The 144,179-nt window shown below is 39.4% G+C and overlaps 1 protein-coding gene across 4 annotated transcripts; it reads right to left on the bottom strand.

Moving 5' to 3' along the window:
• Positions 1 to 53,106: 53,106 nt before the first annotated feature.
• Positions 53,107 to 136,003, bottom strand: JPH1 (junctophilin 1). Of its 4 annotated transcripts, none has more exons than XM_065753085.1 (6): positions 135,584 to 136,003; positions 128,175 to 128,931; positions 81,115 to 81,233; positions 63,783 to 64,447; positions 55,624 to 55,719; positions 53,107 to 53,783 (listed from the first exon to the last, which is right to left on the bottom strand). In XM_065753085.1, exons 1-5 carry the CDS (start codon positions 135,960 to 135,962, stop codon positions 55,639 to 55,641), a joined length of 2,001 nt encoding a protein of 666 aa, XP_065609157.1. In that variant the 5' UTR covers positions 135,963 to 136,003; the 3' UTR covers positions 53,107 to 53,783; positions 55,624 to 55,638. The 4 variants fall into 4 exon arrangements, with proteins under 4 accessions (XP_065609157.1, XP_065609154.1, XP_065609155.1 ...); XM_065753082.1 differs by lacking the exon at positions 53,107 to 53,783 and adding an exon at positions 54,584 to 55,517; XM_065753083.1 differs by lacking the exon at positions 53,107 to 53,783 and adding an exon at positions 54,584 to 55,458.
• Between the last annotated feature and the right edge of the window lie 8,176 nt (positions 136,004 to 144,179).

Genomic DNA, 144,179 nt, shown 5'->3' with positions numbered 1-144,179 from the left:
CTCTAACAGTGACAATACTCCTCCGCCCTTTTGTCACACCTAATTCCCCTTCTTTCCCTAGTTTAAAGCCCTGGTAATCAATCCAGAGAGTTTGCCCCTCAGAGCACTTTTTCCCCACTTGCTCAGTTCGAGTCCATCAGGAGCTGCATACCCAGTTTCTCAAAGGCCTGTCCAAGATCAAAATACTCAAAGCCTTCATCAAAACACCACCCCCTCAGCCAGTCGTTTACCCAACATGTTCTCCTCCATCCTTCTGGGTCCCAGCTAACCGTCAGAAGGACAGAGGAGAGCACTACCTGCACCCTGATCCCGTCAACAACTTTCCAAGAGACACAAGGTACTTTTTAACGTTCTTTAGTTTCCTCATTGCAGCATCCTGGGACCCTGACTGAATGACAACAAAAGGAGGAGACTTCTGATTTAATAAGCTGTGGTAAAGCCTTCCTAATGTCTCTAACACATAACCCTGGAAGACAGCACACCTCTATGGAGAGATTATCTGGGCAGCAAATGGGAACCTCAGTGTCCTCCAGCATGGAGTCCCCAATTACTAAGACTCTGTGCCCTTTTTTGGTGGATACATAGTGGTTTGGATAGAATGTTTTTTCCTCTACGAAAACATTAACAATTAATTTGAACTTATGCTGCAGCAGAAAACATTCTAATGTAAGTTCTACAGCAATAAAGCTAGTCCTTTTGTAGTAGTTTTGAAATACACTCACCTACTTGCTAATAGGCTATATATTTGATAATGAGCTCATGTGGTTGAAACCAGTAAGTATCCCAATGAGACTGGATTTTATTTAAATGTAGATATTTCAGTGCTTTCTAGTAATGCTGGACTTGTATATATTTCTTCTCTAAAGGGATTCCTGATCAGCTTTCTTTTAACTGAGATTTTATATCTCCATAGGTTGGTGTTGAAACTAAACACAGTATTCACCCTGACCAGCGTTCCAAGAAATTACAGGCTTGAAGGTTGCATGTGGCTTCAAATCTGGATATCATTTAGTAAATAGTGAATCCTTGTTCTATGATGTGTAAAGCAAATTATTCCTTGTTCAGAAAATACTGGACAGTGGTGTTAGGTACAAAAAGTTAAGTGTTTAAAGATTAAGGTATTGATGCTGGCAAAATGGAATGAAGAGAGATGATGGTACATCAGCCTTTCCAGTTTGGTGCTTCATTTACTTTGTCCTGCCTACAGCCAACAGTGATGAAACTTTCTGTATCTTACTAATGTGTTTTGCCTTTTTCTAGGTACTCAGTGGAATGTGAATTTGACTCAAACCTGAAGAAAGAGGTTCCACACAATATTCTGTCAAAGTAATGCACTTAGGTTTTTACTTGAGCGGAATATTGGCAGATATATGAAAGCCTATTGAAAAAGGAGAATGAAATGGAACCTACAGCCTTTGGGTAGATTTGAATCTAGATTTCCCTGTTAAGCCATATACATGCTAGAACAGTGTTGTAACTCATTCTGGAGACCCTAAGCTGCATCTGTTGGACCACACCTTGGACCATATCCTTAGGCACAACATGTGACACAGTGTATTTTCAAAATGAAGGACTGGAAACTTCATTCACCAAATATAAAAAGGCTATTATTTGACAAAAACAGGTGACCATTGCTATCAAACATGATGTGGGCTGGGTTGTAAGAATTGCAACAGAAATAGAACAAACTGCTAGGGATCATTGGTATGTCATTTTTATGGGACACGCACCATCTGCAAATGACATATTGTGTCTTATGTTACATTCCATGATTATTGTAGTATTGTGCTGTATTTCATTATTTTTTTCATTGATATGCTTTTATATCCATGTTTATCATGTATCTCACTGTGCTGAAAGCATATATCACCATTACCTTATAACAAACTGCCATACTAGGCCTGAGTGAGAGCACAGATCTTTCCCATGCTGTTAGCTGGGCATGAGGAGCACCAGTACATCCTCTGGCTGAGGCAGCAAGTTTGATGGATGTTTGGCCTATTGCAAGGGGTGTGACTGCATCAGTTCTTGCTCATGCCAAAACGTGATGCACACTGGGAGCAATGCCACTAGGGCACTGTGAGAGCAACATGCAGACACAGAGGGCAGGAAGAGATAAGGACTGTCATCACCTGAGCTTGCTATCCCCTGCATCTCTCACCTCCTGCAGCTTTGTGTAGTAGCTGTCTGGCAGCATCTTCAAAGTCTTCTAACCTATGGAAATATGTAGACCAACCACCTGAGTTGGAAGTATAAACACATCAGTTTATCAGAAAACCCTCTGAGGTGGGTCTGAGGTGAGTTGCTACTGAAATGATGAATTAGAGAACTCGCATACTAGACTCATCTGTACAAAGGTGACTGAGGCCACATTTCCTTTTCTTTTAGCCTAATGTACCCCTGAAATAAAGTTTAATTTGATGAGTATATTGTCCTGTAAACTAGGGAGACCCAAATAGATGGTGACATTTAATGAGAATCTCTGATTACAGAAGCCTACAATTCAGAGTGAATATGAGATTGATGCACCATATATGACTTAAAGTACCTGTAAACCACTGGGGATTTACTAATTTCTTGAGTGACAATACTATTCAATCTTTTAAAAGGAGAGAGCACTGCTCTAGATTTTCAGAAGGAGAAAAGTCTGCAAAATCATCAAAGATTTTCAGATAGGGATTAATTTCTTTTTTTTTTTTTTTTTGGTCTGTCACTATTTCTGTTGATGTTATAAGATATGCCTTGAGACACACCTTGATCCAGAAAGACCAGGGGTGAAGTAGGGTTATTTGCATCTGTGCTTGTGGGGTTTACTTGAGTCACAACAATTCATGCTTAGATGTTCAAGTATCTACTTATCATTTTAGCTTAAGAGAATGGTTCTTTTCATAAAAGATAAGATGCTCACACAAACCTTGGCTTTCTCTGGAGACTTCTGCTGCTGTAAAATTTTCTGTTGGTTCCACCTTCTCTTCCTACCATTGTCCTTATCTAGGGAATTTTCCTCTGCCACAGAAGACTACAAAGCTTTCCACATACCACACATATCTTACATGCTGTCCCGGGAGTCAGCTGCAGAGCCACTTTCTGTCTGTTGTCCAGTCAATGAAAATAGATTCTTAGTCCCACAATTATGAATCATAATACAGTTCCTGGCTGTGGCAACTTAGTTAGCTTGCTTCACAATAACAAAAAGGAAAATGGAAGAAAGATTTTCAAAGAAATCTGTGCCACTAACTAATCACTGAGCCAAATAAGCTCATTACAAATCCGCTCAGTTGATTTCAGTGAAATACTTTCTTTCCTTTCTTAAAAGATGTTCAGCACTACAGCTCTTTGGTGTTTGGCAGGAAAGCTTGCTGGAGGCAGTCTAGAAGAGCATCCCAGCTCTCTAAAAGAAAGTATTTTTTCATTAGTAGGTGTTGCTTCCTAGAACTGATTCCACTGCCGCCTCTCCAGTGCTGTCTGTCAGTGGCTTTGATTGCTAAGAATTTCTAGAAGCATGCAATAAATGTTTCCCTTCCCCTGCTGCTGCTGCTGCGAAAAGCTGCAATTACCAAAATGTCATGTTTAAGCCTCCTGGCTTCTACACCTCAGGTCAATTACCACTCTCTGAGATCAAGACTGGTTCATTTTGTTATATCTGGATGCACAGACATTTCACACTCAGCTGTTGCTTCTGTGCTTGTGTCAGGGCTGCACTAGCAATGGGCTAAAGTGTGGGTGGGCGACACACTCAGGACACTTTGATTGCAAAATTGGAGGCTTCATCCAAAAGCACATCAAGCCCAACCCTTATTTTATATCTGACAAAGCAATAGCTCACTTTTATCTTACTATCACTGTTAGTGATAACATCACTTTCAAGGATAAATGAATATGGAATTCACCTGCATTTCCCTCTTATGTTTTATTCCCTGTCCCTTCTGAGCTTCAGTGATTATTTGGCAGTGTGCCTGGGAGCAAGAACAGTAAATGTATAATGAAAGTTTCATTGCTATATTCAGTTTCTTTGCACAGGAGGAAGCAACATACGTAAGAAGAAACAATCTGTAGTCCAGTGAGAAAAAGGCAATTTTAATAGCAAGTTAAGAAACAGTGAGGGAAACAATTCTGCAGGGAGATGTCAAAACAACAGAATTTGCTTTGGGTTGGTCTGTAGGATCTGCCTTTTAATGATCTGACAGCCCTTTCTGCCCCGCAGTGCTGAATTGGCAGTGAGAGGCTGGGTCTCTCTCCTTCTGATGCTGTAGTGGGATGGTTGTCTTTGACAGAGCAAGCAGCTAAGCCCAGAAAGCCTGGATTGGCCCAGGGAGGCTTGCCAGCTTTCATCTGCTGACACTTCTTCTTTCCTGCTGCATCGATTATCCACTTGTTGGATCCATGGAAAGTGGCTAATGAAGGACTTTAAGTAGTGCTTAGCATCCTGTCATGGGAAAACTGATGTAGGGGTACAGCAATTCTGAGTTGTTTGGAAAAAATAAATAAATAAATAAAAAGAATTATAATAGCTGAAAGGGTGAGGGGGCTGGGTGGGAAGGGGAGGGGTGGGGAGAGGAAAAATACTCCTTGTGGTCCTAGTGAGAAAAGAGTACAGTGAGGGTATTGTCTGACATCTGATCTGTGTTGCTGCCAGCCCTCCCTGCTCATCCTTCCCCCCAGGACGATGGTGACCTGAGGTTATTCAGAGCTATTGTTTTGGTTTTACTCCACTGGGACCTGTAGAGTGACAGTGCATTTAGACTTTGTGGCTTTGTCCTCTCGTTAGTGTCACAAATAGTTTGTGTAATGATCTGTAGTGAATGAATTTTGAGTATAAAAGTGCAATTCATTATCCACAGGAGACAGTGGCTGATGTCTGTGACACTTTCTCAGGGCTCAGGAAAAACAAATTCAACTTCTTTGCTCTACCCAGTCCTCCTGAAAGAGTCACTGCACCTGGGCTGTTTTACCCAGAGGAATTCTGGACAAGCTGCTGAGCATTACTGCCCACCTGCACCACAGACATTCCTGGCTGGTTGTGCATCCCTGGGACAGTGGGTCCCATCCATCCCACATGAAGCAGACTGGCTGTGAGTATGCTGTAGAGTACCCATACACCTACAAGTCAAGGGGGCCCACACCCTGGGCAGAAACTGACTTCTGGACACACAGACAAATGTGATAGCCTGGGTAAGAGGAGAAAGCATTTAGGGCTGAGTGTTAAGTGCCCTTGGAAGTGGTGACCAGATTTGCAAATAGCCCTGGTCAGATTAAAGTAAAAAGATATCAAACATACCACAGAAAGTCAGTTTTTCATTGGTCCTTTACACTTGGACAGGCTCAGATATGATTCATCCTGTCTTCAAGAAAGTCTTTGTTCTGTCCTGGTGACGAAGAAGATGTACCAACAAAACAGCAGAAACCATCCTCATTCTAAATAATGCCAGCTGCAAAATTCTGATTTTTTTGAGTCCCTTCGATAAAAATGCAGCAATAAGCAAGATTTAAATGTGTGCAGATAGTGATGATATGATTACTAGAGCTTTACTGCCTCTACTGAATAACCCTTATGGAGGGTTACCCAGCCAATGCCTGCTCAGTAGTCCCAGAGCACATATAAACTGCACCTTACCTGACCATACACTGCTGATTTATCAGCAAGTACCTGTTTGAGGACAGCATTTAAGTGCTTGTAAAACTCTCATAATGACTGTTACACTAAGTAGCTAAGCTGAATGGATGACTGACAGTGCTTGCAATTTGCTGTGAATGTGGCTGCCTCTTCAGCCCGTGAGCTTTTTACAAGTAGCTTGCCACTTTCAATGTATTGTTTGTTCTTCAATTTGAGTCAGGTAGAACCTGAACTTAGTAGCAAACTGTACATTATGATGAGTTCCCGTGTCATAATCTGACCCTGAATTAATCTTTATGTTGACTTATCTCCCTACAAGATGTAATTACAGTCCAAGAGAAAAACTGCTCACTGTATAGCTGCAAGTAGACTGCAAGCATGCTGCCTAGGAATGTGTGGCTGGTACATGGCTTGACCTCTGGTACTCAGAGAGAGATTCAAATATTAACTTGTGGCTTTGAACTTTTCTCAAGAAGGGAACATGACAAGGAAAGGAGTTAAATGGTAACATTTGTGATGTTTCAAGAAACATTAAACGCGTTTGTTTGGGCGAAGGACATCTTGTCCAAGAGTTATGCTCAAGTAAAACTAACGAGAAGTGTTAACTGGCTTCAGATTCTGTCATGTTAATATAGTTTCAGCTGTGAAATATTTCACAGGGATGTTGACTGGCAAATTACACTTCTGCTGTGCTGGGTTGCAGTTGATACCTTTTGGGAATTTTCTCTCCACTTAGTGGGAAAAAACAACAACCATATTTGCTCAGGAACCCAAGTGTCGTTGATTTTCCAAGAACATTAATGAAAGGTATATGTCACAGGCTCAGTCAGCATTCATTGGGTACCATACCATGGTACCCAATGACTGCAGTGGGAGGAACCCAAATCCCCCTGTTTACACCCTCAAGGTTTTATGCATAAGAAATATCAGAGAAAACCATCAGTGTGTCAGTGTATTCCAGCTTCAAGGCTTGCCTTTGTCCTCTGGGTTAAGAATGGGACATACGTGCTGCTTGTGAAAAGGTAGCACCTGGCAGAGTGCTGAGATTCTTTTTCTTCAGCTTTCCCAGGAAGTAATTGAGCTTAAATCTTGTGTTCAGTCCCTTCTTCTCCAAGCAGCATTATGATGGCATTTGTCACACTTTGGGATAACATAGTGACTTGTTTATCTGCTGCAACCAATACTGCTGAGTCCTCAGTGGAGTGGAATTACACTCTGAATGGAGACTTGGGCTGCAGCCACATGATTGCACATTTGCTAAAGTTTCCTTCGGTTGGTTGTTGTCCTCAACCTAGCCCCCGTCAGCAACACAGGGGAGTTGGGAGTAGAAACAGAAAAATCTATGGAATTTGTTGGTTTTCTTAACTGGTGTCATACTGGAGAAAGCTGGATCCTGAAAATATTGTTAAACATCAGCCTGTGCTCACATCGCTTTCCCTGTTCTGGTAAATCTTGGGTTTATTTTTGTTGTAGATGTGGATAGGGTAACAAACTCTTCTGCTCTCATCCAGCATCGGACAACTGCAATTTCTTCAAAACTTACCTAAAGACACAGATTGATCACAGTCCCTGGATTTCTCATGGTTTTCAGCTTCAGAAGCTGGTGAGGAAGGCCACCATAGTACCATTTTGCTATATTTGTTCTCTTAGTCAAGATGCTGTACAGATATGAGGTGAGAAGCTGGAACTTCAACTGGAATGGTGCTGGGCAGGGTAAGACTGGAGGGCACCTGAGGTGAAGAGCAGTCACAGCAGAGTTCCTGCAGCAGAGAGGTGCTGGCTGTTGGGGGCAGGGTAGATTTTAAGGCTGGATTTTGAAAAGCAAGACTGAAATCTTTTGTTAGGAAGGAGAGGGTAGGATGTGCTGTCTGTAAGTGAAATAATAACCTCTAATGGCCTCACTCCACATATCTCTTCAGGACATTACAGCCCTGCCATTCATGCCATTTATAATTTGTATCATCAGGGGAATCATTCAAACAGAGGAACAGATTTTAATTAGGAGGACTAAATTCTTTTGGGATAAAAGTGTATGTATATTAGTGTCAAACTATCCTTTCTCAGAACTGCAAAGAAGAAAATGTAGATTTAATAACAGAGGTTATTTAGCTAAATAAAAGTAAAAGCATTTCTTGTTAGTGCATCTAAATATGTTCCTTACTGGGAATTTGCAAACCCACTTCTCTGCCACTCATTCATACACAAACCCCATTCCATCGCCTCAGCTGACTCTTCACAAGTCTCAGGACTTGCAGGAATGGATGGTGGAAGTGGGCACACTGGGTGAGCACAGCTGATTTCGTTCACCATCCTACTGCTTAACCACTGCTGTGCACGCTCACTAAATCTTGTCCATTGCACTGTGGCATTGGGTTCTTTAAAGCAGGTGCTAAAAAAAGACATGAGGGTGGAATATGGAACTTGATCCTGTATGCCGTCCATTCCCTTGGAGATGGCAAGAAGGACTCGGGGGAACTAAAACTTAAATAGAGGTTCTTTGCAATGCTCACAGTTAATGCATCTGTATGATAAAAGGGAGATGAAAAAGGGGAAGGAGGTATGCAAAACTGATACTGATGGAAGCCCTATTACTTAGGCAGTGCTATTCAAGAACAATTTATCTGTGAGAAAATGTGACACTTGTAATGTAGCCAAGGCCTTTTCAAGCTGTAGAGCCAACTGTATAGGCTTGCCTGAGGCACCAAGTATGCCATCTGAGCAAGGTACAAGGAGATCTCTATTTAAATGAAGAGGCAAAATAACAGTGGTTCATGAATATCAGTCACTCTGTGTTCTGCCAGAATGTTCTCTTTTCATATCAAGGGTCTAATTCTTCTCTGGGAGTACAGAAGACTGCTGATCGATTCAGTAGAGAGAGAGTGTAGGCAGAAAAGTAATTTTCATCCATGAAATACATCTGAAATAGAGCTTTCTGGATTGTCCTATATCTCAAAGACTCATTCATGGGTACATAGTGTGTGATTCAGCCTTGAGCAGGCTGAGATTCCTTTTTTTCAAACTACAGGCATCTGCAATGCCTACATCAGAGATAGCTGTCAACTCATCGTATAACAGTCTGTGAAGAGAAATAAGTAGCAATACAGGACTACTACTGCTAAAGTGTTTCAGGTTCCCCTGCACTACAGTTTAATTGATAGAAAATGACAGTTCATGGAAACAAGAAGAGCCAGTAGAAGCACAATAGCTTCCATCAAATTTTCCCAGTGAAGATTTTTGCTGTATAATACTATGAGAGACAAAGAGGGCTGGGTCAACTATCAGGAATAACCTGGATTCATGTCCTAGAGTACTCTATTTAGATTTGGGGTTGGACTTCTCTCTCTCACATATGAAGTATCTGCTATCAGTCACTGTGGTCAATATGGAAAAAAGAAGAGAAATGCTTTTTATTTTTTTTTTTTTGGGGGGGGAGGGGGGCAGAAATTTCAAGAAGACTTAATATCATTTGGATATGAAATGAGAAGAAATAATGTTACCTGCAGGAGAAACCTATCCCTGACCAGGAGTCTTCATGAAAGAGGATAACAAATTTTAAAGCACCTGACACTTGCTGATAAAAATGATGAGCAGTGGAGTCTTGGGTTTGGCTAATTTGAACCAATTATCTCTAAAAATGTGTTGGTTTAATAAAAAAGCGTGATATAGTCCAGAGAAGGTTCTGAAATAACTTGAAGTCTTTTTTGCTTTTAGAGGTAGGGATATGTACTTACTGTGTCTACTACACACCAAGCTTTGCAGTGAGACCCCACCTACTGGAGGTCCATGTCAATGCTGGTGATGGTCTTGTTACTGGAAATATGCCCAACTTTGGAGGACAAGATAAGTATGTTTGTATTTAAAAAGCTGCCTTGACCCAAAAAATCAAAGTGCTGTAAAAACTACCTTTGGAAGAGATGAGGTGAAATGAAAATGCTGCACTATAACATTTCAGGTTTTAGATTTTTTTTTATTTTGTAAACATGCTTGTGACCTTATTTTCTGTGGTAGGTAACCAACAGACACTTCAGTTAGCATCCAGTGCTATAATTAATTTTAAATAGCCTTGAAAGGATCAGTAATTTATCCACTGATCTTTTACATTCATTATCTTCTATGTCTGAAGAGTGCGTACCATCCAGAATTAACTGGTCAATCAGTCAGATGTCATTCTGTGAGACCACTGTTGTATCTCTGAAGGTAAGGGTAGGGGACATGGCACAGATGTGGGGTGAGTTACTTGATGAAGGAAAGTGGCTTCAATGCTCATGTCACCGTGCCAGCTGGTGTCATGCAGTGATGTTCACCAGCTGGGATACACTACTTTGTTCTTCTGCACCTCCCTCAGCACCAGTGAAACACTTGTCCCCCAAGGCTCCTTCTCCATACTCAATCCAAGGGAACAGCAATAAAGAAAAAATAAATATGAAGCTAGGAAATATACTAAATGAAAGGAAAAACAGCTGAACAGTAGCTAAACTCCTGCTGCAGCATGTCTGTATTTCTTGTCCCAGCTTCCATCCAAACACCTTTGGAAACATGCCTGTTTCATGAAAGCCAGATTTGGATTTCGGGGAATATGTGAGCACTACTACTATGCTATAAATAAAAGGCTGCTTTATAAATAAAGGTCTGCAGATGAGTTCATCTAGCTCCTCAGTACCCTTCCTACCTATGCTTTTTGCCTCTGGATTTGCACTGCCTTTTGTGCTCTCTTATTTGAATATGGTTGTAATATTCAGATTCTTTATTTATATTTGAAGGTAGAACTATTCCCTTAGTTCCTGAATTGTCAGGGAAGAAGCTCAAACTTATCTTGCTGACTACCCTACAGTGTAGAGACTGAATCTGATAATCACAAGAACTTGTGATATCCATGGCTTTGGGAAGAGATTGTACTGAATCTTAGCTGAAAGTCAGGACGAGATCAATTGAAAATGTATTCCGTTACAAATAGCTTGTATAGTCTGATTATGAGGCAGAGCAAGAAGATTTACATTAAGTTGCATATATTTTGATCAATTACTAAAATATTTTACTTCCTTGGCCACGCTATCTAGCAATCATTTCTGTAACTGTACAGAGATAGAGTAGCTCAAAATCATGAATTTAAACTTTCCCAGACAAAGATTTTGAATCTGAATTGTCATGAATAGTTCCTAGGGAGCACAATGCTGACTCATATCACCATTTGCATAATCTTTGTGCATGGGATGCATGAAGAGGTCACTCAGAGGCAACTGTCCTGACTATCTTTCCCGAGCAGTCAGACTTTGTGTAGTGTTGTTTGTGGAGATACCCCCAACCACCTCCCCTGCAGCTGTAGACTTTTCCTGAGCAAAGACTGCAGGAGCTCTGATCACTTCCCTGTCTCAGTTTCTCTTTTTTTTTTTTTCAAGGGAAATAATGTGAAATACTAAGCTGAGGCAAAGACTCTAGTCTGGCTCCTTTTTTGTAATGGAAGAGATAATTTGAGAGTGTTTATTTGGAGATCATGTTATTTCCCTCCTTTCCAGTGTCCCCAGAACAGTCTCCCACATCTTTTCTTGCAGTGGACAAGGAGCAGAGCTGTGTGTCAGTCTTCTTTCCTTTATGGCCTGTTATCTGGGGTAAATAGCTCTTACACCAACATTATCTCTTTTTTTTCACACACTAGAGCAGTAAGACGTATTTAGTTATTTTTTCTTTTTAAATCAGCAGTTATCACCTATTATTAGCTATATTTCTAAATTTGGAGATACTGTTTCAACACAGCCTTAATTCTAGAGGGCAGAGATACTTCATTTCCATGTCTCCATGTGGCAGAAAAACAAAGTTTTTCACTGAAGCCCTCTTGTGATTTCACTGAACTTTGGAAAACAATGGAGCTTATTTTCTACCTGTTGTTTATGGAGCAGCAAGAGAGCAAAAATATGGAGAATAACAGTTTGTTCCACTCCATGTGCATTAAATCTTCCAGGCTGAAGAGGAAAATCAAATCTAGCTGTTCTCCATACAAACAACCATTCACTGTTTTTACTTTTATAATCTTCACTGGTGTGTAGGGAAGAATCAGAAAAAAAAAAGACTAAATTTTGTTCCATTCTTTTATTTTGTACAAAGGCAGAAAGGTATCCATGCAGTAGGAACCTTTTAAATATTCATGGGAAGATGCATCTTGTCAGTTTTGGGCCAAATTTTACAGACTCAGACTGTACAAACCCTAAGATAAGGTGTTTCCAAGATTTTCTTTCAAAACCTATTTGAATTGTTTATTTCAAAATGCTCCCTCTAAGTATTTACAGCACAGCAACTGCAATGTAGGTTTCCTGTCTGATGAAAGAATTGACTGAAATACAAATGAAACTGTCACCATGCAAGTTGAGTGACATATACAAAGAAAGCAAATGACACAAATGGTGAAAAACATGTTAGCTTTTAAAGAGTTTCCATTATTGTTGATCCAAGAAACTGTTTAATGCAGGAAGTTCTGAGCATGTTGTAGTCTACGTTTTCTGTTCATGTTGATATGCAAAATTCTTGACTCGAAAATCATCCTATTGCACAGCTGGGTCCTGTTCCAGGTTTGATTCTAGTGGAAATTGTAGTGGTGTATCTAACAGCAGTAATTACTTGTACAAGACATGGTGAGAAACAGGTTCTCATTTGCCTTTTCTATAAAAATAATAAATTTCTTTTATTCTCAGTTTATGATAGCATTTTGAAAGCCATTCAGAGAGAAGATGGAAGTGAGCTAATGTCAAGTGTAGTAGAAGTTTGGGAAGAAAAATACTGCACACATGAGACTACTAAAAAGACAAACAAACATAAAACCCAAACTTAAAGAGGAATAAGCCATTGCTAATTAGTCACCAAAGGCACATTGAAGAAAGCTATATTAGTGATACAGGAAAAAAACTGGGCATGCAGGCAAGTAGGAGTAACACTATGTAAATCACTTCACAGTATCACAGAATGGACTGGGTTGAAGAGGAGTTCAAAGACCACCTAGTTTCAAATCCCCTGCCAGGGGCAGGGTTGCCAACCACCAGACCAGGCTGCCCAGAGCCACATCCAGCCTTGCCTTGAATGCCTCCAGGGATGGGGCATCCACAACCTCTCTGGGCAAGCTTTTCCAATAGTCACTACCCTTTGAGTGAAAAAACTTCCTCCTAACATCTATCCTAAATCTCTCCTATCTTAGTTTAAAACCATTCCCCCTTGTCCTATCACTATCAACCCATGTAAACAGTTGCTCCCCTCCTGTACACTCCCTTCAAGTACTGTAAGGCCACAATGAGGTCTTCTCCAAACTAAACAAGCCCAGTTTCCTCAACTTTTCCTAATAGGAGAGGTGCTCCAGCCTTCTGATCAGCTTAGTGGCCCTCCTCTGGAACCATTACAAGAGCTGCACAAAAACAAACAAACAAACAAACAAACAAACAAACACACAAGCAATGCTTCACAAATTTGTGTGTCATTTTGTTCTTAAACTTGCTCTGGTTAACAACTCTTCTTGGAAGCAGTGATGGTGACTGTCAACAGCAATAACTCCAGAGTTTTACTTCATGGTATACCAGAGGAGGCAAAGTCTGCAGCATGATGGGCTCTGGCAACCAGCACACATACTTCAACTGCACTTTGGTAAAGCTTGGTGCTTTCATTTTGTGAATAACAGACAGATTGTATGTGGGGGAGAGAAAAGCAAGAGGAGGGATATGAGTAGTAGTTATTATAGCTCTGAGAGCAGCTGAAACATAGAAAAAGTGATCTAGATAACCGTAGAGCTGATACTATGACATTACAATATGTAGGGAGCCCTGTAGCAGGTTTGTGGTCTTCTGGGAATTATGATTAAAAGCTTCTACTTCCCAGCTGTGGACTGGAGAATACACTATGAGTTACGATTCAGCATCATTATTACTAAATAATTGAGTTATTTACCAGTATGATTTTGATCTAACACAAAAGAACACATTTTCCATCTTTGCTTTGGGTGAGCAGTGTGGATCCAATATAGAATTTTTTCTCACTGAAACAGTGAATAAACTTCACGGACGAGACATGGAATTTCCTTGCATCATAAATTCACTTGAGAAAAAACTTTTGGGAGGACTCAAATCATACAAACCCTTCTGAAGGGAGGAGAGAAAGGGTACAGGGAGTCTGGGGACACTGTTGCCAGAGCAGGCAGCTGTGGCTTTTACAGCGCAGCGTGGGAGAAGTGGAGCTGCAGCTATGAGGCTGGTTCAGTCAGATCTGCTACCAATCACTGGATAACAGCCAAAGGTCTTTCTCTGAGGAGTGAAATAAAGACTAGAGATCTCTTTGAAGTGGGGTTCAAGGTGAGAAGTCTGCTCTGTTTCTTTCCTCAACCTCACCCTCACTCTCACCTAGGTCATTTGGAGTGTGATGCTCCGACTTCAGAGTACACAAAGATTTAAAAGATGCTTTGAAGGGGGAATTTAAATAAAGGGGTGAAGTTCAGCACGAGAGACTGTGACAGACTTAGCTAGACATTTGCCTTTGATAACCTTTGCTAGGGAGGGTAGCACTCTACTGCCTTCACTCATGCCTTTGATACAGGACTACATAAGAAGTTATTATTTCAGCTGGAGAAAAGGGCTGGAGGAACTAGTGATAAGCCAACTATGGATTGTGTTGGAAAGAGCTCACAGATCAGAAAGGTGTACTGTTCATAGCTCTGACTCCAGTCCTGTTTAATGTGTTCGTTAATGGCCTTGTCACAGAGAGCTCTTGTTTGTTAATGGAATTTGCTGACAACATGATTTAGGACAGAGGTGATTCCTATGGAGTAAGAAAGGGATGACTGGTAAATAGAGAAACAGAATTAGGATTGAATTTCACACTATAAAGTGCAAGCTCATGTGTTTAGGGAAGAATAGCAGCAGTTTTTTGCAACATGACAGGATTTCAACTGTTGAAAATAAAAAGGACAAAAAAGTCAGAAACATCTACTGTGGGAATGAGAAAAGAGTGCCTATATTGAAATATATCAAATAGTTCATTTACAGCAGGTATTTCCATAGGCATTAGCTTCATAGGAATAATTTCCTCTACGTAGGACCCTCTGCAAAGCACTGGTGAGACCTTTTCTGCAAATTGTTTATTGTCCTGGTCATGCAAAATTAAGTCTGACCAACTCACATTATAATACTTGCAGAAAATAATACTTCTGTGACACTAATATTTAGGAATACATTAAAAACATGTTACGTAGCCTAGCAAAATTAATAGTTTTCCAGTAAAGCCTCAAGGGAACAAAGGCCAGGTAGGGAAATAAATACTTAAACTAAAGAGCATTGCTGACATTCCAATAAATGCATGTGTAGAAACTTCAGAAAGAAGTTCTAGTGGGGATTCAGATCTTGTAGTTGGAACAGTAGTGCCAAAAAATTCTGCCCCTCCCTCAATGGAAGTTTTTGACAGTGATGGGCAAAGAACTGTAGTGATTAAAAAGCACAATGGGCTACACAGAATATGGTCACAAAGTTTCAAACATGATTTCCTTGTAGTTGCTGCCAGATCATAGCTGGTTTAGCCATTGAAGTGCCACCAAGATGAGTTCTCTCCGACAGATCTAAAAAGGCTGTTGTTCCCAACGCTATGGCCTGCCAGAATTTCATGGCAGTAGTGGAGGCAAGAGTGAGGTTGATCTGTGAGAAGCTCAAATAAATTTGATAATAAATAAATCAACTCAAATTGCATCAACAAGTGATGTAACTGGACACCTGCCCAGTGAGTTGATGGAGCTATACTCACTTAAACCAGCTGAGAATTTCTGCTAGCCATGTAAGACCCAGGATACAGGGCACCGTGGAGTTGATTCATCCCAGAGAAGGGCAACAGAAGGGATGTACAATGCACCTAGTCTATCAATAGCATCTTGCTGGAAACTGAAACGTGAATTATTAGCTAGCCTCAGGGTTCCAACAACATGCGTTTTTTTAATCCAGCCAACTCATCTCCTCTTCACTAACAAAACAAGCAGAAAGTATCTCTTCATCATGTCCAAGGCCAGACCCTTCCAGACATCCTGGCTTTCTTAAAATAACTGTTGCTGAACCCTGATTAAGGAATTTATCTTCTCTAGATCCTGTTACACATAGTTCTGGTGTAACCCAATGCAGAAACTTGTAATTTTCCAGTACTTTTGTATGCATACCTGAGAGCAAGTGTGTGCACATGTCTGTGCCTACTAGTTAGTCTTCATTTTGTTCAGTTTGTGATACAAATGACAGAACAGTAGCTGAGTTCAGACAAATAAACAGACTTGAGAAAATGGAGAAAATGATGGATAGGTAGAAAAGCGTGATGTGATTTTGCTCAGTGGATTCACTGAATTCTTCATGTCTGGCTCACAGGAGTACAAATTTGCCATACTAGTGGACATAATTTTCACATTCAACCAAGATCTATTAGGGAATAGCAGAAACGAAAACTTGTTTCATTAATGATCACTGTTTTCTAGGGCCAGATTTAGGACTTATCAGTGTGATTCTGTGAAAATGTATGCCAAGTGGTTGTGCTTCGGAAGGAAAAGGGAAGCTATTACAATGCAGAAATTACACTACTTAGGAATGTTTCAAGATTGGGCTGGCATTAATGCAAACTGACGTACTTCTTACCAGTGGTACCCTTAATACATTTTTCTAATATTTTTATCCAGATAGGAAATTTGAGTATTTTTACCTATAAATTAATGAAGAAAGAAGCCTGAAGAAATAATGGAAGTGTTTTTATTTTTCTGTTGCACTTAGATATTTTGTTATGAATTTACATGATCTGACAGGTACATAGATATTGTAACAGATTAGGATGAGTTATTACAATTTTTTATTAATTTAGATTTTAATATATGCTTATACATGATAGATAGCATTATTAATTAAAATTGTTCTGGAAGTGAAAAGCAAAACTATAAAAGTAATCAGAATATCTCTAAAATCTTTTAAGTTTTATTCACTGGATTTAGTTTTGTTATCTTTTTTCCTTGTCTTTTTTATATTTCACAGTTTAAAAAACAAACAACAAAAACAAACAAAGGTTTAAAATCTGAATAGAGTAGATATAGCAAGATTCAGCAATTCATTTCAATTACTACATTTTTTTCCAGGTCCAATGGGTAAAAATTTGTACCAGGAAATGTTGTATTTACTAAAATTATTTGCTTTGAAATAATTGCTTTCCTCAGTTGCTAACTCATGATTTCTGGAGGGGTTACTGTGTAAATAGAATTTACCCTATCTACCACTGTGTCATAACATTCAATCTGTTTCACAGTTCTTACTTGAGAAGTCACTAATAAAAGCAAGCATGCAGCTGCCTCAAATTTTGCTATTTTCCAACAGCAGATTTATCCCTCAGAGTTCTCCAAGAAAACGAGAGGCTTATCTGTACTCAGAGAATCCACAGATTAATACTAATGCATCTGAAAATGCTTTACATCTGAGTGGTTGTATCTGCTGTGACTCAAGGGGGATAAAACTTCCTTTGCAGCGCTGCAATGGTGCGCGTTGGTCACTCGCTGTGTGCTGTCACTCACAGCTGTGCTGACTGAGAGCAGGAGAAGGATTCTGCTCGTTTTGTACACTATACATCACTTGCTTATTTAGCCTGAAGTAGCACTCCTTACCATCTGGGAGGCTGCATATGTCTAAGGTCAGTTAAGGGAATTCTGTTCCTTATTAATGAAAGCTGTTTTGAAATAAACTCACCATGTGTAAAAAAGAGTGAAGCGAGGCTATGAAATCTCAACAGGGATTTTCACCCTTTTCTTCCATCCCAGAGGGAAAAAAAACATTTTGTAGAGGGTTTTTCTTTTCAGTTCCTGAGACTTTGGAGCTTGCTTCGTTAATCCCAAATTAAGATCACACTTCGCTGTATTGGTGAAAAACTCTATCTTCCAGTGACGTACATTACAGAGCAACTCAGCACTCTCCAGATTTAATTCTGACAGACAGAAGCAGGTGGATGCCATGCAGCATAACCTTGGAAAGATGACCCCCAGACGACTATTAATTTACATTTGATAGTTGTAAGATAAAGTAAGGGTTAATTAAGGAACTTCTAGAAGGGGCACAGGATGTTCAGGTGAAAGGTGGAGCAAGGAATGTGCTGATGCAGAAATAGGCCAGCTGCTTTAAGTTATTATTTTATTTTTCTCATAAGACCTTCAAATGATTGTAAAACTCTACAGTAGAACGTGCTCTGCAATAACCTGAGTGTAATGTTTCCTTCCAACACCAATGAATTAAATGGTGAGTGGCTGAGGCTCTGCTTTACCATGGCATTCTGTAAGAGTGTTTGTCTGCTGCAGGTTAAGGCAGTGCCATGTTGACTGAGCACAAAACAGACAAATTTGGATGTAATCTGTAGTATGAAACTTTGAAAAAAATGTTTTTGACTGCAAACAGGCTTGAAGAATTGGACAGGAAAAAAAAAACAACTTTTTTCTTCCATACCTTTTCCACTAATTCTTTTCTGCCAGAAACTATCTATATCTCTTAGTACCAGAGCAAAAAAGGTATGTTCTTGCTTAGTGGGACCACTGCTGTCTCTTGTGCATCTTATCTGCTCATCTGTTTTGCTATTAGCAGTAATAACACCTGATGATGATCTTCTGTGTCACCAAGAGTGTATACTGGGAGGGGAAGAACACACACTCTTTGCTTTGATCTGGACTATATTCTTGTGAATTAATTTTTAAGTTAGAAAGAATGTAAAAAGGCAGTAAACTGTGATGCAGAAAATACATTTCTGTTAGCAATATCTTGTGGGGTTTTTTTGTTATGTTGAAAATTAATAATAAATGCACCTTCCCAGGAAGTGGGAAACACTTTGTTCTTATCAGGCAGTGACTTGGATGTATCTTTTATTGAAAGCAAGCCTAAGATCTGCCAGAATGTGATTTCAGCCTGTCTGAGAAACATCCTTTTCAGTTTCTCATTTGTTCTCAGGCACTGCAGCCCTTCACACTGCACCATCTGGACTGCAGATGCTGATTCACTTCATTGCAAGTAAGAGATACTCTTGCTGTTACAGGCAGAACCCTCTTGGTCTTTAAGTGCATCTGCCAGCTGACATTTTTGGCCCTGTATTCTCTCTGGTGGACCTTCATAATTCATCTAGTAAGATCAGCTCACTGGTTAGCACGACTGTGGTTTTCTATCTGTGATATCAGAACAGGCACTGTGGGTTTTTGCAGCAGAAAATCTTCCTTCCCTGGAGATTTTTTATAAAGTGTGAAGAATTACTCAAAAACACCTGAATCACAGTCATTGCAAAGTTCATAATTATACCTCCTCTCACTTAAACCTCCATCCTTCCATGCATACTTTGTTAAGAAAATCACTCTTGCTACCTCAGAAGGTCAGAAGCAGTGCTCTGTTCTATTGTGTTTTCTCCTTCCCTATCTTGCATCCTCAGGATCCATTAATTGCTGTGATATTTAGTTCCCCACCTGGCACCACATGGGCAGGTAATCTTTAATCTCTCTTTCTTACCCTGTTGATGACCCTTTGGTGCTGAAACTCAATTCAGGTTCTTACATGAAGGTTTTCAGTATCTCCAGTGTCTGTCAGGCACCCAAACCAGACACTGCCTTGCTCTGTGCCAGCAAGACATTTGAGGGAGTATTAACATCAGCACTTCCTCAGTTCCCAAGCTGTCTGGATTTTCTTCTTCCCTGAGAGATGGTAAATAATACCTCTGTCTTTACTTACACTGAGTACTGAATGACAAACTTCGCAAGTACATCAGGTTGAGCAGCATTTCTCTATGTTGTTGTCTTCCACAGCAAACAGTACGTCGTACTGAAGCATTATGGATCCCCAGCAGCTCATGCATGAAGCAAACCATATATACTGCTTCAGTCCTTTAATGTCTTCATATTTGCTATTATAAAGATAACTGAGAAACTTTACAGCCATGAAAATTTGTTGTACAAGAGACTAAACTTCCCTATAAGCCAGCAATGCGGAATTATATAGGACTATATTTTTCTAACATTCCTTTGTCATCTCTAACTCATGAACAACAAATCTTTTTCACTAAGTGACACAGTTTGGTAAAATTCCTTAATGGGCTGCTGTCTTCCTACTTCTAAACAGCTGCTGCTGTAACAGGCAAATAATAAAGCTTGCTTAATTAATCCATGGCCTGGATCTAGAGGATGCCATTGCAAGAGCTACTGGTAAAAAGTCATGTTCCTGTTTTGTTTTTGGTTATTTTGGAATTAATCAGAGATTTATTGATTTATTATTTATTGATGCATTTTTTAATAAATAAATAACAATACATCCAAGTAACAAAAATTTATTCTCCAAAATACATCTCTCCTGTATATTACAGAATTGGTGTCTGGGACAGTCTTACAGTCAGTTTGGGGATAAAAATATGAATGTTAACATGAAAATTCATTTAATGAAAGGGATTGCATGACACATTTGCTTGTGTCATCCTGGAGATGAAAAAACCCTTCTCGTCTTATGCTTAGCAAACAAGAAAAGGAAAAATGCCTTTGGTTGCAATTCACCATGGCATCCAGATACTTCTTTGGGAGTCTCTTTTATGCAGAAATATGTAGAGACAGGTTTCAAAATGTCTGTTCAAAAAAGCCAGGCTTCATGCAGCATATTCCAACACACAGGAACTTGGCAACATCTGTGGAGAATTGTCCTTGTGGAAGCAAACATAACACTTGGGCATTTGGTTCACTTGAGGAACCTTTTGGTATGCAGGTGAGCAAATCTCAGTGGGTCTCTGTCAGTGATTTTGGGCAAAAATAAGTGATTTTACAGTCACAGATCTTCCATCCTGGAAGATCTCCCTTGCCTGGATGCAGAGGGAGAAGTGGTATGGTGCCTACCCTGCACAGGCCTGGCCTCCCCAGCAGGCAAGGAAGTCCTGCTGAGAGCAGCACAGCTGGCTGTCCTGTATACCACTGTCTGCTGAGCTGACAGGAATTTTCCTTTTACATGGTTTTGTAGACAGAACACCTCATCTGTGTATCAAGTTTGATCATTTGACATGGAAGAGTCAAAAGTGAAATATAAATCTTACCTAGAAGTTACAGAAGGAGAGGTAGCACAGGGACTACTATTTCCATTTATTCTAGCATCCTCACTATACAAATCAACATTTGTATATACAGTACACTTTTAGCCAGTATTGAAAAGTCTCAGAACTTCTGATATCTTACAGTCAGTTATTTCTTCAAACTCTACAGAGAAATAAATTTACATTTTTGGTCTGATTTGTTTTCTTTCCTCTTGTTTTTCTCTTCTTTTCTTTATCATGATGTCTTCGGTCTTTAGATCTTTAATTCTTCATTAATTGGATTAAAAACCTGACAAACTGTAAAGGCTGGTGATAAAGTTTTAGGTTTTATTAAGCCAGAGAAATAAATCCAATGATAAAGAAGAGTACCACATAAGACTCTGAGGATGCAAGCACACGAAGTAATTGTCCTGCAGATAACTTAAAACAGTAATCTCTGGGTATGTGAAATGCATCTTGCAATGAACTGCAGTAAAATCTACAGAAAAGATGAGGGAAATGTTAGTGTTTTTGCCAGCAGTGTATTTTTAGCGGAACTCTAGATGTGTGACAAAAGCAGGAATAAGAAAAGACATTACTGCCATGTCCTTTAACTTAAATAGAATATTTTCTGTCATGATTACTTATTTGTATGATAAGTATTGGAATTAGAGTTAGTGGTTAAGTTATCCACGCTTTTCATTATTTCAGAGTTGTTTTTTTTATATTCTTAAAATTTCAATTATTATGAATCTTTAAAAGAAGCAACAATAAAAAAAGATGCTTATCTTAAAAAAATAATAATAATCGAAACATCTTAAAATTCCTTGAAAGATGTGAAATAATAGAATAATTTTTGAAAGTTATTCTTATTCATAGTTGTCAAGTTTGTTCTCATTTGTAAATTCCTTCTTTCATATCTCAGATTAACAAAAAATTAAGCATATATGAAAAGTGTTAAGTTGAGTATGAAGTAATTGTACCCCACAGAACTGTAGGGGTTGGAAGGGACCTCCAGAGATCATGGAGTCCAACCCCCTGCAAAGCAGCTCCCTAGCCCAGGTTGCACAGGTAGGCGTCCAGGCGGGTCTGGAACGTCTCCGGAGAAGGAGACTCCACCACCTCTCTGTGCAGCTGTGCCACTGCTCCGTCACTGCACTGGGAACAAGTTCCCATGCTCATTTGTGCGGAACTTCCTAAGCTTCAGTTTGTGGCCATTTCCCCTCATCCGATCACCACACACTGCTGAGAAGAGTCCGGCCTCGTCCCTTTGCCTCCTGCTCCTTCGATATTTATAGATGTGGATCAGATCCTCTCTGAGTCTTCTTTCCTCAAGGCTGGACAGCCCCAGGTCTCTCAGCCTTTCCTCATAATAGAGGTGTTTCATGTCCTTTATCATTTTTGTAGCCCTCTGCTGTACTCCTTCAAGGAGATTCCTGTCTTTTTTGTACCGGGGAGCCCAGAACTGGACACAATGATCCAGCTGAGGCCTCACGAGGGCAGAGTAGAAGGGGAGGATCAACTTCCTCGACCTGCTGGCCACGCTCTTTTTAATGCACCCAATGAAGACAGCAATATGTGCTACTGTATTAGTTGTGGATTCTCACAAAGCAGTGAAGGAGAAATCAGGACAACCTGTTGCCAGTGGTTACTGATCCAGGAATAGGATGTGTCAAGGACTGGGCCTGTCCTATGGAAGCTGCAGCAGGGCAGCAATATGCTGTTCAGCCCTGACAGCAAGAACTTATCTAGAGAGGTCAGTGTCCTCAAACAAGGTTTTGCTGCTTGATCTCACTCTCCGTGGTGCTTCTCATCTAGTTCTTTAATTGTCTGTAACATTACTTTTACTTCCTGAAACAAATGGTGGCTTTACCATTTCCAGGTACAGGAAAATGGCTTTACCATTTCCAGGTACAGAGCAGGACAACCACTGCCCAAGCACGGGCATCTACTGTCCACACCTTATGTATGGACACACCCCAAGACTCCCATGACCAGAAAGGAGTCATGTAAGATTAAATTGTTAATTACATAAGGGGCTTAGTTTACTTGAATATTCTTCTCTTCAAGGTAAATTTAACCCAGTCAGCTGAGGGCAGAAACAGTGGGAAATAGTCTGCAATCATTCACTGTTTTACAAGTATGTTTTATGAAATCTGATTGTTACCATTTCTAGCGTTATACAGCTAAAACAAACCAAACTGCAATGAATTGTGCACTGAGAATCAAACAGACCTGTCGTATAACCAGATTGATCACATATAGCAAGAATCCCTTTCCAAGGAGATGAGAAATAGTCAGAATGGAGAATCCACTGTATACTGGTTATTCTGTGTGTTTTACAGTGAACTTCGGGATGGTTTAGCTGCAGGATCACTGAATGATTTGTTTTAGAAGGGACTTTACAGATCATCTAGTTTCAACTCACCAGCCATGGGCACAACACATCCTCATCATGAGGAATTTCTTACTTATATCTAGTCTAAATCTAGTCTCTGAACATGCCCAGCTCCTTCAGCCTCCCTTTACAGGAGAGGTCCTCCAGCCTTCTTATCATGTTCATGTCTTTCCTGCGCTGGGTGCCTCAGGCCTGTACTCAGTACTCCAGATGAGTCCTCATGAGGTCAGAGAAGAGGGGGACAATCACCTCCCTCGCCCTGCTGTCCACCCCTCCTTTCATGCACCCCAGGGTACCATTGGCTTTCTGGGTTGCAAGCGCACAATGCTGGGTCATGTTGAGTTTTTCATCAAAGAGAATTCCCAAGTCCTCTGCAAGGCTTCTGACAATCTGCTTTCTGCTCAGCCTATACTTGTCCTTAGGGTTGCCTTGGCACAGGTGCAGGACCTTGCATTTGGTCTTGCTGAACTTTATGAGGTTTACATAAGCTCACCTTGCCCTGTTCGGCTGAGTGAAGTTTTGTTGCTTTTGATTAATAAGATATTTAGGCACCTGTCATCTGAATTAGTTCTTTTTTTCAGGAGTTAAAAGTGAACCTGGTAACCATCTAAAAGACCTATACATTAGTCAAAGAAGTACCTTTGCAGGGAAGGTTTTTTTAATACTTGCTATACCAGCAGACCATTTGCAGCACTGTTACTGAGCTATGGATAGAGATTCACATGGAAATCCTGAGTAGCACCCTTCAGAGAAGTGTCAGATTTTCAGGTTCATACTCTTCAGCATTTGGTTATTTGTCCAGCTTTCTTGGAACAGAGCTGCTGAGAGTGACTGAAACTGGAGGAGACGGTGAAAGGCAGCATTCATAAGGCGTGCTGTATATTCATCCCCGTTAGCTTTACAGGGGGATAAAGTATCGGTAAGATGAGCTTTCAGATTGCAAGCTGACAGTTTTTCACGCAGGCAGAACTCTGATACGACAATTCCCCAAAGCATGTGGAGGCCCAGGGGCCATGAGGAGGTTGAGAAGCCAGGCTGGGTACAGCCGAGTGTCCCAAGTACACCAGCAAGGTGCTGGATTTGCCTCTTGAGATTTCATGGTTCTTCCCCTACTGCTTTATTTGCCTACAAATATTTAAAATAAACTGTTTTTAAACAAAGCAAATAGGACCATGTTTCTTGACACGTCATGAGGGCAAATATATTGTTTCTGTTAATGCTTAGAAGCTGCAGCCCTGGCCTTAGATTCAGCTGCACACCAGACAAACGAACAGTTCCCACCTTATCCACATGATGAGAGAATGGGAAGCTTCACGCAAATGAGGTACAAGCAGGCAATGAGCCAGTGCTGGATGGCATCAAACACTATGGTCTGAGCCTATCAGTAGTTTTCCTTGTGAGGTGTGTTGTATTCCTACTCCCGCTATATTTAGTGAATGAAAAAATGAGGTTTTGAGTGATGCTTTCTCGTGAAAGTGGCCATTCAGTGGTCCACTTGAACAGAAACATCCTGTATTTCTGTGAGGTTGTCACGGGAATGCCCTGATCCACTTAATTTATCAGCATAAATGTAAATAAAGATCATATGAGCACATCGTAACTAGGTGGAAATAACAAATTTGTTAAAACAAATTATACTAATCCCACTCCATGTGATTCCTCTGCGCCATACATCTGAAGGACTGAAATGGCTCATTATTTGTGTGAGAAGATGTAGGAAGAGGGAAACGGCCACTGGGCATGTGCTTGTCTGACACTCCCTGTGTTTGAACAAGGACTTTTGGGAAAATATGTGGTTACTAGCTAAAATCACAGTTGTCGAGAAATGTTAGTGTTATAGGAATTGCCTTCTGCTAATATTAATGCAGATGACATCTCTAAGGATTTGCAGGATGAGTGATTCAGCATTGCTATGTGTGAATTAGTGTGGTTTGGCTAATAACTAATGGCTATCTCAGCTGCCCTTTGCTGTGCCTGCAGACTCAGCATCCAGCACCAAGCCTCAGCCTGAGGTTTGCAGCTGGCCACTGGGCCAGGGCCTTTGAGGCCAGCCAAAGGCAGCTCTGAGATGCAAAGCTGGCACAAACAGGTTTAAATTTGTGAGACTAACACACATTAGCAGTCCACAAATCAAAACATCTTGAACACTACTGCTGCAGGCCTCATGAACTGTTCAGGTTGATTGTAAGGGTGGGCCTTCTGCACAGCTGCCAGCTGCATTTTGGAGGAGCCAAAGCACTCCTGTGTGGTCTGAAGGTCAGTCTTTCTTGCTTGGAATTGTAACTACATTGAAATGGAGCCTAGATTTGCAGACTTCCTGCAATGTGCTTCCTCTTTCCTTTTCTCTCAGATTTGCTCAGTGCCTTTTAAAGCCATATAAATGTAATTACCTGATAAATAAATAGTAATGACTACAAAATCCCCCAGCTTCTTTTTTCCTCCTCCTTACCCAGTACTGTTTATGAGCTCTCTGCTGCTCCAGTGTTTTTTTGACTGTTGTTGACATCGTTGACTGTTCTTCCTCTACTTCCGTGACAGGATGTAAATCAATCAAAATGTAAGAAGTACTTTAAATACTTTTCAGAGTACTTTATTTATTGATTTAAAGTATTTCATTTGAAAGACTCACAAATAGATGAAATTCAGAGCCAGCAAGGTGATCCTCTCCAGACCAGAACAGCTCTGCTGGTTTGGAAGGGAAAACACTGTTTTCCTTGATCTCGTTACTCAGTCAAAGGAGAAAAAGTAACCCCAGAAAACAAACTTCATGTTTGTCTTTGTTGTCCCTCTGTATTTATTTTGCAGCCCTGTTAGTTACATGTTTATTTGTGTCAGGCTAGTGCTATAAAAAACTTTGATGTATAATAAGGCACGATTTTCCCTATCCTATATTTAAATGAAATTAAGAACAATGGCTTGTATCTGGTCTAGATTAGAATGTACAGCAATGTTTGTTAACCAACACCAAACCTCTCATTATGACCGCATTCACCCCAATGAATAGGTGGTGCATTTGAATTAAAAGGTGTTGAAATTAAAACTAAAGCAGAACATGAAGCCTAAATGAGGAAAGATAAGGAAATGAGCTCTCAAAATGAGCTTTTGAAGTTCTGTGCTCTGGGAAGCTCTCTGGATGTCCTTGATGCCTCAAAAAAAAGCTACATATTTCCTTGCTTTTGTCCCCTCAACTCTCCCTATTTTATTTTATTTTATTTTATTTTATTTTATTTTATTTTATTTTATTTTATTTTATTTTATTTTATTTTATTTTATTTTATTTTATTTTATTTTATTTTATTTTATTATTTATTCTTGAATAAAGAAAAATCACTATTTTTTTAAAAAGCAATTTTAAAGGACTGGGTGAGACATTTTAAGCTGTGCTCTCTACTGTCTCCTGAGAAAATAGCTTTCAAGATCATGAAATTAGTGAAAGATCTCCCCACTCGTAGTTAAGCCTCTATGCTTCCCTTTCAGATTTACAATAACCACCTTCCTTGTGCCTGGGATTTGCAGGAAGAAGCTTCACTGCTCAACTCCCAGAAGACAAAGTCCCTGTTACAAACCTCCTCCCAAATGCGGTCCTGCTTGTCACTCATTTATAATTTCTTTTGTTGCAACCAAAAGTGATAAGAGCAAGGCAGCCTTCACATAGTAACTGTTCTGTGCAAAGGGCCCTGCAAGATGGGAGGAGGTTTGTTGTGACTAATTCAAGCTGATAGCCCTTGCAGGGGGATGTCAGAGCCTGCGGCTGTGTGAGCCCTGCTGCTTGCAGCAGGCCTGTGGAAAGAAAGCAGCACTGGGGCGTGGAAATCTGCTAATATTCTTTCTCTAGGAGAGAAAACATGCACTGGCATTAATGAGCATGGAAAAATTCCGTAATGGTGTCCATGTGCATTTCAAATGGAGGGATTGGGGCTGAAGATAATCAACCATTTTCTCTTTTCTCTTTGAGTGGAAGGCAGCTGGTTAATAAACAAATATGCAGACAGAACTGCTTTTGTATTAGGTCTAGAGGGAGCTGTCCCTGCCTATAGCAGGCGGTTGGAACTAGATGATCTTAAAGGTCCCTTCTAATCCAGACTATTCTACGAAGTACAGGGCCTTCAGTGGCACTGTTCACTAGAAAGACTAAAATATTGTTTTCTAGGGCTATTATCACCATTTCCATTTTAGTCCTAACTTTTTCTGTGATTTGCTCCTGAAACTCCTTCTGGAACCCTCTTAGAGAAAATATATAGAATATATTGTTTCTTTGAAAAAGAGCTTACAATGCAACAAGTAAACCATTACCAAATATATGTCCTTCTGAATATTATATTAAATGTCATTCAAATATATTACATTCTCCTGAATGATCTTTCCATTAGATGCTTTCCACATGTTTCAGGCCCTTTGTGCCTGTTTGTTTTGAACACAGGCCCGTGCTGTGCCTCAAGTATGCAGCATCGGTGATTTCCTGATACAGGAATTCAGGCCATGTTGAAATGGCCGAAATGGCTCTGAAATCATGGCTTCTGGAGTTCAGCACTCAAATGCATTTATCTCAATGCATGTGAAGAGACAATACACATGAGATCTGAAGCTAAAATGGTGACTATTTGGAAAATGCTGTTTAAAAGCAATACATTAACTCCCCAGTAAGTCAAGCCAGCAACTTTCAATTCTTTCAAAGCACGTGTAGGTCACTCTGAAAGTAATGCCTCCTATTTATTTCCATGGAAACTACAACAGATACAAAGAGCACAATAACACTGTCTGATAGAGCAAATTCTCAGCTACAAAACAACACGGTCACCACTGTTAGCTGTGCATATTCACCAGCAATAAACAAGAACCTGCATGCTACATTCATAAAAATCTGCACCAGCAGAGGTGACCCACTGTTTCAAAGGTGTTATGATTGTGTCATTGATAGGAAGTTGTTGCCCATGCCGTCCATCTTTCATCTGCTCAAACAGGTGGAAGTCAGAAAGTGCCAAATCTGGACTACATAGTAGGTATGGTAGGACAGTCCAGCCATAACTGGCAGTGTGTTCCGTGGTCTTCAAACTGGTACAGGGCCAGAGGTTTTTGTGTTGCAAGCGAAAGGTTGTCCTTCTCTGGCCTGGAAGTTCAAGCCTTCAGCTTAGTCAGTGTCATGATTCAGTGGTCAGAGCTGATGGTTTGCCCAGGCTCCAGGAAATCCACAAGGATCACCACTTTCCTGTCCCAAAAGACAGTGCACATCACTTTACCTGCTGAGGGCTGCACCTTCAACTTTTTCTTCTTTGGGAAGTTCAAATGCCATCATTCCATAGACTACTAATTTGATTCTGGATCGTGGTTGTGACACCATGTAATGATGTGATCCAAGAAGCTGTTACCTTCAGCCTCGCATTTGTTCAATAGAGCCTGACAAACTTGCCTATGGTTTTCTTTCTGTGCTTGCATGAGCATTCATGGGACAGACCTATCTGGAACAAACTTTGAAATATTGTAACATTGCCATCATTTCCAATGCATTGAAGCCAACATTCAGCTCCGTACGCTCCACCACCTGACCATAATCTTCCAGTTCATATGGATGAGCTGATCAAGACACTCTTCATTTCATACCATGACATGCATGTCCAACTGGAATGTGGCTTATCTCTCACGCTGCAGCCTCCACTACTGAAACATAGCACCCACCACCTCACTGTGCTCACATTCACTGTTTGGTCTCCATAAACGTTTAGCAAGCATTGATGAATGTCAGTGACATTTTTTCCACATTGAGGAGTTCAATTACACACCTTTGTTCCATATGCACTTCCATGTCAGACACCACTGAATGGCAACAGAATACTGGATATTAGCGGGAAGGTTCAGCTTCTATTGTCATATCACCAAAATGTGCTTCTGATGTTGTGGGCCGACATAGTAAAATAGAAGATGTTGCTTTCTGAGCAGCCTTTATAAAAATACCATTTTTGGAGGAATTTTCTCACAGGCATAGGTAAAACCTGAGGAAGAGGGATGTTTTCCAAACTTTTGGAAACAGATCTGTAGTGATACAGATAAGTTCAGTGAATGTTGGATTTATATTTTTTGCTTCTCTCTTGACTTTGCTATTCAGAAGTCTCCATCATTCTGCTTGAAGCAAGCAGCCTCTCAGTGCTCACCCTCATCTCTAAAAGAGAAGTGGAGCTGCAGAGCTTTTCAGAAATCGTATCCAGAATTGTCAGTGGAGAAGTTAGGTCCCAGGCAAGAAAAAAGTGGCTGTGCAGTGTGTTGTGCCCTGGGAGCCAGTGCCTGAACCAGCACCCAGTATTGCAGGCTGCTCACAGTGCGAGTAAGGAGCTGGAGCAGGAGGCTGGTGGTGGTACTCTGACAGAGCACTGTGGGGATGTTCCAGGTGAAATCACACATCCCAGGCTTCACCTATGTAAATATTTATTTGCTTTTTTATCCCCAATGAAAGGGAAACAGGGAAAGTAGCAGAAATGATGATGTGAGTTCAGAAGACATGCATGGGTGCAACTGTGCAACTACAGATTCTGCAGATCCATTCCAGTCACAGTTCTCCAATGTTTGAACTTATCTTTCTAATTCACAGTAGAAGAATGAGTCTTATCTTAAGCAAAATGAGCTAGGCCATTACTAATCATAAAGGTATTTTTCAATTTGATGAAATTGATCTGGCCCTAGTGCTTATCACTAAAGTACCAAAAAATAACGTCCTGCTGTTAGCTCATGTCTGTGATGAATCACTGGTTTCCTATATCTTTAAATAACGCTTTGAATTGCCTATACTGATTATTTTTTAGATGTTGGTGTTTAAGAAAGGAATTACTTACCATATATTTATCAGATGTGGTTTGGTAAGACTGCATATCTTACCAACGCTAAAAATAAAAGTAATTTAAACTGACTGAGTTACAGAATTATTGTTACCATACTGAAAATGTCACTGTGGCAGAATAACAAATTTTAGAATAATGAGCCACAGACATCTGTTGGTTTCTGAACTGTTACCATTCTTTCACTGCTGTGTATGATTCTTATTTTTTTTTCTGTACCATTTTTAGGTTGTTTTTGTGCCATATGGGCATCTCTTGATATTTGGGAAGAACTTAGAATGGAGTCACTGTGATGTACAAACTCTAAACTGAGGCAAATTCTTTCTTCTAGTTTTGCTCCAAATTTGCAGGGAACCTGGTCCATGCCTGCAGAAAAGGGAGAGAAACTGGGCAATGTGTTTGTTTATGTTATAGAAGGTGCTGCCTACTGTCATACCCCTGTTAAGTTAATAACTCCTCCAGTTTTCATCTTTCCTTCCTCTCTCCATGCCATGAGCTCAGCATGTGCTGCATGAGCAGGTTTGTATGATGGCTATGCTGTTGTCACCAGTGGTGCATAATCTGCATCATCTAATTGCAGCTAAATATTTACCAAGATGAGAAGTCACAGTGTTAAAGAGTGATTGAGAGGTTAGTTTGACTATTCCTAGTACACTGTGCAATCATTTAGTTTGGTTACATTTAGTTACTTACATTTAGTTTGTTTTTTTTTTTTCTTCTAGAATTTATAACATTAACATTCAGGAGGACATTTTTTCCTAAATTGTAAGTCTAAATAGAAAAAAATGGCTTTTTCTTTTTAATCCCCTCCCCACAGAAATAGCCTGCTAGTGTGCAGATCATCAAAGATTTCCATTTCTCTGATGGGATCAAATTCCACTGGAGTAAGTGTACTGTGAAATGTATAGCACTCTTCCTACAATGTGTATCTTCAGGCATTGGAGAAGTACTGATTCTGAAACAAAAACAAGTGTAAGCCCTCACTGTGAATGGGGAGGAAGCCAAGCATGTTTCTGCTGAACTGACAAGCTTGGGAAGTCGAGAGACAGCTTAATTGAACAATTGGTTCATCGACTGGATGAAGTCTTAAGTTACATGAATGACAAAACTATCAATTATTAAAAAAAACCCAACAAGGTATTTCTTGCAGCAGAAGCAGCATGTAGTAATTAAGGGTTGGGCTGTCTTGCTTTCACAGCTGAAGAGAAGGACGAGACTCCAGTTCCAACCGACACAGCATGAATTAATTGTACCTTCTCATAATGCATCTTTAGAAATGCTTCACATCTTAGATTTCACTTCATGTTTCTCTTTGGTTGTAAGCAACAGTTTGAAAAGAATATTTGTCTTACACCAGACAGAAAACAAATCCTATTCCTCCCCTCCATTCCCCTTTCCTCCCTGTGGTTATTGTTCTGCTTTATGTTATTTTCCTCTGTGTTTGCAGGCAGCTTGCTAGTGAACAGACCAGGTAAGCAGAGCAAGAAGGCAGCAGCTGCAGCTCAGCATCCCCAGTGCTACAAGAGGGATGCCACCTATATGGTTTCTATATGCTGCCTTTAAATACAAGAATCACAGAAAAGTCCAAGAAACAAAAGTGTGGGAAGGTGCTGAGAGGGAAGTGAGAAGCTTGGATCTGCTTACAGCTCTGCCCTGACCATCTGACCTTCTGCAAGTCACTGCCACGCTCTGCCCTCCTCTATGTGCCTTTGTCCTTAGCGCTGCTCTGACAGCTCGAAGAGTAACCTGAGAGATGTCCCAAGCAAAAGGAGAACCTTACTTCCAAGCTACAGGTTTATCTTTGTTTCTCCTTATCTACTAAAGCTTATCTACTATCTACTCAGTGCTATGGCTAGCTGTTTCCAAGGGTGACTGGAAATCCCTTTATTCTGTTTCTCTCCTAATCTCCTGATTTATGCTGCCCAAGGGGCCCCCAGGGGGTCTATTACACGATTTTTTCCCCTGATTTTTGAATCTCTTTGAACTTTCTTGGTGTAGGGTCCAACTTCATAGATGGAACTCTGCTAAAGATAATATGCTTTGTCTAGTCATCTTTGACCCTCAAGGTGTCAGTGGACAGGAAGTTAAAAAGTCCATTTCTGTTCGGTGAGTTCTCAGCCTCATGAGTGCTGCGAACACCAAGATATGGGAAATTCCGACACTTATCTCTTTAAGTCTCATCACAGAGACAAGAAGAGCTCTCTCGTATCCCTCCAGGTGCTCTGTATTCTGGAGATTATATCTAAACAGTGGCATTTGAAAGTTTTAAAATGTAAATGAGACAGAGTGGCTTCATTTTTATGGGATTTTTTTTTCTTTTTGAACAGCAAAGCCCTTGATACAGACAGAAAGCTCCATGCCTGCTTCCTGATAAGTTCAAACTTCCTTCAAAGTTGCAAAACTTCACCAGTCATAAGGGATTTAGGTAGTAGACAGGCAAAGCAAAGAGAGCACTACATCTCTATCACTTTGCTACCAATTAACATTTGATTCTCCCTTTGCTCAAAAACATGTTTTAAATTTGAGACATGGTGATTCTGTATACAATGAATTTATACAGTGAAGGGAGCTCACTGGTGAGACATCAGCAGGAACTTGCTTATATTCTTAAATTTATGAGGAAATGGATAAAATAGCAGTGATAATATTTGCTAATGATGCAAAACTACACTGAAAAGTCTTTCAAAATTGATTATTAAGAGCTGCAGCAAGATCCTACAATAATGAATAAAAAAAGGTAGGTGAAATTCAGTGCTGCTGAGGGCAAAATATGCACGTGGGGAAAAAAAATTAAAAGTATGTAAGTGCACTGAATTTTCATAGTCTACCAGCATGAGATTTTTGGGGAACTGCTACAATCTCACACAGTGACAGCACAGGGTGTAGCAGTGCCACAAGGTGTACACACATTAATAAGAATTTTGGAAGCACTACTGGAAGGCAAGCTGGTTCTCATTATCTTGATTATTAAGTTACAGAACTCTGTTTTGCAACATGGAGGATGTAAAAAAAGTACAAGTTACTTGTGTGTTCTTAAGGTCAGGAGTTCTGAAATGAGAAGAACAAGATAAAATGTTATCATTGTTCTCCTTAGAAATGTCAATTGAAAACTAACTTGTCTAACACACTAAACCTGAAATCTCCACTAAACATCATTTTATTTCAGTGTTTTGAAACATGGAAAAAGAATTGGAATAAAGAGCCAAGAGCTTTTGTTACGAGTCGTAAATAAAAATCTTTATCAAAAGATTGCAGTCCTAAGAAAGAGAAAAATAAAATAAAATAGAAATGGAAAAAGAAAGGGAAAAGAAAAAAAAAGAGAAAAAGAATGAAAAAGAAAGGGAAAAAAGAGAAAGAAGAAAAAGGGAAAAAGAGAAAGAAAAAGTATTTTAAAACACTGAGATCAGTTGTGAAACATCTTTGTTTTTTTGTTAAGTTTACAGACATCTATGGGAGTACTGTTTCAGCCTTAAAACAATAAGGCAGCAAGATTAAGAAATGAATACAATATGTGGCATTTTAATTATTGGTAGGAAACTGCAAGACATGAACACAATGCTTTAGGAAATGAAGGCTGCATTCAGGATGCACTCCTCATTGTTTACGCTGGTCTGACAGTAAAATATGAACTGAGACAATCTTTCCACATCTTTTTAAGTGCTTATTAAGTGTTCCCTTCAGCTGATTAAATTAGTTTCCTTTCAGATGTACAGCCTGCAAGCTAAACGCCTGTGTTTAGGCTATAGAACTTCCATTCCAAGACATTCAAAATGCATGAGTCAGAACACCAAAATCATGACATTTTGAAATACAGTAAAACCCTGGATTTTCTCACTTCCTGGATTTTCTTCAGCTTGAAAATTCCACATTTTCCTTCTCTTCTTTATAACTGCAAGATACAAATGTTTTATTGATTTACGTACTTATTTTTAATTGAATTGTACGGCTTCAGGAGTTGAAGTCTTGCTTTCTAGTGCTGGCAGACACAAATGAGATAGCAGTGAAGACAAAATTATCCAAGACTTGTAACAGGAAAATGAGAGCTGACAGTTGCGTGGTTGGCATTTAGGTAGTGTAAAAAGAGCGGAGCCCAAAGCCTTACTCTCGGGGCTGTGTCTATGAGGTTGGTATGGGGTTTGGCAGCTGGACTGCTTCAGCCAAAGAGCAGTTACCAAGCCCCTGAAGACCACCAGGTGCACTGTTAGTGGCCATGACCATAGCATGCTGCCCAGCCTTTCACCTATAGGCTTCTCCAAGAAGCACATATTTAACTTCAGAAAATCAAGCCCACTCAATGCAATTAGAATATAATGAACGAGTTTGTACTTTGAGAAATCTTTCCTTAGGGAGTTCAACTGCTTAACACTTTTCTTGTTACATTCCTAGAGTCACTATATGTAATGCAAAAACAAAAGCACCTAAAATACTGCTGATGCTCGTGTCCTATTTAAAATGAAAATACTGTGTGAGAAGAACATGATACAGATGCTGAAGATACAAAGTCTCAGTCATTCCCAAAGGAGACCTGGTGGTTGCCATCAATGTGGATCTCACGACACTGTTCCCAAAACGGAGGATAAACATGTTCTCTGTGCAACATCGGTGTTATTTGTGCAGAAGTTTTAACTTAATATGGTATTCTTTACTTTCTGACAGAAGCTGCTATGTAGGATGCTGTGAGCTTTCAAGCTGCTGATGCATTTCTCTCTGGACGTGGGTGTGTTTAAGTGATAGGCATAAGGGATAGACGGATAAAGACAGAAATCAGATCAAACCTCGTGCTGGAGCCTTCCTGTATGCCCACAATGCAGACACACGAACAGTTCCCGTGCAGTGCAGCAGGCTGCTGCTCTCCCTACCTGCCCTACCCACAGCATAGCATCCAACCTCACCAATGCATAGCACTGTCACACAGCACTGACACCCCAGCACAGCAAGGCTGCTGCTTTCACGCAGCAGACAGTGCCTGAGAAACAAATTTAACACCAGCTTTGCTAACTGGCATCAGCAAAATCACTTATTTCGCTGAGTATTTAGATCAGACCTTTTTCTAGGCCTATCTTTGGTAGTATAATTTTTTAGTAAGATACAGTGCAATCTCAAAATAAAATGCTTCATCGGAGCCATGCATTTCTGGTCTCCTCATAGGTGCTAACTTTTAAAATAAAAATTAACCACTGTTTACTTCCAGAATATAAAACCTCTACCACCGTCCTTCCTACTAGACAAGCATCCTTGAGAAGGCACAGATGCACCCCAGGAGCATAAGCAGCTTGTTTCACCACAGCCCCTTTACAGTCATGCTGGAGAACACATTGCTGGATCGAATCCACAGTCTGAGTGGCAGCACACAACAGTACCCCTGCTTTTCTAGCCCAGTGCTCAGGCTTACAGGTCACTGCAGTGTTTGGGTGCCCGGTTCTTGGCTGGGATCTGGGGCCTGGGAGGCTCACCTAATGGGTCACCTTGAAGTAACCTGAAGATAGCATCCACAGAGCCAAAAACAATAGAGTGAATGTTAGGAAAAGTAAATCAATATCTCGTTGATTTCTAGGTGAGCACTGACAGCTTTCTACACAGGTCTTTACATTATTGGCTTTCTGGAAACTAATAGGAACAATTCAACAGAAATGGGAGTTGTTGTTTCGTTTTGTTTTTTTTTTCTCTCTCTCAAGCTAATTCCCAGAGGCAGAATCTCCTGGTAAAAACACAAAATGTGTTTTTGGAATCCCCAAACCAGCTTCAGCTTGGACTCAGATAACAGGAGAATTTATGGACAGGGCTGTTCCTCCCTCCTTTAGCACTAGAAAGGCCCACTCACCTGTCTGTGAGGCCCAGTGCAGGCCCAGCGAGGGCTCAGTGCTCCTTCAGTAGGCACACACAAGAAGAGAGGTCACTGTAGGCATTCCAAACACCCATCTTGGGAGGGGGTAACACACTTTCTGGGTACATATCTCCAATAGCTTGCACTTAAAACAAATCTCTGGAAGTGTCCACAATGAAAGACAAACCATGGATTTCTCCAAAGTGCAGAGACTGTAGAAAGAACACCAGAAGAAACAGCATTTAGGATACAGAGCCTCAGATCCTCATCCTTGATTAGCAGTATAAATCTGGACCAGTATTTTGCCAAAGTTATCAGGGTTCTGTCAGAACGTACAGAAGAGGGAATACATGTGACATTTCGCTGAGAACTGCCTATTTCCACTGATCTGCAACCTGCTGGAAAAGCATCATCCTCTGACAGCCTTTTTTAAAACCCCCCTTTAGCATAGGTCTGATTATGAGAATGTATCTAAACCATCTTGGACTAGCCTCCAATTTTCTGAAACTTAGCTTGAGTGTTCACTCCAGTGCACTTGAAGCAATCTTGCCTGAAACATGTGAACATTGCTGCATATAGATGTCACAAAAGCTTTTTTCCACATAGGACTCTTCGAGCAAGCTGCCTAATGAGGTAGGAGAATGTGTGTCCTCAGGGACACGTGGGACCGGGCTGAGCAGATGCCCCTGGGAGCAGTATAGGCACTACTGGTGCAGCACAGCCGTAGCTGCTGGGAAGGGGCAGGGAGCTCCTGAGCTTCCCCCCTGAGATCCTCTGCAAGTTGGTTTTCTGCAGGGTATCCTCACAGCATGGCATGGTTTGACTAGCTAATGGAGAGGAGCTTTCAGCTTAACCTGTCCTAGATTTCTGGCAAAATCTCCAGAGTTTGAACTTGAAAACTCATAGTTCTTGAAGACAGTACCCTGTGCCATGAATAAATCATGTCATTGGAGAGAGTTTACCTCAAACCTGGTCATTTCTGTAGAGAGAATTACAATTTGCTACTGTATTCATATAGCAGTTCTTTTATTTACTATGCATTCATACATGTGGCTTCTTAATGTGAGGGTTTTTGCATGCTTCTTGCTTTAGGAAGTACGTTATAGTTCATACAGTGGAAAGATTCAGAAAGCTCTGTAGGGACTGAGCAGAGTATCTTCTACAGATCTTCTTTGCAGTTTTGTTTTCATGACATAATCTTCCAAATATTTTTTAAAATAGTCTGATGTCCATTCTCACTTCTGCTTGCAGCTTGAACTGAGTTACACAATTCTTTCACTCTGAATGCTTATATGGAATGGTTTACACATATCCCATTTTAAATTAAGCTGATAAGCTGGAAACATAAGACCCAGAGCCACCAGAAAATAGCCTGTACTTCTAACACTTCTGCAGCCAATGGCAGAACTTCATAAAACTCAGTCTCTTCAGCTCTCATGGGATGTTCTCTTCTCAGCTGGATGGAGACGTGCTGTTAGAAGGAGAGACTGTCCAATCAAATCGATCAGGTCAGATGGATCACCCGATGATCCTATTTCTTACTTCAGCAGTGGGGATCTATCTTCTCTGAAATCTCTAATAGTTTTGAAATAAAAACTTAGCAGAGCTGCCTGTGCTTTGCTTGTTTTCCTGAACAGTGCTGTGCCAGACCCTTGGGATGGCTTGAAGTTAATAAGTAGTGTCAACAAAGTAATGATAACTCTAATAGTGATTTAAATCCACTAGTTATTCCCTGTATTAGACAGCTATTTTGCTGAATGCATGTGAAGCAGGATGCAATCAGGCAGTGCTGATTCTCCTCTTTTTTCTTTCTTTCTTACCATATCGGTGTTGATCCTGACATAACTTCAATCTGTGATAACTGATAAGATAAAAATATGGTCAGAACACACAAAAAGTCAATGTACAACATGTGGATATCTTCTCATCCCGTAGGACGAAAGGCTGAAGATGCCTTTCATGTGCCCACAGTGCTGGCTCAAGAATTGAATGTAATTGTTCTTGCATCCAAACCCAAGGCTGAGGAAGCCGGGACCTACAGTCCCTGCATGGAAAGCTGGAATTTCAGATGAGCTGCAGTGCCTTGTGAAGATTTTGCTAACCTGAATTTAACATTCAGAACAAAATGTTGAGGTCTAGGAGGAGGAAATAAACAACACAGATACTGTCTGAAGAGATGAAGATTAAAACTTTGATTTTGTGAGGGAAAGGGAAAAATCAGTGTAAGGAAGGTCTGCAAACAGCACCAGTGTCTGCTCCTGAGGTGGGTGCCCTCTGTGCAGCACTCTCAAGGGCACATCAGGGAAGGTGCAGACAGGGCTCACTGTCAGGTCCCTGGTAGGAGTTCCTGCAGGATGCTTTGGTTACTCTGAGTAAATTGTTCTGGACAGAACATTTCTTATATAAAAACAATCCTACCAACTCCATTATTTCTAAGAGGGGAAGCTGTGCTTCCAGATCTCTTGATGTGAGGTGGTTTCACGGCAGCAGGGAGCTCAGATGCTTGCTGCAGACTGTAATACTTCCAGTAGAAGATGTCCTTTGGTTTAGAAACAATGATACCAGTTTGGTGAGCTCACCGGCTTCACACTCTTCCCTCTCCCTGTCTCACGGCTCCATCTGTTTCCCAGTTTTCCTGTTTGTGTGCCTTTGGGGCTGGTTGTCAGACCTGACCCAGGCATCCCCACAGGGGAAGCTCCTTGAGATGCGCTGTGTAGCTTGGCCTTGCTTTGCAGTAGTGATGTTTCTGGAGCTGTTTCCTGCCAACTTTATGAAGTTAGAGTATACTGACAAAGTCTGATAACAAAACCATGAGTCCTTAGCTTAGCAGGGCCTCCAACAGGCGTGCTCTCCCCATTGTCATATATAACATCTCCAGCACTCTCTACCTGAAAATCAGTGTTGCGTTTTCACTTTGTGTCTTGGTTTCAGCTGGGACAGAGGCTTTTTTTTCCCTTCAGTGTCTGATGTGGCACTATGTTTTGGCTGTGGGAGAGAAACAACGATGATGAAACACAGTTGTTTCTAGTTGTTGCTGAGCAGTGCTGCATAGAGCCAAGGATGTTTCAGCTTGTACTGTCCTGCTAGTAATGAGGCCTGAAGGGCACAAAGAGCTGGGAGGGGGCAGAACCAGGACAGCTGACCCAGACTGGCCAAAGGGATATTCCTATCGTATGACATCATGTGAAAAAAATTTAGAAACTGAGAGTTGGCTGGGGGACAGTGTGGGCATCAGTGAGTGGTGAGCAACTGCACTGTGCATTGCTTGTTTTGTAAATATAAATTATATTATTATCATTACTACTATTATTTCCCCTTTCTCTTCCGTTTCTGTCTTAGCAAATAGTTTTATCTCAACCCACAAGTTCTACTTCGTTATCTTTTCTTCTAATTCCCTCCTTCATCCCACTGAGAATGGGCAGTGAGCTGTGTGGTGCTGAGCTGAATGCTGGGTTACACCGCAACACGTTCCCAGCTTGGTAAGTATCTGGGCTTTCTCCCTCTGTTTTTATTATTATTATTACTATTGTGGTGCCAGCTGTGAGCACACATTCTGTCATATTTCACAGAGAACTGTGCCCTTCATATCAGCAATTACATATTTTCTATGCTACCATTTGTTTGCATGTGCATTCAAACAAAGTGTAGGTGACTGTAGTCCGGAACATGAAAGGGAATTAAAGTACAGACCCACATGAATCCCTGTCTGTAGTTTCCTTCCTTCTCTTTTTAAAATTTATTTTAGGGCACAAATGTAAAATATTACCACCGTTTAAACAGTTAGCAACAGCTGCTGATTCTTGTTCAGTTGCCCTATCATACTAATACAGCAGATCATCTCTGTATTAACTCTGATCGAAATAAATGAATTGTGTGTTCCCATCTTGCAAGCTTTAATGGGAATTTCATTGTAATTTAGCTCAACTGCCAAGTTCATTTGAGCCACAGTACTGTTAATGCTTGAGTTAAGCACAAGTCTCTCTATGCTGTAGCTCCGTGATATGGGTTGCACTGGTTGCTTTAAAGTTGCACAGTCCTAAACTGAATACCCAAAAATGCTGAAGAACTTCAAAGGATTGTAATGCTCAAGTAATCCAACAAGCATTAACAGTCCCTCATCCCTAAAAAGAGAATCATTTATGTAACTAATTAATTTGCCATAGTAAATAATCCGTTGACATTTATGATAAGCAACTCTATTGGTGGTTGAAATAAATATTAGGTTGCACATAAAACTATAAATAGTAAGAATTTTGATGCCAGGCACAGTTTCAAAATGCTATGGAAAATAAACGGGCACTGGCTACAGGAAACAAATTTGTAGGTCTCAGAAATCTGAGTGTGTTAGGAGAGTGCAGGAGGCAGATTTCTGCAGAAGTAACTGCAGCTCTGACACAGCCAGCACCCTCCTGCTACTGAGGTGGAGCACAATGGTCAAGATGTTCACAGAATCACAGAACTGTAGGGGTTGGAAGGGACCTCCAGAGATCATGGAGTCCAACCCCCTGCAAAGCAGCTCCCTAGCCCAGGTTGCACAGGTAGGCGTCCAGGCGGGTCTGGAACGTCTCCGGAGAAGGAGACTCCACCACCTCTCTGTGCAGCTGTGCCACTGCTCCGTCACTGCACTGGGAAGGAGTTCCCATGCTCATTTGTGCGGAACTTCCTAAGCTTCAGTTTGTGGCCATTTCCCTTCATCCTACTACCACAACATTCTCTGCCTAAGAAAAGGAAAGTGTCTGCATCTTGTTTTTAATAGCTTCAGCTTGTCTTAGCTAGAGATAACTCAGCATCAAGTCTCAATTTGAAGGGAAGAGCAGGCTCTGGAGTCCCACTGCCATGGGAAGTGTGGAAGACCTCTTGCAGGATAGATAGGATAAAGACGAGTGGTTGGTGTGGTGCTGGACTTTATAGGCAGGGTGTTGTCATTTTATCTGCTGTCACACCTACTGATTTAGCTGGCCTGTGAGGTTCCTGGCCCAAGCTGTCTGTTGTACTCGCTCCTCTTGCTGTAGGTTAGGGAACAATCCGACTGCTTCCCTTGTGCTGATGTTAACGTGCTGTGGTTTCAAATTCCATTTATTTGAAATGTTCGTTATTGCAGCTTCATAGATGTAATACATACAAACGTATGCATTAAAGGCCGCTAGCATAAGTTGGCGGAGATCATTTCGGCAGTGGTAGGTGAGAGAATAACACTTTGCATCTCCTGAGCAAAGAGCATGGCCCCAGGGCACCAAGGGCAGTCTGTGAGCTGCTTCCAGCCTCCAGCTCAGCTGCTGGGAGGCAGCGGCACTCACAGAGTGATTTAAAGTGTAAACGAAGCGCCAAGTATCTAAGCTGCGAGCAGAGTGTTCCAGACCGAGAGTAGGATGTGTAACTGGACTCCATTCCCACCAAGGTTTGAAGGCAGAGCCGTGTGGTTCTGTGGCTCAGAGCAGACTCCATTCTGCAAATCCACAGCTCAAAAGAGGAAAGCTGAGAGTCGGCAGATGCAGTTAGCTCAGAGTGGTGTAACTGGAGGAAGCTCCGGGGACACAGGGGGCTCGGCAAGCTGTGCAGTGAACTGGATGTGTTAAGGGCACATTTCTGCTGAGAAACAAAAGCTAATGCAGAGTGTGACGCTGGAGTAAGTCAGATCTCTGGGAGGTGCAACACAAGCTGCAAAGGAGAATGATGTTTCACAACAGCAATGGGATGAGGATACGCCTGAAAACAGCAATGTTTTACATAACCTGGTCAGCAGTGACCAAACTAAGTTAAAAAAGGTACTGTAGGAATGGAGGAGATGAGTGGATGAAAACAACTGGAAGTGTGGGATACCACACGAATAAACTGTAAGAAATAAGACAACTTGACAAAATAAACTGGAGGAAGATAGAAATGTAGCACAGCTATGCAAAAGACTAAAGAAAGTGAACTTTATTTAACATTAATTTACCTTTCCATTTAATACAAGAAAAAACAGACTCTTCTGATGTTTCAAACAAAATGAGCAGTTAGAGAGCATCTGGATTTATTCAAAGCCTTATAAATAAGATCCAAACCCACTCATGTATTTAAGCCTGACAGGAATAATATATACATATATATAGGTATATACCTGGCTCTGCTATCCTAGTGACTTTGATTAATTCTACTCCTGAAGTGATCGTGCCTATGAAGGGGACGCTGCCATTGCAAGATAGTGGTTTAAGGACTGAGATCTTTCACCCTCACACTCTGCTCATGAATCAGTGACATCTCTAATGTACATAAAATAAATGTTCTGAGATGTTACATAACTGCAGCTTTGGGCTGGGGTTTGAAGCCATTTGTTAGACATGGATGGGCAAATGTGTGCTCACCATGCTGTGTGAGCAGGGGTCTCTGGACCTGCTGTAGAGGGGTACCAGATGCTTTCCAGGCTTTTGTCCGAGCTCTCTGGCACACAGAAAGATGGGCAGAGGAGATGCAGGACGTGGGGTCACCCAAGTTCATATTACAGCAAGGCTGTGATTAATGATCACGGGGTTACTCCACAAGAAAGAGAGATCACCACCCTCCTGCTACTGGGCATACATAATTGATTACAATGATTAGAAATACATTTTTACTTTCTTGCTTTAGGAGTTCAACACCATTAGTATTGGTCCTTGCAGTAGCATTTCCTTCTTGCTTTTGTAGCTATTTAATTTAAGACTTAAATGGTGTGTATGCCTGCTCTGATCTATTACTCATCTGAATCTTGTGTTGTAAAGGGTAGCTCTGAATGGAAGAGATACATGAATTCACAGCTGGTAAAATCGTTTCCATAGGTACCTTTGTTAAAATGTAGGATGGTGAAGGATCCCAGGTACAGTGTTAAAAAGTCGAGATAGTGACATGAGGTTCCATTGGAATAGATCTGATTATTATGAAAAGGTGTAAAATGCACAGAAGTAGATACTCAGGAATTGAAATCTTGCAAGTATTACATACATTTTAAATGACACAAGGATGCTAAAGCTCATGTCCCTCTTCTTCCAGTGAAATGTAACTCCTTTTGCAAATGCTATCCCAAATCTTTTAGTAGGAAGGCTTCAGTTTCTATCTCAAAGTCGAGCATCCCAGCATTTACCATGGCATCTGCCCGGAGTCATGGATTCTGCAAAGCCCTACTTGAATTTTGCTGAATGAGTAGGAGAGGGTGTATTCAGGCACAGATCCAAAGGTAGTGAAAGACCCAAATTTGAGAGCATCAATTTCATTTCATTTTTAATCTTAATGTAGATCTAATCTTCAAGTGAACACACTGAAAACAGTTGGACAAATGTGCACGTGTGTATACTCACTGATATGTCCTTTCCTCCCCTAAAGGAGTGCTCCTGCGTTTGGATGAGTGCTTTTTATTCTTTAATTGCTGTAATACTATGATTAAGCAGATGCTAATTACAACCTTAATGCAATTGAATTAATGTAATAAGTAATCTTCTATTTCTTATTAGATTCCAAGTAATTATTTACTCTCATCATGCGCTTTGTTTGTTTGTCATAAAAGCTTAAATTTTCAATGCTTCCTGGTGAAATGTGTGCATTTCTCAATGAGAGAACCCAAGTCATCCAATGTTTTGATCTACGTGAAATTTTCAAGTGGATGGGCATTCAGTTTGAAGCCATATGATCCTGACAAGAATAGTCTCAGTGAAGTCAAGGCGAAACAATGCCCAGCATCTTTGTGCCCTTAAACAAGCTGTACATTTCAATAAATACCAGAGATTTATTGGTGTCCGAGAAGGAGATGAAGGAAAGGCTAAGGTTATGACTATCATATGTGACTTTCAAATCACTAACGAGCAGGATGAAAATGTAGCCCTTTGAAGTCCCCCAGCCCGAATGGTGTGAATATTTACCATCTGCCCACTCTGCTGCTCCTCCTTGGAGCTGGGCCAGTATGGCACATTTTGAGCTGATGTCCTACATGAAATTGGTGTCTCAGGAGTTAAAAGGAAAATTAGCGTAGGGTGGGGCCTCCTGCACATTCAGTAATAATATGTTGCCTTTTGCATTTCTTATTCACCTTTCATGTAAAGACCACGAGGACAAATTACACGAATCTCTAAAAATATGGAAAAACTCAGGATGCTTAGGTGAGAACGACAGATTTTAACATGTTAGGAAGAGATATAAAACTGCTGTTTCTGGTCTGGCTTTTCTACTTGCATCACTCATTCATCCAAGGCCGCCAGTCAGCACTCTTTCAGAATCAAATATTTCCTTGTATAAGGCAAATCAGCTTGTTAGAACCCCAATCCAGCTATGCCAGTAATCCTGTTTCACTGCAATTGCCCGTTCTGCATTTTAAAAATAGTTATGATTAATCATCATTATCACTGAATTATAATATTAACTTTCTCACTTATGTGATCAGAGTAACGCAGCAAAGGAAGGCAGAGGAACAGATTTCTGATGTGGACATGCCATGGGTGGCACTTGTGGCTCTCAGAACAAAGCCTCTTCTTCAGGAGAGAGATGGCATCTTCTTTAAAGGACGCGAATTGTGAAGGATTTAAAGGCAACGTGAGTCATTCTAGAGCAAAGTGTGCCAGCCTGCTGCATTAGATCTGATCTCGTGCTTGACTTGGATTAGTTCTGCAGTGGTGAGTATTAAGGTTAGATGTACTGAGTGGCATTTCAGAAATCAAAAAGAAACCGTCAGCTGTAAGAATGGGGCTTGTGCCATTCCTGGTTAGAACACGTTCTCTAAATGACAGTGATAACTCAGGACTGCAAAATTGATTTATGTGTCATTATTTTTGGAAAGAACACTTTTAATTAATTAAAATGGTAAATGCATTTTGTTAGGGTCTGGGCAGAAATGCAGGAGGATGCAGTCACACAGCTGCTAAGCACAACAATAAGCTGTTCAAATGTTCTTACCTCATCTTTCCTTGTCTTTTCCCAATGTCTCCATAGAATGTGTTCCAGACACATTTCAGGTCTCCACTGTTGTCTTTATTTTTTATTTTTTGGAATAATACTCTGTGTCATTAAAATGAATATACTGCAAAAACACCTGTGAATACTCCCCAGGATACTTCATGTGCTCTGAAACAGGCTTGTGTTCAGTCCTCCAGTACAATGAGAAGGTCGAGAGAATAGGAAAGAATAACACAGCCCGCACACTCGTGTCACACCAGCTCCTGCATGCCAGAAGTTGTTCTCAAGCACCTGACAAGCACAATTCATTCATTTCCCAAATGGCAGTGGCCAGCCAGCTCCTCAGCACATTCCCTCCTAACACAGGGACACTCGATAGGCACAACAGGCAGAGCCTGGCACCAGCCTTGCTCCCAATCACTTGTGCAGACTGTAAGGACAGAATTGCTTCTTGTTTCTGCTTCCATCTCACAAGTGATATCCTCAGTGTTTGTTTTATTTTGCCATTAGCATTCGATGGAATTTCAGCTGGGCTTTGGTAAATGTGTGGCTGTAATATTGAAAATGCTGCATAGGTAGAGAGACAGCAACTGGCTTCTGATCTAAGGCACCAAATACAAACGGCATTCTGCACTCACCTGGCTCTGAGGTGCAGGAGAGCCCATCCAGCTGCAATCTGGCATATGTGAGTGCTTCCTGTGTGCATCACTGCCTCCCCTGGCAGCGGAGCCCCAGCCCATGTGCTCTGTGCTGTGGGGCTGAGCTGAGGGTGCTGCTTCCCAACGCCTGTGCTTGCAGCTCCTGCCCTGCAGCTGTAGATCCCATTGCTGGTCCTGCACCCTAAAACATGCACATACGGGTGGCTGGTGGCTGTAATTTCCCCACACACAGAGCTGAAAGGAGCCCTGTCAGCTACACAGGATCCCAGATGGTTGCAATAAGGCTGTGTGCAGCCAGTCTCACTCGGCTTCAGTGGGCATAACCTTTTAGTCATTTCCACAATCATCTTTGAAGTTCTCAGACACAAAGCTGTAATCTGGAAGCTCAGGTCATTTCCACCAGAAACAAACTCAAGTCACGCTTCTTCCCATGCTTGAAAATACATTTTCTTCAGTGTGTTCACTCTCTTTCATTTTAATGTGAAGAATACGAGATGGGTGTATTTGGGATATGGAAATGTCAGGCAATTAGCGTGTAGCCATATGATGAACTGAAAGTGCTTCTCTTTTTTTTTCTTTATAAAGACAGCATCACACATGTTTGAACTCCTAACAGCTCAGATCCCTGCCAGCTGAAGCCAGCCTTCAGTCACTTCAGGCTTTCAATTCAAACAACTACTGAAGACATTATAACGGCCAGAATAAACAGATGTTTGTATGAGTGCCCAGCAGAACTAATGACAGGCTTCACAGCTGGATGTGTGCTCTATGCACGTGGTATATCACCACTTTGGCAGCTATAGAGCTATGGAAGTGCTCAGTGTATCAGGAAAAGGATGAGCATCACATGTCCATGCTGGTGCTCTGGAACACCTTCGCTGCCTTCAGGCTGCCCAGTTGAGAGAACTGTCTACAGATACAGGCAGAAAATAGCAAAAATTGCTGTTTCTGTCTGGTCTGCTCAAGATGTACATGGGAAGCACAGACATATGCAGGGACACAAAGCATGAAGCTATTTTCCTAGCTCACTAGGCTAGAGACTTCTGCTTTTGAGGAGGCAGCACAAATGCTGCATCCCATGCTGTGTGTGTGCAGTCAGTCAGAATGCAGAGCTGCAAACAGCGTTTCCAGCCATCACTTGGGTATCACTAATCATCTGACCACAGTAAGGAAACATCTACGGAGGTGGGGCTTGGGTGAAGCACACAATCCTCAGAGGCATGTGGGTGTCCACATGGCCTCGTGCAGTCTGCCAGAAGCTGACGAGCACTCGGATAAGTCAGAGATAGAAGAGGTTTGGTTTATTGGAAGGAATCCTTGGCCAAAAATTGTCCTTCATCTCAAATTTGTTTGCCTTTAGGGAAAAGCCCTTCCACCAGCCTGGTCATGCAGGAGACAGGCTGAAAGGTGCATGGTCAGAGAGGGGAAGAATGCTAATTCCTTGGACAGCTGACATTCTTTTGACAAGAGGGTCAAGTTTATGATTGGCCCATTAAACACATGGTTTTGTCAAGGATAAGGGGACCACAACACTATTAGCAGCACATATGGCCATTGGTGCCAACAGAGCATCATAACTTACTCCCTGGTTATGAGTCATCTCCCCCTGAGGAAGTTGCATGCAAATAACACTTAACAAGGATGACAAAGACTGTAGAGATAAAAGAGTGAAGAATCTGTTAGCAGTATTTCTGTAGCAAGCAGATGACTGAATGTATTTCCAAATGTTACATAATTTCTTGCATGACTCACAACAACACAGTCTATAGAGCATATGCAACATTTGGTACAGCAGCGAATCAGTGTAAATACCAACAGCATTTTTGTTGTCTGAGATGCTCACAGAAAAGCAAAACTGTAGCTGTGTGACAGTGCTCTGAATTTCAGATGGGGATCCTGCATGATTATAAGGTTGTTTATTTCTTTCTTCTGTGTTTTATCCTATATTAATAGCGAGAAAGTCTCATTGGATAAAATATTTTTCTTAGAGTGGATTAAAGAAAGAAGTCAATAAAACATACTGCAACTGTGCCTGCATTATTGACTTCTTTCAGTGGAACTCAAGTTTGCTGCAACAGCAAACTGTAATTTTCTGCGGGCTTCCAAAACATGTTTTCTTGAACTTTTAATAAGGAGGAGACCTCCTGAAAACTTCAATTATTCCCACAGTTTAAAAATTGTATGAAATTCCTTTGGATATATTTGGCTGAGAAAACAAAGGGGACGGAGACTCGTGCTGCTGCTAAAGAGCCACCTTGCTCTTGGTGTTGGTTCTCTGCTCAGGTCTTCTCTGGGCTCTTTGACTGTGCCTCGGTGTGGTGTTCTTGCAGGACTTCCCACTTCTTGCTTATTCTCCTTTCTGCACTACACATCCTTTACAGTTCAGTTGTTGTTGTTGTTGTTTTAATTTGGTCAGTTATGCCCCTTCTCTCAGGTGTCAAATCCTCACGTTCTTCTTGACTTTCTATTGTTCAGGTTTTCTTCCCTACCATCTGTCTTGTCCTAGCATCCTCCTACTTTATTTTTGCAGTATACCCTCCCTTTGCTTTCCTCAGCATCGTATATTCATGTATTCACATGTATTCATGTCAAGAAGGGGTTGCTCTTCAGTCCCCCAGCTGCCCTTCCATCACGCCTCTGCCCAATGCCCAGATCCCATCAGCAATATCAGGTATCACAGAAAATGATCTGCAATGGTTAACTGGCTGTCTTTCAGCGTGTGATCCTGTTCAGAGTAAAAATACGCTGCCTTGAAATCCTACAGTCTTCTTAGTTATTTAATTCAAAGATATTATCCTAACAATTATATAATTTTTCTTCCTGCCTGACACAGATCTCAATTTTCATGCAATTTAAGCCCATCTGTTTTTGTCTCAATCTCTGTGGGCACAGAAAGCATCCTTCTAGAGCAGCTGTTAGGTACTAAAGATGGTTAATTCCCAGTCTTCTACCTTATTCACATTTCTACAGTATAAGCTTCAGTTTATTATGTATCCAGTATCATCCCTTTCCTTTCATTGTTTTTCTCTCCATAAAGTCATTTTCCCTCTCTTTAACACATGTAGGTCTTCTGTTGATGCTTCTTCTATTTGCCCTTCCTTTTTCCCTTACTTTCTACTCTTTTGTTTTCATCTTCAACATGCCTGCACTTCCTTTTTCCTTAACACTCTCTTCCAGTCCTTCTGACAATGCATGCTTGGCTCTTTATCGTGGCCACGTGTGGAGGCTTGTTGCAATCAATGCCAGGAATGTGTCACCTCGGTATGGCAGGAATGCACGGAAGCCATCAGCTGAAATGTAAATGCCTTTTTACTTTCTCTTTGCAGAATGTCTTTTTTAGTCCTAGCCCTTGTGAAATGCTGCTGGTGCTCTTATGTCTTCCCTGTTTCCATGGCAGCCGATCCCCATACTTACATGACTTTCTCATCGGTGGCCTAAACAAAATCCAGAACTGTCACAATTAACACCGAAGGCAGGATATGGTCCTTTTGAAGACTGGGTGGTGGTATTATATGATAAAAGTACTTTGTGGCTAAAAAAGTCTGAGTAATTAAGCACCATTATCTTAAACTATGACAATTCAGAGATATTCTGTGGGACATGTCCTGAATACAGTAAAATTGCAGTGTTAAGTACAGCTCTAATGACACTGCTCTGCAAGTACAGAACTTCATGGTTTAATTAACTCAGTTACTGCAGCCCAATTTCTCATGAAATTCCTCTCCTCCCCCCTTCCTTCTAGCTCAAGCATTTCACCTGCGTGCCCTTGGAGCCAGATGTAGGGTTGGATTGTGACAGAGACCCCACATGGAGAGCCTGTAGCTCTAATGACTGATCCAAAATCCAGCCCTAAATGCTTTCAACCTACAGCAGAGTTGTAGGCCAGATTCTACATTTTCACAGGTTGCAGTTCTGAGAGAAATGCCTGATTTCTTCCCTCCTTCCCTCCTCCCTTCCCCACAAATGTCCTTGAGTTTCAGCTTAGGTCATTAAGCACAGAGTAAGGACTTCAAATGTACGCAGCCATTCTCAACGCTCCTTGACAAGATTTGTCATTTGTGCCTTTGCCAAGCTGCTTTTCAGTGAACTGCCACTTAAAAATTCGAGACAGATAAGCCTCTTCTTTCAAATTCAAGGATTTGTCTCAAGGGAATTCAGGATTACCATACAAATTGTTGTTGTGAAAAGTAATACCCAGAATTGTACTCTTTGATTTATCTCTGTTGTTTTTTTCTAGTTTGGATAAATCAGCATAAAAAAAAAAAACACAAAAAATAAGGGTTCAAAATTTATGGCTTAGAGCCTGTAATTCCTTCTCTGTCATTAACTGTTCCCTAATTAATTAATCCTGGCCACAGGAGAAAGTATAAACTAGCCCTCATCTAAGCGTGCATGTCTCCACTTCCATTAAGCTTCCCGATGAGCAAGTAGGACATAGGAGAAGACTTACGTCAAACGAGTGAGCAAAAATGATTTTCCAACACCAGATGCATTTTATCCCATCAAACAATCCACGTTTGTGTACCAAATCCAGCAATTGCTGTACCACGCAGTCACAGCGATCCACAGCCCTCAGAAGGACTCCTTGGTGTTCCTGGCTGGACTTCATCTCCAGCTGTACGTACAACCCTTTCCACAATCTTACTGGGGACATTTGTAGTGGAGTTCACAACCCAGAAGAGCCCTTATACATCTCTGTGCACGATTTTCAGCCATTTTCTCTTCAACTTGTTAAGTTCTGTGGTTAAATCACTGCCCTGATACTGGAGACAGTGAGCGTAGCTTTGCAGTTAAAACAGTCACATAAACCAGAATTGATACTCTGCAGAAAACTGGACCTAATGGAATTTGTGTCATGATGTGTAATTCAGCGTAGGACAAGCTGCAACAGAAATACCTTCCATAGCCACACTGGGTTGAAATGGAACAGGAAATGGAGTTGAGTGACAAACAGCTTTCTGTGGGGATCAGGAGAATGAGCTGAATTTGCTAGACTGAGGGGTGCAGGGGCAGTGGAGGATAAAAGGCAATTAAGAAAGCAGAGGCAGCACAGAAAAATTCCAACAAAAACAGTTTGAAGGGTTGATTAGGGAAATCCTGTTCTTTTCCATCACTAGGAAATCACTTCAAAACCTTCCTCGAGGAGAAATGGCACTCAGTATACAGCCAGCTTGCACCTAAACCCCGATTACCCATCCCGAGCGATGATGAAAACCATTACCTGCAACAAACACATGCTGACATAATGAAATTTAGATGATTGGAAAATGGAAAAAAAAATGTATTTTTTTTTTTTTTACTTAACAAAATGAAATAACTAAAGATATTTTAAAAAATTCTCTTGCAGGCTTCAGATTTACTATTGTTTTCATGGGGCTGAGGGATAAACCCAAATGTTCCAGTGATAGCTACAATATAAAGCATTTGAGACATGGCATGGTTTTATTTTTTCCTCCTAGTCTAAAGATCTTTAACATTATAGAGTTTTTCTTAAAGACGCTGTGGATGGAAACCACATTACCTCCTACAAAGATAGGAGGCATAATGCCTCTTACTGCAGAGATTCTTTATTCGGTACAAAGGAACCTGAGATGGATTCTGTGGATGGCTCAGTTACAGCAGTTTGGCATATGCAGCTTCATGCTCAGCCTTAGCATATTTCTATTTTTTCCTCGTTCTGTGAATATTAAATGGGAGAATGAGAAGACTACTTCATTTGAAGGGCTTATTTAATTTCCTCTCTTCATTTGCTTTGTTTGCTGAATTACATTTCCATAGTAGAACAGTACGTACAATGGTTTTCCCTCGCTAAGTGGTTCAAATGAGCTGTAAGTAAAACCATTCAGATATAATTCACGACCATGTTTTATTAATAACAACTAGCTAAGAATGTTACTGTATCTCAATAAGTAGTGAGTTTCTGCAGGGTAGGAAGGGACCTCTAGAGATCATCAAAGCAGCTCCCTAGCCCAGGTTGCACAGGTAGGCGTCCAGTGGGTCTGGAACGTCTCCAGAGGAGACTCCATCACCTCTCTGTGCAGCTGTGCCACTGCTCTGTTACCCTCACTGTGAAGAAGTTCCTACGCACATTTGTACAGAACTTTCTATGCTTCAGTTTGTGGCCATTTCCCCTTACCCTATCACCACACACTGCTGAGAAGAGTCCAGCCTCGTCCCTTTGCCTCCCAAACCTAAAAAAAATTCTGCTTTCAAACTGAATCTGCTATTGGAACACGATTGGAAGAGACTATACACTCTTTGCCTTCCTTGCTGCTTTACTTCTGCAAGGAAAGAAGCAACAAAGCAGCAACATATATTTAAGTCTTTGGCGTCTCATCATTGTCCTTTTGCTGCTTTTCTGTGCACACTCTATGCCTTCTTTATTCAGATAAGTGGAATTGCCTGAGAAAGCAGACCTCAAATTAAAAGGTGACAGCTTGCTGCCTATGGCATCTGTGAGCCAACACACAGCTGTGCTGGGAGAAAGCGCTCTGCTGAGAAAAGAATCCCTCACACTGAAGTAGGGGGAAATTTCTCATGTTAGAGCAAATCTCGGTGCTTTAAACTGTCTGCTCTTTTTTTTTTTCTTAGTCATAGGGAGTACATCTCCACCTAAACCAATTTAATATCATTGTAAGCCACCAATACAAATATTTCAGACAAAAAACTATCTGTTTTTAGACATCACAGAAAAAATTGTCTTTCTATGTCCATGTTGATTTTTAAGAATTATGGGCATTGATGAGCAGGGAAAGACAGTTTCCCAGCTGACTGTGAAAACATTTTTTCCTTCTATTTTCAGGCAAATCTTTTGCTTGTTTTTAAGATGCCTGCGTGTATCACCATATTCATACTCACTGAAGAAGTACTGCAGGACAGCTTTACGTTCTTGAACATGTAAGGCTACTGCGTGGATCACGAAAGGCAGCTCAGTGATGTCTCCTTAAGATTCTGAAGAATGTGTATTTCTCTATTTGAAATGACAGATTTTTCTTCAAGGAGCAGGTTTCTTAATTCTTAAATGCATTTTCACCTGTGGTGATCAAGAGCCCGCATCCCGTGCGTGTCAAAACCCGCACCAGCGGAGGTGACCCAGTGCCGCTGTCGCCACTGCTGAAAGGCACCGCCCACTGCCTGACTGCGCTCACATCCACTGTGTGGAGGAATTCCTCGACACACCTTTGCTTCATATGCACTTCCATGTCAGACTCCATTTTGTCACACCGCCCCTCTGTAACGGAATGGTGGTTCAAGCCCTTCTGCCATACCACCACCATCTGATTGACATCATGGGCCAACGTAGTAGAACAGGAGGGGAGCCATTACTTTTGGAGCCTCCTACTTCAAATATTACTACAAATATGTTCTCCTTGAACAGGAACACCTGCTCTGCTTATCAGTGCAACATCTGAATGCAGACAGAGTTGGCCAGTGATGTAAACAGGAACCAGAAAGTAAAATTCTGAGTTCATTAACTAATTCACCAAATGTGGTGTCCTTAAGGCAGCTGTAGTGGTGAATTTTCCCTATGTAAAATATTGGATTCTAGTTATTCACATCAATTGTGAACTAATGAAGACCTTGAGAAGGAGGGAAATGTAAAAAGGCATTCGCTTACAAGGACAGCTCAGGAAACTTGCCTTGTTTCCTTTTTTTTTTTTCTTTTTTCTTTTTAATGTATGTTTTAAAACATTTCCTATAACGCTTTTGTTGAAAGCAGTAATTTTAAATGGGTCAAGACTTCACTTACTTTCCCAGTGCATTTCTCGTTTGTTTAGTTTGTTTGAAAGGTGTTTTTTTTTCTGGAGAGCGACAAAAGTCACCTGCGAACAGGAAGAACCACTCTGAAACTCTACTAATAACCAACTTATTTTTATTAGAGCAAATACAGTTGTGAAAACTGTACATTATACATTTTGGGTCAAGAATTATAAATAAACTCATAGATAAAGAGTTCATTCTTTGACAGCAAGAAACTTTAAATAGACAAAATGACATTATTAAGTACATTGGCAGGCCTCGTTGTGCTGTCCAAAATGTAGTGTACAGTATAACAACCAATTATAAATAGCCTTTCATGTAAAATACAGCTGTGCACATTTTAGAAAAATACCAACAATTTGTTTGAGCTTTGTTTTAAAAAAGCTTTATAAATCATACATATTTATAAATGGTACTAACATGCTTACTTAAATTTATAAACATTTTTATAAGCTTTGTTACTCATTATTTCCAGAGCATAAAGTATTTTAAATAAACATTTAATAGGAATTAAATATGTCAGTTACAAAATTACCTCTCCACGTAAGGAGACAGGGGGTGATTTCACTGTTGGATGAACACTTTGTCCATTCTGTCAAGGCTCACATAGTAACTTTTAAAACTTTTGATCTTATTTAAAAATTACCTTCCTAAATTTAAAACACAATTTTGACTCTTTAAAAAATAAATATACAAGTTTTATTTTCATTTGCTCTCTTTCTGCTTTCTTCTTTATCCACACTGGTCAAAACACAGGATTCTCAACATACTTCTGTAAAAAACACCACGGTGTTACTGCCCTGCTGGGAGCCGCTCCGCTGCGCGATGTTCAGTCCGCACCTACTTTAATATGCCGCATCAAAAGATAGCTAATGTACTTTGAAGAATGTCGCCCATTACACCATGCAAACACTTATAGAGTTTACAAACAGATTCAAAAACTATATTGTATGAAATATCGCCTAACAGAGATAAAATAAACCGTAATACAAGCCCTTTGCTTTTTGCAGCTTTAAAAGTTTCTTTCCAAATGATCACACCACGTATTTTCAGCAACTAAGCATGCTTTTGGTTAATATAGGGTACAGTAATTACAGTATAATGGCACATAAAAGAAACATGATCACATCATTGTAACGAAGGGCTGTGAAGCTACTCAAGACAAACTTTCCAAACAAAAAAAATTTGAGAATTTTTTAATGCTGAGGTAAAATTATAGATGGACTTTGAAGACACTGAAGGCATCAAATCGATAAACGATCACTTAACGTGTCTAAATGCTCTACCTGAATGTATTCAACACAAAACTAGTGTTCAAAAATCACGATAATTCATTATGAGCATTAGCTAGCTTAACTGTCACTGGCATTAATGAGCACTCAGACAAGACTTCATTTTAAATGCTGGCAAAACACTTCAGTGCTGAAACGTAATAATTCAAATCACTAATTATCACAGCACCAGAATTAAAAATAAAAATAAAAATTCAACATGCAAACCCTGCATCTCGTCTTTCTTGCGTTATTCTGGTATTTCATTTCCAGCTTAGCATGTGCTGGTATCGACTTCAGATTGTTTTTTTTTTTTTATTAGAAAGAATTTTGCTTGCTACTGGCATAAGCGTTTGAGCACTTTTAGGAAGATATCAATTTTTGCAGTTATGGTATATTGCTTCCTAAACCTTCAAGTTAATAGACGCTTCAGATTCAGGAAAATGAATTTAAGAATTACATCTTCAGATTAGAGAAAGGTTTTATCTTCTGCTTCTGCCTCTAGGCAGAACTGGTAGCGCTCTCCAGGTTGGACTACACACTATGTTACGGCTATACATCAAATCTCATAAACAACGAATGAACAGAATCATGCACAGGCAAATGAAATTCAATCTCCCAGAACACTGTGGGAGATGTTAAAAGCAGCAGGTAATGGAATAAGACTGGTGACTGATGCTGCTAACTATTTCTTCTAATGAGATAGGAGTGAACGCTGGAATCACTTCCACAGCAACAGAATCCTCTGACCACATTCCTCTGGCAGTCGTTTTCCCATCTCCCCACTAAAACATCAGACGGTAAAATAGTAAGGCAGCTGTTAGCTTCCATCAACAAAAAGTGCAGCTCCGTACATTTCCAGTTTAGTCACACTCTGCTGGAACAGATGGAGAAGCCAACGCACTTCACTGGTGGGGCTGCTTCAGCAGATTATTTTGTTTGTTTTCCGACATGGCTGCTTGCTTCAGCTTTCAGAGGACCCCAGAGCCACAAACCATCAGCAGACAAACTGATCTGGGCCCCTGGCTGAATTTTCCAAGTTTCATCTCTCTTGCGTCCCATCATCCTAACGCCAAGCCTCCTTCCCTGTGTCTGAGTATGCCTGGTGCCATTTAAAAGGCTGATGACACAACTGCAGAGAACTGTGGGCTAACACCACTAGTTGTCATGACTTCACTGAAGGGTCAAAACAGTTACATAATTAAATAACTATGTTGAATCACATTCAGGCATAGCTAAAATTAAAGTAGGAAACATTAAAAGTATGCAAATATATTCAATCTTTATAATTTGAGGTGGGGTGGATGTGGTGATTGTATATGGAAACAAGACCTTGCTTACCTTTCCTAATTCCAATCAAGTTAGAAAATGGACAAAAAGAATGGCTAGACCAATATTCAACAGCATTACCAGGGCAATCATGACTGAGTTAGGGCCCTGAAAATAAACAAAGAGAACAAAATTAACCACAGAATCATAGAATCATTAAGGCTGGAAAAAAAACACTAAGATCATCCAGCGAACCGTCGACCTATCACCACCATGTCCTCTAAAGCACATCTCCAGGAATGCAATCTTTCACATAAGTCCTTTCCAACCTAATGTATCCATGAATCTATGAATCTATAGTGCACAGCAACAAGCAGGATCTGACTTTGAACTGAAACTTTGCACTGAAAGATTATCTAAATATTAAAAGCACCGTCTCTGCTTGTGAAATGTAGCCTTGGTTAAACTCTTCTTTTCTAGTGACCTAAATATCATCTGTGTGAAAATGAACTGGATAAATAAAGGTAAGTATATTATTACACTGCTCTTAATCACACTGAAAATAACTGTCTGACAAATATGACTGTACAAACAAATGTAAACAAAGCCATAAACACAAAAATGGTACCAGCTTAAAATAAAATGAAATAAGGAAGTCAAACTTGAAGTCAGAGCACCGCTCTTCATCCGTACAACGGTTCCTCCTCTGATGCCAACCCACTTCAAGACAGAAGCAGGGTTTTGCACAATGATGTGTTGTATCAAAATAACACCTCTTTAGATAACCAAAGGGAAAACAAATATTAATACTACTCCTCTAAAATCCCTAGCAATGTATTCATTACAGACAAAAAAAAATTTCAACCTGCAATACTAAAAACTTGTTCTGATCTACTTTGAAACTTGGTCGTAAATCCTTACCTTACAGAACTATTTAGTGAACATGGATGCTTTCTGATAAACAACATAAAATAAGGAATTCAACAGATGGAGTTCCTGAATTTTTCCGTTCTTCTGTTAATCTATTTTCTCATGAATCTGTATGTGCTAAGATGTGCATTTAGTGCAAGTAGAAACAGAAAAGACTTTTGCTCAGACAATAATTTCCTAAATCACAAATAGCCCATCAAAAACTCTCTCCAGAAAGCTGAACGACTTAAGGATCACAGCTTTCCAGAAGAATGAATTAATTTTATTAGAAATTAGACTTTTTTTTTTTACTTTTCACAAGAAGCATGCCTTGAGAGGTTCATTATGCTTTATGGCAATGGCAACATCACCAATACCATTTCTGGAATAATAAGCTATAAGAAATTACTATTAAAAATTTGCTGCAGCAGTGTTAACTAGGAAGCTACTGAACATTATTAGTGCCATCAGTATATGCATACTCTCATCCTGAAACAGTCACTTAAACATCTACTAGAACATACTTTTACACAGCAGGTATGATAACAGGCTAAGTGCGGACTGCTAAGTTCTTGAATAAGCCACAAAACATGTTTTGTCAAGCAATGCTTGACTATTGGGGGAGGCTCACTCTAATTAGCACTTCTGTCCCTACAGGTCATGAGATTCCCCTTGCACCTCTTCATCACCTGTACATATGTCAAGGAACTAGGTGCTGAAGTTCAACCGGTGCCTGTGACCATCAGGATGCTCCTTAAATCTTGCCACAGGGAAATTGTATTAGTAGCAACATTAGCCTTTTGCCTAGTGGCAGAATGTCAAAAACATTCAGTAGGAAACTGAAGACCAGGGTTTAGGGTTACCTTAACCAGAGGGACTTTGAATATCCAGTTCCTATTTACCAGTGGTATGTTTTAACCATTGGGTCACAGAACAGAAGAGGAACCACGTTCCCTACTTCCTACTGGAAGTGAGCCACTATGCACCAAAGAATGTGAGAAACTTGGTGATGGAGAACAAGCATAAAACATGTAAGCATGACTCCAGGGATGGCCACATTTCTAATCAGAGGATTGTAAGCAGCCTAACTGTGTTTATGTGCAACTTGAGCTGCATTTCTTCTTTGTCTTTCTAGCACCGTCGTAACTGGGCTAGTTGTGATTCATTTGTGCTTTCCTACTGCAAAGGAAATCCAAATTCCCACCAATTCTTTCAGAACTGATGACTCCTACCAACTACATTTGGAAACTGTGAGGTTTATACAAGAAAGTTGTATCGGAAGAATTTAATCAACAAAACTTGTTTTACATGAAATGAAAGCCAATTTCAGAATCTCTCAGATTGGCAGTCCTGAGTGCTAATGTAAACACCCTCAGTGTGAGTGACATTTTCTTCCAAAGAAATCCCATAATCTCTTTATGACTAACAAGAGTAATACAAACACGTTATTGCTACATCTCTGCCCATGAGGAGTGTGATTACACCATGATTTGTGCTCAGATTTGAAATTGGCATCTGTAGGGATTCAGTTTGACCAAAGCCACGTCAATAGATTCCTTATAGTTCAGCCTCCAACCTAAAACTGCACAGAAATTGCGAGGAATAGTGAAGGAAATCAATTATCATTAAAATTCTCTGGGATTTGGGTGACTAATACTTGGCACATTTTAAAACAAAATCCACTGAAATCAAGTTGCTTTTATTCCTACTGAAGACCTACCAGGAGTTCAAGTAGCCAGGAACTTATTCATTACCTAAAATATACCCTGAAACAGAACTCTGATATCTGCAAGACAGTTCTTGACTGGATGCTAAGTTGGGACTGCAGCTCAAAAAGCAATGCAGTATCATTAGTCTTAAGAAATTAAGTTTGGTGGAGGAAGAAGGGAGTTCTCTATGGACACATCCGTCAGGTTACATGGGCTTAATAATCTCACTATAGTAACATTGGACAAATTAGGCCAAAAAAAACTATAGACCATGGTCTGAAACAAGAAATCTCACCTATAGAGACAGAAGAAAGCAACACTTTAAGAACTTGGTTGTTGATTTTATATGAAGATCAACAAAAAATGTGAAATGTATTTATAATAATCTATTGAGACTATGCTTTACAGAAATAAATCTCATCTCCTTCAGCCTGCTCTGTGTATTTTCTTGTCTAATAACTAAGACTTTGAATCAAAAGCAGTTTCCCGATGAACTAAAAAATGATTAAACAATATTTGTACAGCCTAGGGTTATCATGCAGTTAACTACTACCTGTTCTTTAGACACCTACGAAATAAACATTTAATGCTTCAAGGCAAATCCCATAAATAAGACTCTGATGTCCTGCAGAGGCTTAAAATAGCAAAAGCCAAAATTAGTCTGAAGAGTCCAAGAGTGACTAGCACAGGTGCAATAAAGTAACTACAGCAGAAAACCTTCAGTCCTGCTGAAAAACTGCCCCTCTACTTCTACTACATTAGATACTTACGCAGTTAAAAATACAGTCATACGATTAGGTTTCATTTTGGGGAGGGAAGAAAGTTATTTTCCTAAAACAGAGAGCCAGGAAGTGTTAAGACTAGTCTACTAATCCCATTGCATTATGAATATCTATTATATTTAGCATAAAGTTCTTGCTCAGAGTTGTTTTAGGATCAGGCAAATAGAGGTCTATTTTCCTAACATCACGGTAGTTATATCCCTTACTAACCACGCTAAGCGAACAAGGAGATGGAAGTAGAAACACACAGGGTAACGTTCAGCTAAATGTAATTATTTTAAATAAAGATAAAAACCAGACTAAGCAGTCCGTGGGGCTGAAAAATCTTGACGTACGATACTAATAACTGGGAATATCATGCTTAGAACATTGGTGCCTCTGCTTGCACCTGACCTAAGACACCATGGGACGTGTCAGACAAATCAAATTCATAAGCAGGCAATACAATAACAGGGTTTTTTTTTGCAATTCAGTCCTATTTGTTACTCAAATCCAAGGCTATTTCAAATCACCTCACACTCAAGGTGAGGTAGGAGCATGCAAGCTGATAGTGGGGCTAGAGGCTTCTAACAAGCAATCAGAAACAACCGTACTGGTTTGCCATTAAGTCCTGATGGAATCTCTATAGCATTTTCTTTACATAATATAACTTGAAGGGTCCTAATACTTGGTGAAAAAAGGATGATTTACCTCCCATTTACTAGTATCAATGCCTAAAATCTGGCAATTATTTTGGAATAGCTGATGAACAGTGATGCTGGCATCATGTTTTAATGCATGTTTTTTACCTTGATTAGACTGTGATACAGTCCTATTGCTCTTTCACAGAAGCTCTGGAATGGTTATAACTTTGATTTTTGAACAGCAGAAAATAAGAATACAGAGAAATACATTTATGTATTTAAAGTGCATTGTGGGTATAAGTATGTGCTGATATTATTCAAGTAAGTCAGTCAGAAATAGGGATACCTAGAGAATCAGCACTATAACTGATTTACTGCACAAATGGTTTTCAATAACATTCTTAAAGATGTAACAGATTCATAGAAAATATGAACCATGAATTTTATTAACAAAATGACTACTACAGACTTTGCTGTAAATAAAATTCTTAATCCAAATCAGTGCACATGGACATCTTAAAGGTCCGTGTTTCACTCAGATGTGAGAAACAGCTCTGGCTTAGATACATGGAAAGAAGAACTAAAAATTATATGTCCTGTATCTATGTTCTTAATGCACTCTCACTCTCACTGGAAACCTGGAAAAAGCACAGCACGATTTCATACAGCACTTTCAGGTAATCTAATGAAAATGCTCGATACATGTTATATATGCCATTTTATACACCCAAGTCATGCTTCCTCATTCCTTTCCTGGGAGTGAGAGTTTGTTTCTATTTCCTAACAAATATATTTTTAAACTTTAGTGGAAGATCTAATGCAGGTGTGCAATTTCAAATCACAGCAATTTGTCAGAGTGAATATAAAGCAATTGTAACTGCTGAATAAAACAAAATGATTCTCTAATGCAGCACTAGAATTCTTAAGTATCTTAACATTCAGAACTATCTGGGATAAAGAGAAGTACTCTAATCAGTTATTTTTTCCAGCAATTTTTCACTTCTAGGAAAGGTATTCTACAGAGTCAAATTTATAGGCACGGGTGGAAAATATCTTTGAAAAACATAAATACTTCTTGAGACTTCTTGTTATATCAATTATTATCTCCTAAGCTCTACATTCTCTCCTTACTGACATGCTGACAGTAAGAGTAATGTAATTAGTGTCCTCCAAATGAAGCAGAGGGCTGTAATATCAGTAAACAGTAGTTAACGTGTTATACCTGATTATTCTTCCATCTTTCCTGATAACAAGCTGTAAGTTCACAGTCCTCATCCTGATTATTCTAGATGGTCAATAAACAGCTGTTCAGGTGTGCTGCTTGGTTTCATAATGTGAAAACTCCCTCGGCTCCAAACCATGATTTGATAGGGATGCAATGTAAGAAAAATAAGGACTGCTTCTAGCCCCTTATTTTCAAGAGAGCTGAAGAAAATATTCCAATTTAGGCAGAAATTCTGTGTATGCCCACTAAACATTTATGAGCCTGACAGCTTTGTATTACCCTAGATAGGAGTCATATCTGTGAGATTTGAAAGGTTAAAGGGCTGATATGAGCTGTAATACAGATTTGCAGATTACAAAACCACTGTGAACATCTAGTTTGATCTGCACATAACAGAATATAAGCTTCTTGCTAAACTAAAGGACATAATTTTGGCAAAATGTTCTTTGCTGAACTACTCAGTGAGGACTGATGAAAACGAACGGTACATTTAATTAATCTCATTAATAGAAATTTGAAATAAGACTTTACATCTGTCTAGCTTCAACTTTCAGCTGCTCGTTCTTTAAAATTTTATTGTGAACTATTTTAGGATGTATATACTTACAAAATGTGATTTAATGTGCCAAACAGATTTTCTGCCTTAAATCTTTCATTGTAATATGTTTTAATCACTCTTGCTGCTCTTCATGGGACTTTCTCTTAATTTTTTTTTTTCATTTTAAATCTCTGATTTATGAATACTGTATTTTGTTTCAGGAGTGGTTGCACGAGTGCCAAAACCAGATAAAACGGACTCTCATGTGCTCTTGCTTAATCTTTCCTGTTGATAAATCTAAGGATTATATTAACGCTTTTGACCATCAGCAGACTGAGAGATCATGCTCAGTTGCCCCTCCTGGTCCTGACCTACCAGCCTCTCCCAGCTCCCATCCTGTATGGTCAGGCTCTACCAACTGCCTTTCAGCGTATGAGCTTACATTTCGCCATACTGCAGGTGATAATTATACTTGCACCTTTGCTATCTGGTGATCTGGATCAGTTTGTACTGGTGATCTGCTGTTTTCATTATTTATCAGGTTCCTAGCTTCCATGCCTTCTGCAAACTTCATGGGCAACACATTTATGCTCTCTTCCATACCACCAGTAAGCATGTTAATAAACAGTGCAGCAGAATTAATCCTAGAACAATCTCATCAGAATAATATCAAATTATGGTATTTTCCAATTACTATTTAATAAACATTGGTCAGCCTTTTAAAATGATATTAGTGTGACATTTAGCCCGTGCATTACACTGGCTTCCTTGTCAGAATAAGTAACTGCAAAAGCAAATCAAGGGACCTTCCTTATTGAGGACATCGTTCCTCTGCCTCTTGAAGATGTCAAGCTTGTCTGACAAGATCTTTTACAACACATGTTGGTTGGAAATTCTTTCACCTTTTAATTTTGAAATTATTTACTAATGAAATCTGGTGCAACTCAACTGTCCTGCTTCAGCTCAGAACCAGACTAACAGGATCTCTTAATCGAGCCATTCAGTTTATCCTATCTTAATAAGGACACACTGGTCTTTTTTTTTTTTCTTTTTTTTTTTTCAGGAATACAAAAAACTGATTCAGAGAAGCAATGCTTATTAACACAGAAACAATATTATCATTATCTAGACCACCTCATTTGCTACAGGTTAACTTCAGAATCTACAGCTAACACATTCTTGAGTTTCTCTTGGCCATAAACAATTTCACAATCGTCACATCTTAACAGGAAATAGAAAAGCTTATTAGTAATTACTTCTTCTCAGCTTAACTACTAATAACTCCATTATTTCTATACAATGACATTCAGTTTCATAGAAATCTGAATTATAGCATTAAATTTTCTTTCATTTTCTGACAAAGAAAAATGCTCAGTTTTTCATACCACATTAAAACCTTAGTCTGGTTGGAAGTAGTACATATTCTGTCACAAAACTGCCTGTTTTCAGAGCTACAAAGAAGGAAAAAGAAGGAATGTCTGGTCTGGATTTGATGGTAGGGTAGCATCCCACCTCCAACAGTAATTAACAGCACCTTTACAGAATGAGTTCAGAGCAAGTATGTACAGGGACACTTCCCAAATACCCTCCTGTCTCCAATGACTTGTTGCTCAAAAACTTTCCAAGCTCTAGAAGTAGTATCCTTGTACTAATAACGCTCAATGGACTTTTCCTTAAACACCTCTGTCACCCATGAAGCCCATAAAAGCTTCTGGCAGTGTTTTGTTTGTTATGTTCTTTGGCCTGAAGCTCTGAAAATTCAACACATGCTGCTGCATCATTTTAATTGAATGCCAAATAATTTGCCACTACAATTGGCTTTCAAAATGACCTTTACTTGAGAATATGAGCAGAGCTCCTGTGTTGATACCATTTACATTAAAATGTACTGAGAGTAACTGCAAGTTATACAACTCCTGATGAGGATCATCAATTCATTCCTCTGGCACTTGAAGAAATGATGGAAAAAAAAATCTTAAATTTCATTTTTTACAATATTTTTGTAAGAAGATAGAGGAAATGCAGTAGCTTCTACATCATGATAAGAGATTATCTGTGCAGCTTTTCTAGTACTGCCAATTATCCACTAAGATACATCAAATATTGTTTTGAAGAAAAAACACAGAAAGATATTTATATTTGCAAATATGTACCTACACACACACACAAAACATGCAAGTAAATACACACTGATAAAGCTTTAGGCATAAACAATGCCCTGCATTAGGGATTTATATTTTAAAAAGCTTGTCTGCATCTGGCTGTATCAACTGTCCCTTTCCAATTTGAAGGACTGGAATGTGTGCACTGCATTTCACTCTTGTATAGCACACTGTACCCATAGAAAGATTTGACAGAAGTCTGAGCTTTTCCTGTCTTTAGGCTGCAAAATTCAGCAGTAAGAGATAAAAAGGCAATGAAGGTGGAAAGCTTGCTTGTACTCACCGAGCTGTTTACTACTTCTTTTTCCACAGCTGAACGTGACTCCTTATTAGCTGGATTCTTTGGTGCAGCAAATTCTGGTTTCTTAATTTTTGTGTCAGGTTTGTTCTCTTTGGCATCTGGCTTGCCCCCAGATCTAGCGGGGCTTGGCTTCTGTGAGTGTGGTAACTGTGCAACTGTTGATGGCAATGGGTTGACGTATTCATCATCTTCTTCCCCGAGATCCTGTGGAAGCACTGTTGGATTCATTTTTACATAATAACCATGGTAGTGATCATGCAGCTCCCCATTCTCGGTGCTGATGGGATTGTGATGGGCTGAAAGCTTTGACTGGTGTTTCACAGCTACTTCATCCTTTATTGGTGCTTTTGAATATAAAGGCTTGTTAATCGTGGGTGTTATGTTCTCGGTGGCTAAAAGCCTTTTTTCTTGATTGAGTTTTGCCCCAGAAGTGGAGTTTTGCTTTTTCTGATGTTTTGATGGAGAAGGCTCAGAAGTAAGAGAAGGACTCTGCCTTGGGCTTGCTTCTGGGGTTCGAGGTGGTGTAGTACCTTTTCGATAAAAGTGAGGTGACTCTTTTGGGGTAGGTGGTTTTTCCTGAACTTTGTCTTCAGATTTTTCTTTTACTTCCACTCCTTCTTGAAATTTTTGCTTGATATAATCAGGGCCTGGAAAATAGAGTAAGAAAAATATTATGGTTAAAACAAAAATACGGCTTCACAGTAAAAGTATTGCCTTGGAATGTCAGACTGGAAGGCCCTGCTAAAATACTGGGGCTAGGGGAGTGTTATGCAAATATTCACTGATTCAACTGACTCACTAGTTGGAGTTACTGTACTTCCTGGTAATGGTTAGAAATCCTTACTGATTCAGTTAAAACACCTTACACCTTCAGCTTTGCAAAGGGCCATAGGATAAAAATAATCTCCATGAAGTCCAAGGGGCTGAAGACGGATTTACCTTAAACCTCTTTCTCTTTCTTTTTCTTTTCTTTTCTTTCTTCTTCTTATTTTTTATTTTCTGATAACTATGCTTTGGTTAATTACTTTCACCTATTTAACTTTGACCCTTAAGCTGATAGTATTTGTTTGACATGGAAGTATTTAACATTTAGAATGAAATCTCTCTTCTGCCCTTACAACCTACATGAAATAGAGCTTTAATGCTTGGATCACTTATTTTTCCATTTGTGTGCACGTCAGCTTGTCTTATACACATATACACATACACTGAACTCTCACATGCTGGTTTTGCCTTCCTGAACAAATCACTTACCACGTGAAAACCCAAGTTAACACTTATAGTGGGTAATACAGTTCTGAGATGCTTTGCTCCAGGTTTGTCTGTTTTGATAAAAATAAAATTGCTGTTAACCTGTCTGTGTAGTGGACAACAGACAACAACTTCTAAATTTCTTCCCAGAGGCCACATCCCAGATCTGGGATCAAATCCCATTAGAAGTCAGAAGCTGGGGAACTCTCTTAACAAAGAACTACAACTATCTTTCTGTATATTCAGAACAGCTTCTGTCAAATACAGTGCAACTATTTTTCTGCTTCTACCTTTGCTAGTATGCCTACTTTTCTTTGAAATCTTTATCTTTTGTAAGCGAGGCTTATTTGTTTTCCATGTCAAAGAAATTTTGTGCCCAGGGAAGAATGCCTGCACACATTTTTCTCCTTTGAATTTCTAGGAGACTCTAGCTGTGCTCGGCAGATACGGTGTTTTAACAGATGCCAGAACACATGCATCACTACACAGAGCCAAGATGAGATGAAGGAACAAAGAGTAGCATGAAGTTTTCGGAAGTTATGAATCATCTGGTAAGTAAGCAAGCACTGCTGAGAATGAGAATTACTTGGCATGGAACTGCTTTTGAGCATGAGAATCACAAGGATTTCAGTATCTTTGAAAACCAGGGGTAAAAACAGGGAGTTGTTGAAAAAGAATAGACAAGTCATGATTTGTTCTCAAATGGTATTTGAAGGGGACTCTTTGAGAAAGTAAGCCTGCATTTTGCAATCTTCTGATAAAAGATGAAAGCAGCAGAACACAAATTAAGTCACCATATATCAAGTCAGTTACAGTCACAACTCACAAGCTTTCTATCTTTGATGAGATGTATAAGTTAGTGCTGAGGTCTGTAATGTACGCAAACTTCAGTTTTCTCAGGAGATAAAACTAGAGATATAAAGAAGAAAGGGTACATACACGAGCTCTGCCTAACACTTAAGCCCAAGCCACAGAACTGTTAATTTGCAATAACTATTTAGTACAGACACCTACACCTACATTCATGTTAGATTCCTCCCTCTAGCTACTAAGACGAAAGCACCCCAGACTGGAACACCCTCTCTTCAGCTTTACAGTGTTACTCAAGTGGCACCCAAACTGATCTGGCACGTTCCCCCTTTATAACACTGCTGCATCTCTACTTCTGATCCGCCCAGAAAATTCACATCCTGGGACAGCTCACCACTACCCAATATATGTAAAGATCTGACATCTGTTAATATATCACAGTGCTTGGACTGACAGTACTCCGTTAAGAAACACATCTGACTCTCCCAGATGTCAGTCTTCTCCATGACTTCCTATGATTTATAAGAACCTTCCAAAGTTGGACAGAGGATTCTCCTCCTGTGACCTCTAGACTATACTGGAATTTCTAGAACAAGTAGGGAACCAGGTCGTGGCTGTCTGTATCTCCATTCAGAGTGAAAAACAAAAAACTAAATCAAACCAAATCAAAATCTTTACCTGAAACTCTCCAAGGAAGTTAACTGTTAACAGGCTCAAAGTGATACATTTTTACTGAGTATTTGACAGTATTTTATGCTAAGTGACACTGAGCTCAACTAAATGAGGATGTAGCCTCTGCATCAAAATTAATTCTCAGAGAGTTTGAACAGGCATGGAAAAATTGCCTCAGTGTAACAAAGCAACCACCCTCCCACCTCCAAACCCTTCAACACATCACATATCGCTATTAGAGAATCATCGCTTGCCTCCAGTCCTGCCAGGCACATCTTTCTGATACTTAAATTCTTGGCTCTGTTCTGATGTTAGCTTTGGAGATTGGCCAAGGACCCTTTTTTTATATCTGTTCACTGTATTCAGTACAATCACATTATGCACCTGTTTGAACCACTGACTCCAAGCAGAAAGAACACAGTCTCTGTTTTCTTCTGAGTAATAAGAATGCTTGCCAGGATTTATCAAGCCTCCATTGTTAAAAACATTATCTAACAATAGAGACATGGACAACAGAGTCCTCCTTTTTCTTCTGCATAAGTGCATTCTACAGCTCAAGTCTAATGGAGTCAGGGCCAATGGAGTTTGGAAAGGGAGTCACTAATTCTTGATCCTACAGGATGGCTCATCTGCTTGTTCCCTAAAAGAATAGGACTTGAGTTGTGAGAAGCTAGGGCTGGATTATCTACTTAGCAAATAAGCATGGAGTTATGCTTTTCAGTTTTCAGTTGAAGTAACCAGTAGATATATTCCTACGATATTTCTGAATGCCTAAGGACCACCTGGTCTGGAAAGCAGACCCAATAAGTATTTTCTAACCAAGGTAAGCTTTCTTTGTAGAAGAACCTGTGTGTTTTCTCACGGTGACTTGTTGGTCCTGCTATTGCCTTCTCAAAACTGACGCACTTTTGCTGCTCAATGTTTTTTATTAGGGATTTCCCGTTCATACAGCTGTGATTTCAGTCAGCTGGATAGCACTGTTGAAGTGAGAGTTATACAGCAGGGGAATAGCCTCTGAAAACCAAAGGATTGTGTGGTTAATGTGTGATGTACGTATGTGAAGGTGGAAGCTGCTCTGCCCGAACAGCACTTCACAGAATCACAGAATATCCCAAGTTGGGAAAGACTTACAATATTCACTGAGTACAAATTCCAGACAACTCAAAATTCAAACCCTATGTCTCAGAGTGTTGCACAAATGTTCCTTGAACCGTGACAGGTTTTGTGCCATGACCACTACCCCGAGGACCCTGTTTTAGTGCCCGACCACCCTCTGGTGAAGAACCTTTTCCTAACACCCACCTAATGCTCTCCTAGACACAACTCCTTGCCATTCCCTTGAGTCCTGTCACTGTCACCAGAGAGCAGAGATCAGCGCAATCCTTCTGCTTCCCTTGTGAGAAAGCTGTAGGCTACAATGGGGTTTGCCCTTCAGCCTTCCCTTAATGTTATTTACTGCAGTGGGTGAGTTGGGCTTTGGTTTGGTTGCAGACACACTCATTGTTCTTTTAACACAATAATTTCTTGTGGAGTTCTTGTGTAACATGTCCTTCCTCCTGGAAGGTCTCCAGTAAGTGATGTGACAGCATACCATGCCCTGAAAATGGGAAGAGAAGGGTGGCCTGGTTCTGCCACAGCATTTTTAGAGAGGTGACAGCCACATGCTTTCCCCCAAAGGCTAGTGAGGTACACATATTGGCAGCAGGACACTGTTTCAGGACTGTAGTTCAAGCAATGTCTAAAAATGTCATCTTGAAGGAGAGTGTAAATGCCGTGTTTCCCAAGAAGGCTAAGAGACCTTGTGTCTTATCAGTCTGGAATTAAATTCCAAGCTCAATAAGGATTGCAGAATGCAACCTTGGATAGTGAGAAAAAAGGTATGGGTAATATATTCTTGTATTTCAGCTTCAAGCTGTACTCCTGCCTATTCAATCTAGCCAGTTTCACTGATATTGGCCCATGTGAAGAAGAATAGATGAGAATATAGGAAGCAGTTGAACTGAGAGGAAGGATGAGTCTTGGAGGTACTGAAGGTACCAGGATTTCTTACAATAGGCTGGTGTCCCTTCAGGGAACATTTCTGGATTTCAGTCCATGTGTATAACTCAGTAACCTGCCAGAAATCTAGTTTCCATAACTCAACATGTTTTTGCCTCACTTCAGTATAATGATTTATATATTCTTAAAATTATTAAGGAAATATTTTTTTTTATTTGTCAAAACAGGCTTATATCACAACCTATCAGCCATTCTGGTGTTTTGTGGCAAGACTGCCACAAAACATTTTCAAGTGATCCAAGAACATCTATTTTGTTTTCTATTAAGTAGTCCTTAATATTATAAAGAATTAATATATACTAGAATATTGAATCAAAATAGTATTAGATAAACTAAAATATAGTATATTCAATAATATATATATTACTACTCAACATAGCACTAAATTCTCCGAGTATTAATCCAGTGCACCCTACTCTTGCAGCTTTGCATGTACTACAGAATGACCTTAGAAATCCCTTACTTGGTTTATATGTACAATGGGACTAATGCAGCAGACATGCAGGTTTGAAAGCTTTTCCTAGAATCCAAATTACTTATGATAGAATACTGTTGATATCAATAAATAATCTCCATAGGAAGCCTTTTCATGGTGCCAAATATGTTCTTTCAGGGAAGGAATGTTGTGCAAAACTTCACTAGGACATAAGGTCTCATTCTGGGGAGAGCAGTTTTTTCTGAGCTATGTTTAAGACACTAAGGAATACAAATGAGAGCCTCTCATGAGGCAGTGATGCCTAGTCCTGCAGTTCATGACGGTATGTTACTGAAGCAGGTCCTCTAAAACTCTATAGGTAAGTGCAAGCTATATAGAACCTGGATGCCTCCAGACCTCTTGGTTGATTGGTACTCCACCTGCAAACTGTCAGGCTTCTGTGATAGAGGTACAGCATCCTCTGTCTCTCCTGTTCTTATTTCTGAAGGCCAAAACATAACCTTTAAATGACTTAAAAGGGATTTGGATGGAAAGTGCTGTAATTACACTCTCTGCAAAAATGCTAATTTGGGAATTACTTGGCATTTCCTGTGAGACTTCGCTTAATTAGATCATAATAACTTGCATGACTATATTTAAAACCTAGAGGTTGATGTGCTCTTTACCACAGAGACTGATTTTGTTCTTCAGACAGGCCTTCTCTATTTGTTTTTTCAGAGGAAAATGGAGAACATTGAAAAACCACCATCTTTATGTTCAGAAATGAAATTTAGACCCTTTGTGCAATTTTACTGTAAGGGGAAAAAAGGAAAAAATTAGAAACAGTTCTTTATCGGTAAGAAAAAAAAATACAACTTCATTAATAATTTTATAAACGTCTTGTAATTTCTTCATTATACTTCCTCCACTCTTTATTCGCCATTCAGTATTTCACAATATTCCACAGTATTTCATAACTGAAATTTTGGCTGTCTTTTGAAAACCAAAAAAGACAGCAATATCACAATGCAGGCTCCAGAAAATACTATTTAAAGTATAGTTGAGGCAGAAATTCTGTAATTTGATTTCAAAGTATATTAAAAGCAATTATGAGGTAAGCATGAACCTACTTCCATCTTTTAAACTTGAATGCATATTATGTGATATAACCCGACTTTCTTGCTATATAAAAAGTAATGACCAGTAGCTGTAGCTGTATTTTGACCTAACACATTCAATTCTCAGGTAACAAACGTAAGTAGTTTCACAAATACAAGAAAATTTATGCTATGCTTCCAATTAAATTCCATCCTGAAAGCAGATATTTTACTCCCTAATTCTGTTTACACATATGCATTGTTACCAGACTCTCAGTCTTCCCTGCAAGTTTTGCTTTATTGTCTGTGGAGTAATGGTGACAAGATCAAAGTTCTTCCATCAATCACTGAAGTCAGATGTTGCAGTCTATATGCAAACTTCAGCATATATTATTGGTGGTAATTATCTAGAGATGCCAAATTCCGCCACAATTACAGGCTCCTTTTAGTAAACACTTCAATAATACGAGAGAATGTTTCTTCTGAAAAGTTCACCATCTAAAACTACACCACAAAAGATTACAAAAGAGAAATAAATCGTTACTTGTGAATAGGTTAGTTTCCTTACAACTCATTACATCCTAGTACAAAACCAGGACGTAATACTGCTGAACCAAATCTCAAGCCTTTTGTTTTTAAAAACACTGCAATGAAGAGGGAAAAAACAAATTGCTGTTTTTAATACAGATTGCTATATACTGTCTGAGAAATAAAATAGTGAAAATAATTTGGTTTGCTATCTTCAGATGTGATCAGTAGTTTTCTAAAGCATCACCACTGGCAATAATATCTGTGATCTCATCAGATTTGCTATTTTGATGAACATTCTTAAAGATCAATGAATAAAGTATTTTTTTTTCCCTGCAATTATCCCAAATTGGATTTTTCACAGCAGGACACTTATTCTATAATTACTGCTCAGTATTCAGGATGAAAACCAGGTGAGGGAATTATAATAATGTATTGGTCTGGTAGAAGAAGAGATTCAGTGAGTCATTAAGAAAGTGCAAATAACTATATTCAGTAAGTTTTGTAAAGACGGAGTTTTTTTATTATTGCTTCACTGCGGATATGTGTAGAGGGGGGAAGAACTATAATTAACATCACTAGTACTTCCTCTGTTTTATTCTTAATATTCTAAAGGTTATGCTTGTTAACAGGAAAAAAAGCTTTTAACTGGTAGACTGCTGGCTTGAGTTCAGCCCAAATGAATGGACGTATGCAACGCTATGTGTAAAATGTGTTGATGAACTCAGCAGAGCGTAGCTATGGTTTATGGCTTCAGCAATGCTTGGCAGCCAGGACAGCCATCTTGGCAGGCTGCAATGGGACAGAATGGGCCTGGAGTGTGATGGGGTGGGATTACAGCCATACAGAAACTGATGACTATAATCCAAAGTGCTCAGAGGCACAGGGCTCTGAGAGATTACAGGTTCTGACTGATACAGATACAGTAGTTTAGGATGTTATCCCCCCAAGATATCTGCAGCACCTTTGTGATGATTATAGCATTTCAGCAGCAGGAATGGGAGGGAACAGCTGTTTAAAGGCTGGAGCAACATGCAGCAAAATATGTGAGATGTCTGGCTCCCAGACAGCAAGAGGGCATTTGTCTTGACTGTCAGTTTAGAGGTAGGATTCTCCTAGAAAGAAATACCCTATTCCCAGTGATGCACATGTATATTTTTCAACAATTCCTCGATTCAGAATATTCACACTGTTAACATTACTGTTTCCTTAAGTGATACTTCTGGAACCTTTTTTTTCTCACTGCACTGGAGGCAACAAGGGAAATTAACATGTGCCAACACTCACTAGATTCATGAATGTCATAGATAACGATGCCTTCGTGCATTTATTTTTTGGAACTGTTGTGATTTGATCTGGCAGCCTGCTGTCCTTCAAATCATGTACTACCAACATGACCTCAGAATGTGACGCACAATAATATACTACTGCCACAACCTGACAAAAGCCACATTATCAGTCAGGGATGTAAACGATAGAACATACAAATGGTTCACCTTATTGTTAAAGGTAGCATCATTAAACAATGCAGCCTTCAATGGAACTTTCCTTCCTTAAATCTAGGCTCCTAAATAGGTAATAATTGGTGGAAAGCGGAGAAATTGTTTGCTAGGTGTCTCATGTACAACTTCAAACACCCAAATTCCTCTTTGTCATGGTTGCCCTCTCAACTACTCTATCTCTTTTTGGGAAGCAGTTTCATAAAGTAGCATAAATAATTTTCAGGTAGTTTAATACAGGAAATACCTGCTGATTTTCATGATGTTGACATTGAAAAAAATGATGCAGCCTTCTAAAGAGCCCACATCAATTCCTGTCACAAAGATCAAAAGTGCTGAGTTACTCATTTACTGGACACACATACAGATAGGTACACACCTGGCCAATCCTAAGGGTAGTTTTTAAGCTTCTGTGTTTACTCTGCTCTGATGTTTGCACAGCAAAGACTGTGTCCTGTGAATGGTTGACAATCTGCATTTCAGATAGAGAGCTTGATTCTCGTTTAAAAAAAATATTTTTTGATAAGTTCATGGTAATATGTTATCTCACAATGCTGCAGAAATCTCTTGAAAATACTAAAGCATCTACTGAAGCACCTGGACTTGAGCTCTTAGCAACTGCAGTAACAAGAAAAAAAATTAAACAACTTCCAGCAAATGGTCCAAATCATATACAATATCACCAGCTTGTGAGTCTAGAAGTAGAATGACAGAACAGAAACATCAATGCCACTCTGATCTGTAAGAAACCTGTACCTAAACAGCAGTTCCTGGATATCTGAATTTTGAGTTATCCTATCATGAACATATCTGAACATAATAGAGAATTGGTATTTTTTTTAATTTTGTATTCCCCTGGATTTTCCAATAAATGAAGAAAATCAAGAATAAAGAAATCCCTTAAAGTAAGATTCCTAGCTACATAATTATGGGTTAAACATATATACTCTTGAAAGATTCGAAGGCAGGAACAATAGCCTACTGAATCTCAAAAACTCTGCTGTCAGCACTAAAAGCAACCTATTTGTTTTGATTGTCCAATCTCTACTTCATTTCTGTGGCTGTTTTAATAGGTGACTGACTACAGTTGCTGTAAAATCTGTTGAAAGAGACACAATTCATAATTGTATTTGCATAGCATATTGTAGTGTGTAGGATCTTACCCTTTTGTCTCATCCCCACAAGAAACATGAAACAGATTTATCCCACCTGATAGCAGTATGAGTGTTGCACAGCCCTCAGTCACCTCACTGGGACATCAGCTTATGGGCATTAAAATTACTAATGACTGGAAATCCTAATTACTGCAGGGCTTTCTTTATTTACCCCAACTTGTTGCTGATGAATACCGACAGAACCTGTTTTACAAGACTGTATGGCGTTGGCATATGGCTCTTGTATTTAGAAAAGGCTTCATTCTTACTGGCTGGACAACATACACTTTGTACTTAATGTTTGCAGTTAAATAACACGTGCTCTACTGCACCTATATTCTTCAGAACCTGAAGGCTTTTTAATATGAACTAACTGAAAAAGCAAGTTTTTAGCTTTTCCACAGAAAAAAAGAGCCTAATTCAGCCAGGCTTCATTGCGGCATGAGGCAGACTGAAGCCTAGGGTAGGTGTATGCCTCACTGTCATCACTAAGAAGAGTATGTGAACCTCTGTTTGTGGGAATCAATTTTCTGAAATCTGGAAAAAATCACTGGAAAATTTAGCAAATGTTAACCACAGCAGTCGTGTTTTCAAGCTCCCTTATATTGATCATAAAAGATGTGCAGAAGGGGAAGGCTGTAATTCTGTTATCATCACAATTGCATATTCTCTGAAGAGATTAATTGTATAAAGACTCAGCCCCTTTTTCCCGGTAGAATCACATTTCTTTGCTTTTTTCCCAGTGTCCACACCTTCCTTGTACGATGATGCCCAAAGTTAGACACAGTATTTCAGAATGTCACTTGCGTCATGCAGAAAAGGGACTATTACCCCTCTTCTCCATGACGTGCTTCTTCTGTATATGCAGACTGGAAGAGTATCAGCTGCTTCTGCTGTATCACATTTCAAGAGCGTGGCTACCATCCTGCTCGATGGGAGTTTGGCAACTGACCTCAACAGGAGCAGGTTCACATCTCATCTCCAACTGGCTGAGTCTGCCAGTCCCTAAGGGCTTCTCATAGAAATTCTGAGGAACAAGTCACTATCTTCATCTTAAATACTAAGTCTGATAATTCTGCTAACTAATTTGGTAATTATGGGTGTGAATGATAGTATCCACTTTCTCCTAGATGTGGAATATTACTGAGGCATTTGTTTTATTATTTTGCAGCTTGTGATTTCAGCATATCACTTCACTAGTACCTTTTAATTTAAAACTTTTACTACACTGTAGAAATACACAACATACCACCTATGATATTTGGTTAGTCAGTGAAGACTAAGATGAGATGACTACCAATTTCTATTTTATTAGGCTTCTCTCTCCTTGCTATTTTTCACTTCTATTCATTTTTTTTTTCTCATCAATAATCAGCAGTATTCCACTTAGACAGGAAAAATACTTAAGACACAGCTGATGTTCCATTTGAAAACATTATGAATTAGTAGTTGTTATGGTTCTTTTAGCTAAACCAGGAAACACAATGTATCCAATGAAGAATCAAAACAGGGCTGACTGGCTATCAAGCTTTACATTAAAAACAGAATACTTACGGCTCTGCTATTTATCGTTGTCGTAGTAGATTCTCCCCTTTTTGCATAGCAAACGCTGATTTGCCTTCCTATTCCACACTAGAAATTTTAACATAACCATCCCAGTTCCCAGTGAGACTCTGGTAATAGACCGCTGAAGTTGTATCAGACACACTGGTTCTTGGGCCACATACAAACATGTAGGAAAGTGCATGTTTTTCATCCTTGCATCTTAATGTCTTTATAGAATTTGATATATTAAACTGAGGACAGATTTACACAACAATTCTCATGCAAACTAAGCCTCAAGCTCCTGGTCCATCTGCATATATATGCAAGGTAACATAAGTAGATACAAGAAATGACTGAAATTACAGTAGTTGCTCTCCCGATATATAACGATCAGCATCAGGTTAAAATTGCTACTATTTCCACTAAGGAACTTTAACCAATCACAAAATGACTTGGCTTGAGATTTTTGAAGGATGAGAAAAATATCATTCATAACTGTCAGAAGCTTCTCAAAACAACAGCATTTTTCTTTAGTACATTTAAAAACAAACTACAATTTTTGACAAAATCATTCTAACTTATGGATCTTTTAAAAATTTTTATCTCACAAATAAACACTGTCTGCATTAAAAATTGTGGCCCACAGGCTGAGGGAGTTGACTCTCCCCCTCTACTCTGCCCTGGGGAGGCCACATTTAGACTGCTGTGTCGAGATCTGGGCTCCCCAGTTCAAAAAGGACAGGGACTCCTACAAGGAGTCCAGTGGAAGGCCACAAAGGTGATTAAGGGCCCTGAGCATTTCCCTTATGAGGAAAGACTGAGTAACCTGGGTCTGTTCAGCCTGCATTTCAGCTCCAGATTTCCTGCCTGTTTAGATTAAGATCTGTGTAAATAGCTGTAACAAGACTAAAATGTCTTCAAAGACTTCATCCTCTCTGAATTCTCACCATGATTTCTACAGCATTTTAAAAAGTACTACATTGGTCTACATTCCTCAGGTCTATAATCAGAATCCCATAAATATTTTTCAGATCTTCTCGTCTCTATACTCTCTGTCTGTCGTCTTGCAGATTTTCATTGAATAAAATGCTCTGCATGTTAGCCATCTATTTCTCAGGCACTGGCAAATAAGGAATGCAGCTGTAAAGATCATTTTTCTCTACCGTTCCCTCTGAAACACATCTCTGACTCTTCATTTCCTATAGAAACGACAGCAAAGAAGCCCACAGCCCAACAGCAAGTGTTGATTGCCTGTGGTCAAGTAGAACAAGACACACCAGCAAGCACAGTGTAACCCACATCATATATTTAAAAAATACAACCCTTTTTCAACATAATTCAAGTCTGGACCAGTACAATAAAATTCTTTTAAAATAAATCACCATACTCTAGTGAAATTTTGCACTGTAAGAGAAGTTTTCACAGTATAGATTTTGTTACTTCAACTTCAATATGGAACAAATATTTATGATGCAGTTATAAATAGCATTTATAATGGAAACGTTGACTGCTGTGATAATACTCCCATGTGATAGACCCTAATTCATCTTGTCCTTGACTAATGGACACTTGGACAGACCAATATAGAAATTTGCTGGAGCAGGACAGTAGTGGTCCGGTTCTGTGTTCTGGAATTAGTTTTTCTTCTTGGTGGCAAACAAGCAGTTCTCAACAGGAAAAAAGAGGCATTTAAAACTCTAAGAGAGCACTGACCTCTTTCTCTCATACCTCCCACAGTAGCAGCTCAGAGAAGTATACCTAAGGCTAGCCTGTAAGAAGGTACTTCAAGACAGCAACTTAGCAATGATAAAACTGAAGTTAGCTCAGGCTAGCTGCCTGACAGTCCAGATAGCTTTGTAGACAGATTTGATAGCCTAGCAAAGGTAATCCACAAGTTGTATCTAGATGTAAATTAACCGGTTCAAAACTCAATAGAAGCCTGACAAAATTACAGTGATTTCAACAGCTTTACTTCTCTACAGGAAACTGGTTCTCTGTTATTAGTCTAAAAAAGCTAATTATGTACTCTCCTTTTTCCCCTAAGCAAGTCGATGGATTATGTCACTCAAAAGTACATTGAAAAAACAGAGAAAGCATCCTGGAAACACAAAATTGGTTTCTTTGCAACCTCTCCTTCCTTTGCCTTCTCCCAGGCCACTCCTTGTCCCAGGTGAATTCTGGAGGGCTGAGAAGTGATCTGAGACAGCATGTGTGTATGACAGTGGGGGAGGATGGGTGCAGGCTGCCAACAAGTCCTCACACTGGGCAGGAAAAAAGACAGAGGAGGCTGGGGGCACCTGTATCTAGGGTCTGTCAGGACTGGTGATAAATCTGGAAGTCATGTGGCTAGCTAATAGTTAGAAAAAGAAAGAACAGAACAAGCATAATGCTTGAAGCTCACCTTCTCTTTTAGCCCACCTTATTTCTTTGATTATCAGATACAACACAAATGCCTTTGTATACTTTTGTAGACTTCTCCAAATGTGTAAAAAGAAGATGGAAGCAATACATTATAGAGAAAGGGTGCAAAGGAAGAATCTAGACAACAATTACATGAGGATGATGTAGCAGAATGTTAAATCACTTCAAAAAATAAAGCAGCCTTTGTATGACTAAGAATAACTAGTGAGCTTCCTTATGCTTTAAGGCACAAACTGATGGCATAGCTGGTAACTCTAATCAATTACAGTTCACTGTAATTGGCTTCTTAAGTAAAAATATCTGGTCTCGTCTACATATACTTAGCCAGAACATTCCTGTTAATTAGCACCAGGAAGAAATCTCTCCTTCCTGTCCATATGGAGTTTGCATTTTCTGAATTGGAGGAGATGGAGATGGCAGAGAGGAGGAAGGTGGGGAGGATGTGCTCTTCCAAGGTTACAGACATCAACATCTGGTCAGAAGAGAATTTAAAACACAGTTTCTCTTTAAGACATCAGAAATCTGCAGAAATTGGCTATTGCTTGAAATGCTTTTACTTCTGAAACTTTATTGCAAAATGTTAAGTAATACTATTTCTTTAACAGTACCCGAACATTATAGGAAAAAAAGGTGGTAAATACTAGAAATTATCGTTCTTTTTACTAGAAAATCTTTATTTGTTGTTCATATATTTCATATAAAATTCTGTCCACCTCTCTAACAAGTGTTAACTGTTAAATTGCTTCTTGATTGCTCTCATGCGTTGCTCAGGAGGTCAAAGGCTGGAAGAATTTTTCTGGTGAGCAATGTGTGTTCTTCAGGCAGCTGGTTGGCTTGACAAATAATCTACCATAAAACAATTCAGATTTGAATTTCCAGAGGTTAATTGCTCTGTGGTAAAGCACCCAGACTCTTACCCTGCAGCAAAGTAGTTTTACCCCTTTCATGTAATCACATGTTATTCATTCAAACTGAATGAGAGCAGTATACATTTGCTGCAGGATATGCATGCACACAGACAATTACAGCTTAGCTGTCCAGCCTGTCTAAGTTCATACTTTAGTTTACCTCCTGACATTATGTTTATAAGAGTAAATGCTAGAGACGTCTTGTAGAATTTAGCATAAGTAGGTCAGTCACATCCATTAAACTTCTGCAAGATTAGAACAATTTTCCTCCTTTTTACTGGGTGTCAAAAGCCTTTCTTTTCTATTACATCTTCCATTAGTCATTTACCCTTCTCTAGGCTTTAACAAGAGACACAAAACAGCCCTTATTGTTTCTTTCTAAGCAAAGAAAATCTCAAACTGTCCCTAGATGACTCCCTTGAATGAGAAAACTGCTCAGGTTTCATTTGTCTCCTGTCCTGATATGCTCTTTTCTGACAAATCTACAAGTTTTGTGGTGCCTGGAGGAAACAAACAGGTCAGTGCTGGCATTTCTCAAAATTTATTTCATTTGGTAATAAAAAGGCCTGTAAAGTCTGGTCTCTATAAAGACAGGGACACTCGCTCAATCTACAAAATCTACAGCCTTGTGGATAGGGCTCTGCAAAGATAATGCCATCATTAGTGCTATCAATCACTAGCCAAAATTCCGCTACAGCACAAGTAGGAGTAAATTTTTTTCCCGAGCCCCAGATGAACAAGCTTACATAAAACAGCTCCTTGTAGCTTTATGACCACTTAGACTACAGCTTAGATCTTTTCAATCATTCAATCACTTGCTATCCCAATATGCAAATATTAAGGTAATTATTTACTGGCAAATTAAACGTGAAGATTTCTATATTACTTCAATCTTTACGATTCAGACTGACACTATTATGCCTACCTGCTGAATGGTACTTTGCTTCCTGCCATTTTGTTCCCATTTCAGTCTCATTCTGAGCTACATTAAAAAGCTAGAACCTCCTGGCAGTTCTTGTTGAAGGTCTTAATGAACATAACATGAGAGAGAAAGCATGGGAGGCAATGTGAAGCGAGAACTGTCATGGTACAATGACTTATGACTATTCACTCTTATTATAAATTGTGCATCATTCCAGGATATATAGCCCAGAGTGTCTCATATTAAGAATCTGAAATGAGAGCTTTATCAAAGATTTTCATATTTATTTAAATGCACCTAGGCCTCAGGTGATGCAGAAATCACTTCTTAAGACAGACAAAAATGCTTAACTTGTTTACAGAAAGGTGTATGTACTTCAAATTTTGCCTTTCTTGTTAATTTGCTGCATACATTTACCCCTTAGTGACAGCATACTTGCTTATCATTCAAAGCTGTTTAAGCTTAGTGAGAAAAATTACATTTTCCCACCACAAGTTATCTTCAGTACAACTCAGCAAAAAAGAAAACTTTTTCTGATGGATATCTTGGTGTCACATTTCATACCATCATGTGATTATATTTTCTCTTGAGTCCTCTAGCCATTTCTTTACTTCAGGGGCTCATCAGCGTTGAAGTACTTTCAATCCAGGTGCTTTAACTCCCTCATTTTTATACTCAGCCAAGCTTTCCTTTGACACAGACCCTGCTATTAGTTAGGAAATTAGGATTTCTTAGATTATGACTAATAAGATGAACTGCTGCTACAGACTTGGAGTTCTTCAGCTGATGAAAGAATGAAATAATGAAAAAAAAGAAAATTATTTTTTCTTTCTGGGAATAAATATGGGACACTAATATGATAAATGCACAGACAAGGATGGCAAGGAGGCAATTTCCAATAGTGACAGATACATTTTAATGTCATGTTAAAGCCTGCAAAATCCCACTACTGGAAATACTTCTGTTGAGCGTTGGCTAGAATTCTGGTCACCCATATTCAAGAAAGGCACATTTAAACCTGGATACAAAGGAAGACTGCAAGACCTGTGAGCCTCATCCCTCCCAACCTCAATATATACAGATTGCTCTTTACTATAGAATACTTAGATATAATGAAAAAAATATATTATTTAAGCTAACAATGGCTTAAGAACAAGTCACATACAGTGGTCATTTATACTACAAGAGAAGGAACAGTCTGGACTGCTAACAGAGGGCTGAATAAACAGAATTCTTTGGTTGTGGGGCAACTATATCTGCCTGCATCCACAATCTGAGTACAAATAAGGATAAAGGATTTGTATCTGAAAGAAAGATGTGCAGAAGATGAAGGAAAGCAAACATGACTCTCAGATCCATAATCTCCATTAGCATAGAGTTACAGATAAGACCTAGAAAACTAGTAAGATGGTACAGCTTTACTCATTTGACAGGTGAAAGAAAGGACAGACTTTCAAAAATACAATGAACTGGATAAATGGAATTCCATTTTACCTATTAAATTTTAAGCTAAGGAGCAGCAGCAGCACACAAAGATTAATCTCATGGAAAGATATCAGAAAAAAATTAAGTAAAATCCATGTTGCTTCTTTTTGTAGCAACTTTCCAAACTACATGTGTATTGGCAAAGCATTCTCCATTCTCCTTAGCTAACCAAGACTGTCAAGATTTTCCTCAGACAGTAAAAATACTAGGGATCTTTACCCTAATAACACTACAGAAACAACCCAAATTGCTGTTTGTTTATGTTCTCTAATGTCTTATGTTGGCATCAGTTTGAGTAAGCTATTAACCAGCCAAAACTGTAAGCTTGATTCCAACTTTCTGACACCTCACTGTTTAATACAAAGCAATATCAACAAATAATTAAAAAATGAAAACAAAATCTTCTGGAGCAACATACAGTCTTCACTAACTAACTACTATTTCTGTTAAAATGACAGCATTCAAAGTGGAATAATATTTAATATTTAACACTGTTATCATTTTGCTGTGAGAAAGACTCACCACAAACCAAAACCAATCTATAATTACCTGGTTGGTAGAAATTTGGTGAAAGTTCTCTGGCAACTGCTCTTGCAATATCAGATTCCTGACGAGCAGACTGAGCAGCCTGATCCGCAGCATCAGCTTTAGCTCTTGCATGTGCAGTTCTGTGCAGAGTAGAAAATAGGTTATATGCAGAGGAGTTTTTTATACGTTGCATCAATAATGAGAGTAAAGTACCGCTTCCCTTAGCAACCATACACTGTACTGTACAGTGCATGCATACTGTGTATAACTGCAAATCAAAGCATACAAATTACTCCTCTCAGTTCCTCAGCCCTGCTCATCCTTGTATCATATTTACTTGTAGGTATGCAGTTCACAACCCAGCTTTATAAACTTTCTAAGTAGAAAAATAAGAAGTATCTGAATGCAACTGAGATGATGATTACATGGTCAAACCAAACACAGAACATGAAGTGTATAGTAGGTCAGATTGGGACACTACACTGACTCCTGAACAGGGAGCTCTGAGACCAGGACGGAATCTTCTGAGAGACTGCAGGATGTCTTCTAAAAAACTCAATTTTTACAGTGTGTCCTGCCTGTGTCAAAGGGGTTGGAAATTAATGATACTTGAGGTCTATTTCAAACCAAGCCATTATATCATTCTATGATACAATTTCAAAGCTCATGATCAATGCTCAATGCTCAATGATCAGAAAGCAGAATTGTGGTAAATGGGCCCAAAAATCTGAGAAATGTCTCCCACAGACAGACCATGTCAGAAATGGATGGGATTGAAAACGTGTGTCTGATACTTCTATAAGCAATTGTATAAATGGGGATTTAACACGTTTCAATTCCTGTAATACACTGAATTTCAAATCAAAAACAATGTGGATGAGGCAACTTTAAGAAGTCAAGAAAACAGTTCAGAATACTTTCATGAAGTAATCTGCCCTCTGTTTCTCCTTTATTTCCTTTTGTTATTTCTTATTTCTCTTTCAAGAAGAGCTTGTACGAACGCCTCTCGCTTCAGACTGTGCAAATTGATTGCTGCATTACTCCGTGATCACACTGCTTTTTGTCCCATCTTCCTACATCAGTTCATTTTTTAAATGGTCATCTGTTTAAAAATTCCTGATGGCAGTGCTCGCTGAGTCTCCCAGTGCAAGCAGATAGCCTAGAGCTACAAAACGGTTCATTAGAACTGAGGGGAAGCTAAACATGGCAAAGACAGCAGAGTTTTTCAGAGCTACTCAAGAGATTCATTACATTCTGAAACAGTTCTATTCAATTTCATCATCTCATGAGTTTTCTTACAGTGTTCTAGCTGAAAACTGAAGTAAGAGTAAATTAAGACGACAATAAAAACAACAATTTGTATCCCACGGGCTTGGCAATACTAATCAAAAGAAATAAAATAAATGAAACTGCCAAAGTTTCTACTGTTTCTATCTAAAAATTCAGTTTTATTTTCAAAGAATAAAGAAAAGTTCTGTGTGTTTCAAACAAAGGAAGAATTAAAAGTTAGCACTGACCTGGAAGAGTATGAGATTAACAGTGTGGTAGGCTTTGCATTTCTAAAAAGATGCTTAATCCCATAGGGTTCTAGTATAAACACAGACATAAAAAAACCCACACAGACAGTTTCATCTGTGGTGCCTGGAGAAGATTTATCTAAGTTACATCCTCCCTAAAATGTGTAAGGGGATAAATGCTGAATGTTATTTCAAGGCTTAGCTTGTCATAATTTAATGGATAAGTATCAGCTCAAGTTGACTTCTCATTGGTCCCTCTAGGTCACTAAAAAAATGATCGTAATAGCAAATTTGTGACAACACCTTCAACTTGTCAGGATGAGGAAAGAAATTATTAATGAAAACAAACACACTGTATAATCCCGTCTGTGCTCCGTGCAGTTCATGAATGGCTGTATGGTATGTGCTTGCTTAGTAACAGTAATCAAAAATGTTCTTTCCCTATAATCATTATTTTCAATTAGATGAGCTATTCTTAGCTCTGGCATAATTATGCCTATGTAGCATAAACCTAATGAAGCAATCATAGCACTGGGACACAGTTGTATGAGACAATGTCTGCACATGGATAACTAGACTCTGATCATCCTATTGTGACGATAGAACAACCAGACTATTCTCATGTAAAAAGAGTCTATTGCTATTGTCACAGCTGCAGTAGAAATTTTAAAAGCTAACATACTAAATGGCCAGTATTGGGAAACTGTACTGACAGTTGTTTATTGATGTAAATTTTCTATAGTACTATAGCCAAGAAGCAAATGACACATCCTGTCTAAACATGTATGAAAGTGGCAGAGGCACTGAATGGAGACACAGGTAATGTGCTAGTGATGCTTGGCCACACGAAGCTGGGTGGAAGCAAGTCACAGTAGGAGCATACAGTAGAACAGAAGGTAAACAAACACTGCCTTGCTGGCTGCCCTCACACCTTTCTTTCTTTTTCTTTAACCTACTGCTTCCTGCTGTTCTGCTGCATTTGTACTGGCAGTCAGGAGCCCTGGCAGATCAGGATGGAGAGGCTGCCAATACATGTGTGCTACCAACACACCAAAAATCCACAGCACAGAGGGATGAAGCAGCACGAGCAACAGGAGAGCAGGGACAGAAGAGCAGCACCAGTGTCCATGTTCCCAAGCAGGCCTTCTGCCAGACAAAAAGAAATGTGAACACGTGGCTGTGCTGAGACATCTCCCTAATGGCCTCTTCAGTGAGCATCAGCAAGATACTTGGCAAATGGAGAAAGAACAAAAGAAACAGGCAGAGTCCAGCTTCTGTACCTAACAGAGTTGTGCACACTCCGATTGTGAATATGTGCTCCTCACATTTGCTTTTTATTACTTCGGCATCAGTATACTTTACTAACTGTCAGCGCGTATGTTTTTGTTTCAATTTGCAATCATACAGTCAGACTTTTTTTTTATTTTACTTCCTGCACACTTCATTCTGTCAAACTCAATTTTTCTGTTGCTTTTTTATTATTCTCCATTCTCACATCCACGCTCGCTTTCTATGCATGTTTTCCAAATTACCACCTTGACACTGTTTTATTTGTACTTGTTTTATTCTGCCTTGCACTGACCCCCCAGTAGCAGTAGTGTTATCAGAGACTACAGGAGAGATGTTGCTTTGGAATGACAACTATTGTAAGGGAGATACTAAAGCCAGACAGCCCCACTGAAAGGTAACTCATTTGCTCCAGTTATACTTCACACAGCGTGAGAAAGCCTACTTCTTCAACTTGTGTCCTGGAGTAACTTTGCCACTGTAAAGTCTGGCAGCTTTGTTCATTTTCAATAATTAATCGTGAGTGTTTAAGCCTACTATGTATCAAGTGAAAATCAACCACATTTAACAGCCACCATCTCCTAGAGAACTTTTTTTTTTCCAGAGCACTCTGTTGTTTGGCATAGGAAACTCAAAAAGCATTTCTCCTCTTTCCCAACCAATGAAAAGACTTCAGCTTTACATGCTGTTCCACACCTACAGGTGGAGTTCATCTCAAGTTTCAGCACCAAGACAGACCCTACGTAGGAAAGTATGCAGCAATCCACAAACTGCAAAACAGCATGGGAAAATACTGATGTGCTTTGCAACGCTGCATTCAGGTTCTAGTGAACAGAAAAAGGAACTGTAATGAATTTTCTTTTAATTCAGCAGATGACACTTTGTGAAAATTAATTTTCAGCAACTGAATCATATAATACACATTACAAACTTTTGAAATTCTGTGTCTATTTAGTTATATTTGCAACGACTTGAAAGCATTGTCCTATCATTAATATTCCATGAGATGTCTCAGATGAGCTGACAAGCTTTCAATCCAGTATAAAACTAATGCATTAAAAAATCACAGTTCACATGTAGAGGGACAGTATGCCACCTAACACATGAGTTCACAGCAGTCTTAAATGCATTCACAGTTATATCTGTGGCAGGAACCAGGCTGTACTTACATTAAAAAATGAACCCACAGCAACAGCCACAAGTTCAGCAATAGGCACAAGTACAGACATAGCACTGGTATGGTATGTGTAGACTGCAAATATACCAGCCTGTGTCATGATTGAATAAGGGCTGCAAGACCAAAGATAAACTGAATAACTGCTATTAGTAGAAATTTCATCTGGACTCCCATCAGTCAGATTTTGAAAGCTTAAGCTTTCTAGACAGTGGAACAACTGGCACTGCTACTAATCTTTTTTCTTCTCTGGTTGGTTGTGTTGGTAAATATATAGATGCAGTCTGAGCTACACTCAAGGGATTATAAGCACAGACTCAGAGAAGATCCCCTTCCAGCAACACTACAAACAGATTTTCATCTACTTATGTCTCAAAAGTGACTTGGAGGGGGAATACTGAGGGCTGAAGAGCTTAAATATTATCTAGCACTCTGTAGCAACAATGCTTCTATATAATACCATTTGTCTTGAATGCATTATGTAATATTTATCTAAATTTAAACTCTCATTTAGAACTGTCCTTTACCCTTGAGATTATTCTGTATTTCCATGATACCATTCAACATGTTTGTAATTCATGTCCAGTCAGTGACAACTGAAACCATAAGCAACATATGTTTACTTTCTTTTGTTCACCTTTCAGCTTTTATTAAGCATGGGGATTCAAACATAAGGCTTGCTGAGTATTTCTTGGTACATATAATTCTCACTTTTCAGTTTGCCAAACATATAAACCACAATTATCTTCTTAAATACAAATTATCCTAAATTAATAATAATAATATTGTTACTTACTGATAGGTTTCCACATTGTAAGAAAAATATGTTAAGGTTAAACCTGCATAAAATACTCAAGAGAAATATAAGGGTTGCTCAGAAAGTAATGCCTCCTATTTCACTATGATGGGCTATTACATCAGATGGAGACGCTGGTGCTAGGGCAGTGTTTGATTTATGGCAATCATCAGGTCTGTCTGACTAACTTCACACACTGCAGTTTACTACTCATATCATCCCTTCTAAAACTGGAATTCATTTAAAAAAGCCCCTCCTTTTTTCCTGAATTCTAAAATTCAGTTATTTTTTCTAGTAAGCAAAGAATCCTATGTTCTTGCTTGCTTTTTTTTTTTTTTCATGTATGAAATTTTACAGCCTTTTCATCTATCTTTTGGAGACAGATGAAACTTTGCAACATTCTATAGATATCAAGAGGATTTTGAGGAGAGGAAACTAAGAGGAAGAGAAAATCTTGAAGGCGTAATTCTGTACTAGATTGTTCTTTTTTTACCCTATTTCCATCTATGCATTTTTTGATACGGCAATTAAGAGACTGTCGTTTATCAAGTGCACTAATCATCTTGCTCATTTTCTTTCAGTGATAATACTGAGCGGAAAAACATTCTTTTATGGTAGGATAAAATTACATTTGCGCACAAATACATAGAACGACTTAGGAACTCTAGGCTCCATCTTCTTTACTCTCAGCAACTCAGTACTGTAGTTTACCTCACAAGTGAGGCTATGTCATTAATCAACAAGAAATGGGAGTTTCAGAGAAACACAGCAGTTAAGGAATTACATACAGATATTACAATGTGAGAACTTCATGTCACTGAGAAACTTACAGTGCTTATAAAGTACAGACTGTGACCAAACGAAGCATATGTCTTCAGCCAAGAGAGCCAGAACTTAAACTCTCTGAAGGGCTTTGCTTGATTAATCTCCTTTATATCTCGCTAGATTTCACTTTCAAGAAGCAGTTCCTTCTCAACGAACTGACTTCACCCAAGGACTGGACTACCTTGGCACTACTGGAAAACTTGCATGTAGTGAAGTATAAGCAGAGCTATTACATGCACAGTGCTGGAATCTTGGCGCAAATAATCTTACCTAATGGATTTTGCTTTTGCTAATTCTTCTTTTCCAGTTTCAATTTGCTTCTGCTTTTTTTTTTTTTTTTTTTTTTTTCCCCAGTTCTATCCCGTATTAGAAGACCTTAGAAAATACTACCCTTTATTTAAAAGCTCATCAAAAATTGAGGAAATTCCATAGAGTTGGCAGACAGTCAATCTGGTTTCAGTACTTGAGAAAATAACCTGAGGGTAGTGATTGGTTTGCCAGATGTCAGTCCTGAGCATAAATAAAAGCAAAAATAAACAGGGTTTACATCCATAAAGATTTATAGACTAACAGCATGTAACACCAGAAAACGTGCCTTAACAAAAGGTAGATTTTGCCAAACACTTCATACATATATAATGACTACAGGCCCAAAACCTTATCAAGACTGCCTCAACTTAACACACTTGGATTTTTTTAAAAGGTTTCTGATTTTTTACCCTATGGCAAAAGAATCAAACAGCATAAATTACATCCAATTAAAATAAGGCAGATTGAAATGGCTGAAAAGCTAATTCACCGACACATCTCAAAACTTAACCCAGAAGACATCAAAATAAAGGGTGGAAACATGCATTTCACCTTAGGAACTGGGTTTTCTAAACTCCGGAGTAGTTTAATACTTTATAACATCTCAATAAAATCTAAAGCCTACCGTATTAGAGGTGGCAGATTATACAACTTTCTGATTCAAACCCAGGATATTTTATTGTTTTAACTTAAAAGTTTAAGAATAATAACTCCAAAAAACATTGCATTTGACTGCAGTGAAACAGAACATTGCGGAGGGGAAAACCTAGCCAGTATTAAAGACTGCTGTGGAAAGTGGTACAGGAATACGAGATCAGCTTGGACAACCCCACTGTGCAGCAAAAGGAAGGTTTAATGTAGCCTTTCTACAACAAAAAACAAGTGTAAACAGGAATTTGTTATTGCATTGTAACATAATCCAGAATAAATAAAACCACTAATGGAACAATACCCGACTCATCTATTTCTCAAGAAGGCAAATGTCAGAACCACAGAATAATCAAAGTTCTGAAAAGAAAAGCTTTTTGACCTAAACTTCTGCAATCTTACATCTACTCATTATTAGAATAACACTGAGAAGTCACTTATCATAGTGAATACATGGATACTCAGCAGTGGAAAATGTAGCAGACAAACTGGAGAAGACCACGATTTCAGTAAGGGACAGCTGGTACAACTATTACAAGGTGAATGTGGGCATACTCAACTTTGAAATGTTTGAATACACTTCATGTAGAAAAAGATTTCAAAATCTTGCTAATGATATTAGGAAGCATACTAAAAATCTTCTTTAATCCATTTTCTGAGAAAAATAAATGGTCTTGTTTACAGGAAGCAAGATTAGATGATTTAGAGGCTGTTTATATTACGTATTTCAGACATCTGATGTCAGTGCCTCATTTGAGACATCCCTCTTACTCCACTAAAAATAAGAAACTTTAAACATTTACAGTTTGATTCTCGGAACTGCATGGATGTTAGACTTACTGGTCAGTGTGAGCACACTCTGCTGTGTCTATGAATGTACAAAGTCTTACTGTGAACATCAATCTTTTTACTATGGATTCAATCTTAATGCTGTTCATGCCTGTTTGCATACTCTTTTGGACACCTTTGGTACCCTTTAACAAAAACAGTACCGCATAACAATTCAGGGGTTTTGAGATAATTGTTTCCATATTTCATACTATTCACACATGGGGACAGCAGTGAGAATGAAGGATAGCATCCCAAAAAAAGATGGTATTTCTAAAAATCCACCTTTAACATAGAGCTGTTAGTCCTATTTCCCTCATCTGTCTTCTAGGCCTGCAGACTCACTAAATGTTCAGAAAAAAAAACGCTCAGATGGAGATGTCAGAACTTAAAGGGTGGTTTTAGATTGCAGTTAAAGCATCACCAGACAAGTTGCAATTACACTGTACTCTCCTTAACCTTATGTGTCCCACTAGCCTGGCATTATTTATGTTCATGCCAGACAATCTGCTCACAGATAATACACATCTTCATGTGATGTACTCACTTTCATTCATTATTCTGTCAGGAGCTTGAATGAGCAAAGTTTTTCTTTCTTATTGATTGTACTGCATCTCAGCACTAGTACAGAAATCTTAACAGGATACAGTCTTCAATTTCAGCAAGATGAGCAACATAATTTCACAAAGAAAGGAAGTTCTCCTGTGGGGCAAATTACAACTCAGTGGACAAAAACCACTCTTGCGTACTATGCTTCAAGAGTATTCTCCCAGTGGTGATTTCACAGACAGTATCTTTTCACGTCATTTTACTCCCACATACATCTTGAGTACACATATTGATGTGCATTTGTCTATCTTTCTTCATAAGACAGACTATATCTGATTTTATTACTGTCTCCTTACAAAGAATATTTTCTTCCAGTTTCCTAGCCCCTTAATGGTAACTCCTGCATACAGGAGATTTTGGGAAAAGATAAAGGAAAATCTGCCAGCAAGCAATTCGTTGTTTCTGATCATCATGGCAATTACGCTGGTTGACTACAACTTCTGAATCTAGCTGGAAGCATAGAGAAACAGTATACTCTTGAGCTTCAGCTGCTCTTGATGATATAGTTATGAACAAAAATAGGAGGTAAAAATGCATCTCCCCTCCCTCAGCATAAAAAATGAGTTTCAAGGAAAAAGAACTTCATGCAATAATGATTTAGCACAGAAAAAGTAAATCCCCTAAAAGAAATGGGAACACAGGGACTGCTGTGACAATTTGCTTACAGCATTTCTAGGGTGCATTTAAAGCACTGCATTTTCCACTTGCCAAGTTTCACTTCATTTTTAAATTGTACTGCTCTTTACACCTGTGACAAATGAAATACAATGGTAGTTATATATCATCAGTACCAATGTATGGCAGCTCTTCAAGATCCTGCTCGTAAGAAAGCAATAACAGATCAGGATCCCAGGAATGAAACTGGATGAAAAATTAGAACAGCTTGAGGAGAAGGAAGAGACTAGGAGACATCTTTGCATCAAGACAGACTTTTTAATTTAAACATAAGCATTTTTCATCATTCTACTGAATTTAATCACTCTCAAACATTTGTAGAAGAAAATTAAAAGAAAATATAAAAAATACATTTTAGATTATCTAAAATTAGAATAATTATAGGAAATTTTCAGAAGCTCCATTCAACCAATAAATATATTCATGCAAATCATGCTAAACATTGCCCTTGCTTTGCCTATATTCCTTAATCTGTTCTCTATATACAATTGGTATGCTTTCTTACAATAAGAATTTTTAAAAACTGATGGAGGAAAAACATAGTTCACTGTGTCTGTGTTCTCTTTTCCATAAGCTTAGCAGAGACTTACTTCAATTATTATTCAGAATAATACTTGCAGGGAATTGAAATCTTAACAAATGAGAATGTCTGTAAACATTTAGTTCCACTTAAATGAAGAGCACAGTAGGCTTACATCTGACAAGAATCAGAGAAACATAGAATTGTTCAGTTTGGAAATGACCTTTAAGATCATCTAGTTCAACAGCCAACCCATCATCATCACGCCCACTAAACTATGTCCCCAGGAGCTGCCATCTACACCCTTCTTGAACATCTCCAGGGATGGTGACTTCACCATCTCCCAGGGCAGCCTGTTCCAATGCTCCACCAGTCTTTCAGAGAAGAAACTTTTCCTAATATCCAACCTGAACCTGCCGTGGTGCAATTTGAGGCCATTACCTTTCATCCTATCACTGGTTACTTGGGAGAGTGACCTACCACTTTGCTGCACCTTCCCTTCAGGTAGTCAGTCATGTCAGACACAGAGCAGGTGACTGCTATCTCAGATTTTTTTGTTGTCTCAAAGCCAAAAAAATCTGGGCTTACAACAAATACAATCACAACAAAGGTAAATAATAGTTTTAAAATGAATTTTCCTCACATATATAATATGCGTAAATATATGTGCATATATTATCTTGCTGTTAGCTACCTACAATGCCTTCAGTCTGAAAGAATGACCTCCATCTCATACCAGCTAACAGAAAATTTGAAGAAAAATAAAAAAAGGAACATTGCTCTCTGCTGGTTCCATGAGGGCTGATGAGCTCAGCCAGATGCCTGAGGGCACCATGTGGAGTCCACACTGCTGAAAGTTCACAGCAGGCTATTATTCCTGTTTCAGTGGTCCTTGACTGCTTTGATCAGCTGAAGTCATGCAGATCTGCACTGTGAGGCTAAAGATTGATTTCAGTATTCTAATGTAGTAATCACATGTAAAAGAAACAACTTATTTCACATTCAAGAACTGTATTGTTTTCAGCCCCTATGAACAGTCACGGTCTATTTGCTCCTTTTAATTCGCTTAGAACAGTCCTTGTAGCTCTAATATTTTTCTTCTGCGTTTTCTAGAAAGCAAGGATTCTCTTCTCTAAGCCACCAGTAACAGAATTTTAGGATAAACACAATTACATGCCATGAAAGAGGAAGTATATATCTCAGTGTTATCAATCCTGATTTGTTTTTTTCTTTTCACATAAAGAGATTTATCAGACTTGATAGATACATCTAGAAGTTGACGGGTTTTACTCATTCCTATGAGTAGGCATTGGAACAACTACTAAGAGAAGAATCTGTAAAATAACTTGCCCACCACCTCCAGCAAAAAGCTCTTTCTGCTACGTATCACACAGAAGCACAGAATGACTGATGTGGGAAGGGTCCTCTGGGTCTATGTGGTCCAACCCCTGCTCAAGTAGTGCCATGCAGAAGGTGCCCAGAGCCATATCCAGGTGGTCTTCAAAGAACTCCAAGTAGGAGAGTCCATAGCCTCTCTGTACAGCCTGTGCCAGTTCTCCACCACCAACAGTTACACTCCCTTGTTACTTACATAATATAATTTCTAAAAGTAACATGACTCTAAAAATGAACACTAACTAGTATTTTTGTGAGATCTGGAGCCCTATTAGGCAATTCCTGATCCTCAAAAATTACATCCAAGGTATTCTAAATACATTACCTTCCTGAAATGCAGATCTCTGAGTTTTGATGAGTACTAGAGAGGGCAACATGTTGCATCTTCTCTCTTTTCCATAACAAAACAGCTATAGCTTTGCCAGCTTGCAAGAAGCACTGGATTTGCTGTGCTGTACAGAATGATGGTGCTGCATAGGCACAAGAACTTTTTCAGTATGTGTTGGCCGTTACTACATACGTACCAACTTGGGCCTTTACTCTCCATGACTTTAGTAAGTAACACTGCAGGAGTAACTGGTGCTACTACAGCAATTCCTGTAGCTGGCAGCCTGGCTGAACTCTGGCAGATGAGAGGGGACTGCTTTTTGTCTGCTCTTTTTCTCGAAGACATTAAAAGAGCCTCATTATGCTATGGGCATACATCATGACAGGGAAGGAGCTTATAATTTCTGGGAAAGGCAGTGTCCTGGAACAAGCTTGTAGGCTGGATGAACTATCTTGTCAGGTTGTGTAACAAGAGAATACGATCCTTAAGGGTTTGTATGAATCCTCTTCACCTAATATGTACCTTATTTTATGAATCCAATGGACACATATGAATGTCAGAAGCAGGGTAGGTCTCAGTGTTGCCTTTATTCCTCCACTGAAGTCTACACTGATGGGGCTTAAAGGAGCGGATGATGCTCTTGAAGAGCTACTGAAACAGCAGGGAAAATAAATACTGTAAGGAAATTAAATGTTGCAAGTAAAGTAAACTTTGCAGAAACTGATAATTCAAGAATATCAGTGCAAGATAATTCACTGATTATCCAATTTTACATAATTGGCAAAATAATTCACTCACTCATGTCAGATTTTCAGCATTATTTATCAGTTAAGTTTATGTCAACTGAACATAACATTTGACCTTATGCTTAGCTGACAGTATTTAAAAAATGTGAAGGCCTGCTCAATATAGCCATCTTGCTGCTCTGTCATGAACATGCTTAAGCAGCAAGGGGATGTATATGGCATATGACTTCAAATTAGAAACAAGAAGTCAGTTGATTATAAATAGACACTCGCTCTTGAATCCTATTAAATAAATAATATTTTCACTCTCTGTGAGACAGATGTGTAGTGAAATGACTGATGAGATTAAGAAAATTTCTGCTATGAAGCACAGCACTGAAAAGAAGACTGCTAATGTACCGTAACACGTTAGTTTGCAATGAATTCCTTCAACATAACTTGAAATACTGCGCTTGTCCTTTGGGCAATTTCTTGTTCTTACTCCTGAGCATGCAAATCCAGCTATAAAGTACTGCAACTTATGCTTTTTCTTCAAAGGCTAGCAAGTCTGGTAGTAAAGTACTGTTTCAAGTAGTCAAATTGTTGTTGAGAACGTAAGATACAAAAAAACCTCAATTGAAGGGGCAACATGGAAACTAAATTTCTACAAGGCAATCAGTCTGGAATTTCACAGAAGAGGAAAAAATATATTTAACTATACATAAAAGCTTGAAGTTCTTCAGTCTAGCATTGTCATGTATTTTTACTGCAATTCATATATGTAGAAATTCAACCTCTCTGGTAGTTTGTTAAAAGAGAAGAATGATATCCTTTTTCTCCTGTTTTTTGGGGGTCCAAACACAAATTGAAACTGCAAGGCTGTTCAGTTCCATACTATCTGGACAGGAATCATACAGCTTACAACATTCTCTCTCATCACCAAGCTGTCCAGATGGAGTTTCTATCTTAAACAGGCCATATATTTCATAAAGAGTGATGGCATCATGGAGAAGTCTGAGATACAACCTTTGCTGTTAATTCCAGGTAAATCATGCATTATCTCCCTAAACCTGCAGGAAGAACTATGCATCAGTCTTATAATTTAAACAAGAAATAATAAAATCATGTATTACCAGCCTGTGAGTAAGAAAATTTACAGGCAACTGTGAATTTCTATAGGACAGAAAATAAATGGTCTTTCTTATCTACCTTGAGAAAACACATAGCATTTACAGTGCCAAGAAAGTGGAAGCTGCATCTATAGCTCTTTTAAGAAGTAAGGTCAAGCAAGGGCTCTGCGGAGTAATCACTGCAGAAGTAAAGAAATAAGAGCAGTCTCTAACATGGAAGATTGAAACTGCATATACTAGTCAAGAAAAATGGTTTTTGCAGACAGTTGTCTTAGCTCCTAAACAATTAAGGGAACAGGAAAGGAGTCTGAAAGGTTATATTTTCTAGAACAGGTTTAACAAAGATCTCTGCATTCTTGTTAAATCTAATAGATTGTCTCAGAAGCAAGAATATTGATAAAAAAATAATTAAAATAAATAAATAAATAAATAAAATAAAATAAAGCAGTACTTAAAAGCAGGCTTCTAAGAGAAAACTGTTCCTGGGATGCTGGGACACTATGCTTTTTTGGCAGTTGTACAGTTTGTGTTCAGGAGCTGTCCCCCTCCCATTGCTCAGGGTCAGAAGTCCCATATCTTCTGGTGAGCATACAGTGCTGTTATCTATATATTGAAGAACCACAAACTCCAAAAACGTTCCACATCCTCCTCATGCCTACATCTACTTTCTCCAGGCAATTGCTGGTCAGGATATCCAGTGTGTCCATCACTTCTTGTGAAGCTACTTGCCTAACAGCGGACCCTTTATTTCATTAAAATTAAGCTCTTCTGTGTTGTCATGAGTGTGAGGTATCACTCTGCCCTAAACGAAAAGATTTTTCTTGTCTGTCAAGACCAGTTAGTCAAACAACTGCCACAAAGCTGAGGTGTACAGTTTCCTCACACAAAGGTCAAGTCATCTGTGGCCTCTGATCCTAGGTGTGCTTTAGCTTAATAGAATTTCTCTGTATAATTAACACTATTTAGGAGGCTAGATTGGAGTCCTTGTAAAAATATTCAGCTTTTTTTCTTGTCTGTTTCTAAATTAGTCACATTTCTAACTTCAGCTACTGCCCATCACAGTTTTTTTACTGAATTTAGCAGTCACTCATTAAAGTGGATAATCCTGCCTGAATCAGAAACTGAAATAACATGATCTCTTAAATGTGATCCATTCCCATGTGCCTGTCTATTGAGTTTTCAGACACACTAATGGTGTGCCAAAGAAACCAACTCTTCCACATACTCATGCCTCACTGGCAAATCATCAGACCACAGCAACAAGACTCTAATCCCTCACTGGTGCATACCAAAATTTAAAAAGTGCCTGAAAAACATGGGATTGTGTTTCATATGAAGATAACTGACCTGGCAGCTGTCACTCAGTTCAAAGTATCACCCACAACATATTCCCTTAAGATGCCAATCAGGCTGGTGCTGGGTAAACCACCAAACACAGAAGGAATGGCCCCCCAGTTCTGTCACTGTCAGAATGGCTCTACATTCAGGTGGAGATTGTCACAAGTGGTGTCCATATCCCCCAGGGGTCTCTCTTGGGACCAGTGCTCTTTTAACATCTTTTACCTAGACAGTGCAATCAGGTGTATCTTCAGCAAATTTGCAGGCCAAGCTAAATGGTGCAGTTGTTGCAACAGAAGGAAAGGACCTGGACAAGCTCGAAAAGTGGATCCACATGAACCAGATGAGGTCCACATGCATGGCGTTGTACTTGGGCCACAGCAGTCTCCGATACGTGTACAGACTGGGAAAAGAACTCACTGAGAGTTGAAGGACTTGAGGGCAGAGATGGATTAAAAACTTGATGTGAGTCAGCAGTATGTGCTTGCAGTTCAGTAGGCCACTGTGTCTGAGACTGCATCAAAAGAGGGGGTGCCAGCAGAGAGGTGATTGTCCTCCTCTGCTTTGTAGTAGTGAGGACCCACCTGCAGTACTGCATCCAGCTTTGGCGCCACCAGTACAAGAAAGATACGGAGCTTTTGATTTGGAAGAGTCACAATGATGATCAGAGGGCTGGAGCTCTTCTCTTATAAAGAGAGGCTGAGGCAGCTGGGCTTGATCAGCCTGGAGAAGAGAAGGCACTGGAAACACTTCATTACAGCCTCCCAGTTCTTACAGATAATTTATAAACAAGAGAGAGACTAACATGGGCATACAGCAATAGGACAAGGAAGAATGTTTTTCTTGAGTGGAAGTTCAGATTAGATTTTAGTAGAACATTTCCAACTCAGAGGGTAGTGAGGCACTGGAATAGGCTGCCAAGAGAAGCTGCGGAAGCCCCAGCCCTATAGGCATTCAAGACCAGGTTGGATGGGGCGCTGGGCAGCCAGATCTAAAGAGTGGCAACCCTGTCCATTGCAAGGGAATTGGAACTAGAGGATCTTTAAGATCTCTTCCAACCTGAGCCATTGAAGAGAACAGAGAACCAGACCTCCACAGTGATGCTGCAGAAAAAGTGAAGTGCACTTGGTTTGACTGTTTGTATCTTGTATAATCAGTATCTCCAAACCATTGATGGATGAGTTTAAGGGGCTCTATTTATCATTTATAAACTGTGGCTACAGGTGTCCATGGGAGCATAAATGGTGCTATCATCTCTTGAATTTAGATCTCAGTAGGGCACAAGAGAATCACTGGTAATTCTTGTGATAGCTTGCCACGGCAGTTGAGCTGCTTCAGAAGATTAGTTTTGGTCACGAACCTCCCAACTTTAGCATTCCAGCAGGTAAGAGAAAGTATATAAACACTTTTTTTCCAGAAAAAGAATCTTTGCCATTCCTGTTGTTCCTGTGCAGGGAAGATTTTTGGTTGAAAGATGGATTAAATTTGAAGTCTTCTGATTTTTATCTGTAGTTTAAAAATTTCAGTGCAAAGGCATCTGAACTGGAGAATAAGATCACGACAGACACATTTTTGGATATTCTGGAAGATTTTTTAAGTGTTCGAGCCAAGAGTAAGTATTTTTAATACCTACCATATTCTCTCTTACTGTAAGAATAATAAAGGACTATCTTTGCTATCTTTATGACACTACGTGAAAGTGTGATAAGACCAAGGTAGGTGTAGTTCCATTAAGGATGCTGCTATTAAAATCATACAAGGCAACCACGTGGCAGTGTAACTTGTCAGAAGCATATACAATACCCAGAGTGATATACACCTGAATAAGAAATGCCATCTGGCAAGACTGGAGCATGATCTACTGCAGAGCTGCAGCTGAATGTTGCTTGTGTGTGAATGAGATTTTTGCCAGCACATGTCAAGAGCTGAATTTAGCTCCCTTGGAGATGAGATAATTAAGCAAAAAGGAGTCCACCTCCAGTAATTACTTTTCCTCCTGCAGTAGCTCTATATTAAAGCATATGAACTACACAAGCTATAACAACTTCAAGAATGTGAAATTAGGAATTCAGAAATTTTATCTTTTTTTTTTTCTTTTAGTTTCTAAGAGATATTTGGTATCTGTCCTAGAAGTAAATGAAAGAGAAAAAAAATCTTTTATTTGGGTTAACTAATAGGACATAATGTCAAATAATCAAAACTTCACAACTTCTTTTCTGTTAGTACTGGCAATGTCACAAGTAAAATTAATAAATTTCTTAGCAGGCTATACCTACTTGCTAATGTCCTTTTGAGTAAACCTACACATTATATCTAAACTTTTCTACAGTTCTTTGTGGTAATACTGTCTCTTCAGCTGTATTTTTATCTTCTCTATGAATGAAAATGATTGCAGAATTAGATTTGTTTTACATGGAAAGTGTATCAGTGAGAAAATCCATGAATTCGACTTCCTTCTGCACTAGAGTACGTTTCCCAACTTAGCTAAATCCAATCCTCTTTCAAACCACATTAGAAAAAGGAATCATAATCCTAAAACTACAAAAGAAAGAGAATTTAGAATAGTTAATCCAAAATACTTTATGTATAGAAATCCTAGCTAAAATGTAATTTAGCTAAGAAAAACAATCTCTACATCACTGTTCTCTGTTAATTTACTTTCAGACATTTTAAATTTAAAAAATCTTATTTTTCTCTCCTTTTTTACAGTTGTTTTTGGATGGAACAAATTTTCTCTCATAAATTGCTTTCTGTATATTCTAGGCTGAAAGGCTGTAGGACAGCAAGCAGTGCCACTGATCTCAGATGACAATATTTATGAACGGTCTGACAGTCTTCCTCTACATTACCCTTCAGACGACATTTCTTTAGAGCGCTTAAGAACAAAGCGTGTGCTGTTTAAGCAAGTCCCCTGAACAATGTATTGCCTTTTCACAGTGGCAAGCTTGCATCAGAAAAAAGAAACGTTAAAATGCAAGTAGCCAAGCAGGTTTGCATGGTAATAAAATACGCTCAGTAACAATTAAGCTGTGAAAGAGTCTAGCTACACAGTGAAATGAGAGAAAGTATCTGACAGTATCCTTAGTGAAACAGACGGATTCATCATCAGATGAATTTTACCAATAAATTTAAATGTAAATGATACAGCTTAAGAAATTCCTCATAGCCCACAGGATCTTTGACATGGATTGTTTTTGACTTTCCCTTTGCGAATTATGAAGACAAAAAACAAAACAAAACAAAACAAAAAAACAAACAACCCATCAATGAAGATGGTCCCTGAATCCAGGGGTGGAACTACATTTACTCAGATGAAACAGTACATCCTTGAAACTTATGGTAGAAACAAGAACCACAATTCTTCACTATGTCCAGAGGAATCCTGAGGAAGAAGGATTTTGTTTTCAAAGCACTATTTCTAGCTTAAACTATTTTTGATGCTCTATGTTTCTATCTACAGCAACAGCTATTTCCTGCCAGGCACCAACAGCTTTCTGTGTCTGTCTTTCCCCACTTGAGGGGCAATGACAGAACACCACATATGCTAGCCAGTACATTCATACACAAAATGTCCAAAACTAAATCTTTTTACAATTTGTATGTTTTTGCCCAAATAACCTCAAATTCAGAACTTGTTTACTGTTGTAGCTGAGTTTTCTAATCTGTGTCAATATCAGTAAGAAATTAAGTTTATTTGTTTAAATGGCAGACAACAAGTCTATTTACTTATGGAAGCAGGACTCAGAAATAGCTGTTTCCAGATTTCCAGGCCTGCAGATGGTGATTCAGACTGCGGTGGCTAAAAGTAACTGACACTCTTGCAGAGCTGATCAGGCTGGACACTGAGAAGGCACTGCTCAGTAGGCAGCAGGAATTGCTCCTCCATGTTTTCTCCATGGGAAAATCAGACCTGGGAGAGCCGCACCCCAGAAGATGAAAAGGCCACTGCATGGTCGCTTGAAACACGCACTCTTGTGACAAGCTGGGCAGTGACCACCTGGCCTCTCTGACATGGTCCGTCTGCTCCAGGAAGTTTGGCCTCTACAAAAACGCAATAAATGATTTGCTTGAAGAAATGCTCTGACTGTGAGTGTCCTTCTCACCGCACCTTCTAGATCCCTGAGTCAGCTGCCCGGTACCAGTGAGATGGCTTCAGTATATTTCCAAGATGCCACAACCTCTCTGGGCTGTCCCTTCCTACCACAGCTGAAAGGAACCATCTTCTTCCATTCCCAGACACTTGCTTTTGCACTCAGATTAGTCCGTGCTTCATGTTTCCAGCTGATCCCTGGTACTCAGGCTTAAAACACACTTGAAACTCTATTAAGTTGTCCAGTATGTACCTTCGTGAAAGAAGTAAGGCACTGACAAAGCTGAGTAGGAGTCTAAAGAGTTTGTTAGAAAAACTATTAACCAACTTCTTACAACCGAGGGCTTCTGTGCCTTGGGTCACCCTCTGCTCAGTTCTGTGAGGGATTGTTTCTGGTTTTGTAGGAAATGTTGGAATCTGGAAAATGTGACAACAAAACATGCACCAGCTGCTCCTCTTTTGTAAACAGTTTTGCTCTCAATACTGAAATTGTTTGTATACTTCCCACAACAAAAAATGACCAGTCCACAAAACAACCAAGTCTTTCTGTGACCTATTCACACGATTGCAAAACACAGGCAACGATTTCATACCTTAGACAGCTTCAGATATTCCCTCACAAGGGCTCAGCTTGCAGATTTCATGATGTGAAATTAAGAGATGGCTCATGAAACTAAGATGAGCAGATTCAGAAAATGAAACACCACACCTTTGAGCTAGGCAGAGTAAGCAGATGCTACAAGAACACTGAGGGCTGTTTTGGCTAGGTCAACTTCATAGTGTGCTTTCACAAACACTGCTCATCCTCCACAGCTGGATGGAAATACAGCATCCTTCATTTTCATGGATTACTATCTATCAGTTTATTTAATGGGCTTTGTATAGGTCAAAAGGATTAATCCTTTGGTAGTTGTGCAAGTAGTTTCAAAAGATGTAAGTAACTTCTTAATTCAAAACATTCTAGACTTAAATTGTGCTTCTTATTTGAAATATCAGACACATTCCTAGCTTGCTAACGTGCTTATGTTTATACATCTCTCTCAGTAGAGAGACTGCTCTACAGAAAGATATCTCTGACAGTATTTAGAAAAACATCTCTCCTTGCAAATGAAAGTCAGGAGAGAAGTATACAATGATATACATACAATGAGAAGTATGCTTAAGGCAGAACAGTGTTTGGAGACAAGAAACCACCAAAAGACTACTGACAAAGAAAACAAGATTCTTATTTATATTTTCATACATGATAACGAGGATGTTTTCACAAAAAATGGTACGCAGGAGTACAACTTTTGAGAACATATCTCCTCCCTTTTTCAGGTCCTCTTCTGAAGCATAAAACAGACAACATATTGAAAACAGTTAATTTGAGACAGATATGCTCTTGCTCCTTTACTGATCATGACATGTAATTTAAAACCAGGCACATGTAAAGCAGATGAAATTTAGGGGAAAAACTTCCTTAAAAAAACCACAACAACAAAAAACAACAAACACCACTGGAACATGAATAAAATCAGAAAAACAAGAGTTGCACATATGCTGCCCAGCAATACCATAAGGTTGCACCCGTATGTATCTGGAATCTTATGTGAAAAGAGGCTAACTGTAATAAACACTACCAGAAATAACTGTAGACAAATATTGTCTTATAAAACCATCAATTCATGTTCAAATAAATTATTTAAAAAATCATAAAAAGATCATGAAAAAAAAAGCTCCAAAGCTTGCCACAACATCTGGCCCATTTCATGAAAATCCTTGTAGTGTGGCCGAGAAGGTCTCTGGAATTATTTGGATGGCCCACATGCTCATTCTGCCTTTGAATTTCCTGCTGCAAATCTCTTGTGTGTATGTATAGGACCACGTATTAATATGTTTTGCCTTTTGGTGATGCCACAACAGCTCACCCGGCTCATTCTCACCACAGCTCAGGCATCTCTCTGCATTCTCAATATGCATGCAAACTGACACTACAAGAAAATAAACTGTTCTGTGAATTTTTACTTACAGTTATCCAGTTTTCATCACCTTAGTTAACAAACAACAAATTACTTAACAGAGATCATAACAGAAGCTCTGCAAGTTTTCCACATCTTTTCTATGAGAGCTTAGTCTTCCAAATAACGAGAAAAAAGATCAATTTTACACATCAAAAAAAGCTTGCTTTAAAAAAATCACAACACATTTCAAATTCTTGGTGGTTACATCATTTTAATGAGTTCATAGATTTACGTACTGTAAAATTAGACATCTCTTGCTTTACATTCACCGCATTGTGATGTTTATAGAAAGTCCCAAGACAATAGCTATGTTGCAAAACAATATTAAGTGATATAATAATAAAAAAAAAATAAAGATCATGCTTTGCTTGCAGCTATTCAGTTGATGTGGAAAACCAGGTTATAGCTGATGAGATGGAAAGAGCGATCACCATAGCAACAATTTACCACTTAACAATGAAGGGGGAAGGGTGCATCATCTTTTGCTACTTGCACATGTAAACAGCATTAGTTCAATTCTCAAGTTCTGCTAGGTTTTTTGTTCTTTCAGTAAAACATGCAGTAAAAAATTGTGCTAATTAGTGCTGCAGCGTTACATACGGAGTCATATGTTACTCCTATTAGGAATGACAAGAAATTTGGTAACAGAAAAAGAATACGATGATGATTTTAATTAAAAATCCTCCTTCGTAGCTGTCAAAGAAAAGTATGTCTTGCTGAGGAATAACATATCCCAGTGAAGTGGAGATATATGTCAAAGGCATGAATTGCTTACTTTCAGCAACCTAAGTGATGTATTAAAAGAAAATTGAAATGATGTTATCAACTTATTTAAAAAAAAATCTTTTGGTTAAAAAAAATAAGATTGCATACATATAATCTAAACAATAGTATGTTCTGGCTAATTTAAAATATCATTTTAAAGTCCTTTCATTATTTTTTGAGTTACCTGTCTCCTGTCAATGAAAGAGTGTGTAAATTAAAATACATTTCCACTGTTTTTTCTGATATCTGCTCCCACCCTCACACAGAAAAATACTTCAACATCTTTAACTTGCATCAGCCTGAAGTTTACTTAATCATCTTCAATTCTGTCCATGCCATTTAGATACACTCCAATTAAAAAAAAAACAATAACACAGGAACTGTTTAGCTGCCACTGGAGCAAATGGAATGACACTGGAGTCTTCATAGCTGTGTTAGGCCTTTGAGGCAGGCACTAAGATCATCCACTCATTATTTCACTGGGTACTCCTGATGCATTCCTGGAGCATACTCACTTTGTCCTCAAAGCACCTTGGTAAATCAGGGAGGTTTAAACTGCTGCCATTTTATACTGAACAGGGACGAAGGGGAAGGCATTATGAAGCTCAGCAGCGCTGCATTTAGACAGGAGGTAAATAATTCCTAATGATTAGAACCTCTCATAGTGAATGGGAGTGTACCTGATGCATAGATTAGGTGCTAAACAGCACGAGGAATCTTTCACCTACGTGCAGAAAATGCTAATAGACATGTTCAGTTTGCTTTCTGTCATCTGGACTTACGTGAGTCTGTGATGAGTTTCAGGACCCACATTTCTTTACTGAATTTAAGCTCTCCATCTACCACATGCCTATTTTAATATGGGTCAGTATTCAGAAAACACTGCCAAAGACAAAATGTGCAACACTATGCATCTTTCGTGCTTCTGTTGGTGATTAGGACACTGAAGTGTGAAACGTGAGGTGCGGGTGCCTGTTCTCAGACTGAACCCATGCTACCTGCATACCAGGAACACAACAAGGTGCCAAGCTAAAGGGTTTGTTTGTGGAAATCAGTTCTCACCTTTCTGATTGAATCCTAGGCACTCTGCTGCCAGGATTACAAAACTAGTGAGTCCAAAAAGACAGGAGGAAAAACAGGAATGTGTCTTAAAACAAATAAAAGAACAACAGCAAAAAAGTGCCCCAACCCTGCAACAGAAATACTCAGCACTGCAGGGACACCACTGACTATATGAGACCGCTTGACCTTCAGTCAGCAAACATTTGCTGCATCACATACTACAACAAAGACATGTGGCTAAACTAAAAGTGTAAGAAATATTCTCAACACAGTGCTTAAAAATGGTGATGCAACAGAATGAGTACCTTTAAATAAACTGCCTAGCATAAGTGAGATTTCAGAGGAAGTGTGTGGAACACCAGAGATTGACTGAAGTAAATTATACCCCAAAATGGTCATTTTAGGTACCAAAACAGAAAAAAAAATTCTCTTAACATTATCTATGATATACAAGTAGATATCAAAATCAAAATCCAGTTACAAGACAATACAAATCTGTGCAGAGCTGATCAATTATTGTGGAAACAGCTCAGAAAAGTCAGGCATGATGCACTCAAGTATTTACTGCAAAAAGAGTTCTTGATGAAATCTCCCTGAAAGGAGGTGCCAGACTACTCCCTGTGATCAAAGTACCTTAAGAAAAAGAAGGGAAAAAAAAAAGGATAGCTAGCAGTATTATGACAGAAACATACAGAGGATTTTCACATACAAACTGTGTAATCATCTTCAAATGCTAAGCAAAACACTAAAAAAACCTTCCAAAATAAACGAAAAAATACAGTACAAAAGGCAGACAAGATAAAGCACTTAGAGGTGTCAGTAGCGTGGCAGCAAGAAAGCGGCTCAGGGACAAAGGGTTCAACCCTGCTCCTGCTGTTACATGAAAACTGCATGCAAATAAGTAATTCCTGACACAGGGCTCAGATATCCAGAACACTATAGATGTCGATATGGATGCAGTATAACAGTTGAGAGTCTAGAATAAACACAGCCACATCTGTTTTGCTTGAAGCCTGTTTTTTCCTTTTCAGCCCAATCAGCCACACAAGAGGCATTGCACCTGACTTAAGAAACACTGCTGGGCCTCATCTAAATACGCAGACATGGCTCTTTCCTGCCTGGCAACAGGATGCTGCCGATGCTCAATGCTCAGCAAGATGGAAAGGCAGGAATCCTGCTCCCCTACTGCTGCTAATTCCCTCTGCCATAGTGTGGCAGTGTCTAGACAAACTGGTGTGCTAATGTAGGGAACTGACTACAAAGAGCTTGACTGGTGGCTCCTGACTCCCCCACTTCACTGGACACCCAACGTGGACTGTGAGCGATGCCAATGCCCAGCCAGTCTGACATTCCCCTTCTGTGTTATTTCCATCCAGTAAATCCCTACCCACTCTCAGCTGTGTTTGAGAACCCTTGGGAGTCAAAAGTGGGCTGCTGTCACCAAGACAATTCATCCAGCCTGTTCCCAAGCTCTCTTGTTCAAGGACACTTCGGAGCCAGCTGCAGACAGGCCGAACTGTCACCCCCACTCTGGAGTATATTCTTAACATCTTCTAGCTTTTGCATAGCCAAGACTTCAGCACATGATCTTACAGCGACAAAGGTAAAACTCGAAAGTGAAATACAACCCTGAAAGAGAAATTCCTGTAAGAGATCTTCTTTCCTTCACCCCTTCTCACCCTGCATTTTCATGACAGGACATGATGGAAAAGAGGAGAAAGATTTAGAGGAACAGGTGCACACCACAGTACAAACCTTACCAGGGTCCACAAGTATAAGCTAAAGGAAATAGCTGTAGAAATGTAGAATGACAACACAGCCAAACTTTCAATCTGAGCAAATTTAGGACAGTTCCTAGGACCTCCCCAGTTCTATCAATTGTTCCAAATCCCTACAATCAAGAGAATGTGCAAAGGAGCCAACCAGCACCCAGCAAGGCTGGGATGAACTACGACAAATGGTGAATATAACTCCATAAAAGAAACGTGCACCTCAGAAATGTTATTCTACAGAAAAGCACTGTCGATGTATAGAGAAGAAAAGATCAGAAATGACTGGACCTGTAAAATGCCAGGACAGAGCAAGGAAAAAAATCTACAGCAATTAGTTGTACACTTAGCAAAGCCTAGCAGCCACAAGCATAATTACTAGACAGTGCTGCAGCTGTTTGCTTTAACTGCTCAAAGACACTGGGAGGATCAGAGCAGAGGAATATATTGTGATTCTATCACTCCTACTTAGCAGAAACATCCCTATCTTTAATTCAGCTTATTTGCTTGGGACAGAAGAGTGAACGCATTGCGTCTGTACACAGTGAGACAACTAAGCTGCTATCTGCAAGGGACAGAAGAGCCCTCTTACCCAGTCTGTGCAGAGTGTGGCTGCTGGCACTGCACAGTAACTGAAAGGTCTGTTAATAAATATTTGCTTAGTATATCGTAACTTGAGTATAGGAAAGAAAATGTATCCCCCATATTAGTGCACTATAGAAGACCTCCACAAACCTCACCTACTTTTCATAGCAAAGCAGAGAAGACTACTGCTCCTTCTTTCAGGAGGAACAGGTTCCTCATACTGCTTCCAGATCCATTTAAAAGGGCAGCCCAAGCTTCTGAACGACCCTCCCTCACAGCCCACACAGAGAACACTAACATGCTGGCTTCAACAGAAACTACTGCAAGGAGGCCAGCTATGTGTCCAACTTGTTGGGTTTTAATCACAAAGGCAACTGAATTGTTTCTGGTACATTCAGAGTTACTAGAGCGAGGAAATATTTTAAAATACCGCAGTTTGTACAAGGACAGGTCACTACAGATCTGGAATAATTTCAGATCTGTACAGATTTACACGAAGAAAACAGACCTTGGCCTCCATCACACAGCCTAAGCATATATTTTTAATCCTCAGTGTAAAATCTCAGGACCAGTCCTCACTACTACAAGACAGAAAGTGCAGTACTTGCAACGGGATATCCCACATAGAGATTTCAGGTCTGGTTACATAAAGTAGTATTTCGCTGCTCAAAAGCAGAATTTATATTTACAAGGTCAAAAACGTATCTGCCAAGAGTTTAAAAAATTGAAACTGTGTTTCTGTATTGTCTGACAAAGGCTCCTGTTCTGTAAGAGACAATAATGTATTCAAGGAGGTAGAATTAAAGGAGATTTTTTTTCCCTGTCATATTTATTATATTTGTTCTCTGCAAAAAGTAAAAAAATGTGAATTACAGCTCTGGAGATAAAAAATAAATATATGTTTTTGAATAGATTTAAGTTTGAAAGCTTTCAAATTGGCTTATTTTAAGAAAATGAAATCCCATCTGCACACTACAGACACTCTGCTTCTGGATTTGCAGGATTAACAGTACAGTCCATTACCAATGGATGCAGATGGAAGAAAATTCTGAAGAGATGAACTATCAGACACATGGGACATCATCAGCACTGGATACAAAAGACAGTGGACAGTCATGCAAAAATCATCTCAGAAAGTTTTGAATTTTCAAATAGCTAGGAGCAGGTACAGAAAAACAATGAAATGCTGAAAATACAGCAAAGCTAGGTGCTTCATTTCAGCATAAAAATGTCTTCCCACGATCAATGACTGTCATTTTTTCTTCAGGTTATTATTGGTATCACACTGTCAATTACTTTACAATTCTGATCTTCTTCCTAGCTGATATGAATTGAAGGCTGTGTTGGGTTTTTTTGTTTTTTTTTTTAAACATGAAATCATTCTTAGATATTTTCAAATATACTTGTTTTTTTAGTCAAAACATTTGTATTTACTATCAGGAAGAAAATCTGAGACCATGGGTGGGGTCAGGGAGTAGGTCAGGGTGATTATCTCAGATGATAAAATTTCCTTCAAAGAAGTATTCATTTTTCAGTTCCTGCTTAATACAAAACTAGAGTGACTGCATCTCTGTAACACACCAGTGTGTGATACTAAGCTCTTCCTCTGTCTGTCCTAATGCATGCCTAAGACACCTGCCACAAAATGCACTGGAAGTCAACACAGCATACAAGTTTCTAAGCACAGCCACCAAGCTCGATTTTACTTCTTATAAAATTCAGCATATTGTTATCAAGTAAACTCTCACAAAAGTGTATCATCTTGATTGCCAAGCCGTTTTCTACCATCTATCAGCATTCCTGGTTATCTGGAGAGGTCCCACAAGATTGGAGGCTTGCCGATGTGACTCCCATCTACAAGAAAGGCCGTAAGGAAGACCCGGGGAACTACAGGCCTGTCAGCCTGACCTCGGTATCAGGGAAAGTTATGGAGCAGATGATATTGAGGGAGATCACACGGCATGTCCATGGCAATCAGGGGATCAGACCCAGCCAGCACAGGTTCACAAAGAGCAGGTCGTGCTTGTCCAACCTCATCTCCCTCTATGACTGGGTGACCAGACAGGTAGATGAGGGAAAGGCTGTTGATGTAGTCTACCTGGACTTCAGCAAGGCCTTCGACACGGTTTCCCACAGTATTCTCCTGAGGAAACTGGCAGCCCGTGGTGTGGACAGGTTCACTCTTCTCTGGGTGGAGAACTGGCTGGAGGGCCGTGCCCAGAGGGTAGTGGTTAATGGAGCTAAGTCCAGCTGGCGTCCTGTTACGAGTGGTGTCCCCCAAGGGTCAGTTTTGGGGCCCATCTTGTTTAATATCTTTATTGATGACCTAGACGAGAGGATTGAGTGTACCCTCAGTAAGTTTGCAGATGACACCAAGTTGGCTGGAAGTGTCAATCTGTCTGAAGGGCAGGGAGGCCCTTCAGAGGGACCTGGATAGGCTGAATAACTGAGCTGAGGTTAATGAGATGAGGTTCAATAAGACCAAGTGCCGGGTCCCGCACTTTGGCCACAATAACCCCATGCAATGCTACGGGCTTGGGGCAGAATGGCTTGAAGAATGTAGAGAGAAAAAGGACCTGGGGGTGTTGGTTGATGCTCGGCTTAACATGAGCCGGCAGTGTGCCCAGGTGGCCAAGAAGGCCAACGGCATCCTGGCCTGTATTAGAAATAGTGTAGCCAGCAGGAGCAGGGAGGTGATCATCCCCCTGTACTCAGCTCTGGTACGGCCGCACCTCGAGTACTGTGTTCAGTTTTGGGCCCCTCACTACAAGAAGGACATTGAGGCCCTGGAGCGTGTTCAGAGAAGGGCAACAAAACTGGTGAGGGGTCTGGAGCACAAGTCTTATGAGGAGCGGCTGAGGGAGCTGGGATTGTTCAGTCTGGAGAAGAGGAGGCTCAGAGGAGATCTTATTGCACTCTACCACTTCCTGAAGGGGGGTTGTGGTGAGGAGGGGGTGGGCATCTTCTCCCTGATAAATAATGACAGGACGAGAGGGAATGGACAGAAGTTGCGCCGGGGAAGATTTAGATTAGACTTGAGGAAACATTTTTTCTCTGAAAGAGTGGTCAGGCACTGGAATGGCCTGCCTAGGGAGGTGGTTGAGGCACCATCCCAAGCTCTGTTCAAGAAGCGTTTAGATGAGGTGCTAAGGGATTTGATTTAGTAGTTTAGTGGGTAGGGATGGTGATAGGAGGATGGCTGATGATCTTATAGGTACATTAGGTTGGAAAGGACCTATGAACCTATCTCTCATTCAGCAATTAAAATACAGCTACTGAATAGATTCTGCTTTAAAGTTCAAGGACAACTGAGTAAGGTTTAATTTCCATGATACTATAAAGCTTTGCAAATTATTATCCCTACATATGAAAGATACTTAGGTGCTACAAGGCATGTTTTGCAGAACACTGAGCTGCATTGACTATCCTCACTAAAAAGACAGATATTTCATGCAGTGCAAAAACAACATGATAAAGTATTGATAAAGTAAAAATAGACTTGAAATAACATTAAAATATAAACTTGCAACTCTGTATAACTAGTACAGTTGAAGTAATTAAAATATTTGCAAAATGTATTTTTAGAAATTAAAACAGATCAAATACATTAATAATATTCTTAGAAATAAAAGCATCTCTAAATTAATAAATAATTTTAAGGGCTTTACTATGTTTTCCAACATAGTCAGTACAAATGAATTCAAGGCCACCCAGGTTCTGTATCGCCATGGACACATTGAACATCTCTGCATGCAAAACACACTGGTGTGTGATACTGCATCCAGCTCAGTACTTGTGGATTGTTGACATTCTAACGAAGTGACAAAATATTTTGAGCACAGTAGAGAAATGGCAGCCTGAAAGTGATGTTATTTGCTGTGTGGAGGAGCACTTATTTTGGAGGAGAGCTGCAGATAAAAAACACATACAGCAGCCTTCAAATGCATGGCAAATAGCCCATTACACTGCACATCTGCTGTCAACCCTTCACGAGTGCTCTGCTGGCAAGCACCCCAATCAACTGCTTATTCTTCTGGTACCATTATCACAGATGGCTCCAGAGGACAGAAAGACATTTCGCAAGTATACTGCATACAACAGTGCTACTGAATTATGACCTCACATCAGGACAATCAAGCCAGGCTACAGAATGCATTGCTGAAGATGGATTTCAACTAAAACTGCTGGGTCTGGTTTTTTAGGCACTGCATTTGGGTTAAAAACAAAGAAACAAACAAATTATTCTGAGAACAACCAACTTCAGAAAAAGCAAATAACACAGGCTGGGAAAATACGCTTATATGCATCACTCCTGACCAGGCACTGTTCTATCTTATTCCTTTACAACTCTCCATGGCACATGAGAAATTACACCACCTCTAGCAAACACACAGCTGGAATGTAATGCAGGTCAGCATTCTTGGCACAATGGACTTTAGTCTTCTCTTTGTCCTGACAGACAGAAAAGCCGTTTCTGAAGGAAAGAAATCTAAATCGTCCTCCCAAGTTTAGAGAAGAAATAACAGAAAGGGGAAAACAAAAAGTTTTTTCTTGCATTTATTATTTTTGATGATTCTAGTTTCTTGAGACTATGATCAGCACTAAGTTATCAGAGTACTCTAAGCTGACTTAAGAGTTTTAGTTTTCATTCTATGCCATTCTGTATATAGTAAAATGAGCAACCTTTACAAAATGTGGGGTTTCTGTACAACAGTCTTTGAACATTCTGAATGTTCTTAGAAGGATGCTGAGCACTCCCCATTCCTCCTGTGGCTTCCTGCAGGAATGCGGAACAAGGAGGGGTTGAACAATCCTCTGGGAGAACAGGAAGATGCTAATGATGGGATATAGAAGAATAAATAAACAAGGTACTGACTTGACAAAATAGAGTATTGGGCAGCAGAAAACATGCACAGTGCGCAGCAAAAAGCCTTAAATGCACTGGATCTGATTTTATTCTGAGTTCATAATGTCTGCTTCACATTTACAGTAATATCACAACAGTTCATAATCAAGACTACTTTTTTTTTTTCCAGTATAAAAAACACTGTGGGTAATCTGAAGTCAAGAAAGATGAAAAAGGTTTAGTATGAAAAGATACATTCAGTGCAATTAAATTAAAAAAAAAAAGAAAAGGTATATCATCATTCCACCATTCTGTCCATCTGTCCCTTCTTCCCTTCTGGACTTGAGAAGATGGTAGCAAAAGATGGTCAGGAGCAACAAGAAATCAACAGCATGCTGTGAAGAACAAAAAAGCACTTTCTGCTATTTTTTGAAACACCTACTCAGTGTAAAATGCATTTATTACTTTGAGTAACAGAAATTTGTCCATAATTTGTACAAAAAAGGAACGGTAAGAATTTAGCATCTGATACCTCTAAAAGTTAAAGGCTACACATGTATGCAGAAATTAATATAAGTTCATTCCTTCTATCAAAATGTGTCTGCAGGTCCCAAGTTTCACTCCTTTCATATTTTATGTAGCTGACCAGCTACTATCAGATCTTAAAGGTGATTTCTTGTCTTAATGCCTTTATTTCTAAAATCTTCAAATTGTGAAGCCCTTGCACAATACAGGCTAAAATAGAAAATCTGCCAGCCACACTACATTTAGTAGAAAAACAGATACTGAAACAGCACTAACACTGGTATTTCACTATGGAATGCTGGTGTTTTGCTATGGAAAGAAAAAAGATCCCTGCAAATACACTGGGTGTAATACTATTCTCAGAAAGGTCACTGGGAGCTTGGTCTCTCATTTGAAATCTATCAGTCCCTCACAGCAAGGAAAGCAAAATCAGTCAGGACTTGTTTTTGTAATGTTATGAATATTTTTACAAGCATTTCTTATTGCACAGTAGTACTATAAAGGTACCCCCATATGTATTAAGTTTCATATTTTTCATTTATACGATCAAACAATATTGAACCACTCTAGCCTATTTGGTGGGAGAATAAACAGAAGGGACAGCATATCTCTTCCCTACATACTGAAAGCTGAGTACTCCACATACAAGTATGTATAGAAACACAACATAAATAAATTTGATTTTATAAGGGTTTCAGCTCACTAGCATGAGTTCTCAGATAAAATAACAAAAATGAAAGGCAGAGGGCTAAGTTTTGAGCACAATCCTCAGCAGAGTAGATGATAAACACACATCCATGTGCACTGTAGAGAGCCGATGATAGCACAGAAAAGATGGGCTTCCCTATCAGCTGTTAGTGGACTATACTCCTGTCAAACACTGATAAGCTCCACTCATGCACTGCCTTATTTAGTCAGACTTCTCTGCTGACACACCAGTGCACAGTAACAAGTGTGCGTGATACTTCCAGCCTAAAGAGGCTTCAGCTCCTCCTTTCACTAAGACCGTAACAAATATTGTATTGCTCAGTGCCATTTTCTAAGGTGTCACAGAAAGGTTTTATCTGGACATTTAAGAGCACACTACCAGCAGTACAACTGTATTCTCTATAGTACTTAAAATGAGAACACAGTGTAGAAAAAGCTGAAAACCTGATCATAAAAAAAATGCAGAAATTTCAATAATTTTAATATTTACTCTGTATATTGAAGACTAAGAAGCACACCAAAAGGCATGAAAAGGTTTCCAAATGAGCCTGTAGCTTGGGAACACTATTTTAAGACTAAGCATAAGATGGCAGTTTAGCTCTGTAAAATTAATTCAGTCAGAAGATTAAATGTCACACGCTTTTTACCTCATACACCTTCATACTACTTCTATACTCTCTTTTCCTCAAGTTCTTTTAGCTAGACTTATTCTAGTATGTCACATATGAAAAGACAACATTTTCAGTAACGCTAAAACCCAACGTCTGTTACGTTTACAGCTAATTCACTGGTCTGACACTTTCTTTACTAAAGATTTATCTTGTTTTGTTGAAGATATTTAATAATGATCTGCACTTCATGACATCGTTGTTGCTTTTATTAATGATATCACTATCCATTAGCTTGTATACTGTGAATATACTTACAACTAAACTGCTACCAGCAAGATAAATTAGCAGAGAACATACCGTGAAAGCGTGCATCTCTTCCGTTTTGTCATCATGTTTCACTTACTCGCTAACTTGTAAAATGAAGTAATCCACGATGAATCTTTTAAATCCTTAGCATGAATTAGCAAGATTCTGCTGTATATTATTTCACAGCTGCTGTCAAAAGGTTGGTTCCTGAATACAAGTGTATACTAAATTCTACATATTTAGCTTCCTTTGGAACTATGAAAATATATTCTATTAAAACTGACACTGTTGCACAATGCTATTACGGTAGTTTAGGCACTCAGACCCTAGCCTATCTTTTTAACAAAGCCTAAATGGCATTCACCAATGTAGAAGTACCCCACTATTTACCAGGTACTATTCCTAAAGTAGGTTGGATGATGCAGTCTTTTCCTTTTGCACACATTGTGAGTACATATGCAAACTTGACTAAAAGAATATGCACAGCATACCGTGTGCTTCACAACTGGAAGCCGGGCAATTGTACAGAGCAGTCCTGGCTCTGAGCTGGCTGTTTTGGCTGGTAGGAGCCTCCAGAAATAAGGCTACTTTTCCACAGTACCACGAAAGTACAACAGATCCAAAAGAACTGAGCTTGTATGCTCACTCTGTGCCCTGCTCTGTGCTACACAGTCCCTGTAGCCTGGTCACATCTTTCTAATGCTGCAACCAATTTGCTGAAGGATCACACTGATGTTTGTGGCATGCTTGGAAAGTAAACTCATGTAATGAAGTTCAGTTGTGCACCTGATGTCCTGCTTGTGGCCTGAATGGACACACAATACACGGCTCACAAGGCCAACTCACCTGACCCACAGCAGCTCTGGGCTGAACAAATACTTGGGGGAAGAGCAGTGCATTGTTAGGTTGCTGATCGAGTTATTCAGGAAGTAACAGCAGCCCACTGTTGATTAAAATCCTTCCCATTGCTCCTCTTTCACACGGCTGCCTGGTTGTTGCTACCAGGATTTCACAGTGCATTCCATGCTCGCTGCTGAAGACCCTTTGGGACACAACCACAGCTGGGAGCCAGCTGGTTGAGCACTTCCAGCATCCTCCTTTTCCTCAGGAGCTTCTGTCCCACCACACGTGCAATGCACCACCCACTGTGCCCTGCCACTAGCGAAGTGGTATGTGCACATAAGCAGGGAAATTTGGCACCATGATCTTGATGGCCTTCCAGAAACATCCACTGGACAAGTAAAGCTGAGGCAAACAAACCACACTGAATGCTTTTCATTTGCCCTCGTCAGCTAGTAGGCTGAGGATCTTTGCAGTAGAAAAACAGATGCATTCCAAAAAGAAGCAGCAGCAACCTGTATAATCAGCTATTTCTGAGTAAAGTCATGTAATCTATAAATTATTTTTCTCACAAAGATGCTGTATAATCAGCTATTTCTGAGTAAAGTCATGTAATCTATAAATTATTTTTCTCACAAAGATGCAAATCCAGAAACCAGATTCTCTAGTAGAACAATAAAAACTAAACTGTATCCTCAGTTAAGCTTTTCAAAGCAAAGCTTCACAAATTTCCAGAAATATGGATATCCTTAGTAACTGAGCTGGCTTATCTTCCCAGAATAAATCCAGTCACTCTCATTAGTACTGAGCTGCATCATGCTGAAATCTCAGTATTTTTTGGGACAGTGGGAAGAATGGCACAACATTCAGCAGGAGTAGCAGGAGACAGAATATGACACAGTGACTCATTACAGAAGCTTTAGTGTTTGGAAAGAGAAACTATTACATCTGAGGAAGTTCTATTAGTTCCTTTGGAACTCATAAAACAAGCCCAGAATTTAAGTCTTACTGGGAATTAGGAAGAGCAGACACCTGAGACTGCATGCTGAGAATGTGAAAGCTTCTGCCACTGTACACACAACTCGCCATCTCCCAAAATATGCAGCTCACAAAAACACTACTCCATCAGTGATGTCCTGGTACCACTGTAATCAGTGGGAATTTTCCTGTTAATGTCAGCAGAGCCAACATTTTGTAGTTTCAGCAATGGATTACATGAAAAATAAATTAAAAACCTGGCAGGTTCTGCTCACACTTTCATCTTCTAAACCTACAGTGTAAATGGGTTATAGGCCACTTAAGTGCTCTTTGATTAAAACTTTAGGAAGTCATGTTTTGCTTCTAAAAAGAGTAACATCACCTGCACAACCTGCTGTAGGGAGCTGCTTTGCAGGGGGCTGGAAGGTCCCTTCCAACCCTCACAATTCTGTGATTGCAGGCACCATTTCAAAAGTAAGTCATGTTTTTAAAAACCTCTTGACAAACCTTTTCCCCCAAATCTGCTGAGCTGTAGGTTCCTCTCCTCAGAAGTAGCTGTGTTAACAGCTGAGTTGCTGATCAGCGTATGCAAGATGACAAGTAGACTAGGTTTGATCATTTCAGTCATTTTATATGTATGTGCATGGTGGACAAGTCCTAGAGCCTGTACAACCTAAGCAAAGTTGCAAGATGGGGACAAATATTCCAGCCAGAATAGGATGTGAGCAGTAAAGCAATAGCAAGTTGTTCAATCAGAAACACAGCTGCAACTGCATCTCTCTGCTTACTCAAATGGATTCAGAAATGAATTCTGAGAATGGGAAAATCTGCTGGCTTCTCTCACTCACCTGTAATGAGTATTATGGATGAAGGCACAAAACGGCTTGATGAGGAACGTCAGAATCCTCTGTGTACATGCCACTCCAGAAGCAGCACACAAACAATATTAGCTTTAAGGTAATGCTGTAGAATTCCACTTTTTTGCTCTGACTTAAGGAATAACAGGTATAGTTTCTTGCACTCACATTTAAGCACTGATTCTGATCAACCCTGAGCAAGTTAATGGGATATATTGGAGTATTTCAACAAATGATGCCCGACTGTCTTTCAGGATGTTCTCATGCCCTTTAGCCAGCTGGCTGTATGTAGTCTTTTTCTTTACATGCTAATTGATTGCTCTGATGACATCATTTCCTTTTTTCATGCATTTGTTTTTTTTCTTTTTCGTTATTGCTACACAATAGAAAAACAAACAGCAGGAACGGATGTAGCTGAAGTCTAAGGTGATGCTGTGTTGACCCTAGGATATAAGCTAACTCGTCTGGTCACATTCACAAAGAACAAACACTTGCAGCCCGATCCTAGGCAATGTGATCACAGGCAGCAGTTCCACCACAATACAACACCAGTGTATTACAGCAAAGAAAAAAAGAAAACTCTGCAATCTATAAATTTATCTCATCACACATTTTTGATGAGCATCAGTTAATTATTTTCAATTGAGCCTCTTTTCCCCTTATCCACCAATGCACATAAAATTCTTTGAATTATACCATCTACTTACTTACCAGAACTATTTATGCAGTCAAGTACTGAAATGAACTACTTAGAGATAAATAACTTTAGATCTTTAAGGGAAATTTAGAGGATAATCTTGAAGAGAAAAAGATTTCATTAATCTCACAGAAGATGAATGATCTTCCTCATATTCTTTCCTTACAGAGACCACTGGAACAGATTAACTCCTTCAAATCCTTTCACTTGTATGACTTAAAGTGTAGAAGGAAGAAGACACCCAGCTTTACAGCTGGTCACGTTGATCAGATCTTCTCTTGTATTTGTAAAGATCTTTCTAGAAAGTGACTCATCTTATTTCAGACTTCCACAGCCTTCAGCAGAGATCTAAATTATTCTTCATTAAAAAATATCCCCCAGACAAAACAGATCATAAATCCAAAGAAAGTAGCAGGCATACCATACCACATGGCCAAAAAGAGAAGTAATACAGCATATGAAAGAAGCAGCACTTTCAAATTTTGAAATGATAATAGTTACTAGAAGCTTTCAGTACATTCTACTTTTAACCTTTTGGATTAAAAATGAATATTTAATATTAGAAAAAAGAGGAATAAAAACATACTTGAATCTCTGAAAGAAGATCTGATGTAAAAAAGATTTTTTTTTGCTTGATTTGATGTAAAATGCAGATTTCTAAAATGCATCACAGCATGAGAGCAGCAGCTGACAGAAATTGGATGGTTATATAATTTGGTGGTTAAGCAAAGATATTTTTAGTACTTTGCTAATCCATCGAATGCATTTCTTTCCAAGAGAAGAAAATACATTATACTGATAGCAACAGCAGGGACAAAATATAGGGATGTAAACAAGGAATTGACTTTTTCCAGAAAAAGGAAAAAAAAAAAGTTTTAAATTCCCATTACCAGCATTCACCCCTAAGTAAGGTTACTAAGTGACTTTCATATGAAAATTACTGAATAAAAGAGCTAAAACAAATCCTGAAAGCTTTCATAATTATTTTTCCTAAGAGCAATCCTGTAATGCAAACCAAGACAATGACACCACAATATAAACAATAATTATTGAGGATTGCCTATATTAACTGTATAGACAATTTCAGTGCAGACTCTGCAGTTTATGGCACATGGAAATCCTAAACCAATTCCTATCTTTTCTGAAAAAAACAACAAAAACAAACAAACCAAACAGTACTTTGTTGAAAACTGTCAGTGAAGTACCTATAAAAAGATACAAATATAATTTTTAAGTACCTCTAAAATCCAAGTGTTTCACTTTTTTCTCTTCATTCCTTTTTACTACACTGTTGGCACATTACTTACTGATTATTACGTTAAATCATCAACTCTTGATACTATGCTTAAAGTCTGGCACAAAACTACACTACAGAAACTAAGAAAATGTACCCTTAACAATGTTTAGTCTTAGAGATACTAACAGAATCTTATTATTTGTTTCCAGAATTAATTCTCCCTCATACTGCAGTTTATAGTCACCTTGACAGGAAGTAAATGCATTTATTCAGAAAGCATGGGAACAAGAGTGGCAAAGCACGTGGCAACTCATCTTCTGGACAGAATGCATTCTTGAAATTACTGACCTGAGTTAACACACTCCTTACCTGCTGTCTGAAACAAAGGACAGTGAACTTGGCTGCTAAAAGTTTTATTTAATCTATTCCCAAGTTTCATTTATTAATAGATGGGAACATCAAAGTTACCTAGAAAAGACAGCTGTTTCCTCAGCTGACTTGCACCAAAACAAATTCAACTACTGTCTCCCTTGAAACTTCCACTTGCAAAATGATACAATTTATTGCCAAAATATAAAGGAACATGCAATTTAGTTTTATCGTTGAAGAGACAGTTAATCATATCAGTTTTAGATAGACTATATCAACTGGTTTAAAGTTTAACAGCAAGCACTGGAAAGCAAATAATCCCAGAGAAAAACGCCACCTCATTTGTGGTCAAGTGGACTTCTGTGCAAAACCAAAACTATTTCTTGAAATAAGCACTATGAAGTCACACACTGACTTGAATATTCAATTTTGTGTATCAGGATAAATATTTTCAAGACCAATTCATTCTTTTTTTTCAGAGAAAATTATCTTTTCCATGTTCAGGTATACAGAAAGCAGAACAGAGTTCTCTGAGTAGGGAGGGGCCTTGAAGAAGCAGACAAAGCTCCTGAAAACAGCTGAAGCTGGTTTTCTCAGACTGGCCTCTAAGAACATGGGTAAGGACACTCTTTGAACAGCTGACCAAAAATGACTGCATTATTACAAACAATTGGACTAAATCTGTTGCAAATTATCAAACATAAGGACTAGTTCCATGGGGAAGCCAGCTCCCAGGTTTCTGCAGACCAGAATTTGTACAATCCTTCCTCCAACCCAAAGCACAGCTTGCTTATTTTCTGGTCCAAAATGTAATACTTCTCTTTCCTGAAATAATTCCTGTCAACCCAACACACGCATTAATTTTCATTTGCCCCATTTCAGTCTTTAAACAAAACCTTTATCTGAAAAAGGTATAAACTCTGCATTAGTAAACAAGCAAACGGACAAGTCTTCAGTGATCTGGCACATCTTAAATAATGTTTATAATTGTGAGAAACCAACCGCATTTTTTTTCTGATAATACAGTTTCAACTGAAAATACAAACTGATAAATACTTCTGCTTGTAAACTGCACTGTTAAGAAACCATGTGCCTGAGAAGGCTAGGTGCTCTTAACAGGAATCAGTTTTGCAGAGGCATCTAGCCACCCAGGGAAGAAAGGGAAAGACTCTTCAACAGAAGCTATCAACAATTGCTTCAACATATCCACACAAATCAAACAATTTGAATATCAGAAAAGCTCACCAACTTATCTGTTCTGTTGATATTTGAATTGATAAATGCTATTCCCACCTTCTTTGTAATTCACAATTTCCAAAACCACGCTGTTCTCTGAATCAGAAAACAATGCCAATGACTGACAAGAAATGCATGTATACATGAACAGAATGCGTGTAATTATTAGATTTTTAGCAAAACTAAAATTAAAGTCTTGGTCAAGTTATAGTAAGGTAACGTCAGGACTCAAAACAGTAGGCATAAGAAAAAGACATGCTAATGCTTCAAGTGGTTCACCACAGCATTTTCACAAGGCTTTCTGACAGCTGGCATCTCCTTATACTCTTACATTTTAGCTTTCTTAGAATGCCTGAAATGCATTTTTTAATCTTATTGCTAGGCAGTATGTACATTGTCTTCTTCAAGATATTCCTAAGATGCTTATATAATTAATACCACAAATTCCAGTAAGGGAGCTTAAAAAGTGAGCTTCTGTTGAATTTACACACACAACCAGTTTCTGTGAAGTTATTGCACCTTCTGTCGTTAACTATGATTAATTTTACTTCTTCTCCTGTGGAAGTCAAGTTCCTAACAGTGACGGTCATAAAAACTTAGTTCAAAATCAGCAGCTACGATGCATGCCTGTATCTGCCAAAAGAGCACTTTATCAGCAGACACCTCTGAATCTTGCCTTTCTCCACATTTGCATTTTAGGTCCTTCTGCATAACTTTGAGACTGACATAATCCGACAGATTTTTCTACTGAAATAGAGTAAGAGTTCAGAGAAAGAGAATATGCCTGTAATGAGTTACCCCAGAATCTGAAAGTGAGGTAAAAGCAGCAGCAAAAAACATTCTCTCCTTCATCTTGTGTGTGTCACTAAACTGATGGGAGTGGAAAGCGGAGGTGATACACTGTAGTAGTATGACAACTAAAGAAGCCTAAATGTCAGCCCACCAGACTTGTGGATGAAAGAGAAATATATATGCATTTCTTTTTAAACTCCTAGAAGACAAGAGCAGACTCTCACTGAACTGATTTTATATTAGTAACATAAGAAAATTTCTAGATTTCAAATATAATGTGGTAACACCATCACTTGCAATCCACCTTTGCTTTTAAGGCACCAGGACCAAAACATAGCTACTTCCTTACCAGAAACTGTCTGGATCCTACATGTAGATCCTACATCTACACAGGAGAAAAATAGAACACTTTCAAAACAAAATATAATATATACAAGCTTAAATCACTGTTCTAAGCAATGGTAAGTTTGGCCACTGGATATGCATAGTGCCTTGAGCTGAGAACCCCTTACACTCATAAAACATCTGGGAAAATGGGTGAACGACTAAATGACAGAATGTGTGAATGGCAATGTTACACAACAGAAAACTTGCAGATCACTCTTAAAAGGCGAATGAAGTTCAATTTAATTGTAAGAGTGATGTGCAAGGCAGAACAATATCCCCTTATAAATAAAGCAATAGGCTTTGTGGTGAGCTCAGGAACAATATGCAGCCTTGGGAGGCTAGATCTATGTTGAACTGGGGAAACATCAAAGGAGAATGACGAGAATAATCAACTGTTTGCTGCAGATGAGAGAAATTTAAATGGTTTTGAGGGAAAACAAGCTCATACAGGATAAATCTACTTCTGAATACTAATTACTAGGGACCAACTCTGTCACCTTGGACTTGAAAGCAGAGAACTCCGGAATAATGAAGAAGCAGAAAACATAACATGGTACCAGCAGAATAGTAATAAAAAAGGAACATCACAGTCAAGAAGTCAAAAGAAGGCTAATCAGCATATGAAAATGTATGCCAATGTTTATTAGACATGTTAATACAGAAAAAAATGTTTTGACGGCCAGAAAAATGAACAGAAGTTAAAATACATATCAGAGATAAATAAATATTCAGGACAACAGCATCACTCAATGAACGACACCAGTTTTCATGAAATCAATCAGTTGTTATTTGGAAGATATCCTATTAGATCAATACAAGGGGCACAAACTAAATCATTTAAATGACTTCTGTTGTAGCTATTTACTAAAATCATTCTATCATACAAAATTTTTCATTTAAAAACTGCAAATTTCATGATTTCTTTGGAAAGAAGCTGAGAAATGTTTGCATTAATTGCTTCGTATTAGATCAAAACAAGTAAATCTCTGAAGCTTCTACTAGCACTACTAGCCTTATGCATATAGTTAGACTAGAGAAGATATAAAATATCTGAGTATATTTTTATAACATGCAATGAATCTCGTGGCTCTACACCGTGGTTCACATGTCCACTACAACCATGCAGATTTTATATTTTAAATTGAGATTTCTTTCCATCATAGAAATTCCCCTGAAAGTCAGTAGAGACAGATGCTGCTGGAGGCTTAGCTTTTGAACAACTGTGGTAATACAGATCAAAACTGAGATACCATGTAACTGATGAGTCAGAGTAACAGCTCATCTAATTCTTTGTCCACCAAAACAAACAAATAAACCCTTTTACTACTATGTCTCAATACCTTCAAAAAATCATCGTGTTTTCATATTCATCTGCTGGACTACCACTGACATAATTCAGCTTCTAAACCAAGTATTCTGGAAACTGAGCAAGAAATCCTTATCCATCTAAACAAAGAGGCATCTAAAAAAAGTTTATATTGAAAAAAAATAAACACACAGAACTTTTCCTTCCATGCTTATTTTAAGCAGTAGGGCAGCATCCACTTACGTCTTGAAAGCAGAGAACACTTTCAATCTTAAACTATCACCCTGTAGACTGATTCTATACCCTAGAATCAGTGCAGGCCTTTCATTTTTTTCTTTTAATATTCCTCTTCAGACTTTTGGCTATAAATAAGTGTACTTTGATACAGGCACTCTGATAAAAAAAGAATTTTAAACACTTGAGGCTTCCTTAAATTTCCAGTGGAGTGACAGCACAGTAATTTTGTAAATCTTCATCTATCAAATCTTATTAAATTAAATATTAAGAAAGAAAATATGTGTAATGAAGTTTACAGATTGTTTACAACTATTTACAGTTTGTTTTTTCAAAGACATCATTATTCATACCACGGCACATAATGGTGCAATGATCCAAAACTATATTCTTTTACCAGTGAGTTGTTTCTGAAATCTGAGTCTCTGGTGTAATTCCCACAGGATCTTTTTGTTTTCCTCAAAAGGTTGTAGAGAACATTACTATCCGTAGTATTTGAAGGCTTACTTTAAGTTCTTTTACATTCGTTTTGTTGCACAGCATTTTGTTACATTCAAATATACTGTGTAGTAAAGTGATTAAAACTATTTTTTTTTTAACCGAAGCAACTTTATACTAAAGCAGTCTTATATAAAAACGTTTGGTACTTCATGGATTCTGTGCCTCAACACAATGCTCATATTTCAGCTATCTCAAAGATCAGTAAAGCATCTCAAAGATGTACAGGGCAATAGTCTTCCAAGTGTCCCTTTCAGTTTCTTGGGTAAAGCAAGCTTGGTAGAATTGGCCAAACCCACCACAGAAAGCTGTATGAGGTGCACATTTTTCAGCACTGCCTGGGAGTACTGGCAGCTGCAATCTAGTGTGGACACAAACTGCAGGACTCCACACACCTAATCATAGTTCTCCCTTGAAATCAGTCTGTTAAGGTCAAGCTGAGTGCAGTGGTCAGGCAAGGCAACAAACACCAGGAAGGAACCAGCTACTGAGCTATTCCTTCAAACAAATCCATCACATGCAGCACAGCATACCAAAACTTACTCAGAATTGAGGTTATGAGAAATCTACGTGCTGATTTCTCATACAGCTGCCCTACTGTCACTGCTGTGTTCTGGGGCAGACAAGCGAGCAGCACAGTCCAGAGCAGGCACTGCCCAGTCTTTAAGCCAATGTTAAGCTGCCAGGCCCAGGTCTGGCTGGTACAGTGCCAGGACAGGCTCTCTAAATTATCCTCAACACTGAAAATGTCACAAGACAGCTACCAGTTCCAGGAGGCTGCTGTAACACTACTCATAACTGAATCCAAAAGCATTGTGTTGGGTTGCAGCTCACAGGCCAGCCCTCCTGTCCCATCCTCCTGTGGCTCTTTTACCAGCCTGAGGCTGCTCAGCAGCAGCCCCACAGCACAGAATCAGACCCAGAGTTTCAGTAGTTTATATTGCAATATAAAGGCTGTACCTAAGCTGTAGCATCTGTGGACCTGGACTCAAAGCACGTTAAAAATAAAATTGAGTAGTCTGAAAAAGCTGCTACGAGAAAGAAATGGCTGCAGAAAAGGCACCGCTTAATCGCCCTTAGAAGCGAGCCCTGACGGGATGCTTGCAAGGTAATGCTATCTAAGCACACACAGCTAATTAACAAGGAGGAATTGCTTTTTATTATTAGTTGAACATATTAATTTTACTGCTATCTGGATCTCAGGTCCTTTCACAGGCCTGCCAGCTTCTTTCCATTTGGTGGGCTGCCATTTTCCCAGACTGCAAAGTCTCTCATGTGGGTGATTTGTTTGTGCTGTGCCTAACACAAAGGCACCATTATGCCAGACTGAAACCGCAGGTGCTTATGCAATGAACACTCCTGACAATGTAACTTCCCAGGTGGGCAAAAGGTCTTGCAGCATAAAGTGATAATACAAGCTATTAAATTACACCAAAATTGTGAAAGAGTTATAAAAGTGTTTGTTTCCACAGAAAGCAAAATTAAATATATATATATGTACAGTCCTTTAGCCTGCTTGTTTTATGAGCTGAAAGATCAACAAGGAAATGTTTCATTTCTTTTGATTTCTTCTTTTTCCTTTCTCTCCACACACTATCATTTGACTCCTATTTCTTTTGCTGTCATTTTACCTTGTCCCTTTTATGCACTTGCAAAGTTCCTTTTCCTCCAGGGAGATGACTCCAAAAGGAGAAATTCTAGCTGAGCATTAGCTAGGAACAATCTGAAGGGAGAAAAAATTGGCTCTAAGCTCTCAGTTCTGAACCTGTAATATTGACTTTCCCAGAATCTGGTATACAATGGACTGCACATAAGCAAACATCATTCCTTCTGCTTCCAGTGCTACTCACACGTGTAAAAACATCCAGAGACACTCAGAAAGCAGGTTTATATTCAATTCCGAAACTGAACTTCAAAATTGCTACAGTTTAAACCATCATAAGTAGTGATGAAGTTAATAAACTAAACTGCTTTTCCAAAGAGAACTTAAGGCAATTTCAAACTACGAAAGAAATGCTCCAATATACTTCCAGTAAGCAAAAAAAAAAAAAAAGATTAAAGAAAAGCCAGTCTCTCACACTGAACTACCATGGCTTATCTGTTTAAAGTAAGAAACACAACAGGAATAAAAAGGAAGTTCAAAATCCCTACAGTGAGAAGTGTCTGGTATCCAGTTTCTGTTTGGCTCTTGCTTCAGTGAACTTTGGGGGATTTTTAATACCTTCCAAAAGGTAAAGTACACATTCTGGCATTTTTTTTTAATGCATTTTCACATGTGCCTGAAATATACAGAATACATTAAAAGTTTCTGGGAAGGAGCATTTCCTTTTAGAGACCAAGCCCCCAAAAAAACACCTGAGGTAAACCTGACTACTCTGAGCACAAATGGGTGCTAAAGATGAATTTGATCTAATTACTGCCTATAATCACTTAAAAAAAAAAGAGAGAAGAAAAAAGGCTTTTTAATACCTTAAAAGGGATATATCTAATATATTTCTATAATTCCCCAAAATCTAGGATTTTTGTATTTATGCCTTAATATTTTGTCTTGAGTATAGCTAGCAAAACTGTAATATACAAACAAAACTCCCAGGCTGCACTACCACTCTAAAAACACTTATTCATTGCTAATGTATAATCTGTTTTGGATAGAAATCTGTGCAGCAGAGGCTAGTAACTATTTGTCCGATACAACAGTTTTCCATAAGCTGCACAGTTTTATAAAGCTTCCTCTTCTATCTTTTGAGAAACACTGCAGCTAAAACTAAACACTTCAGTACAGATGCCTCAAAACCCCAAAGGCTGAGTCAAGAGAGCCACTGTAAATTCAGGATCAGAGAAGCTACGTTTAATCCCATTTTTAGATCTTTCTTCATACACCAAACTGTCATAATAGATAAAGGGAGACTACACAGATTATTAAGGACTTTTAGATATAACAGGATATCAGGAACATAAAGCAAAACAGTGGCTGGTCTTGTTGATGACTGTGTGGGCATCTGCAACTGGTCTAACTATTAGCCAAACTTGGCACAATCAGCAGGAAACCTAAAGGAGAAGTATGGGGTCTAGTTCCATTTGGCTCAGCAAACGTTTAGGGAATGAACAGGAGGAACAGATCACAACCTGAAAGGAAGGCATCTGACTACAAAGAGTCAGGGTTTCTATAGAAGAAAACAGAATAGAAAATCTTTGGTGTGTGCCATGTGTGTCAGAGGAAAGATCTATCTGGAGTGATCTTCCATGACGGAAATACACTGAATGAGCATGCATTGCTGGTGACATGCAAAAGCACATAAACATGGAAACTTTCAAAGGCCATATGGGCAGAAATACCTCTGCATCTTTATTATATATTAGAGAAATGAAAAAGAGTCACTCCTGGATTTCCTCCCCCTCCCCATAATATCGATCAAAAGAGAACTGCTTGAGAGAGTCCAGTGCACAGCCACAAGGATGATTAAAGGAGGAAAGGCTCTCCCTCACGAGGAAAGGCTGAGGTAGCTCGATGTCTCTACCCTGGAGGAGAGAATATTGAGGGGTGATCTCATTAATGTTTATAAATATGTTCATGAATATGCAAAGGGTGAGTATCAGGAAGATGGAGCCAGGCTCTTTTCAGTGACATCCAATGACAGGACAGTGGGTGCAAGGTGGATCACAGGAGGTTCCACATGAATACTAGAAAAAACTTCTTCGCAGTAAGGGTAACAGAACACTGGAACAAGCTGCCCAGAGAGATTGTGGGGTCTCCTTCTCTGAGACATTCAAAACCCGCCTGGATGTGCTCCTGTGTGACCTAATCTAAGTGTTCCTGTTCTGGCAGGTGGATTGGACTAGATGATCTTTCAAGGTCCCTTCCAATCCCTGACATTCTGTGTTTCTGTGATTCAGAAACAGAAAAGACCACCATTCATCTAAGACACTGCAGGAAAACTACTGTGAAGTGGGTGCAGCTGAAGTCTCTGAGACTCTTCCTAATCTCGAGTCACCTACATGTAGGAAAGTAGGATTGCTCAATTTCCATCACCATACTTCCAGCATAGTGAGATTCTGCAGAAGTTATGTTTGCAGAAATTTCCCAGGGGCAATATACTGCATCAGCAACAGGGTAATCTCACTCTAAATCAAAGGTATTTCATTTTTGTCACCTAGACTGCTAGTAAACTAGCAGTCAAAAATCAGTAGTGAACCTTGAATTTTCCATATGACGAGAGCAAGATCTCTCAACATGAAACAGTACCAATGCTGGCACTCCCAGAATCTCCTCTAGGTGATCAGACTCTTGGATAGTCAGTGCTATTGACTCTGCCAGCATGCCAGTTCTTTAGTCCACATAATGCCATGGACTTGCTCCCAGTTGTTGATCCTAAAGGGAATTCTGAAAACTTGAGAGATGCAAAGTGTCATGTCTTTCCTACTTCACGAGTCCCTTACGCACTCACAAGAGAAGTGAATGTAATATTTATGCTTGATGTTGTCCAATTAGGTGTCAGGGCTCCTTGCCTTTGGCTCAGTTGGTACAAGGGCTGATACATGAGAAGAAACTTGTACCTGTAACCTTGATATCAGCACTGGTAGTCATGGGACTGTAACAGATTCTCAACTGAAAAACCAAAGGAGCAGCCCACGGTCACAGTGCACTACTGCACATGACTTTCTGTTGTCTCACTTTCAAGAACTTCTTTTCAAGAAATAAAAACTGTTTTCATGGACAGCTCCAAGCAGCAGCAATTTGAGAAGGAGGAATAGCAAAAAAATAAAATTAAATTAAAGACATATTTCTTCCAAAAGGGGAAGTGCATACACTGCACTTTGCAACTTAATGATCTCAGTTTTGCTAACAGCTTTTTACTGACTCATAGTGCCCATTAGCCTATTTACACATCCCATCACTCATTTTTGAGAACTGGGACTCACACACTGACAAAACACAAATGGGATCCAGAACTTCTTAAAAGTTAGCTGTTACAGCTCTGCTTCACTAATGCAGTATGCTGTCATATAATGCCTTACATGTATTTATAGAAGCAGTAGAGTATATGCTATCCTCTAGTTACTTTGGTGTCCGGTGCTCATAAAGGTTCTTGAACAGTACACTAACTTCTTCATATTTATGCCTCAACTACTTTTTACTATGAGCCATCCACGCATTTCAGCTTTCCCATGTATGTAGTTTTCTCTTGTTTCTGTATTCCTGACAACTGTCAGAAAAAGGAGAGTCACTGAACATACACTACTGACCATACTAAATCAGGAATCAGTTGTTCAGCTGTAAGTGTAATGTGACAGCCTCTTTCTAAAATAGCAGGAAGATTTTCTTTCATGCACATTTCTGAGTTCTTTTTTGGTCCACAGCATATTTCAAGAAAAGCCTGCCTTGAGGAAACAGACCAAAACCAACAACAGAGAAACTGCCACAGAAACTTATCTGAAGGCATTAAAAATTAAATAGCTTTTTAAAGAGTTCTCAGTCTTCATAGTAAAACCTATTAACACTGTCTACACTGATCTAATGTACAACAATTCTGTTTCAGACAACTCTGCTTAGTTGTTGGTTAGGCGCTCAGCGGAAGTGACATTTTTCCTTCACTTCCATTTTTCCCTTCCATCTCAAATACTTGAAGACCACTGCTATTTGAAGTGGTAGTCACAAAAGCCAGATTAATTTAGATCTCAGGAGAGCTATACTTCAAAGCTAAAGAATCCTCGGACAGACCCTTTTTTCAGCAAATATTCTTCTGGCAACTGAATCAACAGCCTCTAAGCACAAGAGCCTCAACCATTATTCTTATACTGTTCACACCACACTCAGATAAATGCATGCACGCTAAGATCCTCAGTGGAAAACGTGCAATTTTAGAGTCACAGATGATTCACAGAAAGTTATCAACACAATAATCATAACCAGAGGATGTTTATGGGAAGAGATTCCTTTGTCACTTCACATTCCCCACGTAATTCTCTACATTTCTTCAGCAATTTTACTTTCCATGCAGTAAGGACATATTGCAGAAGCTCTTGACTTAAGGCAGAAATGTATGAGCTTGGAAATTTACTTTCATGGTATATTATGGAACATATATGAAAAACTTTACTCAATTTAAGTTTCTAAGTTTCATACATCTAGGTAAAGCCAATAGGTACTCACTTGAAAATGAAAGACAACATCTAAACACTTGGATTTTTTAATACTTTGTCAACAGTAAGAGCTCACACACTGTAACTTTTCACCAAGAAGTCAACGATAAACAAATATATTTTACAGTAACATACCTTGAAGTTGCAATTTCCACTTTTGTTCTTGCCATGGCAGCCGCTCGCTGTGCACCCTCTATTGCTCTATCCACTTTTTCTCTAGTTTTTGTATTTCGTATTGGAATAAGTTGCTTTCTTATTCCACGAACCAAAACATTATTTTTGTATTTTCCTTCTTCTTTGGTGCCATCTGGAAACATGGTACATCCATACCCGTGCCTCCTGTTATTTAGCCATTCTCCTTCATATTTCATGCCATTTGAACGCTCACTAACACCAAAACCACTGCGCTTGTCATTCTTCCATTCACCCATATACGTTTCTGTCGTGGTGGCATCAACATGGTCTTCAACAGGACAATAATCACAGTCACCGTCTCCAAAACTAATTGTAGAGTTGGCATCACTGGAACTAATTCTGCTCATAGCAGCGTCACTCCTGACAGAGCTCCGTTTGCTAGATATTGAGGATCTAGATTCAGATTTTCTAAGTTTTATACTACCAAGAAGGGATCCTCTTCTGAACAAGCCTCCTTTTTTCTTAATTCCCATGGCTTCTGCTTCACTGTGAAAATTGAGCACAAAACCTCCTCTTGTTCCAGCTGGACTGTCTGAAGTGATGTCATGCAGAACAGTGCCATTGCTCTGCTCACTTCGAAGTGAAGCTAGAGATGTTCGTAGAGGTGAACGGATCACAGTTGCCATGCCATAGGGTACACTCTGACGTACACCATATCCGTGTCGCATTCCTCCTGTCCATTGTCCCTGGTATGTACCTTTTAAAGTAATTAGCAGAAATTAAATTTAGGAAGTTGTACAACACCTACCAGTCTACATTCAATATGCTACTGGCAACACAGGATTGTTACGTCTGCTTTTGGAAACTAGAAACAGAAGAAAAAAACCCACAACACATGGTACAGTATATAAAATACTTGTTGTTACTTGTTTTTCTCATAAATCATTCTTCCACTTCCCAAAGCCCTTGCCTTGCAAGCTGCAGAAGTTTATTTTGACAACTAAAACACAGTAGCTATCATCATGTTTTTTGAACAGTTCTGCCCATGGACAAAATTTCCAAAGAAATCTGAAAGGCAGAACTCCCTCAGCGTCTTTTAAAGTGATCAACGAGGAAGAGAGACAAGGATGGAGGGAAAGAAAGGAGGGAGGAAGCAGAGCACTCTGGCTCTTGCCTCCAGCTGCTTACAAGAAGAGCTAGAGGGACCAGTAAACATTCTGTTGTTGTTGTTTTCCTGTTTTTTTTTTTTTTGTTTTGTTTTGTTTTTAAGACAACTGCAGACCTCTTCCGGCCAGGACACATTCAACAATCTACTAAACTGTCTTGATCCCAAGGCCCACCCAAAGATCACTGCTATGAAGCCATACTGTACAATAAAATAGTTTAAAAAGATTGTGAATATACTTGATTGGAAGAAAATGATTAAATGCTACAAACAAAACCACTGTATATATTACTTTTTGTGAACATTTTTTTTGTTTACTCAGTATCATAAACAAAGTACAACGGCTACCTAAAATACTGGTGGTATAAAGCAAGCTACACTTCACTCTAGCTATCCTTTCTGAAGTAAGGAGTTGCAGGAAAACAGCAGACTACCTTCACTGCCACCTCATCTGTTGAGTAATTCCCAGGATAGTAGGTCCTTTGCTTGAGAAGTAGCTGAACTCAGGTTTAAAGATAAAAAAAATATTCAAGCTATTTGACAGTCATCAAAAATATGAAAGGCTGATATGACATATAAAAAAACCAGACTGTTTTTCTATTTACATTCCACAGTATGTTGTGACAGAAATCAGAAATGTGAAGGCTCGTCTACTTTTTTTGCCTTCCATTTGCCTTCCATTGCAGTACGTACAGAAGACAAGGCAGTAATAAACAGAATACGACACACCACCCTATCTATAACTACATCCCATTGTTTAACCTGTGAACGTAATTATTTTTGAGTATTTTTTCAAAAAGCAGTACAAAGAAGAGTAACATGGTATTTGATATGAGAAGACATGCTTATCTGTGTACATGCAAAGCTGTATCTGAGCCAAGAAACAGCATTTCCATCAGATTACTGTTTCAGACAATTTTATTTCTTGCCTTCTCAAAAAGCATTTTCATTTTGATAAGACATACTCCTGTGCCTGGGCTCTGAAAGCCAAAGGAAGGTGTGAGGTGCCCCACACTTGGCAAACAGAAGACAACTCTCTTTCTAAGCTCATTTCATTCTAATCCCTATTTAATTTCTTATAGAGAGATGAAAAATGAGGTTTCTCATCCACCTACTACTGTTTCTTTTAAAAGCTATTTTGACTCTGAATATTAATACAGAAGTATGAATAAGCCCCTAAAATATCTTTGAGTTTATTCTGCTCTAATTGAGCCCATATTAAAAATGATTCTTCAGAGAACAAAGGATCAAACTTCAAACTGAAAAAAGTTTTGTAAACATATTTGTGAAATACTTGGAGTTTTCACATGCAGCTCAAAGATCCAGTTGCTTTGATACTCAGGCTCCTTTGTGTAAGCACAGTATTTTGGCTGTGTTGATGTCAATTACCTATCGATTACTGTTTTTCTGTATCACCTCTTCAGCTAAGCTCTGTTTCAATGTTAACATGCAATTATATTTACATTTGTGCAATTTCTTTCTTATATAATACTAAATAGGTTCGACAATGTAACTATTTTGTGTTGGTAGAAAATTCTAAGTGGAAAGTTTTTGTTTTAACAGATGGCTGCTGACATAAACCAACAACTTTCTTCATTTCTTTCTCATTCTCTGTATCCTGGATACCTACTGCTGTATTGCTTGCAAGGGTGCTGAATCTAGAAGCATGATTATTTTAAAAAACGCAGCATATGGGAAGAACAAATAGAGACATGAGCACAAAACACCAATCTGACATATCTGAAAATACTGCAAAAATACAGTCATATGGAAGGCTTTTTTCTTAATTAAACAGACATTTCACAGAAAATATATTAATATTTTATGAGCATAAATGACTATATTTCATCCTTAATTATAACTGGAAAAGCCCTAGTATTGTAATGACATGCTAGAGCCAAGAATCTGGCAAGGTACACTGCACTGCTACATGTGACAACCTAATATTCCGCATCAGTTCGTTAATTTCATTTGAAAATAATAAATTTAATTCTAATTGTGATTCTATCCCAGAATTACATTACAGCAGTATAGCTGTGTCTCTCCACGTCGCCATTTGAATGTCTGACTCAAAGCAGAAACAATCTTTTCCAGCACAGAATTTTATCTAAGTACAAATGGCCTGCCTATGCTGCATTTTTTCTTATTAATATTTTGACTTGAAAATACTGAAAGCTCAGAAATGTTTAATCACTTCATGGCTCACGTTTTTCCCTGCTCTTTAGACAGAAGTGGTTACTGTTGCCCAAAAGGGTAATATAATGAGGACAATTGATGTGCTGCTGTTTACTTGTCAGATTTTTCTTTCTACTAGGCCAACATAATCAATGTCAACTTCTTCTAAAGAGAAAAAAAGCAAACGAGGCAATGGAAGATTCACAGTGAACTGGCTCTTGGATTATATTTAGTTGAAATGTTGTGCAGCCTTGCAGGCAACAAGAATTTTCTCTTACATTAGAAATCCATAAGAAAAAAGGTTCTGATACTGATTTTTAACTTAAATGTTAAAGGAAAGATATTTTAATGGTACATGGTGGCTAGTTTACAGAATACAGATGTAACAGACCGGTAGAATGGAGGTAATATGATTTACCATATCAGATTATAACTGCATCATCTTTTTCATCAGAAAAAAAATGTAGACATCTTTAAAAAATAAAAGTCTTAAAAAATACTTAAAAAAATAAATGTAAGGTATATTGATAGTGTAATATATAATGTATGCTGTAGCATTTTGTTAAGGTGATAGAATAGCTCATCCTATTAATACAGGCAGAAACATGAAATCTACCTATCTCTATACATGGATGTAAATATGAATAGTAAGAAAAGATGTGTTGGGATCTTATATTATAAAGCACTGCCTATAGCAGTTCCACTGGTGGTCAACTTCTAAAATTTTAGTTACCACAGTGATTGCAAAGCTAATTTAAAACTGTTTCTGACCATAAAACAATAACACCACTCAGCTTTATTTTCTAAAAGGCAGGCTTGGCATCCATTGTAACAAAAAAAAACCAACCACCTAACCATTCAGCAACAGCTTCTATTGACCATAAGAAGGTGCTCACAGTTCCAGCTCATAAAGTATTAGAAAGTGTACTTTTCAATTTTGTTTTTGTTGGCAAATTGCTGTAAGGCAGAATGTCATAACCTGTCTCCTTAGAGTTACATAGTACCACCCCTCCCCATACTCCCAACTGTATCTTAGAGCTGTAAATGTCATTACCTACTTGGGGCTCAAAAGTAAAACTATGCTGTGTAAAAATCATGGAGGCCACTGCACGAGGAAGTGCTTGACCTACTTGTAACCTTTACATTTATCTTCTGCGGTTTAATAATTTAGGTGCCACCTCAACGGGTTTTTTTTTTTTTTGTGCTCTTCAGACTCAAATGTTAGATAAACAAACAACCTAGAAAGCTGACTGCTTAGAAATCAATGAGTGTATGCAATGCTGATGGCCTTCACATGCATTTGCCACTGATGCCTACAGATCAACAACACATATTCTTACAGCAGGACTCCTGTTACTGCTACTGCTGGCAGGATCATAAGGTGCTAACTAATTTACACGTACTGAAGCAGCAAATTAGGCTGCAATCCCTCTGTAAACAATTCTTAGGTAGGCTAGTGGATTCACAGGGACCCAGTGAAATCAAGGCAGCCTGGAGGCACTGAACTCCACACCACTGTAGGGAGCAACCTGAGGGGTCCCTTGAAGGCCAAGCATAAGCACGTACAATGAACAGAGGACCATGACCTACAACACGATTCAGTGTTTTTCTCAGAGATTCAACTGAATGACAATTTTAAAGCGTTCAGATAAGGCACGATCTATACTACTGACGATGTGCAAAGTGGTGTGTGCAGAAACAATGAGTACTGCCATCGGTGTTTATGTTCCTCAACTACATTTCCTAACGTCATCAAAGCAATTAGAAAGAACATATTAAAAACAAACAAACAAACAAACAAACAAACAAAACAGTAAAAAGGCCCATATTTTAGTGAGTTTGATAGCAAAGCAGCAATTTGCATTGTAAAAACCACCATTTTCTGATACCAGTATTCTCAGGTAAAAATAAAGCTTTCCTGTAATTATTTCACCGTGTGTTAAGGACACATATGTAAATCCAGTTTCCTTGCAAAAGCATTTCAGACATTCTTCTAGTGTGCAAATACGGCCATTGTACCCAGAGCATGAAAACAAAGAACCATCCGCAAACATCTCTGACATACTGCCTGGCTTCATTCACAAATGCTTTCATTAAAATCAATGGGATTCACATCTTCTGTCCACATGAATTGACACGTTGAAAAGACTGGGACCTTGCTAACAGATTTCAGTTAATAAAAATAAATAATTTACAGAGGAAACTGTACATTCCAAGTGCTATTTCAGACAAAGGGTTTCCTGATGGTTTAAAGCCCAGAAACGTACAAAATTTACCACCTAATTACCGGTATTAAACTGAAAAGTATCCACGAGAAACCTAAAGACAGAGATACAAGGAACTTTACTTTGAGAAAGAAACTCAGTAGCAATTTACTTTTCTGGAGAGGAAAAGCAACAAACAACCAAACAAAAAAATACGACCACTGAGAATTCAGCTTCCGAGTCAAGGAGACAAAATAAATGTGAACAAAATTCAGAGTCTATTGTGCAGTGAAACTGAAACTCTATCTGTGTGGGTTTGGTTGCGCTTCTAAATCCCCAAGACAATAACCAAGTTGAGAGTGACCACCAGAGCTTTCCATATCAGTAAACTGTTTCCACACAGTTACAAACACGTGCAATCAAGTGGATTAGAAGAGCTCAGGGTACAAAAATCGTAACACAGAATTTGCTCAAGGAAAAGAGTCTCACCCAATTCACTACACTTTCTATTTCAGGAAGAGCAGCAGAGGAAAGGATTCTATCTGTAATAAACACCTCTTGTGCATAATACAGAATTATCCATTCTTTGACACTATTTGTAGTTTTACCACAAATCTCTTACCAAAATTCCTTGAAGGAACCAGCAACAGCATCATTCAACCCATCTGACACACAGGCCGGTCCTTCATGTCTCATGATGTCAAAGTTACAAGTTACCAGTAATTTTGTTAAGTTTTATTTCTTGCACACTACATACACAGCTTGCTCAACACTGCAGCAAGCAGCCTTTTCGTAAAAGAAAAACACATCTTTAACCCTAAAACTGAGATCAGCTCTTTACAATGGGACAAATCAATCACGGAACGGCGTGGGTTGGAAGGGACCTTAAAGATCACCCAGTTCCAGCCACGAAGCCGTGGGCAGGTGTGCTACCACTAGATCAAGTTGAAGAGCAACTCCACACAGGTTGAGGTGGCATTTCCACTGACACCAATGACATTACAGCAGCAGAAGGCTAATTTAATAACACTGGGATTACTTCTCCACACAGCACATTAAATGACACAGGTGTGCTAAGATGAGGTGGACCTAAGTGACCCCACTGATAAAATGGGCTCAGGGTGCCCGGCCCTCCTGCATGCAGCCGTCTTGCTAAAGTGAGTGAGGAGGTGAAGCACAGATCAGTTTCATCCATCACTCGCTCAGCCTCAGTGTGTTTCAAACTGCATCGCAGTTCACAGTGCAAGTCATTGCACGGGGTGCAGCTAAGTTCCACTGCTTTCATGCACGTTGAGTATCCACTTTGAGTTTGGGAGTGTAACCAGTGTATGCTAGCAGTGTAACACAGTGACAAGGCACGGGGGTCTGTTCTTAAGTTTACAGCGTTTTACCACGGGACCAGCGGCGACAGTCACAAAATCAGAGCACACCCCGACCTGGGAGGGACCCGCACCGGGTGCAACTCCAGGCTGCACTCAGCACCACCCGACTCAAGCCCTACTTCCAAGCGCTCCTTGAGCTCCAGCCGCGATCACCGCCCCATGCAGCCCTCCAGTGAACCCGAGGCGCAAGGAGCTCGCCCTCTCCCGACCCGCGGCGAGCCCGGCTGCTGGGGGGTTATCCCGGGCTAGGAGACCGCGATAAGCAGGGAGCGCCACGCGGCCGAGCCCCGGCGCGGCCGTTAACGCCCGGCGGGGCGTTGCGGGGCACCTGTGGCGCCCCACGCGCTGAGGAGTGGCCGCGGCCCGAGGCCGTGCGGAGGTCGGGCCCGGGCCCTGCCCGCCGAGCGCGCGCCCACGCAGGCGCGCCCCCTCACGCCCCCCACCGCCGCCGCCGCGCGCGGGGCGCCCCCCGCCGGCGCCCACCTCCGTCGCCGTAGGTCTCGACGCCGTAGCCGTCCTGCAGCCCGTTGCTCCAGGTGCCCTCGTAGCGGGCCGGCGTGCTGAGGCTCTGCCGCACGCCGTAGCGCCCCTTGAAACCGTGCGACCACTCGCCGCGGTACATCCACCTGCCCTTCGTCTCCACGCCCAGCCCGTGCCGCTTGCCCTGCGCCCAGTAGCCCAGGTAGGTGTTGCCGCTGGGCCAAGTGTAGCCGCCCGCCACCTCGAAGCCGTGCGACCAGGAGCCGGCGTACTCGCCCTGCCCCTTGGGCCCGGTGCAGATGCCGTGCCCGTGGGCTTTGCCGTCCTCCCAGCCGCCGCAGTAGGTGCCGCCATCGTCGAAGTCGAACCGGCCGCCCGTCATCCAGGGCAGCGGGGCGAGCGCGGCGCCGCCGCCGCCTCCCACCCGCCCGCCTGCCTGCCGCCCGGCCCGCCGCTCCCCGCGACTGCGAGCGCTCCGCCGCCGCCCGGCCCAGCCCAGCCCAGCCCAGCCCAGCCGCAGCCCGGCGGCTGCAGCGAGCGGCGCCCGCCCCCCGCTCCTCCCCGACCGCCCCTCCCCGCCCCCGACCGCCACCGCCCCCGAGAGCGGGCGCGGGAGGCCGTCCCCGTAAGGTGTCCCCCGGGCGGAGAGAGCGTGCGGGGGTTCCGGGCACTAAGCACCTTCGGGTGTGGCGAGCACCCGTAGGGGAGACTGCTCACAGGTGGCACTGAAATGTGTCCCTCTGTAGGCTCTAAGACTGGTTTTAAGGTAAAGTTGCGGGTTCAGAGCTGAGCTTCGTTCATTTCCCCAGTCGCGCCCCAATTCTGCTGTCCCAGAGGAGCCCACGGTCGTGGAAACTCAAGCCTCGAGAGTTGCTTCCAAGGGCAGCGCTGGGAACTCGGTACAGAACCTCACGCCGTGCCCCAGCTCTATGGCCGCTGGCTGACTGAATGGCGTTAAACGCTGCCAAGTCCTCCTCTGCTAGGTATTTGATAATCAGATAAAAACACAGGGCTGAATGACAGGAGAAACAAAAGAGCATAGAACTAGAAGAGAAGGAACTGAAAGGTGGTGTTGTCCTGGGGCATCTCTTCTGAAGTCTGGGCTTTGTGTATGTTTGCTGCCATACACCAAGACTGGAAGGAAATCTGAAAGCAAATGTTCCTTTTTAATAGGGATTTAGTAAAATGCATGAATCATAATTGCAAATCACAGGGAGTGGTGCTGCCCGGACACAGAAGAGTGGAGAAATGGCCAGAGTGATGCTAGCATCTCTTCATAGGAATTACTGGTAAGGGTAGAAACTGACCTGCAGATGAAGAATTTCAATATGTGAATGTTTGAGTATGAACCATCAGAAACTGGAAGCTAAGCTAGAGAAATTAATGCCAAATCCAGCCCAATAATAAGCAGTTTTGACTCAAACGGAAGGAAAATATTGTACATATTAAACATTCAATTTGAGCTGAATAAATTGTCAAGCTTTGTGCTTTGCACCGCACCGTTCTGCACACATCTTTGTCCAGCCAGTACCAAAGAACCTGCCTTTCCTGGCAGCATGCTGGAAACCATCACTGTGCCACGTCCCACATCATCTCCTGTCATCAGAGAAAGTGTGTGCTATGAAACCCAACAAGGGGCTTCAGAATTTCTTGTTCTGCTGGAAAGTGTGTAGATAGAAGTGTTTATGCACACATATTTGCACACATACAAAGAGAATAAGCCAAACTTGAAGAAATATGTCTTGTCCTTGGGAATATGGGGAAGATTCAGTGCCCCTTTGTGCCCTGGGGATTTTGCTCTGTAGCTGTGGAATGTGGAAAACCAGGCAAGAATGTCCTGTCTCTGTCACAGACACCAGGCCGTCTTTCCTGCATCTTTAGGCAAGGCTTTATAGTGAGCTGAGGTCTGAGATCTGTATGCAACATGAGCTTTTGTGGAAAGCTGCTAGTAGTGTGGAACAGAAGTCTGAAAAGTCAGTGGTGCTGCTGAAAAAGATCAATTCAGTGTCCTCTGGTTCTTTCCTGAGCTCATCAGGTTTTATGCCCTACATATCTTGCATTTCTCAGTCAAGGAAAAGATTGAAACAGCAGCCGTCCCCGAGGAGCTTACAGCTTTCACTCTGCTTGTATTGATTCCTCTTTCCTATTTTCTTTCTTTCGACACAAGAGAAAGCCATGTGGTGTTTTAGCCTGGAATCCCAGAAGACCAAGACATTTATTCATTGCCTTTTAGTGTACTCCTGGGCCCCCATACAAGGACAGAGCTGGAACAGAGCTGGAGCAGAAGCGCAATGTTATAAAGAAGGTGCTGACACATTATACTCACAAAATGCTTGTCAGTACTTTAATTTACTCCCTTGATTTGAATTACATAGGGTTAATATTAGGTCATAGGAATCAATGAGACTGGATGGTCAGAGGTAACCAGTGGAAGTTTTAGGAAGGAATTACGTATGTTTTTCTGTTAGCACAAATATGTCAGTGGGTCTTGCAAATGATGCTAAAATGAATAGTAATTTTGCTTGTAATTTATATTTTCAGGTGTATTAATTTTAAGGTTATCTTGGAGGTGATGCTTGATGACCAGATGAATTTGTTACCACCAGCTTTCTCTTATATTTTCAGTGGGGGATCGATTTTGAGAGCAGTGAGGACAGAAGTGCTTTGCACTGAGCTTTTAGTATCACTCAGACATCTTGATGATATAAGAAGAAGCCACAAGTGTCTCAATTCTGAGACTGTAGGGTTTTTTCTTTCCTAAAGTATACTGTAGTCTATATATTGTAGAAAGAATTAACCTTGTGCAGTTCTATTGCTAAGTCCTCTCAGCATTAAGTGTGATGACATTTGTGTATGCAGAACACCAGTGCCTGAGGACACTGCATGTATGCAAAACCTGTGCTGCAGGGTTCAGAAATGTCTTCGATGCAGGGATTGTAGATGCAACAGGTGAAGATATTAAACTCTAGTCTAATATTAACTAGATACAAAACTGCTGAGTTTAAACTATTAGTCTGATAGCTATCTAGTGCATGAATAAAAATTAGGCACATTTATTCTTACCCTTAAAAGCCTGATTCAGCGGGGAATTACTTTAAGTACTTTAGTAATCCCATTTGCTTCAGTGGTACTGCACATGAGCTTTAAATTAAACATCTGTAAGATATCTGCTCTCAAATAAAGCAAAGCTTTGAAGAATGTTCTTAAGTGCTTTGCAGAACAGAGGCAGGATGCTAAACTGATGAGCTATACACATTATATGGGGGAAGTCTGCAACGGGACCGCTGTGGGAGGCAGAAAGTAGCAGAGGTAGCAGAGAAGCTGCAAGGTAGGAATTTGAAAGGCATCCATATGAACAACCACAATATTTACACTGATTTGTGTGTGTGTGTGTGCCTGAAGTCTGAATGAACAATTATAAATACAGTTCTGCATAACTTTAACATGAATTATTAATTGAAACACACTGCTTTTTTCAGTAAACTGAATTTGAATATGTTACTGTGAGTAGTGGCATGATAATGCTACAGGATTTTTTTAATCCAAAAAAAGAGAAATTGCTGTACAATTTGAGAAATGTTGTATAACAAAACTACTCTCCTAGGTGCATTGATAAGCCTCAGTTCTAGCTTGCAGCTGCAACCTAGCCAGTAAAATAGCATATTTAATTCCATAGATGCTACGCTTACTCAATGAATATGAAGTTAGCATTTTCTTTGCAAAAGTAATGGTGAAGCTTATAAAACAAAGATACAGATGCTTTTATAACTCAAAGACAAGATGATTATTTTTGGTACCCAGACTTCTGTTTTCAGCATTGCTCTGAACAAGAACTGAAGTAGATTTGAAATAGATTTGAAATAAAAATGAGGTTTAGTTTTTTAAAAAGGAAACACAGCACTGATATTAATAATCTTTGTTTCTCAAGTGATTTTAACAGCAATAGAACTCTCCATGCAAATAAGGTACACTGTATTGCAATACTGCAATTAATTCTTTTTTTTTTTAATGTGTGAAGTTATTAGGTCATTTTATAAGTATGGTATGCAAATATTGTTAATGCCTATGAAATGATGGAAAATAGTGAAGAATTGTTTCTGGCTCTTGTCAACATCATCTGTTTTTAATGTCTACAGAACAAAAATAAGAATGCATCATGTGTCTTGGTCTAAACTTAAAAAAAAAATCCTTTAAATCTGTTTGATTTATAATTCTTGATTTGATGAAAAAGTTTACGTGCTAAATTAGCACCCAGAAAATGAGGCAGCTGGAAAAGATCTACAAAATCAGTTTTGTCACTAGCAAGTGTTTTCTAAATGGTAATTTGTATCCTCCAACTGCTGCAGTTCAAGTCTATTGCTTCCACAGGAATAATAAAAACAGTTAATTGCTTTGCTCTTTGCAGAAAATTCAAGAATGTTGAATTCAAGGCTGCTCGTCACGCCTTGCTTTAGTCATTTTCTTTAGACCAGGTAGCATGTAGCTCTTGTTTCTTCCCTCCTTGAATGACACTGTTACTCTTATCTGGACTTTCTCCAATTATGTATTTGTTAATAATCAAAAAATTAAAATTTAATAATTATTAAAGTATTGAATGTTAGAGGATTTACAGATTTAGCATTTAATACATCCCGCAGACCTCAATAATTAATAACTATAACTTAGTGACTGTAAGCAACGTGTACTCTCCTGCTGCAGTTTTACTCAGATCACCTTTAATGAATGTCAGGAGTTTTGCCGAGGTTGAATTAGATAACATCCATTATAGTGGAGGCTGAAACGAGAACACTTTTAGCACTTTAGTTTGTCACTTCAGAAAGCTTTCATCCTCCCTTTGGCCCTCAGCCTTCTTCTCTGACCCGCTTCCGTGTGCCCCTTACCAGCTATACTTTGTTCTGTGAATTGGCCTTTCCGATTTGGTCCCTACATACTTGCACTATTCTGTAAAATTCTTCCTTTAGTAATTTGACCTACTTTCTACTTGCTTATACTTCCTTCTGGTGTTTCAGGATCATTGAGGAGCTCTTGATTTAGTCAGGTTTGTCTCGTGATACTAATTTTCCCTCCACATTGGGATAAACGGTGTGTGCTTACACCCTTCATATTATTTCTTTATGAAAACAGATTGCCCTTTCTGGAATTTATGATAAAATAAAATCCAGTAGAGAGGAATCTAAGTTTGTGATTTCAACACGATGGTCTTGGCTGACACTGGCTTGATATATTTTCATGCCCCCAAGCCCTCCAGCTTGTGCATGCCAGCACAACTGTTTCTTCAGTGAGCTATGATGTGGATCAGGGAACCAATCCAGCTTAAAAATAATCCAGCAAAAAGATTTATTTTTATTTTGTTCTTAAAGCTGAATCATTTTATAATGCTGTTTTCAGAGCATCTATACAAACAATTCTCCTAACACAACTGAAAGCATACAGAACTACCAGCTTTTGTTTTTCATTCTATTTTCTTTCTTTTCCTAGGAGTTTCAAATTATTTGTTTTTTATTATTATTTGATCTATGATAGTTCAGCTAAGTTGCTGCTAGTGCTGCTTTCTCAGTAGGTTTACCCTATTGGTTAAAAGGAAAAGATATGCCAGATTTGATGTACTCACTCATCTAGTGAGTTTGAAAGCTTTCTCCAAAACACTGTACTCTGGCTGTGCTGCAGTTTTACTGCAGTTGTACCTTTCTGGTGGGTCCCTGGTTGTTGAAATCCCTCATTCTCCATGTTGTGTGCTTTGAAGCATGGACAGCAGCACCCAAACCTCTCGAGTCATATAAATTTTCCAGTGCCTGACAGAAGCTTTTCCTGGTGTCTGGAGCATTTGTATTAGCTCTCATATGCTATAAAAATTGGGATTGCTTCATGTTTTGTTTTCACGTGCATGAAAAACATCCCTCTCCCTGGATGTGTTTTGTTTTGTTTTAAATTGTAGAAAGACAGCATATTCAAAATCTCAAATCCTCAGCTAATATAATGTAAACTAGCTAACGAGTGAGAACATTTTCAGACACATTGCCTTAGTGCAGTGGAAAAAAATAAGTAATCAGCAGCCCTACTCAGTACTTAACCAGGCTGTGATGGCCCTGAGTACCTCTACTGAGAGCCTCTGTTGTCTTCCCAGAGATCTAGGCTGTCTGCCACATTTAAGGCCATCTATTCATTCTTTCTTAAGAATCCCCGTTCATCAATCAACGATTTCATAACTAGTGATTACAGACCTTCACAGAGGTTTTGGTTTAAAAAAAAAATAAGTTCTTCATTAGGTAGACAGTACCTGCTCTGTAGTTTTTATTCCTGCAACATGTCTATGTGGTTGAGAAAACCAACAGTCTCCTGATCGTGTGCACAGTGGTCAATGCATCTCAGGAAAGCATCTGTCCCCACTTTGAGTGGGGACTGCTGTTCTCCATCTGCTCCCTGGACTTCAGAGGTTTTTATGGTCTGCCTCAGTTCTGTCTGGTAGTGTGGTTAGTGACTGGCTGGGTGAGACTGTGTATCCGCCTGCATTCATTCCTAACTGTCTTAAGGTGGGATGTGTCTTCTGAATTTCTGTTTTTTCTTCTTAGAAAAATTAAAATATCTTACTTTTTTCTATCCTTAAAAGTAGTGAGATAATCTTAAAATAGCAACAGCTATGATATTTCTAATTTTTAAATGTGAAGTTTATTTTAAAACACTGTTAAAAGATATGTTTATGATCCTGGCCTTGAAGCCTGGATTACACCAGGCTAGAGCAGAACAAAACTGCTGTTGCTTTTACCAATGATACCAGTGATAGTGCTTCTGATGCATTTGGTAGTTGATTAACTTAATATAAAATTATATTTCTTTTGTGTGTATCCATCTGTGAAATAGACTGAAAATCATTGCTATTCTAGAAATGAGTTATAGGTAAAAACTTTTTTTTTTTTTTTTTTTTTGAGATGATGATGGAGAAAACATTATTAGTGCTGCATGCAAGGTAAAAGCTGAGTTTTTTGCTCTTTGATGTTGAATATCATATGGATATTTCTGTGCACTGTACAGTCTCTTTCAAGATTTGTTTCTATTAACAAAGTCTTCAGTAAAAAAACTGAGTTTTAGTATTCCTAGGGTTCCACAGGGCTAAGCAGCCATGCTGCAAGTACCTCTAATAGAAAGCCACTCCCTCAATCTGATTAAATGTTGGTGAGGGTAATATAGCTTACTCTGCCAATTTTTGATAAAACAGTGAAAGACAAAGAGATGCATACCATGACCAAGTTTATAAATGCTTCTTATGTACATATTTATTATTATTGAGGAACATTGATTCTGGGGGAAAAAGCATTGTTTTCACCACAGCTAACATGCAAGTTGGACATTTCAGTATGTTTTGATGTTTTATTTTATATAAACAAAAATATTGCAATGTCTACAGTATGATAATCAGCCTAACAAATGAATCAAAACTCCCAAATGGGATGAAATTTGAATGAATCTAAAACAGGTTTTCTTATGCTCTTTATCAAAGCATTGTCCTGAAGTAATCACAGAAAACAAAGTCCTTTTATGTACAAGTTTATGCTCTTGCTGCAGTAAGTTGTTTCTGAAAAAGAAGCCATAATTTGAAATTTAGGTAAGATCAATTTATTGATCGTTGATGTAGATATCAGAGAAAAAATATGATAAAGTAAGAGGCTGAAGTGTCAGTTATTTCAGTTGATTTGAGAACTAAAATCAGTTTTGAAATTCACTTGCTTTACATTTATACAACATTGCAAAATTTTTGTTAATTCATCTGCAGTGATGAATTAACACTATTGTGTTTTTCCTTATATGAGGGTCTGCCATGACAACTAAAAATGTAGTAGAGCTTGAGGAGTGGAGTTCTCGGATAAGGTATACTAAGGTTAGAAAGAGGGGAGCTGCAGTGTTGTTTTCATATACAGAGGGATATGGTTTTTCATTTCCATTCATTTGAGACTGCAGATTTTTTTGACTACCAATAAAACTTTTAATGAGAGCTCATTTTCAACAGCTGGTTGGTGAGAATATATGGAAAATCAATCCCAACAAAACATATTTGAAAATGTTAGCTATTTTTCAAAATCTTTGACATAAGGTATTTCCTACACAAAATTTCAGTCTCTGTAAACTGAGTGAATTAAGTACTACGTAAATTTGTGATTCTCCAGTTTCAGTACTGAAAATACATTTGGATAGGTTTAAGAGAAGAAGAAATATTGTGATCCTTCCTGGCATGTTTCTAGATTGTTAGTTTGTTTAATTATTTTAACATTGGCAAAATAATAACATTCAAGTGTGAAAAACGTGTATAAGTCTTCAATCAAAAGTTCTGTATTGGTTTTTTTGTTGTTGGTTTTTTTTTTTCCCCAGCCTATTACAAAATGTAGTGTAGATCTCAAGCTAGGCTGGGTTTAATCAGTCATAGGAAGTGCCTTGCTCTTTCTACTGGCTACAGTGGTGTTTTAAGTTTGTGTATCTAAAATTTGCTTGCCTCAAATTGGAAGAGATGATCCTACATGATTCCAGGAATGCATTTTTTTTTCTCTGTTTTCGCTTCTTTCAGAGACACAGCTGTTGTCCACATTTTGATAACACTGAGCAGAGCTGG

This window comes from Cyrtonyx montezumae, unplaced genomic scaffold (assembly GCF_038088225.1).
Source record: "Cyrtonyx montezumae isolate F1298 unplaced genomic scaffold, pur_monq_1.0 scaffold_8, whole genome shotgun sequence".
Classification (NCBI taxonomy): domain Eukaryota; kingdom Metazoa; phylum Chordata; class Aves; order Galliformes; family Odontophoridae; genus Cyrtonyx; species Cyrtonyx montezumae.
The sequence above is the reverse complement of the archived record's forward strand: the minus strand, read 5'-3'. Positions and strand labels throughout refer to the sequence as shown.

What these genes read in the sequence shown, in the direction of transcription:
- JPH1 (XM_065753085.1), bottom strand. Translation starts at nt 135,962, where the DNA reads ATGACGGGCGGCCGGTTCGACTTCGACGATGGCGGCACCTACTGCGGC. An exon ending in CGAGACCTACGGCGACGGAG is followed by an intron (nt 128,932 to 135,583) that starts GTGGGCGCCGGC and finishes TTACTTTAAAAG; the next exon opens with GTACATACCAGGGACAATGG. An exon ending in AAGAAGTAGTAAACAGCTCG is followed by an intron (nt 55,720 to 63,782) that starts GTGAGTACAAGC and finishes GTTTATTTTCAG; the next exon opens with GGCCCTAACTCAGTCATGAT.